We start from the raw sequence: 123,380 nt of genomic DNA on the forward strand, positions 1-123,380 counted from the left end.
GAGCTTTTTATAAGCATGAAAAATTTTCAATTTTTTTTTTTAGTTTTTTCTATTGATGTATATAAAAATATCCACTGTCAAAATTCTTGAAAATTGAATAAAAACCTCAGATAAGTTGTTCTGATATGTGTGTAAAAATATTAGAAATTCGATACACAATAATCTTATTTTATTTTAGTTATATATCATATGTGAGTCATATATAAAATTTACCAAGATTGAAAAAATTTCAAACTATTTTTTAATTACACATTCATAAAAAAATTTCTTTTTATATCTACATTATGAAAATTGAATAAGAGATTCTTAATAAGTAGTTAATGCTGGAACCAAAAAATTTAAAAAATACATAGGCATTTTAAGTTCAAATTTGGACGAAATTACGAATAATAATAATAATTAAGCAATTATGTTGTTATAATTTAAAACCTTTTTTCGTGGGAACTTAAAAATTTTACGTACATATATTATAGTGATTATACTATTAATTATTATAGATTTTACTATACACGATAACATTTTTGATTCATTTTAAAATAGGTATTATCTATGTATACTATTTTCGTATATTATGATATTTACAAAAATATGTTACTAAATTCTATGTTAATATGGTATTGACATACTATAAATACATAAGCTATAATATGTTCACATAAAATTTTTTCAACTACGGTACAGTAAATAATGAGGGCCCTCATTGTTGTATAATAGTATTATTTAATATAAACAATTATTTTTTTATTTTTACAAAAGATACCTAAAATATTGGTTACACAGCTTTTCTTGTTGTTCTACATCTCTATAAAATGCTAGATATTTTAGTTACCCTAAAATAAGTTTAAAACACATAATATGTACACTAATTTATTGCAGTTTAATTTAAAAATCAAAATCTCTTTAAATAGTTTAATAGTATTTAGGCACGATTATGAATAATGAAATATAATGGAAATTATTCATTTAAATCTTATGATATAAAAATAATGTAAACATAGATTGTTACAAAACATTATGTAAGTAAGAAATTAAATTAGTTATATATTAATAATGTGTAAAAATAATGTGATTGGTGACTATTGACTGGATTGGCACGACTCATTTTTTCCTAATTTAAATTAATAATATGAATATATTATGTTTTTTTTCCAAGGCCCCCAGAGAGCCCCTCCGAGAGCCCGGACCCGGAACCATGGTATTCACTGACCCCCTTTAAATACTAATAATGGAATATTTTCGTAAACTTACCATAATGGCAGTAATATTAAAAATAAAATATTTTAATAATTATTGCTATATCAAAAAGACATTATTACTTGGTGATAGATCATTTCCGTTTTCGTATACAATGATATTATATCATTGAATTAAAATTTAACTCGTCCATAACTGTGACCCGCTCGATACCTATAATGTAGAAATGTACAGTAACAGTGAACCGTGATACCTAATTACTTATTTTTTTATATAGTATTAAAGTTCTTTATATTTTTGCTAACTATCCCAACATTTTTGCCCCTAAACGTTGGTATTGAATATTGATACATAGTGAACCCGTGATCACGATTTCAGGATTGTTAAATTTAATTAATTACATAACACCTACTTAATATTTTAATAATAAAATGTATATGAAGTATATTTCTATACCTACATGAATGAATAATTTTACAAGCTATACAATTTATAATGCATTAATGCTTGGTTAAAGAATAATGATATTACATATGTTTTTTAAAGAGCGTAAAAATATAAATAATTCCTGTTTCCTAGTATATTATATTACAAGCGGTTTAAGTTACAAAATAGCAACTAATGCCACTGCAGCGTAATTCTTTTATTGCGTGATACTTTTTTTTGGATGTTTTTAGAAGTGGAGCTTCTCTTTGCTCCAGAGTCTAGATAATATATTTATTCTTAGTTCTTGTCATGGTTATAGATATTTTATTTAAATTCTATTATAAAGTATAATTATCGTATATATTGTATATAAATATAAAATACTTAAGTATCTAAAAAGTAGGTACTTGACACTTTCTCAGTGCCTATTTGGGAACTTAACCATCACCATTCACCACACTTTAGCTGTGAGACAATTTATTGTCTTGGAACAACCCTCTTGCAGTCTCGCGACGCCAATGCTGCAGCAAGCTAGTAACTACTCAGACTCAGGGTACCCTTTATTCACTATACGTACAATATAATAATGTAATTGTATTGTGTGAGCGGGCGCTGGTATGCCAGATGTGCGCAATAATAACCCATTCTTACCGTAAACCTTATTCCACTCGGATGGTGCATCCGGCAGCACTGCAACCATTTATCACTTCCATTGACCCGCAGCTGCTCGGTGTAGTGCGTGCGTGAGCGCCAGGCGGCTGTATTATAGTCGTCATAGTGAGTGCGTACGCATGCGCGATTCTCCCTTTTCTCAATCAGTAGTAGTTATTCTGAATGCTGATAATCTGATTCAGTGTCGGTCGAACGACTTGGCAAACGGTTGTTCGTCGTACTTGTGAGGTTGGTCCCGGGCAGCGCGCGTTCGAACACGGTTGTAAAAATAATATTGTCCCATTCTCTTGTGTTTTTGTATAATCGCACGTAGTTTTTTTTATTTTCGTCAACGTTGTTGTTATTATTATTATTGCCTTTTGTTTTACTGTCCGTCGATCCTTATCACACGCATAAGTGTTCCACTGCCGAAACAAAACAATAATTATTCTTCGATTATAAAATATATTAAAATAAATAATTTAAAACGTGTACGTTGGCGAGTGTACAATATATAATATTTTACGGGACATTACGTAGCTAATCGTGTCGGTAGATCCGCTGGTTTTCTGGTTGTCGTCGTCGATTATCTCACAACGTAAATGAGAACGAAACCCACCGTGCGCCGGAATTCGTGGACTAACCGTCACTGACGTACTGTTATGGCTGTGGTCGGCCCGAGTCGACACTCCAGGGTGTCAATGTCACTGATGCAGGGCTCGACGAACGGTCCAGTTGGCAACCACCAGCAGGCCAGCGCTTCGCAACAGTTTTTCCACGCTCAACAGCAGTCTCACCATGCCGCGCAATCGGCCACTGCACATCCGGTGGACTATAAGCCTGACAGACCGATTGGATATGGCGCCTTTGGAGTCGTCTGGTAAGTTTACCTTCAATTATGTCTTTTTTATGGAAGACAATGATATTGCTTCTACCTTGTGGCTTGTGCAATAAGTTTGCTCATCAACCACACTCAGCTTTTGACAAATGTTAAATGTATTTATCACACTCATTGAAACTATCTGCTAATAGATACCTACAAGTATACCCTTGCTTCAAAACGCTACCCACTTGTCAGACATAGTAGATTGTGTTGTACGGAATATCCCTTCATTTCCAAAATAAGTGACATAATTTGTGTTACTCAATCCCCCAATATATATTTAAGTTACTGTTATTACTTTACTATTGTTTCTTATGAACTATTCAAGATGAGACTTCATATAATTTAATAGATGTACCTACCTAATGTCTTATATTTTGATACCTAATTCACCATTATATTAAACCTAAAATACCAAGGCACAGTCTTTAAAATACTTATATTCATCTTCATAAATACATACACAATAAGTATAATCCTTATAGGTACTTCAAGTAAAACGTACTGATATTATCGTGTATGTACATGAGTTCTGTAGGCTTAACTATTATTTTAATAATAACTGATAAGTGATATCGTAATCACATTGTTACCATTATTAGTTCCATAATATGTTACCAATTAATTACTTTATGATATGTCATATACTCATATATTATTATAAAGTAGTATATAATTCAAAATGAGGATAAATTGAAATTAGAGTTCATATTTTAATAATTTAAGTTAACAAACAATATCTAATATAACCCATAGGTAGTGATATGTATTGACATAATTCTCGACCTTACATTAATACCTTTATAAATTATACCAATCAAAATTATTGTTTATATAATTACTTATTTTTATTATTATAGAAAAATAAACTCAAATAACTATACCTAAGATTTATTATTACTTTTTATTATTAAATATTTTATAACAAGTGAAAACTATAAAATACAATCTTGGGAAATAGATACCTAATTTGTATTCTATAACATTAGATACTTTAGGAATGCATTTTTTTTCTGAGAATTATCATAAATCCATATAAATATTCATAAATAAAGATGAACAAAATACATATTATGTACATACATATTATATTTATAAATAAACATAGAATTAAAATTAAAATGTGAATAGGTTGTATGCTATTATTTAGTTTTATTATTATATCACTGTGATTTTAGTTTTTCTATTCAATAATAAAGTAAAAACAATAATTTAATAAGTATATTAATACCTAGATATATTTATTTTGAAAATGTACTGTATGCAGGTAGTGGTAACCTACTAATATCATAATATTATGTTAATTTATTATTATTATTTAAACTTAATATTATCTTAAACTGTGTTTTATATATACCTCTTTTTAATTTATTTGTCTAAGAATTAATTTTGTAATACTTTTCTTTTTTTTTCTTTTATCAATTTAGAAAAACCCTTGGACAAACCTATTATAAAGCATTTTTACTGTAAAATATTTAAACACTGTTTATCATGTTGATATTGCATTAGGTTCGTTTTTCAAATACCTACAAATACTAGGTATATATTTGCTATTTATTATTCAATATTAATTGGTAAATTTATAGTTACATAAAAATCTTTCTCATAATTTCTAACTACCTTTTGTCAAAGTGCAAAGATAAAAATTACAAGGAAAACTCAGTTTTATGATTAATGTAATAAACTAATAACTTATTATGTATTACTCTGTACCCATTAAACATATTAATTTAAATGGAAGACTTTATTTACCATAACATTATGAATTTTGATTTGTTGATGGTCTCATCAATAAGAATTTGTTTGTTTGTTTATTTTAAATACAATATAGACACAAAATAGTATTGCATATATTTTTATGTATATAGTAAAGTATGCAGTGTATTTAGGATTATAAATTTAAAAAATACAATTAAATTTAAAGCAAGATACTACTTATCTTAAGGCTGTTGAGCATCCCATACTTTTTGTGGTTTTAGGCCAATAAATGAAAGATTACTTAATATATTTCCCGATGTCCAATTACTGTAATAAATATACATATGAATTTATTAGTCTATAACTTAGATTTTGTAAGAAAAGTATTTTCTGATTTTTAATTAAAAAGCCTTAAATTCAAAATTATTTTAAAACAATTTATTAAACAGACAAAAATACATTTTTTTCACTTATACATATTTATATCAAATTGGTTAAATGTATAGGGAAAATAGTTTTCCTATAATGAATTGTTTATATTTTTAATTTTGGACTCTAACTGTGTGTTAATTATGTACATTTTACATATTGTGGTAGATTAAAAGAATAAAAATAAATAATTTTGAAGTAATAGTAACTATGGTTAATATTTCTATGAAATTTTATGAGTGATTGCAACTTTAATATAGGTTTTATTTTTTCTATTTGATTACTAATTAATATTTTACATTATAAATCAATTTTTTTTTTATAATTTTTATGCTAAATAAAAATTGTTATTATATTATAAGTCTGATAAATAATCAGTATTTCTCCTGCAATTTAATGACTGTGTATTTAAATTGTGTATAATTTTGGCGCTGTTTTTAATGTAAAAGGCTTTGTAAAAATATTACTAATAAATTATACACAAACTCAAACATTTTGGAACAATACCCATATAACTAATTATAATTTATTGAACATTTAACTATAATTATTTTATTTTATTATATTATGATTACATATCTATTTTTAATAGATAATATATTATAATATGGATAATAAATATGTTATATAACATCAAAAGAATAATAAAATTGATTCAGGGAAAGTCTGTAATCGGGAGGCTCCTGTTTTATGCTCTTAAAATTAGGTCAATGGTGGGGAATGTTACAAGGGGCAAATAATCAACTATATTTTAGATTTTATTTGTATATACTTAAAAAAAATACATTCAAGAAAGAAATAATTAAAGCATTTTTAAATAGGTATGTTTAATTTAAATTACAATATTATTGTAATGACAAATTTGAGTTTAAAATAATTATTATATTATATATATTATAAGGTATACATAGAAAAGTAAAATTATAATATTGACACAAACTATTGATGTATTATTACAAGTATTTCATGTTTCTTATCTATACTATTAATAATGTAAAAGGGTCAAGAATTTTTGATAACATAATATAAATGTACCTAATATAATTTTAATAGTTTTTTGACCTAAAAATTAAAAATATGAACTACACTCTTTACTGTTAGTAATATTTAAAATATTTTTCTGCCTTTTCTTTTAGTTTGAGAACATTTTTATAAGAATATTATTTCCAAGTCACGTATGATTTATAAAATAACTGACCATGATATAGTTGAAGATTACATAATTGTAACACCATCGGATATTTTAAAAAATCAACCAAATAATTGATTTGTAAAACAATATGATCTTCAAAACTGTACACATTTTTCAGTAATGTATTCTAAGGAATTTAATTTTTTTTATCATTTATCATTGAAATTTCCTTTGAATTAATATTTAAAAAAATAAATACTCCCTTATCATTATTTATCGGCTGTTTAAAAATTGTAATTACTTAATCCATTTAAGATCCACATAAATCCTTAGTTTATACTCAACAATTAATTTTGCAATATGTTATTAGACTTGTTGTGATAGGTAGGCAATTAGATTATTTTATTGAAAACAAAACGTATTTAGTTATCTTTCAATATTTAATAATATTATTTACATTAATTCATTCTTATTTCATGATTATTATTATTAATATTGGTGTGTTTTCTGGTAAAAATACAAAAGTATTAATAAAGTATTATAAAGAACAAATAAAAATCTTTGTTGCTAGTGTCAGAATGTCCCGAAAAAGTTCAATCTTACAAACGCATTCGTAATAGTCTTATAAGAAATATTGATAATAAGTAGGTTTCCCATTATGTTGTTCTAATAGACCTATTAATTTAATTGTTAATATACAAAACAGTTTCTATGATCATGATAATATAGTATTCACAATAGAAAGTTTGGCTATTTTAGTATACGAGTAATATATTTCTTGTAATATTCTTTATTGTTACATTTCTCTACAATATATAGAACCAACCGGAAAAAATGTTGGTACGTTGTTTGAATTCGAGATGAAAATTGTAAAAATTCAAGGCGAACTGGGAAGCCAGATGTGGGCATATATTGTCTGTTTGAGGGATCAAACCTGTTTTTTTGTCATGGTGTTTAGTTGTTTGAAGACTGATTTGGAAGGACTATAAGGGCTGCCTGTTGTATGCTTGTGGAGTAGCAGGTGTCATAGCCTATAGCTATGCAACCTTAACATCTGTGCACGGTAGAAAAATACCAACCAGTTATTGGATACGTCTGGACCCTTTTCAGCAGGTAACCTACTCTCAGCTGCTTCGGGATAAAGTTCCCTGATAATACTGCTATTCTACCTATACATCATATTATGTGGCATCACCTAATGTGCACTGTGTACCTTCTTTGTTAACTGAAAATAAATAATGCGTTTATAAGCTAAGATGTTCAATAATCTTTCTTACGATTTACGTGTATCGTGTATGTATTATATTCTGTAAAATATATTATAATCATTGTCAAGTATTTTTAATTGGTTTTGTATGATAAAGCTATTTGTTTTTGTAGCTCTCCCAGTAGCTTATTTTTTTTGTATTTTATTAATTTATTATTATGTAATCTCTGTAATCACTTAACAATGTTTTTATAGTGGACTTCTAAAATGATACTTATTCTCCCTTTAAACGTTATTTGCTGTTGGTCCTATGTTCAATGGTTCTTTTGTTCTCACAAAAGTGAGGCACATAAGAAAGAGACTATTTATACGATATTGTTTTATTGTAATAATTATTACTAACAAGTGCCCTTATAGTTTATTATTGCATAATGGTTTGTATTGCTATATTTGCTTTTACATATAATATACACTTATATTTAATCTGTACATATTAGACTAAGTCACCTACCGGTGAGGCCTCTGTCGTAACTTTTAAGGTTGCCCTGGTTTTCGTATCGGTATAAACTATAAATGTATAATCAACGAACCAAAACCTATTCGGACTGGAGCCGCCCCATTTAGACGTTACGCTTCGAATGTATCTACCCACATTTAAATGTAAATGTTGTAATTCCTGTTATTCACATTTATTTAATACTTATTGAAAATATAATAAATTAATATTATTACAATAGTAGGAAAACTTTCTGTAATATTATATGTTATTTTACCTTAATATGTATTATTGACTGTCTGATAATATTCTTTATCTTATATTCTCGAATTGTATCATCTTTTAATACAGGTACATTTAAAGTTACATTTAATTTTATTAAAATAGTATATGATTCGTGATAAAACGTTGTAATATGATTACATTGATGTGGATTATTATAGTTTTGACACAATGCTTTGTTTTCGCATTTAGGTAAGTATAGATACTTTCTAAAAATGTATTAAATGCAAGTGATGAAACCTAATAAAAATCAACAAATAACACCGTGTTGTTCTAAAATCAATAAATAATAATTTTTTAATTAATTTAATGTTTTCAATTTTAGACTATTTATTATTATTGGTTGGCATATTATATAATACTCATTAAAGACAGAATAGTAGTTATAATTAAATATATTTCTCTTTCTCTCTCTTCTGATGTACGTTGATCAATGTAAAACAACTGATATAGTGATATACATTATAAATATTCAAAAATAATATGTTTGACTATAGTACAGTTATTATTTAGAACACATTAACAAATTTATACATAATTTAGTGCAAAAATCTTAACATCCAATAAACTTAAGTGTGATAAATGTTAATGCTGAATTTTGACTAACACTATCGTATCTCAGAATAGTTAGACGACTGAAAATATTGAAAATCCGAAATTTTTTGTAGATATATTTGCTTATTAAGCACAGGCCGCGTCTTGTAATATAACTTTATGCGGACCATAAAGTATATTATACGTATTTAAAAAAAAAAATTCGAATTTCGAACGAACTGTCCTTTGTGCATGAATACCTTTTATCATTTTATGGATTACACACAATAAAATATTGTCGTGGGTCAATGTTAATATTATCGTACCACTGCGTGTACACAAGGATATGCACAACGTGTGGTGAACATATACTATTTATATTTATATATTATACAACTGTGCTGTTAAGTTGATCAAACCATATTTAATTCGAGTAGCTTGTGTACTATATACGCATAATATAATATATAGTGGGGCGGACGACGGGTACAACAACTGAGTCAGTCGTCGCTGCTGCTACTTTAAATGAATCGATATTTACGCCGCTCGCATTCCATATAGGCCTCGGTGTGCTGCATGTACACCGTCGTTTAGAAGCCAACTGTACCAACGATGTTCTGTGTTAGAATTGCGTGCATATACTATATAATGTGCGTTTGTGTGTAGAAGGGTCATTGTTCACGGGGTATTTTTTTAATGATTATTACTATTATGTAAAAAATAATAATAATAATCTAACCGTATAATACGAGTATATAGTTATGTATGTGTATAATAAACAAAAAACTTGAGGAGAGAAAGACAACCCACTAGAGAATTTGACTGCGGTACTCTTCTGCAGTATATGCGCATGCGTATACCGTTATACACGGCACAACACTAATTTCCCACGAAGAAAACCGTCGTGTGACCAGACGCGCGTTTCAAATAAACAGTTTCGACCTCCTCCCTCTATACTCGTACTCTGAACGTCTTATACTCGTATCTTATGATATTATATATTAGGTACCTACAAGAATTTATTACTCGCTCTCGTTATACAAACTTGGGTTGAAAAACCTATTCAGTCAATAAAAGACGATTAATAATACGTGAATGAACTAGAACTCTTGTGACGCGCGACGACGCAGCACTTACAATTTTTTTATTATTAATAGTTATATTTTATTATATGTTCTTGTGATGCACATGTGTTATTTTTATTGTTTGATTTCGTGTGTACTACGGGGAAGCCGTGTATTATTGAGTATTCATTTATAAATATATATATATGTGTGTGTGTGCTTATTTGTGGTTGAGAATATCTAACCGATGCTGCTGGTGGTCGACTGCTGTATATAAGATTGCAAGCTGCTGTTGTGTGTCAGCCACCTGCTGGATCATAGCCGGCAGTAGTCAAACTTGGCACAGGTGTCGTTTATGCAAAAGTAGTATGTACCTAATCTTGCAGCGCGCTGCGGCTAAGTGTAAAAAGTATATAAAAACAAAAATACAAAAAATAATAACTATCGAAGTGTTTTTATATAAGAGTTTAATTCGGATATATCAGTACATAAATAATTAATAACAATTATGTATTGACTCGTATATACGGTTGCATATATGAAGAGTGAGACAATAGTGAAGGAACCGCGGCGAGAGAGAAGTAGGAGATACACATCTTTATCGGATCAAATAATATGTGCGGTCTGAAAACCGTGGTATGTGCCTGGTAGCACTCGTATAGAAGTTATTAAATTAATATGTCCTTGAAACTCACAGCATATAATACACGCTCATATACGGTGGTACTGACCAAAAAGAAATAAATAGAAAGAAAACCAAATGATATAAAATTATAAACGATAAGTATGACCGCGGCGGTGTAGATTATGTAATAATAGTTAATACGGAGTTCAAATAGCATATAATATTACCTATATAGATTGTAAGTACTTTAATAATTATTAGACTAGTGTACAAAAACATATATTTTAGGAACACGGTTCTATACAGTGTAAAATATAGGATAGGTCGACACGACGATTGCCAACGAACGGTATTCGGTCGGAAAACGCGTTGTCGTCTTCAATCGGGACGTAACGTGGTCTTTGTTCCACTTGGTGTTTTGATATGAAACGAAAGCATAACAATGAAACCTCTATACGGTCTCTACGCTTTCTTTTTCCCATCAACTGTGAACTGAAGCAGTAGCATTAACAGTCAAATATCTCTTGTATATATAATAATAATCAAATAACTGTGAAAATGTTATTAAAAAAGTTGTACCTACTGCGGTTAAAAAAATATATGCAGGTTCATAATGCTTTATACATAATAAGCATAAGTGGAAGGAAAAATATACTCGCAACACTATCATTTTTTTTTTGCATTCATTATTTTGCAATTTTCCGAATTCTTTAATGACTAATAGTGCCTTATTCTCTCTTCTATATATATTATAGTTTAGGCAGATAGCTTATAATATTATGTTATGTCGGTTTTTAGGCAATATTTTATAATCTTTCCGTATGGTGTGTTACTTCAAATTAATTACAAAAACGATGTAGGAACCAAATGTTTTTTTAAATCGGTCTCCAAAATCCAGGTGTATTTTATAGCATGTATTTACATGTAGATACTATGTACAATATATCATTGTATCTGTAAATTTGATCAATATTTGTGTTTAATAAGTTAAATTGGACTGTACAATATACATATTAGGTATTGGAAAATATAACTATTTTATATTATATGTTAAGTTGGTTATCATCATCATGTTGATAAACTTTATAGACGTCATATATCGGTGCAATATATGATCGAAAAGCGACCCTGACCTAAGGGGAAACCGATTCATATGCGCCAAAAGTTTTTTTTCTATACAGCTCTACGCTGTTTCCGTAGACTTTTGCGTCTTTGCCAAACATAATTTCTTATTCATTATCATATTGTAAGAATAGAATATTAGTCAACTTTTAACAAGGCCATATAGATTCAATGAACATTGTATTTAATCAGCATAATTATTGTTATCTGTATTATACTTATATAGCTATTCGAGTATGTATATGTAGGAACAGTGTTCTTTGCATTATTTAGGAAATTAAAATTTACCTTTACAAAAGTTTAATATTATAATAATAGCGTGTTTAAATTGTGTTTGCAGGGCTGTTACAGATCCACGAGACGGACGAAGAGTTGCGTTGAAGAAGCTTCCAAATGTTTTTCAATCTCTAGTCTCCTCGAAACGAGTGTTTAGAGAATTAAAAATGTTATGCAATTTTAAACACGAAAATGTAAGTTTCTTAAAAGCTATTATATTTATTCTTAATGCTAATAAATAGTATGAATTTGTTTTACACTTATATAGGTATTGTCCGCCCTTGACATTCTGCAACCGCCTCATTTGGATTTTTTTCAAGAAATGTATCCTTTTTATTTTGTTATAATCGACCACAGGTAGGCCACGCCATTTATAGGCAATCCGGAAAAATATAGTATATTTTCCGTAATAACTATCACAGTGTGTTTATGCCCGCGCGCGCGATGAAGTGATGGATAATTTGATGACATTAAATTGTAGAGTGGCATAGGACCGTGCATTCCTATCGAGCTAATATGCATTAGTCACCCGGTTTATAACAATGTTACCTACCTCGCCATTATAAACCAGTATTTCCTGTCTCTTCTTTGTTTCTCATAGGTCTTTAGTAATAGCGGGTTTATTCGCCCTATACTGGGCGGCTGTTTAACGCGGTTGTATATATTCATATTCACTATTTGGATAAAATTTATATTGTTTATAACTTGTAAAGAGTTATAAGAGTACCTAGAGAAAATTGTAGTAGGTGCACATAGGCGCACGCGCATGTGTGTAAAAATTTGTATAATGTACAATGTGAAGGTACATTGTATTTTTTTTTTATATTTTCAAAATACATAGGAATTTTGTTTTGTCTCTAGGTACTATTGTGCGTGCTTGTAACTGACATCACGTATACAGTGGTTATGGTTTCATTTGAGTGCATATACCTCTGAGATTAGTGTTGTGTGTACGATGATACTAAGAACGACAAATGATTATATAGGTCCTAGGTAATGAATAATGTATATGTATGATGGCACAATATTTTTAACATACAATTGATAACTCTGACGACTAATATGTTTATCTAAATAGTTAAACAATACATTTTTATATAAATTGCGATAACCATTTTCTATATCTGCTATTGTCGTAAGAGTTTTTAAATTTAAATAAAAAAAATTTGTATTTAAATCATACAACTATATAAATACAGTAGGTCTAAAGAGAATAAATAGTGTTGTATATTGATACTTGCATTAAATTTCCAAAACAATAAGTCGTTTATAAACTGTAGAATAATTCGTAAACGTTTACGTTAAGCTATACCCTTCTTGGCGTTTGATATATGAATTTGGGTATGATGTTTGAAAAAATCTCTGCGTTTACGTTACATCCTGCGAAAAAAGGCAACAATACTGATCAGTAGACCATTTGAAAATGTGAGGGTGAAGGTCGTTCAACTCTCCGTGTTTTCCCGTCGGTCGCCCTTCATGTAAGTTATACGTTATTCCCCTTTACAATTTTTTTTTTTTTGTTGTTAACGGTTACTTTTTTGAGTTAAAACCAGTTGAGCTGGCTGCGGGATATTACGCGTGTATAATATATAATATTCAGTACTATATATTGAATGCGGGCTTTATTTGAGTAATATAGTAACAGCCCTCGTTTGTGTGAACTCATTTTCCCGTAATCATCTGCTCCAATCAATAATATTAAAGTTGCATATAAAGAGAGAGGGGAGAATGGGGGAGATATTACAATATATTTTGCTCAGGTTTTAGTTATCTTGTTTAAACGTGTTATAGATACTTGGATCTTGTTTGATTGTTTTTTAAAAAGTTCACATTTTGTATGTAGGTATCTTTGTTACTGCTTTAAAAAAAATATTTCCTCGTCTTACTTGATTCATTCAAATAAAATGTAATGAGGAGAATTATTATGCATAAATATTTACTGTAATTCAATCTCAAAAAATCTATAATTGGAAACTCAATTATTATTTTGTTTTGTTAAATAAATACATTTAAGTATATTTACGTTTTGCTTTAAAAAAATCATTCAAAAATCTAAAATATCTGTAACAAATCAAATTTATTTTGGATATTATTTTATTTTCACTGTATTAGTGTTTATAATCTCTTTACCATGTTATTATTTCATTATATATACTATTTATATTATTATTATTTGTTTTAAATGAAATAAACCATAATTCACCAATAAAAACATGTTTAATACCTTTATTATTGTTGTTTTAAAATTCATTATGATGTTTTTAATTCTTTATAATTAATCTTTTCATTTTATATATAATAATATACCATATAATTTTTAGTATAGTACTAGCTGTTATTGCATTGCAATTTTTACTATCGTACTACTTGAACGGGATATAAACTGTTTTACCAAATTTTGATGTATCATAATTTTTTATATAAAAAAAAAGTTAGTAACGATATGTCGAGTTATTTGTTCTTTCTTCAGAGTATGGGTTTCCGTGTGTGCGAGAATTATTTAAATATAAATAAATAATAACATCGTAATATTGATTGGATGAACATTTAAGTCAATAAGCAAAACTTGACTGTATTATAAGTTGGTAATTGTTTTTGTGCTCGTTTCGTATTGACTATTGACTTAGACTTATATAATATATATATATATTTAGAATAATAAGTGATGTTTTTTACATATATAATTTTGATGTGTGGTAGTCGATACGGCGTATTAATACAAATCGATCGAAGAGAAGTCTGGCGGCGCTAACTGATTTTCCCGGAATTTTCTTACTACAGGGCTTTCCAACGATTCTAACTTTAATGATGATGATAACGACAACGACTGTAGTAATGGATAAAAAGAAGCCACCGCACTTTCTCTTCTTTCTATTCGTGAGTAGGAAACAGGAAAATTGCTTTTTCTATTGTATTTTTTTTTTATTGACTACTGTCTAATACTCCATTACGCGTTATTACTAAAATATAATATAAGGTATTATAGCTCTCTAGTATCTGTAGTCTACAGTATTCTACTTGATGTGTATAATATTCTTCCTTTGGTGTCTTGTGCAGCAGAAGGACACTTCTCACTGCTCAGTGTTGTATGCGGGTACCTGTACCTCTTTACATTTATCGTATCCATCTTTGTCTGGGGATACATTCCAAAAAATCAGTATAAAAAGGGTCTGTTGGTATATTATACTATTCTCCTTTGGGTTCGTGTGTGTATGTATGTTTAAGTGCATTTATTTCATGGTACTTATTTATCCGGGTATATTTGGTCACGCGTTGGTGTGTGCCTACCTGCTGAGCATATTATTATTATTGTACACACATGTACTCACTTGTACATGTGAGTGTGTATAGGAGGCGCTGACGCCGGAGTTCTATACAGGGGGAAAAACTGGTTCATCGTACAAAGACCCATAGACCCGGGCGAAGACGTTCCGCGCGCGCGTGTGTTCGCGCCGCCGCTACCCCGCACTGTGTCCTGTCCGTTCGGCCTAACGCCGCCGCGCGGTAATAACACAAAACCGACTGACGGCCGCGCGGTACGCGATCGCTGCTGTTGAGACGGCTATCACCCGTCGGTGACCGGCTTGGTCGGTGGTGCGGGGGAGGTGTCGAAATGTTGGTAACCTTGACGGGAAAATTGTTGTTGTATGCGTGTTGCATTGCCGACCGGGTGTAATTGACCTGTGCCGACTCAGTATAGAGTATAAAAAAAAAGTGTATTTATTATATTTTATAATAATAAAATATATTTTATATTTAATACAATATTTTATTGTAAATAACGTATGCGAATGTGTTCACTGTGCAGGTCCATCGCTCTTTTTGTCCAACGTTTTGTGATGTGTTATATTGTCGCGCGTACTACACTTCGTATTATTGGTTCACAAATTAATAACATACGTACTTGTTGACTTTTTACAGTAATTGCGCGCGTGCATGTGTACATATATTCCAAAGTGCAATTTGCAGCGTTATGTTTTTCGTCATTCACCCCTTCCCTCCTGGGTAATCGTCATCCTTTACTTAATATAACATGGTGCAGTTATGTTTTTACTGCGTATATTGAGGACGGATCGGCGATTGTTCCGTTTTCCCGAAACTGAAGTTTGACTTTTTTAATAGCATTTTGTCAAACTATAAAAGAAATAATAATATCGTGTTTTCTAATTTGGGTTACGAAACGAAACTAATTTTGTGAACGAACACGCATTCTGTATTCGCACGTTCAACACGTATACGCGCGAGCTCCGATGCGTAATGTGTATGATGAGCTTGTTGCAATTTTCTACATTCATCGTCTCGGAGAAATGCGTCGCTGACACCGAAAATGATATAAAGGATGTATCGGATTATTTGATTAATAGTAAAACATAGACTATATAATATGCTGTATACACACATATAACTATGGCCTGTTGGCCTGCGGAGAATTTAAACGGTATACCCGTACACATAAATTTTGCTTGTGCGTGGGTGTGCGTGTATACATAAGGTAATTATCTTCTGTTAAGAAAACCATCAGGAAGTGGAAGTAAAACTAAATTTGTGTTACAGTAATTGTATTTCTATTATATCATATTTTAAGGTTATAATCAAATGTTTATCATATCTTTCAGACCAACGTTAAAACGACCGATAATTAGAGCACCCTCATAATAAGCGAGATGTGTTTTTTTTTCTCGAAAGGAATCATTTCCACGCCAATAAACTCCATATTGTTTTTACGTCTTGTCCTAGTTGTCGGTTAAAATATTATAGTATATAATTTTTAATACCGTACGACAAAATTATGAAACGTTTTTCTTCCGGTCTCAGGTGGTGAGACGAGATACTTGAATCACTTGAGTAGTACTATACGTGACTACTATTTGTGTGTTTTTAGGATGTGTTATTTTTTTCCTCTTATTTGCATTCACAATATATTATAATTGATTCGGTTCAGTGACTCTCTTTGACTTCAAATCGAGAGAACCTTGAACATGGTGGCGGTGGTTTTTCTACAATATCGGTTTCGACCAGCACCTAACCGGACCGTTGTCGACGCATTCCCGGGAGTGCTCCGCTCCAAGGGCACCTACCGAGGCTTTTCCCTCTCTCAATCTCTGTCAACCGGTCGGTGGTGTTTTCGCTGTCCACAACCAACAAATCCCCCAAAAACCATTGCGTGTAGTGTATTATAAGGTACATTTAATATATATTTATATGCTCGCTTCCACAGCTGTTTCTCCCCTTTGTTAACCGTGTGTATTGATCATTCCCAGCCTCTGACGAATACGTATTATAGGTATATGTAATAATAACTGCAGCAGCATCAGCAGCAACTTATATAATATAATACGCGGGTGAAAAGCAGGAGAAAAAAATCGAATCCGTCAGCAGCGGAGCCCTTTTTGCTTTTCCCTAAAGTCCGCGTCCGGTGTTTGCTTGTGTGTGTGACACGTGCGATGACGCGGTATGGCCTTTGCTGCGTGGTTGCTGCTGCTGCAGAAAGGGTGGCAGTGGAAGTATATAGTAAGCCACGTATACCGCCTTTGCCGCCCTTGGTGGGCGCCACCCGCCCGGACCGAGGGGAAAGGACAGTAATTTAAAATCCCATGGTGGTGGTGGCGGGCCGCGGCGTAATGATACGGTCGCTATGGTTACGGCCGAGGCAGATGGCCCGGCGACTCGACCCGAGACCGTTGACGCCCCTGTTTCCTCTCGGTGGCTGTGTTGTGTCCCGCCCTTCCCGTTCTGCGATGCACCATTCCTCCGTGACGGGTCGTTTGTTGGCGGGGGCGATGGAGTGTGGACTGCCTGAAGGGGATTAATAATTTTGCGAGCCCGGGAGATCGTTAAAAACGCGAAACGGTGTAGCCGTGGTGCTCTTCGTATTTATATGATATATTGTGTATCTGTATATAAATTTGTGGCCAGGCACTAAAATATATATTTCGTATTTGTATACTAAAAAATATAAAAGTAAAAAATGTATTCCTCTATGTAGTATAGAGTGAGCAAAGATTATCGAAAACGGTCAAACATATTTTTACTTCCTGCTTCTTATATTACCGTTTCATTAAATAATCATACTTTTGAATTGTTCAGCAAACAGTTTAATAATATAATCCTTATCATTGGACTCGTGTAACTCGACAAACTTTTTACAAGCATTCTATAAATTACCTATCCGACCTACGAAGCCCATAATATGGCCAATAACTACCATACGGAAGTTGCGATGAATATGCCGTTGTGTATGCAGTAGTCCCGGAAATAATGATGATGACTGAGTCAGAGATGTGTCGCCGTCATCGCGCGTTATTAATTATAGCGATTACACATTCAATGTATACTCTTTGTAATTTCATTGTTAAGTTATCTCATTTTTATCCGGTTACTATACGAATTTATGAGTACCTTTATAATAATCGATTTCAAACAAAATCAGTTCAGGAGCTGTGCAATTAACGTGACTTTAACCATCAGAAGGTTATTGACTGTTGTTTATCGTGTTATACGTACCTCTACCTACGTAAAATGACGATATTTTTTATTTATCATGCCTTAATAGTACAATATTTATCATCGTATGTGTGCTATGTAGCACACAATATAATCGTCGCGTCCGCGTTAAAGTTTTATAATCATATATTTACATCACTGTGTACATAATATAGTCAACGTAATTAGTATGCTAAAGAAAAAAATTATTAACCTATATTTTTTTCTTAATTAAAGAGGTGTTTTAGATTAATTTTAACGTTTATATACTATATTATAATACAGTATGATGTTTTGACTGCATTCATGCGACCATGGTAGTGAATTTATTTAATAGTAATTTTATAATTTATTCTATATATATATATATGAATGCAAATTATTATTCAAATTAAAATGTTTATTGGTAAATATTTATTTAAAGTAATTTAACGACTGACTGCTCAATACGGTCTTGTTTCTAGTTATTTTTTCAACCGTTATTGTCATGAATTTTGTATAATTCACTAGATAACTAAACGGTCATTCTCAAAAGATGTACTTCGAGTTGCGTGTTAAATTAAAAATATTTAGTATATATATACTTAACGCCACAATTCAAGGAGAATTTTAAAATATTGTTGTCTGATCAGAGGGTTTTGAAAATTCAAAATAAAATAAAATACCATTATTGCATCTTAAGCTCTCATTTAAATGCATGGTGTATTTTAACAGTCCCAATGATACACATTTATAGAATGTAGATATTTTAACAAAACGAGGTCATCAATCTTGGCTTTGTAATTTTATCCGGTTATGTTCCACAAAAATTTAAATATTTGGTTTATTTTTTCATTTATGCATATGGCGCATTAATATTCGATATTTACAATCTGCAAGTTGATAACGGCCACATGCGCGCTTAAATGACGTCGCTGTCGCCTCCTCTTTCGTGCCCTCGCCTACCTCTCTGCACTCTGTCTACAAGTACTCTCTTTCTATCTCTCCCCCTTGTATAGTCATCATCGGTGAATCAACTCAAAAATTATTTGAGTGATTTACACAGGTCTTCTCTCTCCGTGTGTCGTTGAAACACAAATAGATTTGGGCAATTAAAATGTGTGTATGCGTCGTGTACTGCACACATACCACAGAGGCTTGTGTACAGAGAACTCTGGCGGAAATTGAATTATTATAACATATAGTATGTGCATCTGTGCATAATTTATATGTATATAATATATTATATACCTAAATATGTATAATATATATATATGTGTGTGTATTTGTATGTGTACGATACGAACTGCAACTCCTATTAAATCTGCGGATATATTATATATAAAATACTCGTCCCGCATACAGTCCCGGGTAAATCGGACGCGACACTTATAGTCAACGACTACCCTTTAAAAAATAATTCTCTGCTGCCGTCGATTATTATTTCATCCCCGCAGCGTCATGTGTACGCTACTCACAAGCGTTGCTTATGTCATCGTCGTATTATACCAATTTTGATCGGATCATTTCGGTATGCGTACATAAACGTGACTACGCGAAAACATTATAAGTACCTATGTGTTTTAATTTTTAATTGATCGATTTTTAATACATTTGGTCTACATTTAATATGAGTATTTGAAAAATGTGTGCTTGTAAAAATCTAAAGTACTTACAACTTTGAAGGTATACTCTTATTTATAGATTATGTTTATTTACGATCAGACGTCCTTCGATTTTTTTTTCAACAGACCCTCTCTTGTATATTGTGTTACTTATACAGTTATACATGCATTAAACAGAGAGGAGGGCGAACTGTAGCTGTAGCTCGTGCGCATTAGTAATCTCGCATTCTTACTCCTCTAAAGGGTGGAGACAGTCGTCATGTGGCGATAGTGTAGCATAGAATACTTGGGTTCTTTGGACTACGGACACCATCTTGTGAATCTCGTCGTATTTTTTCCTGCTTCGTGGCTACTAACATATCGTATTTTTTGCCACACTCATACAATTTAGATAAAATGTATAGCGACATATGCCATATATTATATGTATAAATATAAATTTATCTATTTTATTTGCGCGTAATCGATAACTGCTATTTTGAACGTTTAAGTACGTTTAAGTATTTTATTTGTACACATACATAATATAGTCTTGTCCATATATTGCGTCACTATAACTTTAAAATCGATTCAAATGATTGTTGTTTTAAACTAAACATTTAATGTTTATATATATATTTATATGCAATAATCGTTCATTGTTTTAAACCGTTCCATGGATTTTAACCCGCTCCCGTTCATTACACTGGATCACCGCCGTCGGCTGATGGCTTTCATATATATCTTTATCCCTCTCTCTTTTTGGTAAGTCGTTAGTATAATACCGTGCGTTCCCCTTGTATAAAATATTTTAACTCGTCTTGTCCTCCTTCCATTCAATATTACAATGTATTATGGCAACCAAATCTGCAACAAACTCTTCGCGCTGTAATTTATTTAATATAAGCTCTGGATGGGCCCTCTATACGGAAATGACCTTCGATAAAGTTTTCATTCGTTAAAACAACACTGTTGTAGCCTAAATGGTTGAATTCATAGAGTAGGAGGGTTAAAATGGCACGTGGGAGAAGTAAAATATAGACTATCATGGGTCTATATGCACGTTTTGTGGGAACTGGAATATTTAGGGAGAAAATACCAATGTAACGATGTTTATTCGAAGGAAACTGGTTCAGATAATTGTATTTATTCAATAAATTTATAGATTTAATGTTACAATAAAATAGCCAAAACGCATAACATTTCTTAAAGATTGATTTTTTTTTAATTAGTATAAGTGTACATATAAGCATTTTAAATTTTATCTTCTCATGCTTTACAAAAATATCCATCTGTTAGGATTAAGGTTTACTCCAACTACAGATTAATCTTTACTTAGGTACTAGGTATTTAGACATTATTTTTCTTACTATAAAATGTTATACACCCTTCATTAGATTTTTTTGTTTCTCTTGTGTTTTATTTAAAACAGACACTTGAAACTATTCCGATTTGTATTAATGGGCTTTGTGTTCTCGATTTTGGTATAATATATTGTTGCCTCTTAACCATCATGTTGACATCTATACATAATGTTATTGTACCCAACATTGTGTATACTCATGTAGTCTATTGTATAATATTATTATATATATTATATTTATCCATAACCTACACATAAATTAAGTCGCGCTCACATATTATTTACTGCACCGAGAAAGTATTCATTTTAAACTCTTTAAATTGTATAGTTACTGTAAGTATGAATTTAAAATTAACAAGCACACATTAACTAGTTTTTAAAGAATAAAATCACAATGTATTGCGCTACATTATATTACTATTGGTGCCGTACGATATTTTACGATCTATAGTATTATCTGCTTTTTTCTCGCGTTTTTCATTGTTATTATTATTTTTAACTCTTTTACTTTATCCTTGAATGTTATATATTTGGATGAAAATGATTATATATGTGCTTTGAGGATTTATATTGATTCTCATATTATAGTGTCGACATCATCAAAGTGCGCACTCAAAATAACATGATTATTTTAAATAAGAAAGTCTATATTTTATGGAAATATACGGGTTTCGTTGCGTGTTAATTGATTGATATTAAATTCTATTATCGTACTTATTGTTTAAAAGCATTAAGGAATTCTGTTGTTGTTATTTTTTAGTATTTTTTCCATCATGTTTTCCAATTATACATTGCCACGTGATCATAAGACTGCATAAATCGACTGTGTACATAGCGAGGTATATACAAGGTATAGACATATAGTATATACAAATAATTTATTACTGGCGAACGTTGACAATACTTATCCGTCGTCGTCAAGGATATATACACGTTGCACGCGCGGCAGTTTGTATTGTGTTGCCCCTAGTTCATCTAAATTTGAATTTTTAGCAGCTGCAACTCTGGGATTATTGCATTATATATTATAATATATATATATACCTTTAATATAAAATAATAATTTTGAACCCGATTTTTTTTCTTTTTTTACTTTCACCTCGCTTTTCAACTAACGATCATCATAAACTAAAGCTTGTACTCGGTGCACGATATATATTATAGAGTAATGTTTGTAATATGTATATCATATAAATTATTATAAATTTTAATTAATTTATAATCCGGTCATTAATTTTATTGCACTGCTTATATTAACGAATACTCGTACATGGATATTGCAAAATAATTATTATTGTTCGACTCTTATTAAATAAGTTTATAATAATATAGACTACTCGCGTTGTCGTTATAATATAATACTGTCCCTGGTCAATGTATGTCTGGTAATACGATCTTGATTAAATACCGACGTTACGTCGTAGACTTGACACAGCAATCGATTAACCAAATAGCTACGACGCGTTCAATTGTCGTGTTTACTTTAAGTCTTGATGAAAAATGGGGTCGTCTCTACGGTATAAAATGGGTATTACAGCTATATTCCGTTTAACATCACTGTACGTGTACCGTATATTATACTGCGATCGTCGTCCCCGAAATTGGATACCCACAGTTGAGTAATAACTAATATTGTCGTCGATATTCTTTTTCCCCTCTTTTTATTTTTAAAACGACAAAAAGATCCCTTAAAACACGTGGTGGTGGTGGCGTCGCTCTATAAAAATCTATCCATCATTCTAAAAATACAGTATGTTAAAGTCATCCTATACCCAGCCTTCGCGCTGTATGTAATTTGTTTACATTATAATAGTAAACTAGACGTGGATAACAAGAGTGTTGTCTCGTATGTTTATTATTTTTATAATTTGTAAAAGCATCTCGACACACGAGACGCACATCAATATTTCATTATATATATATGTCTATTATATTATCGTCATCTTCATTTCCTTGACTTGTAGCATAATCGTAGATACGTAATAACGGAACTAATGCAGAGTGACTTGCACAAAATTATAGTGTCGCCGCAGCAGCTGTCACCGGACCATATAAAAGTTTTCCTCTATCAAATCCTCAGGGGTCTCAAGTATCTGCATTCTGCACGAATATTGCACAGAGACATCAAACCAGGAAATCTTCTCGTCAACAGTAATTGTATTCTAAAGGTGCGTATTTATATAGTAATAGTTATACTACAAGTATTATATCGTATAATATATGTCTTTACTTTAATATAATATTATAATGATTCGTGATATAATAAAAGTATTTTTTTCATAATTAAAGTTTATATTTTGATCTACATTTAATAATAATAATAATAATAATAATAATATCAATGATTTACATTTCTATTCAGAATACGGTTTATTAATTTCACGCCCGAGTTCTACCGCCGCATGCATCACGCGAATCGATGGATGGTTCTTTTTTTTTAACTTAATTAAAAAATACATATATTAAAATACTGCATGTAATAATAATACAAAAAACTATTCAAAAATGCACTTTTAATAAAATCTCTTAATTTACTGAAAAAATTTAAATATTTTTTCACCATTAGATATAAAAATCAATTTTTATCACACTTATAATATTATATATAATGCTGTAACTACGTTATACAGTTTTAAGTTCCTCTTTCTGTCTCGTATTAATCGATTCAGATTTCTTTTCCTGTTTTGGAAACTATAGTTTAGTCGTGTACGCTTGTATTGTTTCTAGATATTATTATAATGGAGAAAATTTTAAAAGCATTTCGATGTACTCGTGATCATAAATCGTCAAAAGCGATCAAAATTCTCCGCAACAGCAACTACATTACAATATAATTATTTATCATCAAATTTGAGACCATCGAGAACGCTCCGTTGTTTTTGTTAAATTCACGATAAAATGCATACTTTTTACATCTTTTATTAATCTATCTATTTTGTAAATGATTTTTGTTTTCAACCGCTGCATCATCGTGTTTGTGCAAGAAATTTAAAAAGCCCATTTAAAGACTGTCATTTATATTTATTAATATAATATAAATACGCCATTACAACATATAATATTTTTTAAATTTCCTGTGTTTTAAGATATGTGACTTTGGTCTGGCCAGAGTAGAAGAACCAGACGAGACGAAACACATGACTCAAGAAGTGGTGACACAATATTATAGGGCACCGGAAATATTGATGGGAGCCAAACATTACACATCAGCCATAGACGTGTGGAGCGTCGGTTGTATATTTGCCGAACTCGTCACCCGGCGGATACTGTTCCAAGGCCAAGATACAGTTCAACAAGTAAGCCACTTTAATACTCCTAGTTAAGTGCACGTGGATATAGGAAATATGATAACCATTTTGCTGATTTAGTGTACCTATTATTTATAGAATATAATCGTAAAATGTGTGCGCATATCCCGTCACCCGATGTCGTGTGAATGATTATAATATTAAATGTATGCGTACCTATTCTAACTTATATATACGCTTATCATTTTACAGTTGGAGTTGATAACGGACTTGCTCGGTACGCCGACCATGGAAGACATGGCCCACGCGTGTCCGGCCGCCCGTTCCCACATGCTCATACGACGCATGAAGAAACCGTCCATGTCGCTATTGTATTCACTGTCTTCGTTGATGACGCACGAGGCGGTTCACTTGATTTCCCAAATGCTAGTTTTCAATCCGGTAAGTGTTTACATACAGATTGAGTTAAGTCTTTGTATAGCCTCTTTGCCGTGTGCTGCTATATATTTTAGTTTTTTCTTCATTAATAATTTTGTTTTAACATAACATATAGGATAAACGGATGTCTGTTATGGACGCGCTGGTCCATCCTTACATAGACGAGGGTCGTCTTAGGTATCACAGCTGTATGTGTAAATGCTGTTTCACGGTACCGTTGACGGGTCTGCGGCATTTCTGTATGGACTACGAACCGGTTGCGCCACAGACGTTCGACGACAAATGGGAGAAGAAAATGTCGAACGTACAACAAGTCAAAGGTACGCATGTATATAGTGTAACTTTGTTTATGTAGTTTTCGTCAAGGAAATATCACGGTGACGGTATCTATAATCGCGTTTTACTAAATCTTTATGTTTTACAGAGGAACTTCACAAGTTTATTGGCGACCAATTGAGCAGTCATCGCGTACCATTGTGTATAAATCCCCAGTCAGCAGCATTTAAAAGTTTCTCTAGGTAAGGCTGTGAGAAACATCCAACTCTTCTGAATCACCAAATAAACTACACCTCGACTAACCGGTACCTATATATATATATTGTATACACAATGCATATATACATACATTTTAATAATATCTCGGATTAGCACGTATAATTAACTAATTATCTTACAAAATATATACATTTATGTATGCATGTATAGGTATATCGCCATTTCAACATGAAACGTATCCAAATGTACATTTATGTTATTTCTATTTTTATTTAATATTTTTGACAGTTTTTATTTTTTAATCGGTTTGTGAATGTGCACAAACGTGACTGCCGTTTCAATTTTGAATAATGTAGTTGGATATAGGTCCTACTTTATTGGTATATATGAGAAAATACATTTCATTGTTATTAATTTACGGTTAGATACTTGATAATATTGTACCGTTGCGCAGTAATAGTAACTTCGGCGTTAGCATTTATAATTGTTTGAAAAAAAAAATGCTATTTTTAAACATGACGAATTTTACATTGTACATTGTTTTAAAAGCGTTTCAATGTATGTTGAATTAAACCAAAAATTTGAACAAATTGCAGGTTTTTATACATCAAATAAATATTATTTGTAGTGTTAATTCCGATGAAATACCTTTTCGTAGATGTCAATTTATCGATCTCATTGCTTTTTTAATAATATCTTAATATAGTAAAGAAAATAATTTTGGAATATTTGGATGTACTTGTAAAGCACAAAAAAAAATGTTTTATATATCAATTTAATTGGTATGGTTTTAAAGAATTGACCTATTATCTATTTAATATTTGCTTTGTTTTCTTTTATTAGCAACTTCATACACATAATACTTAAATAAAACGTCTATAGATACTTTTTCTATTTAAAAAAAATTACAAAAGAATTTCCATAGAAAATTCGTATAACCAAAATAAAAAATAGATATTATATACAATTTTCCAGCGTATAATTATAATATTAATAGTGATGAAAAATGTTATTTTTTGACTAAATGCTTAACTAATAATGTTTCAACAACGAAAAATTTGACATATGTAATTTTAACTCTCATAATGAAATTGAATACTTAAAATTGTCAACAATATCAATGTAGTTCATAACACGATTTTTTCGCTATTTCCGTTTACATATTATGTTGATAGTGAAATATATTTCCATGTAATTTTAGGTGATAAATAATAATTATATAAATGTGTGTGTGTATATATGTATATTGTACATGTATTTTGTGATGACATCTGCAGTTCAATATTGTGCTGTTAGACCAAATACGTCGTTATAGTGCGGTATCGATTTGTTTAATTTATTATCCCCGCCCTCAGAGTTTTTTTTAAATAATAACGTCCCCCCCCCGTTACACTATTTGTATGGTTTCCGGACGATATACTGGTGATAGCGTCAATGTCTTTTGAAAGATAATATAATATTATGTTGTATGACAATATTGTGGTCTACAGTAAAATCTAAAATCTAAAATATATAATGTTATAGCTCTAAAAGAATCCTGCAACCGATATGGGGTTTTCAATTTTAACGATATGCGTTTAATGTATAAAAATTATGTCCCTCAATCATGTTATTAATTAACATACCGCAATAATGCAATAATATATTGTAATAATTGATTTTTTTCGTGTTTCAGTGATGTTTGATCGGAGCAGACTGCCTCAATTCCTTATATTTATATGTATTTACATTGTGTATATATATATATTATATTAACGTGATAACCGGATCTCAAATTGGGCCCCCCGAGACCGAGACTGAATGAATGTAACACAAATAAAATCGAGACAAGAAGATTAAACATAAAAAAAAAATTGTACATAGTTCTGAATTTTTATTTCTTTCTTTTTATTATATGTGTGAGCAAAATGCTTGATTTTTACTGATTTAGACGATTGAAAGCTCAGTGTCCCAACTTTTATTTATATTTTTTTTTTTAGTACGCTTATTTTCTTATAATAATTATTATTTTTTAATTCTTTTTTTTTTTTACCAACGATAAATTTTTTCGATTTTCTCCGATTTTTAATGTTTACCAATATTATATAATAACGCATCTTATTTATAAATATGAAAAAATAAATAATACTTGATTTTTAAACTTTATTCATCCGGTAATGATATTAAAAACATACGCACACGATGAACGCTATAGGTTTAAAGACATAACATCAGCTTTAAACGGTCATAAAAAGTAATGTATCGGAAAGACGTGTATTTTATATTTTTAATTGTGTATAATATATTAACGCGGTAAAAGACGAATACGAGAACGCGGTAGTTTGCGTGGAAAATACTTTTTGTAAATAACGTACCTAAGTGATTTTTTTTTCGTAATGTAAATAATTATTTGTACATTTTAAATGTGTATTATAATAATATGTGAATCGCACTTAATTGTCATGTACTTTTTTCGCAAACCCGAAAAACGACCACGCTGTATAGTAATATTGTCACTAAATTGTTCTCCTCCATCCATCTCTGTATTGTTCAATCGACGTAATAAATATTATTTTGTATTCAAAATACGCCTAATAACACACAATGCATACATTTGGAGTGTTAGTTTTATAAGTAATCATCTATACGGATCGAACTATAATATAATATATTTTAACAACATATATATTTTATTATAAAATTTCACAGATTTTTGAAACATGATATTTGTAATAGCTGTGTGAATTATTATTATTATTATATATTTTTTTTTTGTTAACAAATAGAGCGGGTGATTTATTAAATTTTAATAATATATTTCTGTTTTTGTTTCTTCAACGATATTAGTTGAGTGTATCCTTGTAAATTTGTTTGAAAAAACCATAATATCGTCAAGTCTATTATTTATTATATGTACAGTAAAACAACGACCATATTATTACGACGACACAGTTGAATTACCTATAAAATAAAAAATATCATTTTTAGTCATACTTTTGTAATAAGTGCCGACTACTTCAGTAGAATTCTGCTGTGGTCGTCGTAACAGATTTATATTATACATACACATTATAATATATTTTATATATTTTCCCAACGATCAGACATCTTGTTTAGTGGTTGTTTTATATGTAACTATTTTTTGTGTATAATTTCATGAAAGCACATCGTTTATCGAGCGCAACTTGCCCACTTGTATACAAAATTAAGTTGTGTTCTATAAGAGATCAACACTGCACGAGATAATTTGACTGTTTTCTTCTCTGATCACATTTCGGTCTTAAGCGTTGCATTCTCGTTTAACACAACCAATTCAGCGATTTCATGGTGTGTTATTCTTGATCTTTCGACTCGATATATAGAAACAGGCTGTTGCTGATTGCTAATGAATATTAAGTCATTTGATTCTATGTATTAATATACTTATATGACAAGGCGATATGAAATTGAAATATTATTCTTCATGTAAAATTCAAAATATCAGTGATTATTGAGCGTATTTTTCAAAACTAAAGTAGTTCGAAATAATGTATGTCGGTGTTATACAACAGTGCCTACATATATTATTATATTTATGTATTTGAAAAGTACATTTATGATTGTTATAAATTATAACTTATAATATATACGTAGTATAACATGTTGCTTTTTTTATATTTTACCTATATCATAGGTTTTAAGTAGTGGTGGTACCCTCGTCGGGATAACGAGTACCTACGTGTAAATGTATAATTGTTGAATAGATGGCATAATTCTCAAATCAGCACACTTTCACTTAATTCTTAGGTTTGAACAATTCATATTCAGCATGGTAAACAATCGAAAGGTCAAATTTGGCTCGCTCGAAATACGTGATATTGTAACTACCCTGCTGAAAATCCGAAACGAATCGCTTTAATGCAGTAACATCCGTGCTCGGTCGTATATAAATAGATCTATTTGTACGCACTATAAAGTATATGCTTTGGTGATTTATACAGATTACAGGGGGATTGTTTTGACAGTGGACATTCACTTTTTCGAAAAAGATGCTACGTTTACTTTTGAAGAATAGATACTTATAAATGTTTAGTTGTTACATTTTTCAAAAACTCGTGTCAATCATGTACCAGCAAAGAATTTATTAATTATTATGGTGACTTAAATTTAAAATCAATTTAGTGTTAAGCTGGTAAAGAATGAAAATTTTAAGAAAAAAAACGCAAAAATAATTTTTAGCTTATATTGAATCACGCATTGATCCAAACATTCCAAACATATATGTAGGCTTTCACCTCTCACGAAGGGCGCGGCTTCAGGTCGTCTCCGTGCTAAATACTCCATAATATATTCTCCGCTTTACTAAACTTTTCGAACACGCGTTAGCCCTGCAGTATATCCGCATCTATATAAATTATATATATATATTATTATATTACTTAAATAGTAATATTGCCAATATTTACCGAAATCCAGTTATATTTATACCTCATGCTTATATACCTACATATGTATAATATATACTAATATATGTATATACTATATAGTCATAACAGGCAACAGTCGCCGCTATTACGTAAATTTTCCATATTGTATAATTATTATTCGGTCGATCGTCCGTGCCCCGTCGCCAATTCGATGGCCGGACGCGTTATCTCCGGATCTATATTAATATAAGTATACGTTATAATATGCGTATCACAATACAACATATATTGTATAATCTATTATAGTATTATGCGATAGTGATGAAATAATTAATATCTCTGACGGTAGTATGGTAGTAACGTTTGTAGGTATGTACGCGAAACCCTTTTTACGCCGTTTAGTGTGAAATACCGTTCTGGAGGGTGGAGTAGAAATAGCAATAGATAGTAAACCTTAACGCATAAATAAAACACATTATATCTGATCTACGCAAACGGGGGTAATACGTGTTGCATTGTACTTGCGATAAGTCGAAATATTATATTAAATTGTATTTTACAACTTATTTCTATGGTATTATCATTTTGATTTATGTACATCATTGTATGCACGATTATTATTTTATTCTTGGATTTGATGTTATGGTTTCGTCAAACCGCGATCACTCCCGTTTCCCCCAGTAAATTGTTTAACACGTACCTACATCTCTTATATCTATGTCATATATTGTATAATATACAACAATACAACGAATTACGAACATGTGTATAACAATAATTATTTATTTTCTATTTAATATTCATTCATCGATACACGCTGCTCGTATTTACTATTAATTGAATCAGAATGATCAGCTATATTTGTGCGCATACTATAATCGACGTAAGAACAGACAATCGTTATTATTCACTGTAGGTATATCAAATTACATGAATTACACAAGGTATTAAAAATAAACTATAATCACATTTATCAAATTTATAATAATATTTTCGTTAAAATGTATATTACGATATCACGCGGCGTCGAAGATAGGCTGCCGAAAGTACAGCACAATTGCTGGTCCGTTTATCCGAGAATCTGTAATTATTATTTCAGTATATTTTTTTATTGATACATTTCAATCGTAAAATTGATTTCGTGGCACTGTAGATAAAAATTAAAAACTCCTATGCTAGCTGCTATTAGTTTAAAACGAAAAAGTTGTAAGAAAACAACTACATTTTTGTTAGCGAGAAGTTATACGCTCGCGGTTATTAATAGGCACTTTATAGGTATATATATAAAAAGAAAACGAGACTGGCTGATCTATATCTATCAATGCACAGTTCAAATCACTGAATGGATCGATTTGAAATTTGGCATACATATAGCTATTATGACGTAGGTATCCGCTAAGAAAGAATTTCCGAAAATTCAATTCCTAGATGGGTAAATAATAGTTTGAAATTTGTGAGAAACTTGATTGTATGGAAAAAAATTAAATTTTATCCAGAAAATGCTGGGAAATATAACTAGTAATTTATAAAACTATGTATAGTGACATTTTTCTTAAAAGACGCCTCCCAACGGAGAATGTTTTTTGGGAACTAGGACATTTTCAATAATTTTCAATGGAGAGTTTTTGAGTAGCGGAAATCTTTATAAATATTAATTTAAAAATAATGATAAAACGCCAGAATGGTGATAGTAATAGCTAAGCACGGTAATTATAGTCAGATATATTTAGAAATTAGGAAATTGTAAAAAAGATTGGAAGCTTAAAAAATGTATTTATTTAAATGTCTTTTTAATTGATTTAAAAGTCGTATCCTGCACATCAATTGTCTATTATATAATAATGATGACAATCTGGTCGTGCTATAAACTATAATTTATAATGGATACGAACCGAAATACTGAATATTTCGAGTTCAGTCGTGTGATTGGAGTTGATCACAAGTCTCGAGGTGCACCTATGTACTACATGTAGGATAATATAGTATGCGATTAGTTGAGAAACGTATGTATATTTTGTAGCAGGTGATGGATGGGCGGGCAGGTGTGGATAAGAGGCGAACACCACGGACATTCTGTATAGTGTATGTAATAGTATGTGATAGGTACGTGCGAGGAAAAGTATGCGATTTTATTTATACCTACCAACAGGTGGACCAACGCCTGTGCCAGCCAATAATAAATTCAGCGATTTAAAACAGCTAAACTACACGTCACCATAATTTCCACTAAATGTTTATACTCAAATCTTATAATATTATGTATAAAAATTGTATAATAATCATCGATGGCCGACGGAACATTATACAATCATATATCTATTATCTAAGCATTCTAAGCCGTATTAATTGTATAAATATGATAATACGAACGGCAGCGGAGACCGAATTGCAACAGCGGCAGTGTGTGCAATGTAAATATACAGTATGTTAATTAGTTGGAAAGTCAGTAACCATATAGTTCACGGTATAGTGCGAGTATTTAAATGCAATATAACACTAATAATGTGTATCATTAATTGCCTCGATCAATTTACCATGATTTACTACAATGACATCAAAATTGTTTAAACTGTGTAATTACGAATATAGTTACTGATTTTACAATTAATTAACACACAGTATATGTTCGGTATTTGACTAGAAATTTGAAGAAAAGTAAAATGTTATTAGCGAATTGAAATCATAGAACAATAATTAATTATTAATATTAAATAATAATGTATAAGTATTACCCACACCTTAAGTAGCACTAAAGTATTCACGTGACAGTGATGATAATCCATTTAAAATTACATTCGGGTTTATTACTGCTGTAGATACTGAATGGCGTACTGACGAGGTGCGTAATGCAGCAGCAGTGTATCTATTTGATGTAAAGGGATAATTTTTCTATAAATATTAAATCATCATTATTTCAGTGTATTTTATACTGTCATTGTAAGAATTAAGTGTAGTAAAAAATATTCAATCAATTGTATTATGATTTGAAGATTTAGTTAGATACCTAATAAATACATTTACCAAAAAAAAAAAAAACTATTAAATCATCCACTGGCCACTGGTTATATACATATATCATATATATATTCGCATATTACATATTACAATAATGTGAATATTAATTTTAAAATAAATATTTTTTTGTAGGTATCTAATATGTTATATCAATCATGAAATCAAATTATGTAATAATATTATCTTAACCTGCAGCCGTTGCGGTGTAATATCGCCTGTTTCAACAGGCTTGTAGCCTTTGTTTCTTTCAATTGCTAGTTATTTGAAAAATGATTAGTCGATTTATAGAACAAAAAACTGATTCGATGCTCTTGCCGTGGTCCTAGGTAACAGCAACAGGTTGTGCGCAGTACGTCCATCAAACGAAACATATTTTGTCATTTGCACAATATCGCGATGATGGGTGTATAATGAATAATCATTAGTTTATATATATATCATTAGTATAATCATTGTTATCATATATAACGTGTACGACTGCGGTTGAACACGTATAGAAGAGCTATAAGTACGTAGTATATTTATCATTAATTTATCACGTTTGGTTTTTTTTTTCTTAAAAACATAACTATTGTACAGCGGCAACAAAGACGGGTTTGTAGTATTTATATACTGTACTCATAGTGTTCTAAAATACAGTATTACGTGGTGATATAATAACAATTACAATTATATATTTTATAAGCGACTGCGGTGTTATAGACCGCAGAGCTTTGCAGTTGCTCTAATGTTGTGCAACATTGAATCCGACGTGTCGGCACGCTATGTAACGATATAACATAATAAAATAGCCCATAAGGTATCCCATATAGCCGTATATTATATTATACACCTATACTACTCATGTACCTACGTTGGCATCGCGTTGCGTACAATACGTCTTCTAGCTATATAACGGTACATCTAACATAATATATTGTATTTCCTATATAACATATACACACGAGCGTGTGTCGTTAATTTTTAATTATATATACATATATATATATATATTATAATGTATTACTTCCGAGGTCCCTACGCGGTGTATCTATATATTATATATATATACCCATAACTACCTACACGAGTATAGTTTAAAGGTTATTGATTGTTCGTGAGCGATATAATATAGTAATACACTATTATGTATTTTGAGTCTCGACAATATTATAATATACAAACGCGCCGTACCATATGCCTGTAGTAAATATTATAATATGTGTCTATACGCCTATTTACACCGGCTATATAATATTATTGTAATACGTGTACGGAAAATCGTAAAAGTAACTTTTCGACGCTTTGGCTGCTGTTGATTGTTCCCGACACGAGTCGCTGCTCGGTGGTTCGGTCTGGGTTTGTGATTTGTATAGACGCATATAATATACGAATACACAGCTAAGACGATAACGAAAAAAAACTGTTGAGTTAACAGGTACACAGAATAAACCGATGGGAAACGGTAGTATTTATTTTAGTATATAAAATATTAATAATACCCGTCATCGACGATTCAGTATACAGGTTACATGTAATATGGATGTGTTAAATTTAAATTAAATGATAAAATAACAAAAATTGAATTATGTAAAGTAAATAATATTTTACGTAGCCTACTGCGGCAGCGAGTTCCAACGAATAATATTTTTGGAATTATTTACAAAATAACTAAAATTACTATTTTTAATTTAAATGTCCAATTTCATCAACTTGTATTTGAAATACACATAAAAAAATTTGTAATGTTGAGATTTCTTAGGTTTCTGTAACAACAACTAATGAGAAACCTTTTATTAAATTTTACCTATGTATAAAAATATATTTTAACTAATGGCCTTTGTTGTCGATGTTTTAAGATCAATAAAAAAATATATATATATTTTAATCCAAATTTTTGACGCGATTTTTAAATGAATAAAAACCGTACTTTACTTTTAAAAATATTTATTTATTAATTTATAACATAGTTTATATATATATATATATATAGTATTTATTGCACTAATTGTAATATTTAGTAATATATATTACATGATAAATTAAAAACCAATTTTTATGTAAATTTCATAACATAATTATTTCTGGAAATTTTAAGAAATTTAAATAAAAGATATGTAACTTTTAAAACTTGTTTATAAAAGGCTTGCGATTTTAAAAAAAGTGTGAATAAGTTAATTTTAAAAGTTATATGATGTATGAGTCTTAGGTTCTGTAAATTCACGATCCTTATATTATAATTACTAAACTATATCATTGAAATGCTTTGAATATTATTGCTATATGAATCATATTGCGGGTATGGGTGTTATTTTTACAAGTCCTTAGAAGTCGCCGGGAAATAGTAACGTAAACACTGTCTGGTACAGGTACGTTTCACGTGACTCTTCCAAATTATCTAAAATATACAATAAAAAATATGATAATTAATTAATTATTACAATGCTATATTACACAATATTACGACTTAACACATCACGTTTAGAAAGATAATTGTTTATTTTCTTCATTGGTTGAAAAGCATATTTAAGGGTGAAATTCAAGGGGTTAGGTTAGAACATTTATTTAGGATTAATATTATTCATAAAATTATTATTTTAAACGTTATATAATGCTTATCATATCATTATTATACTTAATAAGAATATACAAAACACACTACATACCAGGCATGTATACAAAAAAAAATTTCGGGGGCTTACAAAATTTAGTAATACAAATTGTACCGCAACATAATATACGTATAATATATATATTTTTCCTTGTTACTCAAAAATATTTGAAGGGGAGGGGTCTGAACCCCCCCCCTGTATAGTGCTACACACTATGCTAATATATATTATCATTATTGTTGTTACTCTAAAGTCTAAATACATGTTTGAATATGATAAAATTATGCCGTCTGTTGTCTGATAACGTATACTTTTATGCATTGGTTAAAGGTTTTGGTCTTCCTGCAGCGTTTAAAATGTTTAAACGCTACTTTTTATTAATGCCTAAGCGTTGAGGGCGGTCGAATTGTTTCACTGTCCAGTGCGTCTAGACGCTAAAAGGAAATCATACTAGTATAATTTATAAACTTAAACAAATATCATTAGTTTATAAACGATTTAAATGGTATGGAATATAATAAAAATTTCGAAAAATAAGTAGAGATTATAAATAACAAAATAAATGTACTTTATTTCAATTAATCCCCTCCCTTCTAAAAATGAGGTAAATAGGCCCCTGACGCGTCATGACGTAGCATACAAATTACAGTATACTCCCCAAACATCTCACATTAAAATCGTCAGCTTATGAACCAGCTCCTTCTCCTTATACCCACGTAAATACGATCCACGAAACTTGTAAGAACGATCAAATCGCGTCCGTAGCGAGAGAATGGTTAAAAACAATATAGGAGATGCGGCAGACAGAGAAATGACGAAAACAATATCGGGGCGATGGTATCGCGAAACGTTGTAGTAATATAAACATTCCTTTGATGTTTGTAAACCGGCGGAAATAACGTGACTTACAGCGGCAAAAAGTTATATGTAAATTACATAATCGATAAAACTGTAAATAGTATATTATATACAGTCATCTAGCTGAATATACGAGCAAATGTATTTGACATGTATTATTTATTATCATTATCTTACACCATTTATCCGTTATTAATGTTATTATAATACTATAATAGTGCGTGCGAAGAAATAAACCACTAATGATAGAAACACGTCAGTGGTCAGTAGCATCATGGACTAAAATGTTATAGCAGGTGATATAATAATATATATGATTTCACAACACTTATAAAATTAATTTTTAATGTGTTCACACGTTGTAACGCTGCGTGTGAAGCTAAATTATCTCTAGAAAAACACCTTGTTTAGAGCTAATAAAATAAGAAAATAAATTGCCAAAAAATATTAAAGTTTAAAATAGCTATTCACTATATTATTTAATGTTATGAGGTTATTTATTTATACGTTCTAATTTTGATTTCAGCACATTATGAATAAGCAACCTTTTATACTCAAAATGGCTTTGTTTGTTCAAAAACAATATTTATACGATTCGACACATGCCTATACTCGTAACGAGTTTTTTGCATTAATTATTATATGTTAAATGGTGGTGCAGCATGCGCAATGATGGAAATATTTATTTATGTACGTTTAATACATAAACTACAATACTCACGGTTAAGAAAATGCTTTGTGAACAACAGTTTTTCGTCTTTGGGGTCAGTCTTTTGCTGCGTTGCTAAGTCGGATGACGGTTTTTCGACAAGACTTTTCGCGGAAACGTCTGACACTGCTACGGAAAGCCTCCTGGAATTTAGATCTCGTAGTCGCCGTGAAGTTTTTACCGCTCGGAAATACTTGTCTAGAGTTGTTTTACCGCCAAAACAATTACTGTGTCTGGGTGTCAAGGCCGTCGGTGCCGCGGAAACTTCAAATTCTGGTCTATTTTGCTGCATGCTACCACGATCGACCGGTACAAAGGTGTTTGCTAAGTATTCCCTGCGATGAATTTCAGTTACTTCAGGCAAATTTTCGGTGTCCTGATTAATTAAAAAATCGGACGGGGCCTTCAAGTTGTTTTCTATTAGACGGGACAATCGACCCACGGCCGCATTCGGAATTACATGTTCGTTATTTATTGTAGAGAAGTTCTGTTCGAATTTCTGTTCAAATACAACATCTGTCTGACTCATGTTCGTCGTCGATGTCCTAAAACGAACATAAATTGTTTTCAAATTATGGAAATTGAAAATTTAATATTTTAAACACACAGCTTTTATGAAGAATAAAAGTTCAGATTAAGAGCATAATAAGTGGAAACAAAATGTAAAATAATTTCACTGATTTTTATACATATAGTATCTATTATATCTAATTATTACATAATTTAGAAATTTAGAATATTTTAATTTTCCAACATAAATAATCTCTGGTACCATCGTTCTTAATCCTTTTAATATAATCTATACATACATTAATTAGGGACTTTTGAGCGCTTTAACATTCATACTAAATTCAAAGTAACTCACTCCCTAATTCATGTATTGAATTTAAACACCACTATTTTATTATACATATATATATTGGAGTAACTCTATCGTTAAGAAATATTTTACCTTGAAGAGAGCATGTAACGATTTTTATTTGTACTTTTTAAGTCCGAAAAATGTCTCTGTTTCACATCAAATCCAATGGACATAATTTCGTGTTTACTTTCGGAGTGATATTTTTGTATAACATCGAATGGAAGGCGTTTTTTTGTACTGCTGAGCAATAATTAAATAAATATTTTAATGTAAACAAAAATCATATTTATTTATTATTTTATGAGTTCAAAATTAATAATAATGTTCTTATTACTTCAATTTATAAGGATTGAAGTTTTCTTTGTTTGCCAATAATTGATCTGGTAAAAAATAATAACCTAATTAATTTATAGAACTTTACTTTTAAGTCTAAGAAACTGAAAAGCAACAGCATTAATAGGTGTTCATTATAACGATATCCACAAGCATTTGAAACTTTGAAAGTGTTTTTTAATCTCATATTTAGAGAAGAACTTTGTAATTACCTTTCTTGTATCGATTTATATTCTTACAAGTGATTTGATTAAATTCTGGAAGATGAACATCCACCACCACTTTACCGTCGCCCGATTTTTCTTCCATTATCAATTTATTATATTCTAATTTCTCATTTAAACAACTGTCTTTTCTGGAACATCTCGATTGCATGCTGAAAAATAAAATTGCTTAAAGTATATGTATAGCAGAGTTAGGCAAAATGTTATCTAGATAATTATTTGAATGATTTTTTTTTACAATTATTCGAATAAAAACATAATTGAATAATTTTCAAACATAATGCTAATTCTAAATACAAATACCATTTATTCGAATTCTCTACTTTCTAGTTAAAATTACTGAAAATTATCCGAATTATATACAGTGCTTCATAATATATTAAAATAAACTTTTTATGAATATTGTATAAACGTTAAATTCCATAATATTATAAAGCGACACAACTTCGTAAAATAACATAATTTGAGTATCAATAACGATGTTTAAAAATGATGTACCAAAGATTAAACTGTTATTGTTACATAATTAATTCAGAAACCTATTATATATATACAATATACATGTACCAGGTACCTATTATACCTATAGTATAATATTATGTATCATTGTTTCGTAATCAAACAAATTAATTGTGATAATATTTTGTTCTATGTTACTAGAACAGTGTTCGAAATTATTATAATTATAATCACCATAGTACTATACACTATATTACTATAATAAGTATAATATAGGTTTATAATAACAATACATTGATTTGATTTTATACAAACTATAAACAAAACATATATTAATATATTATACACTAGATAATATAGGTGTAAATAAATTTATCGAATATTCTCTATAGTAGTAGAGTAGTAGTTAATACCAAAATTTGATAAAAGATTTATAATAACAAAAAAAATAATAATACATACGGTTCAATAACTTCATTCAGAATTTGATTTTTTAAAGAATTAGTTTGAATTACTCCTAAACATAGGAATATTGTATGACGTATTTAAATTTATACACAATTTTTAGTAAATAGTTTCAACAATTAAACATCATCAATTAAAAACAACTCACTTTCTCTAAAACAACACTTCTCTATTGCCGAATCAAATGCCTTAGAGATGACATGATTATTATCTTCGGGTACGAATAAATCACCGAATACGTCGTCATTTATTAACCTTTGATACAATAATACGTTTTATGCAACAGTATTTAATTATAAAATTGTAGGTATATAACTCAATATTTGAATACGTAAAACTTACTCATCATAACAGAAATAGTTATTTAAATCGTCTTTGTTGAATTTAAAATATTCATTTGACTGTCCTATTGAAATCAAAATAATGTAGAGAAACATTCTTATTATTGAATTTAAAGATTTTAAAATGACGTTAACTGGTAATAATTTAAACGTCCTACCAGGGTTTTGGAAATTAGTTTGTGTTTTGAACATTTCGCCTGCAATTCTACGTGTTGCAACACTACTTTCATTAGCACAACGTTTTACATCAGTATTTGTATCCTCTTCCACGCACAGTTTATTCATGACTTTAGGGTCTTGATCTTTCGAAGTAATGTTATGTAAATATTTTTTAATATTTAACTGTGTTTTGTCTTTATTACCTTGTTTCACTTCTCTGAAATTTCGCTTCTACGAATTTATAATAATTATTCGATAAATTAAAAAAAATAATAACGATATGATACTTAATTGCACAAAAAATATATTATTGAATTAGTACAATACTTTTTTTGGTGGCGGAGAGTGGAAATTTTTCAACGGTGATTCAGGTGATTCATCGTCATAATTTTCTTCACTCATTGATTCTTTGGCATGTTCTTCGTGATTACCTGGTTTGAACTTAATCTCAATATCAATTCCGACTACAAAAATAAATAGGAATTCTTATAAATAATATAATACGATAAAAATATAGAACTATTAAATATGTTAAATATGTATATTTAATGTTTTTAAACTTACCCCAATAGTCACTTATTAGACAAATAATAATTTCATAGTTAGGCATATCCAAAAAAAAATTATTTTGTAATGGTGTAGTCATTTGTATGACTCCTCCTTGTTCCAAAAATTTTTCGTTACTAGAAAAAATAATAATTCACGATAATTACGTACAATTATGACATTGTAGTACCACTAGTGCTTATTTACTATTTTATTAATAATATTATACTACCGTATTTGTTGAGCTTTTAGCAGACGATTTTCAGAATCACCCACTAAAACTGATATGGTTTGAAATAGTACATTTGACGAAATATTATCGTGGTCAATTAAAATGAGTGTTACGATAACTAGTTCTGAAAATTTATCAAAACTTGTACGCACTTTATACTTTGGAATTTGACTAATAAACTTGTGTATATGGTTTCCAAATGGTGGCTGTCGGTTAAGGAACTGGAAAAATAATATAATTTAATTGTTACTCATTATAAAAATGTCAAATACTTATGTAATGTATATTGTTTTTTTGGAGGTACATAGTATTTTAACTAAAAATGATTTACATAAATTCGGTTGGAAAAATCATTAGTTTTTTATGCATTTCATTGTATAATTACAATGTCATCTAAATAAAAAATTTAGTTGGTTATAAACGAACTTTAAAGGTACGATTATAAAGTACAAATACTTTTTATTCGGTTTGTCGTTTGTGAGAATTATTTTTTATTTTTTTTATTATATTGATTTATCTTTTAAATGTATACATATTAATTTTTCCTCTACTATCATGTTAGTATGTTACACTTAAGTAGTTTTTATTCTTAAAATTACTATAGAAAGTATTGACTATATTTCGGTTTATAGGTATTGATTAGTGTTATGATGAAAATGAATACAAACCGTATAATAATAATTAACTGATTATTGTTTATCACACTTTTAAGTTTTTAAATTAATTTTGTCATTTTTCATTAACCTATACTATGCAAGTGGGTTGACTCTTAGGTCAAGGATAATAAAATAAAAAAGAAGCGTCCTATATATGCGGTGTCATCACCACAACTTCTATGCCCATTTATGGGTCTATACAATTACGGAAAAGTTACTATACGTTATAAGTACCTATAGTGTAAACATCGTATTCATTATTAAACTAGTCGAAAGATATAAATAAATAGTTTAAAAATACATGATTACTCATATTTTTTGATATATTACTTATATACACAAAAATTCATGATGAAAGCTAAAAAATAATTACAACAAAATATTAATGATATTAATTTAATCAAAAATGTATTTATTTTAAATTAGAAAATGTAATTTTACCCGTTCTAAATCTCTAGGATCAGTATCCCTAATTGATTTCAATGTAGTTTTTCCATTTAAAACAAAATCTCGTGATAACACTTGTCCTACTCTTGGGATGAGTTTTGAAACAAACTTTGATTGCTCCCATAATTTCGTCGTCACACATTTTGCCAAAATGCACGCGACTCGAGCAATTTCGAATTTTGTACCTTTGAACATGATTTCTCTTAAAGCTAAAACATATAAATATCTTAGTCACGTAGTATAATATAGAGACCACATATAGTAGCCTATACCTTTAGTCAATCGCGTAGAAATTATAATTATTTTATTCGCGTCTTGTGCTAGGGAGCTGTCCGTAATTTTTAACGTTCCTAAGATCGCTTGTAAAAGACTATAAAGAACATATCCGTTTGAACTCATATTATAAAAAATAATTTAATAAATATAAAACAAACTATTTTAGATAAAAATAAAAATTACCAAGTTATTTTAGTTTCTCGAGTATTTATTCCTTCTTCGATAGGAAATCGTAAAACATCTACTCCCGGTAATTTATTTTTATTCAAAATATTTAAAGCTGCTTTTTCGGTTCTTCTCAGCTTGATGTATTCGAATTCTTTAGAGTGAGACAATAAATTTATCATATCACTTAAGTTTTCAGTTCCTTTTAACTAAATAAATGTCAACAATATCAGTTATACATATTTTAACAAGAACAATATTAGAAATTAAAATTATTCTTATTTTCGGTCCTCATATACATTGACGTCTTATTTTATTTTTATTAACTCGAAATCTAGAATAATTAATTTTATAAAATTTGTAACGAATATATTTTATACGTGTTAACATGTGTACATAGGTATTTATCAATCGGACTAAGCAATGCGAAAACAGTTCGGCCCTCCGTGTAGTGATTTACGAAGAAAAAAAAACGTATTTATCAATTTAAGTGTTGGCATAAGTTGTATCATTAAGCATATATTTTAATACTATAAGTACACGAATAAATGAATAAGTCATTTACAAGCATAGTTATAGGACATTAAATAATTTTGAAAGATTCTCAATTTTATTTCATAAACTATATTAAGGGATATTTTCTATGCAGACAATAATCAATATTTTAATATCATTTGCGACGATTAATATTCAATAATCAATATATTATATATTTAAGATTGGGAACATATTCAACTTACTTGCATATATTTTTTCATTGTTGCATAGCTTATTGAATACTTAGCCATTATTTCGCATTCTGGTTTTGAAATTATATCATTATTTCCATCAAGAAAGTTAATTAACCCCGTACATGCTAATGCTTTGATCTCCGTTAAACACAAATCTAAAATATTCAATAAAGTATCAGATTATTAACTATATACCTAATTAGTCTTTAATACAATATTACCAATAATATACAAATAAAATAAATAAAGATGTTTAAATTAGGTTTAGATAAAAATTAATCATTAATGCAGATTTTGATGAGAAATTCATAGTAATCATAAACTATGCTCCATAACATATTAGGTATGTTAAAAATTTAAACTTTAAATGCTAATACAAATAAATTGTGCCTATATACTCGTATTTGAATCATTCTTATATAAGTTACCTGTCTCTATAAAAAAAACTAATGTGAAATCTTATATTAATTTGAAAATGAATATAAATAACTCAAAAAGAATTAAAATATTTTGAAAATTTTATCACAAGTATTTAGTAAAATTTCAAGTATCTACAGACTACAGTAATTTTTTTTTAATAATAACAAATTATCAAAATTTAATAAGAGAAATAGTTATTTTATGGGTGAATAATATTAAATGACATAAATATATAAACTTCAAATAGTCATAAAAAATTAATGTGACTCCTCACTCCTATAATCATTTTATTTTGCTTAGGTAGAAAAACTGTTTAATAATCTTGTATTAAAATTTAAAATCTAAGATAGAAAAAATCTTATGAGTTTGAAGTTTCTAATTACAAACTAATACATACCATTTTGAGATTTTACGAATTTCGTCAAACTTTTAAATATAGTGCTATAAGTGTGTGGTGAAAAATAAAAAAAAAATTAGAAAAAATGTCCAATTGTCTATAAATAATTCAAAATAAATCACATAAACATTTGATGAAAATGTTAAGTATTTACGCGCGATTTTTCATTTTCAAATTATACCACAAAAACAAAATAAGTATATTTTGTTAAACATTGGATTCACGTAAAAATTCCCATTTTTTTCTTAATTTTTTGTTTGTATTATGATTTTATGAAGTTATTTTGAAAAATACTGGACAATTTTAATTTTAACTTCTTTTGTAAAATCTAGATCCAGTTTTCTATTTTAAACCATCTTAATACGATAATCGAAGCATTTTTTCATTTTCTTATATCGTGTATCCACACACAAAAATAAACACATCATAGTAAAATTAATATAATACATTCATTAGCTCATTACTCAGCTTAGAATTTAAAATATTTAAAATTAACTTAATATAGCACTGAAATTACACAAACGTCTGCAATGTCTGCATAGTGACAAATATAAAAATCAAATATGTGATACACTAACTTTGTAGTTTATTTTCTACTTCTTGGACATTAAAGGTCTTGATCATTCCGTAATTTTGAGGAGATTTGCACGCCCGGACATATAAAAATGTTGATCTTATCCAATCCATTACAACCTTAACATTGTATATCGTACCCAAAAAAATCTCTGCATTCATGTGTTCAGTCAAGTATTTATGAAGATGACTCTCTATAAATTGGTTCCCCATCAACATTTTTTCGTACCGGCTCTATATAATAAGTAAATATAATTGCACAAATGATAATATTATACGTCTATACAGTATACTTATAACTTCCAAGTTATATCTATATTGTATATAATTATGTGACCTAATCAAACAAACATCATCCATACGATTTATGTTTTTGGGTTTATCTATCTAAGTATAATCCCTTAAGTTCCCTGGTCCGTAACTAATAAATTACTTAACAACGACTTGCAATTTAAAACAATTAGAGAAACTATTAACCAATTCTATTACACAACATTTCTCGATTAACTACATAATTATACAAGCGCAGTATCAAACAAGTGATCTCCTCACCTCGAAACTCATGTTTAATGAATCACTTCCAGACATTTAACAAGGTAGCTTGACTAAACCTATTGACTATCTTCTTAGTGTGCGTAAGATTTAAATCAAATGAAAATCGAATAATTTGTTAGCAGTTTTGTAGTGGCTCAAAATGTTTTATTTTAAATCTTAATCCTACAGCTACAAAATTTAAATTTTTAAATTTACCTTTTGCGCTTTTTTTATAGATTGTATATATTATAAGATTAACTTTTTTTAAAAAAAAAATTATCAATATAGATTACTTACATAAATTAACTAATATTTTCTATCTATCTCGTATAAAAACTCATATTTTATGTATAAAAAATACCGTATATTAACAGTAATAATTACCTAATTTATTTTACCATAAAATTATACATAAATACCTATACAGAAAACAATATTTTATCTATGATAATAAAATGATTGATACATGTAATATTACAGAATACACAGATAGTAAAACATAAAATATGTTATATGTTGTTATTCTTGTACTAAGACATTATATTGGCACGTTTTATTTGTATTGCGTTTATGATCCCTGATCCGTTTCGAAATAATTTACCATAATGCCAATTGATTAATCATTTTTGACTTCTAACAGTTTTAATTCAAAACGTACTTAACGTTCAATAAAATAAATTATTATTAATTTATTATTTAATGTTAATCAAGTAATAATATATTCCTATGTATTAGTATTATTACGGCTGGTGATCTAATGTTTTTACAATGATTAAGTAGGTAATTTAATTATTATTAGTAATTAATAATATAATATTAAATATTTCGATTTCTGGGTCCATCGAAATTTACATAATAATTCAATCTTTAACTCATGTAATAACTAACGGTAAATACTTATCATGAAACTTTTCCATTAAACTTTTATTACTCAATCATATCAATAGTACACTATTGGAATTTTTCCATATTAATTTTTTTATTTTTTCATTTATTTTTGTAAGGTCATGTGTGTCTATTTGAATAAATAAATACATTTGTACAATAATTATGTAATATAATCTTAGATGAAGGAGACATGATTTTTATGTATTTATGTTTTCTTATTCCTTTAATTTACGCAACTATTTTGAGTAATAGTTACCTACTACTTTTTCTTATTTTTAACGACCAAATCTTAATAAATATAGACGTCCTCTATCTATAGATTTCATTATATTAATATTTTACATTTTAAATAAAAGTATTTAACTATTTAAGTAAATCTTTTATTTTAAATAATATTCACGTGTGTTAATCGTTTTTTTATTATATATTTAATATTATAAATTTATTCAATTGCCTATAAACTAATATAATATATTATATGAATTACAAACATATATATTTTTAACATCAAAATATTATTGGTAAATAAATTATACATGCATAAATAAAAATTCGTTAAATTTCTAGAACGATGTGGCACAGAGTATACAGACGTTCTATAAAACGCTTAAATATCACATTTTGAATTTAATTTTTTTTTTCAAAAATGATTATTATGTTTATCATACCAACACTCGCGTATGTTCAAAACGTATAATGCGTATAATAAGACTACAGTACTACACTCTAGGAAATTTTACAATAAGACAATCATAATACTCGCTTACATGACATAAGTATGGATTATAGACGGGTTTTTATTTTTGTATTATTATTATTTTTATAAAGCGCATTGTTGACAGAAAGGTGTGTATGATCAATCTACTTTCACACTAATTCCAAGAAAGGTTTTGCCATTCACAAAGGTCACAAAATAACCTCTGTGGAATATTATAAACATATACCTATTTGGAATACCTTGTTCTAACTGGCATAATGAATACTATGTCTATGAGGTAAACACATTTTAAATGTTACATTTTTATAAAATACCTATGGAAAAAAATAAAATTACAAATCAAGTTTGCTTTGCTTTGATAAAAAAATGTATCTTAAGTTCATTATACCTATACTACTATATTTGTACTGAAAACTTTATGCTATTGATCTATGCTTAAACCGGGTTCAAAGCTACGTGTATATTATGTCGTATGCTTCTTATTCTAATTGAGCCGCTGATATCGTGGTCATTCAATAACCATGATCCATTGAAAATTGGGTTCAGCTAACATTTTAGACATGACACAACAAGTGACGTATCTAGCTGTGAACTCGACTTTATTCGTAGAATTTTTGTATGAATAATAGCGAATTACATAATATACCATGTTAAAAAATTACAACTTTGTCTTTTTCTATGTAAGTATACCTATAAAACATTAAAACAAACCGAGTAGATTAACCAGACAAATCAACAGTCTCGTAACTAGAAAAGAGCGCGTTGTTTTGCTCTATTGTCATTCTATAACTGTCTATTATATAAACCAAGATCGTGTTTGGATTTAATTGAAACCTTTAAAATGAATATCTTACTAGAAAACAATGGTGATCCAGCTTTATATAATTGCCTTCTTATAATCATAAAATAATTCATATATCTCGAGTATATTGAGTATAACCGATTTATGGTTATTTTTATTTTATCATTCGACTTTAACGCAATACCAATGGCTGAGTCCAAACTTATTTTCTTCGACCATTTCCTAATGCGGCGGAATCTATACAACATAATACGAGACCAATATCTTACAAACGTAATATGTAATATTATAGCCCATGATTACATATTGTTTGCACAGTATATTATAGAGTAGACAATGGAACGTTTTTCGTCCTTTTTATCCTATTACTAGTTACAAGTTAGTAGTTACCGATCACAAAAGAGTAGAAAATAATGAATGAATCAGCAAACGTTCTATGTAGGTATGTTTAAATTGTTGAATGTACGTGATCCTGTCTCTTATTGCATGTATAAATTGCTACAATATTTACACAATAAAATGTAATTTAAAATAATTACATACATCTATGAATACGTGTAATGTATTTAAATACATTAAATATTAATATACAACAATGTTTTGTCATTAAAAAAAATATTGTGAACTATATAATATGTTAAGAATTATAATAGTTATTGTGGTTAATACCATTACCTATAAGTCTATAATGGTACTGTTGAGAACTTTCCAATAATATAACAAGGATAAAATAGTAAATACCAGCAATTTATATTAAATATAAAATAAATTGAATTTGTATGAATTTGGTATAATACTATAATACGTATTACTACACGAAGTATTTCAAATATAATATAAAATAAAATTGGTGGGAATTATATAAGAACTTTACACGTAATCCTCCTCCATTTTTGTCACACTACATTTAAAAGACCTTACGGTATAGTATAGAATCTATATTCTACATACAATGAAGCAGATTATACACAAGGTGATTCATATATCTATAGGTAAATAGGTTTTACATAGATAAAAGATAAATATCAAATATTCTATAGAATATTATATTATTTCGTACTATAAGTCTATAACTATACAATATAATATGCATATATATTATAATATTATATATACTACATTATACTTAAAGTTTAATTTTTCCATATATTGCCATACTCGCTATTTTTATTATTATTATTATTATTTTTACTTCTTTTACTGTTATAATTAATAAAAATACTTTAATTGTAAAATCTACGTTTATTCGAAATGATGTAATTTAATTAATTTCTATAATTTGAAACTGTTAACTATCTATAGGTACTTTTACCCTCTGAAGTATTAATAATAAATTAATCTTTCAAAGAAACTTGAAGCTATTCAATTACACCATTTATTATGCAATTTTTAGTTTAGCGTAAAAACGTATATATAATAAAAGATTGATTGGTCTGTATATAAACGCTATAATCTTAAGCATAAGCTCTATAAGGGATACACTCCATAAACTGAATGTTCGCAGTTTGATATAATTATAATTTATTACAATATTCTATCACTTCAAATGCATCGAGTTAGTGTCATGACGTATACTATTTAAGAGAGTGTTACGTGTTTGTGAACGAGTGTATATTATTTGTTATTTTACTATGAGTTATGACTTATGGCATATTTTAAAGATCAGAGTATCAGACAAGGAATAATAAAGTTGAACTTTAATTTTATAATGCATGATAATTAAAAATGATAGCTCTAGGATATGTTATGTTATTTTTATTATATATATATAAGTCAACCTAACCTTATTGACAAAATATTATAATTTTAAAAATTAATGTAAGTTATTGTAAATTTAATGTATAAAACACTAAAAATCCGTTATTATAACTATAGTCCATAGTTGATTTATATTAAATTTAAATATATTTTTTATTTAGTATTATAAACCCATTTTTATTAAGGAATCTATTACGTAATATTTTATAAATTTACATATGTATATTGTATACTAAATATCATATATTTTATGAAAGTAAGGTATTCACAATACGCCAAAACATATCTAGAACTTAAAATATTATCGTATTCAATTGTATAAATATTAAATATATAATATTTATAAATTATGAATTATATCGATGTATTAATAAATTATTCAATTACTAATATTAGAACTTAATAGGTAGGTAATTAAAAATTAATTCTTACTTATATTTTTAATCTTACATACAGTATAATAATTGATAATAATTTTCATACATCGTACAGAAAAACTTTTAACTATTTTTGGTATAAATATAGATGTACTTTAGTTTATTTTATACTTACTCCATAAATCGATTCAAGCTTATAAGTGTGAATTATAAATTTTACATTTTCGTTAGTTTTTACTATTATTAGTAGTAACTAATTAAATTACTATGAATTACTTACAATTATCTTTGATTGCAACTATCTATAGGTTTATACCAAATGTCCAAATGTCATGAATATTTACAATACTATTGATTTGATTTTTGTAAAAAAAACACCAATAACAAGTTAAATATTATTTCCATTTAAATAAAATCCTATTTGTTTATTTATTAAAATATAATATTTAATTATTAAATACGTATAACTTCAGAGTAATAAATTTCGGTTAGAAAATATTGACTTAAGATATTCGGAATTATAAGATTGTGGTGGAATTTAAAAAAAAATTGTACTTAAATATACTGGACAGCCTATGTTTTGTCAAGAAAGCTATCTATTATGTTAGTATATTTAAAGAATGGTGAGCCTATGTAATTATTGCTGAGGAGCTTGTTTGCAATGTCGGTTGCGCGTTGAGTTCAAAGGTTAACATTGCGTGTGGATTCGACAATGCGAAGAAAACATAACGTAATATCTAACTCTCAGGAGCAATCATTCATTTATTCTTAACGTATGAACATAGATAATGGATTAACGTTAATTGCACATTAAATAAGATTCGGAGTGAATAAAGTAAATAGTACATACAAACTACAATAATAAATTTGACCCTTATCATTAAGCTTTTACCAATACACATTTATCAAAGAAATGAGTCCATATAAATAATATGAAATATTACCTAATAAATAATAAGTAATTTTAATTTTAGAATAAAAATAATTTTCAGAAATAAGATAACAAAAAAGTTAAAAATTTGATCAAAAGTATCTAAGCGTTTAAAAATAAATTCATATATACAACAATAAATAAAAAAATAATTAAATATTTAAATACAATACTTGAAAATAGCTTGATTATTAAATGGCATAAAGCGTATGACAATATTAATTACATAGAAAGGATTAATCGAGACACAAACAAGGTATCGATTAATGTCAATAACTTTAATATGGTATTAAATTAAAATAAACCCTAGCTTATATTAAATATTGACATTTGACATATTGTAATTATTTCATAAATATTTAAGAAATTTATAAAATTACAATAAAAATTAACTCTACTTTATTAGCTGGTAAATCTTGATTTGCAAAATAATTTTAAGCGTGGTTAAAATGTACTGACTTACATTATCTAAAATATGTTCTTGACTATAAAATGTTTGTTTTTACGTGGGTCAAAAATATAATGAGAAAATAGAAAATTTACTGATTTATACATAAATTGAATATGATATATTATGATATATAGTTTTTATCAATCTAAAATTATGTTACGTGAAACTTTTAGTTTTTTCTGTGTCCTAAAAATCTTAATTACAAACTTGAAACTTAAAAAATCAGAATCATTGCGTCAATTTTTTTTACTAACTACTTATTTTCTTTCGATATTCGTTAACAGTTGATACAAAAACAATCTTTTTATAAGATAGGTTAAAATGTACCACCGTTTAAACATAATATTTCATTCCCAACTATATATAAAAGTATTTCTGCTAGAGTGTTTTAACATTTTTTTATTTATAACTCGTACTTTCCTTTCAAGGCGGAGCAATATTTTACTATAAACACTACGGGGGGATAAAAAGGGAGAGGTTTATATTTAAAGGAGACCCAAGTCGAAATGAAATCAATTACAAAGATTTGATTTCGCTGTAAACATATAAGGTGCTATATAAGTTAAATTGTTATTATAGTGTATTAAGAATTTAATACGTTTTTCTTTTTAAAGATTCAAAAGTGTTGTATAATTTTTAAAGAAAATATATCACTATGATGTTTGTAAAAGAAGGGTTATTCTGTGTCATTCTATTCACATGGATATTCCAAATCCAAGGTCGCCCGCAAGGGGACTCCGCGATTAAAGCCTCAGAAAAACCAGAACCAGTAAGTACCAAGTCGATTAGTTTTTAAATTTTAATTCAACCATTCAATATTTCATATTAAAAATAGTACTGATAAAGTAAACAAAAATAATTTAATAATAAATATGAAATATTTCAAAATAATATTATTCTTATTTAATTTTTAGTCATTAAAATATTTATAGAAATTAGAGAAATATTAAATAATATAATATCTTGTTTTTGATTTCAACATCGCGTTTAATAGTTGTAATACTTATTATGGAACTGTATGATTTTTAACAAAAATATAAATATAAATATTATGATTTACAATATTAGCGAACCACTGTAGAAGGTTGTTTAATTTCAAAAGCAATAATAACTCCTTGAATTTAAAAAAAAATTTCAAATTGAATTTAGGATTAACCACTAAAATAAATAGGTAAATATCTTTTTTGGATGACTGATTATATGTATTTCTCGTCGCATTAATTTAATTTCTAAAATGACCAGTCAATCTTTCCATCAAAGAAACTAAAAACAACTTAAGTACTGTTTAAAATGTTTAAATTACTCTAATACACCAATAAACGCGTTAAAAATCTAACATTATTTGTTTTATTTATTTTATTAATTGTTTTGTCTAAATTCTCGGGAGCTTAAATATATTTACTCAATAGTATTTTTTTTTTTTACAAATACATTTTTATGATTAATTTATTATATTTCACTTAACTATGTATACATTAAAACAAACAATATTATAGTATAATAATTGATGATAATATTTTTTTTATTTCTCAACAATAGACTTATATTTTGTTTTAAACATAAATTACATTACAAATAAATTATAGATAGTATTATTTTATTAATAATATTTATACATATATAATATAATATATATTATGCATAAAAGGCAAAATTGTAACCTCTAATTAATATACATATGGATCTATAAATAAAATAGTATAAATTAATTTATTAATAAAAGTTTAAGAATATTTTAATAAGTAGGTAAATTAAAATGACCCAAAATATATTATTTGGATAAGATTATTAATATTTTAATAAAGAGTTAAGACTTCTGAATATAAAATCCCATTTTTACACACACAATACACATATACTTACTTTACTGCATAAAAAAAGAAAAATATGCATATTTAAATTTTATTATTTTTAACTACTTTGATGTATTTAAACTTTAAAGTGAATATATAGATACCTACACTTAATACACTTATAAAGTCATAACACGTTAATACTAGGAATCCTAGTTAGGTTAGTTAGTTATATATATATATATCTAAGTGCTCTTTTCTGTTCCATCATAAATTAAGTATTCTATTTAGTATACAATAGAAATTACATATTAAATGTATTTAGCTACTATATAAAATATCTAACTTTACTTTTAATATACTATTGGATTTATAAATACAACTTTAAATTTACCTAACACGGAAATCCGTGGATATTACAATTTGTCATTGTATGATAAATAAAATAGGCTACATGGTGTACTTTTTGGGGGGGGATGTTTACGCTCACCCATTCTATCATGCTAGCAATCGAGTTAGCGGCACACTTATAAAGATAAAATAGTAAAAAGGCTAATTTAATTTTTTATAAAAATATTGGAATCACAAAAACGTGTTTTAATTTGATGAATAAAATATAGAATAAAAGTTTACAATAATAACATTTTATAGCGACCTAATATTTTAATGTCCTACAATTTTTTCTTATATATTTACAAATATTTAATTGAATTAATTATTTCAAGTACGAATACCAATACAAAGTGGAAGATAAACCAAGTGGAAATTACTATGGACAAAACGAAGTTGGAAAAGAGACAGGTCGCATAGAAGGATCGTACTTTGTATATCTTCCGGATGGTAGACTCATGACGGTCACGTACTACGTTGATGGAGAAAGTGGTTTTGTACCAAAAATTACCTTCCAAGATAATGCTAGTCCATTTGGAAATAGTGAATCAAATTCTATTCAGAGAAGATAAAACAATTTAATAAGTAATTTGTATTTTTAAATTTAAATATTTTCTATAATAAACAAATTTAAAAAAAGTCATATAAAATATATGAATAGATATAAACGACAAAACTATATATTATCTATTATACATAAATATTTATAACGTTCTATTAAAAATATTTATAATGTTGTTATTTTTTTTTTATTTAATAAACTACACAATTTATCTTAAAATTATCGACACCTTATTATTGTACACGATAGAAAATGAATCCATCACAATATTATATACACATTTTACTTGTACCTATAATAATATGCTGTTGTGTTACGTACCTATAATAAACATTTATATAAGCAGATATCGTATGCATTTTTGAATATTTTTTAATTAATATAAAAGTAGATATTATACTATATGCTATTTAAATTTGATAATTTTTATTTTTATTATTAATTGTAAAGCGTATCATTTTGTTAAACTGTATAAAATTAATAAATGCTTATAATAACTATAATGTGTATTATTATTATGTTTGGTCATGAGATACTGTATGCATAGGTACAACGAATAGCTGATGAATTCTAGCGTTGTAGAAAGGAATATAATAGAAGATCAAGGAAAGGGGATTGGGTGCATCTATGGAACCATTAAGAAGAGAAGAAAATTAGTTGGACATTGGGAATTGGTATCGAGGCGCCGGTAAAAATTTTAAAGACGTTACGGGAATAATCTCGAGGAGTATATTCTATCTTAAGAATGAAGTAAGCATAGGACAACCAAACTTTGTCTTGGACACGCTCTAATCTTACCTACCTATGTCTCAAATAAAAGTCCTATATCATCTTAAAATATATCTCTGTTAATGTAGGTATCTGTTAGACAGAGACGCATCAATAAATTTAAATGTTAGTTTTTTGAAAATGATCTACAAGGCGTATATTTTTATGAAATAAAAAAGTAAAAATGTGTAAATATTTATGTTATAATTTTTACCAAATTGTATATTAAAAAATATAAATTATTTGAAAAAAAATGTTGTAATTTATATTAATATTTTTATTTATCTTTATTATTGTCTTCTTTAAAATAATTGGAAACAACGTTCATTTTGAATTTTTAAATTTAAAGTATGAAAGTTAGGTCTCAAAATATTTGTGGCAATTGAAGAAGTAATAAACGTCGCCCGAGAATAATGGATCATTTTTCATTTATGATAATATAATATTATCAAATAGTGTAAATTCAATATCCATTGATGCATTTTCATTTTTATTCAGAAAAATATCTATTATAGTTTTTATGTTTTGTAAATCAAAATTGTTAGCTATTATGCAATTTAATTTATTTTTTATTATTTTTTCGAATTCTCCTTGAACATTATCTAATTTGTTTGCTACGTTTTCCACTACCGAAATAATTTAACGTAACTATTGTTAGACTTTTTTATAATTTAAACCAAAAAACAAATATTTCCTTAAATATATACTAAATGATTTTTCAGTCCATTATTTTGCTTAATATCAGTAGTTTTTATAATATAAATTGCAGTATCTTAATATTCTAAATCAAGATTTAAAATAACATCATAAATTTTTCAAAAATGTTAGAATAGAATCTGCTAACCAATGATTAATCCGAGTAATGATTGATTTATGCGGAAGACAAATTTAAACATAACTTCTTTAATTGTTGTACTTTATTTGGAGCTTTTAAGAGTACCTACTTTCAATTATATGACGAAATCCGTGTACTATACATGTTAAATGTTATAATATTAATGAAAGTAGTAAGTACAAAATATTTATGAATTATGCACTTATTGGTAAAATATTTTAAAATGTATATTTATATCAAAATGTGAAAAAATATGTGAAATAAAAAGTTTTATTTTATTCAGAGTATTATAAAACGTGCTTATTTTTAATCAGTATTAAGAAATCTGCATTCAATAAAATTATTTATTTTCATAAAAATCCGTATTTGTATATATATATTGATTGGCCATGTAAATAATTAGGACTATACATTGGAAAATTTTTGGGTGATGTTGATTTCATATAAATTATAATATTTATATGCATATAAATACTATTCATAGTTTAAAGCAAATTATTTTTACAAAGCAATGATTTATCATTAAATTCAAATTACAAAGTACCTATATTAAAACATACTATACACTTTCTTTGGTTTTTATACTTAAATGATGCGCTTTTAAATTTGCATTCATCAATATTAAATTAAAATTTGTAAGGTACCTACATATCTAAATTTAATGTTAAATATTTTTAATAATAACAATCTAAAAAGTACCTACAACAATATTTAAAAATTGATAACTTGTAAATAAATTATTGTATCATACCTTCAGTGATATTTTCGTCATGATAATAGCAGTAGCAGATCTATCAAATTGCGGTCTTCCAGCTCTCCCGACCATTTGTAATATTTGACATTCGTTGTATTCTTTATATTCATTAAACGAATAATATTCAGTAGACTTTATTATAACTAAATGTGCTGATAAATTAATGTCCATTGCTAAGGTAAAAAAAATACATTTAATATGAATTTATAATTTTTTTAGTATTATCTTTTAGTAAGCTTATATGAGTATCAATACCTAAAGTACTAGTAGCGATAAGTATGTTTAAGCATCCAATACGAAACAATTTTTCTGTAACACTTCTTTCTCGAATAGACATACCAGCATGATGACAGCCAATGCCAAATTTAAACATTTCTATAAAATATGTACAATCAAGCTAAACAATAATACTTTGTATAGTGTGTCTCAAAAAGAACGCCGAATTTAAAATTGTTATAGTCTATAACTTATAGATCAAATTAATTTATGTAACAATAACAAAAAGACATATCATTCTCTTCAGAAGAAGTTGAGTTATAAACATGAAAAATAATATCAGGCAAATCGCAACCTAACCTCCACTACTAAGTACTAGCCCTATGAGCGATCACTAGGTCCATGAAATTCTTCATCGCCCGATCACATATTGCCCCATCAAGTTCGTAGAGAACACGTCCAAACACCAAACCTACCCCCTCGATCTTCCTATTTGACACGTGTGATTTTTCCTATGGGGATTCACTAAGTCACAAGTTTACCAGAACAAACCACGCAATTTGTTGAATCTTAATGATATGAAATTTCATTATGTGATCGGATGATGTAATGATCAAGAATTTCATTGACTGAGTGATTGTGTGTAGGACTATAGTATAGGGAAGTTATATTATGTCCGATATTATTTTTTCTATAGTATTTTTAAATCCGGAATTATTTTTAACACTTTATACTTTTTAATGCTCATTATTATTTAATGTTATACACAGTTTTACTAAAACTGTTTTGATTTATTCCAAGGGTTAAAATTATAATAAACCTTCTAAAAAGGATGTTTAAGAAATACTGCAAATGCCTAATTTATAAAGTGTATTTTTATTACCTTTAATTTTGTTGTTATTAATTTCCTTTGAAAATTTGTTGATACAACTTTGTTTTTCGATAGATAACGAAACTGTAATGTCTTTCACTAAAATACTACAAGTAAATTCTACGCTTTTCCTTGTAGAACAAAATATCTATAATTTGTTTTTAAAGTTATTATTGTAGATTTGTACATTAAAAATCAATTTTTTTGTTAAATTTATATAATATTTCCTTACTAAGGTTGGTCGCCCATTTGAATACTGTCTTATTAAAGGTTTAAGTTTATAAGTAAGGTCAAAGTCAAATTTGAAGCTATTTGCCTTAAAGTTATAACCTAACACAATTTTTTGTAATTTCACTGGTCTTTCGTCTTCAGCACTCCTATGAAATATTGTATATTCAATACTTATTAAGTCATTAATAAAATAATATTAAAAAATATACAATATTATAATAAATTTAATAAATATCAAAAATTGTATTAAAATAATTCGCATTTAAAATCATTTTTATAAAATGCAATTGTATCATAAAAAGTATATACTTCAAGTAATGGGCAGGATAATTTTGATCATTAGTTAACCATTTTGCAATATCTTCAATATTTGTTATTGTAGCAGATACAGCAACAAAACGCAATGTGAAATCATTCACTTTTGACTATTAAAAACAATATAAAAAAAATACAATATTTTTTAACTTTTATACATATATCTATATAACATAATATAATATATATTGTATAAAAATTTACAATTTTTGGAATAATTTTCATGCGACTAACAATAGCTTCTAATGTAGCACCACGAATCCCATCGTTTATTAAATGGACCTTTAAAATACATGAATTTTAATTAAGAATTTAATATAATGTGTTTCAATAATGAAGTACACCCACGTCATCGATCAAAAAAAGTTTGACCATGTTAATTTGATACTTAAATTCTTTAAATTTTTTTGTCATTGAATCCCATTTTTCCGGAGTAGTTATTATCAACTGATAACTAGAAATTAATGATACACAATCGGTAACTTCATTATCACCAGTAATTTCAATACATTTAAGTCCATGGACTATAAATTTATTTTTCCAATCTTCATGGCGTTCGGAACCCAATGCTTTTATTGGAGCCACTATCAAAATATAAACAACTCATTTACAGATATTTTACATTTAAATTTTAAATACCTAGTTATATTTTAACCACATAACCACATATATAATATAATATATAAAACATGTTTAATACGTTGACTTTAAATATATATTATACGTATATACACTAATTTTATACAAAATGAAAAACATAATAGATAAATTTACCGTAAATTATTTTAAATTTTTGTAAATTATTGGAAAACTTCCCAATTGTTTCTAAAAAATGTATTATAGCTAATTCAAAAATAACTGTTTTTCCGGATCCAATAGGCGAGGACACAACGACTGATTTATCTTAAATATAAACACAATTCAAATTTATATTAATTATTATTCATATTATGTATCATATTTAATTATGTCAATAATTATTGGGCATTATTATATAAGGAACAATTGCTTTTTTGGTTTATACTTTAAATGGATATACACACATCACATATGGTAAATATTAAAAATACAACAAAATATATTAAAATATATTACTATTTAATTTATTGCAGTAAAAAAATTGTATAGGGTATAAAAATATATATTTTGAATATTGGATATGTGAAATATTTACAAATAATCATTTTAAAAATGTATGAAAATAGTATACCTAGTAAAAAGTAAACATTTCGAAGGTAAAATCTTATATTGCGTTAAATCTAACCTTATCTTAAATAAGCATTAAATTATTTTTTCGTTAACTAAAAATGCTCAGTTCAAATTTTCATAAAGATTCATAAAAAATTAAGAAAATATCATAATATTCAACAGTGGCGAGCCTGTGATGGCGAATGCCCGAATGCGTATAATATAATACGTGCATTATAGTATAAACATGCATTATACTATATTTAAATAAATAAAAATTTCTTATTTTATTTTATATATTACAAATTTACAATGTTGTATTTTACAAATATAATCAGCCCGATTCAGAGGTGTATCCAGGATTTTTCTATGAGGGGGGCTAACTACTTTTATCTTAAGTTATTGAAAATCAAAAACAACATAACAAAAATACTGATTACATATTAACGTTTATTTACTGTTAACGTATTTACTATTTTAAATAACTAAAATTTGTAAGACAATTTCCATATTTAAATTTAGGCTATAGCCCCTCCTCCCCCTTGGCTACGCCACTGGCCCAATTCTTATATTTATTAATAAAATTATTGTAGCGATGACGTTACTTTTTTAAGTAATTTTCTATTTCAAGAGTGGATGAAAATATATTTACGCCCTCCCCCGTAAGAAAGGCCAAGGTACATCACTGTAATTGAATGTATTAGTGTAATAATGATCAATTTTTTAAATCCTATTTTACACTATACAGAGTGATTCTTTTATTATGAACCACTCATTATTTCAAAAAGTATTCATGTTTTTGAAAACATTTTTTTACATAGTTTCAAGTTGTTAAAAAAAATAACGCTTTTATTAAAAAGTTATATTTTGAAATATTTTTTATCCTTATTTTTTTTTTAAGTTGTTTACTTTTTTGGATGACAACATAGTTTTAATTTCATATTCCAAAGCAGAAAATTTTTCCGAGTATTTTGATACATAAAAATCGAATTTAAGACGAGTAGTTTATAAGTTATAAGTATTTAAAGTTTAGATTCGCGGAGTGGAGTGATACGGAGTATCGTGGGTAACCCCACAAATTGTTTTTCCAATACTCCACTTATCTTAACTTTAAATACTTATAACTCATAAACTGCTCCTCTTAAATTCGATTTTTATGTATCAAAATACTCGGAAAAATTTTCTGCTTTGGAATATGAAATTAAAACTATGTTGTAATTCAAAAAAGTAAAAAACATAAAAAAAATAAGGATAAAAATATTTAAAAATATAATTTTTTGATAAAAACGTTGTTTTTTTAACGACTTGAAACTATGTAAAAAAATGTTTTTAAAACATGAATACTTTTTGAAATAATGAGTGGTTTATGATAAAAGATTCACCCTGTATAATATCATAGTTATACATTTAAACAATAGTAGTAATAGACAATAGTACTAGTGTATATATGTACTTACCAGTATTGAAAATAGTGTCGATTGCTTTTGTTTGTATTTTATTGAAGTACGTATAATTCGAAAATATATGTCTATATTTTTCTGCTAAAATATAAATAAAAAATAATAGTTTATAATTGTATTTAATACAATTTAATTGATTATTAAATTTACATTATTAAATTCTACATTAATATACATCATAAAAAAAAAGTTTCCTCATACTATTAAGTAACTATTACAAATATTTATGTCAAAATCAACTTAATACCAGAATATCATTTGTTGAACTATAAATTATAGTTTAAACTAAGTATACATTTCTAAATTAAAATTGTTGCCAACTCACGCAATTTATTTACTGGATATAATTGGTTACAATTATAAGAAGTTGATGAATTCGTATCTTCGTTTACATTACCTTTAATAATTAAACGTCACATTTATTAATTTGATATTAAATTATTATAATAATATAGGTACATATACAACTTAGAAATATACAATACAAATATGCGATCCCTATACATTAAGTATCCAATATTTAAGTATATCCAATAGGCATAATTTTGTGTTGTACTGTGTACCTATTGAATTAAATATTTTGAAATAAGTATCTTAACAAGTTATAACTGACAGTTACACCCTAATATTTGTAAAATAAGAAAATAACATTTAATACTAGTTAAAAACAATTTGTCAACTCTGACAGCCAAAACTTACGTCACATAGTACCTACTACATACACGAATACACGATATGATCGTATGTTCGTATATAATATAAGGTATAGTGTGTTTAACAATAAAGATAACACGAAATATTTCAAACGCATGACTTTGTGTTTCAGTAATTTTTTTTTTACTGCTTAATGTGATTTGATTAATACAATTATTTCCAAAATCATATATTTTATTGTTATTTTAAACTTAAAACACGATTTTTAGAAAAATTGAACATTTTGAATTTTTGAGTTTAACATAAAATGTATAAGTACGTTAGTTAAATTCCGATTTCACCAAAATGTTAAGCACGAAAATACTAACAGTTAAAAAAAAATTCCAAAAATATAAATTGTCGGTATTTTAATCTAAAAAATACGATTATTTTAAAAATCGAGAATTTTGAAGTTTTTTGACTATTACTTTCATTACTTTCAATGTAAGTTTGAGCGATTTATTTTTAAAATACCATCAAAATTGAGCATCAAAAAACACACATTTTGAAAAAAAAATTGAAAAAATTGCTTGGGAGCAAACTACATATGTTCGCGGAAATCATCTACATATAATTATTATTATTATTATTTGAATGCAAATTGTATTATTTTATTTTTTTTTTTATCGAAGTAGGGTTAAAGTAGAAATTAAATTAAATTATGAAGGTAATGTAGGTGGTAGGCCTACTAACTTGTAGCAACGGCCAGCGGGCTATGTCATAAATATTTTATTAAGGTAATATTATTAACTATTTTTAATTAACAACTAACAATATAAGTAACAAAATGATGAGCTAATAATTTATTAACGTAGGTTATATAATCTGTGTTACTACTTTTGCGTTATAAAAATTACTTAAACACAAAAAGATTTTAAAATTTGTTTTATATGTTTGTTGTTTACCATAAAATGTCGAATGATATGCACTTGTATCAAATGTTGAAAAATTAATTCCATCGTTGTTAATATTATTAGAGTTCATGTTTGAACAAAGTTATACAAAATTTATTTAACGTAATAAATAGTTTTTTAATTTTTAAGTGATAAAGGGAAAAATAGTATTTAATAAGCATAACATAATAATTTATAGAACAATATATTAGGATTTCAGAACAGATGAAATGCAAAAACTCATAAATATATTAGCGAACTTGATCTTTTGGCGGTAAATATAAAAGTGAGGTTAATTTTATAGTATTATGTATCAAAACAAAATAAGCATTAGAAAAATTAAATATAATTTAGACCCAAATTATAATATTTTTATATTTATACTATACAATAATACAAATAATTTAATTAACTACACACAATAGATTATTATTTCATTACAATTAATTTAATTGTTGGTTATGTTTTAAAAACTTTTTTAGTTTGCCGCCAATTTGATTTTATCAATTTATTGACCGTTGTTATTTTATCTACAGTTCTCAAATAACTAACAGACTAATGTATACATTCATAAGACATAAGCAATAAACAATTAGGATATTGGACTAAGTAGGTAACAATTATTTTGCTTTAGTGTTTAGGTATTAAATTTCAAGCCTTTCTTTAACTGAGACAATAAGACTCAAAGCTATGTCGGACACTAAAGAGTTGGATTTTCCACGATATGCCCATGTAGAAGGACACACTGATGTATGTTACTCAGAAGATGGAAAGTAAGATTCACACATTTAGTAAATTAATGGTTTTATATTATCATATATTTCAATTTTAATACAGTACTTAATTAAATAAATGTATAGGAATCTAAATGAGTATATGATTCAATGCATAATAAGGTTATTAGTTATAACTAAACTGCTCAAATTAGTCCAGCATAACTTATTAGCTATTATAAAATTTACTTAAGTTTTAACAATATTGAATAAACTCTACGTAGCAAATAAATTATTAAGGAAACAATTAGTAACTAAGGTATTAAGTATAACTTTTATTATAATTAGTGTTTGATAGATAAAGAGAACAAATACAATGATATTTTAAACGTTAATAAAACAATAAGGTATATTTACATCTTTGACTTAATATATAAATAATTTAATAGGGTTTGAAAATGTATGCCTTTTTTTATTGATATCTTAGACACAATTCTTCTTAGCTAAAATTTAGTTTACAATTTATAAATCTAAATAACTAATTTTTTTTTTTTAAATTCACTACATTTTAAATAATTTTATATAATTTTTAATCAGTTTCCACTAATTTCAAAAAATTCACTACATTTTTTATTTATGATTAATGAGAATTAATGTCTTGAATAAGCTCATATGCCTGTTTTTTTTTATATTTTTTTTTTTTTTATAAAACATTTTGGCTTATACTAAATAGGTATAGTAATGAGCACGTTGTTGAATTCTTCAATAAAATATCAAAAAAAAAACTGATTTATGTCGAGTATCATAATTTAAATAATTTCAAAATAAAATAAATTGGTACTTGTTTGTTATTTCTCCACCACTAAGCCAAATAAAATTTATAAGCCCGATGGTGGGTCTATAGTCAAAAGCAGTCTAATTTAAAATATAAATATTTTACATATAGATTAGTCTAGTATGTGGTCTATTTATGAAAAAATGGTAAATACTTCTTACAATAATATTTGAAATTTTATTTTATAATAATCAAGTTAGTATGTAGGCTTATTGCTATATTATAGATAAATGTAATTGTAAGTACAACCTATCTTATGTATAATGTTTTGAAATTTAATAATATACATATGCATCCTTATAACAAATATTTAATTCTTAAAAATTGTGTGTAAATTTCATATATTAAAAAAAAATAAATAAATAAATAATTATCAACTTAACCAGTTTTACTATCATAAAAACTAATTTGCATATGCAATTTATATTACTTAAATAGATATTTGATAACCTGTGGCCAAGATGGAGATATAAGAATATGGGATGGTTTTGATGATGGTGATCCAACTGAAAAATGTGTTGGTAGTGAAGCATTTGCCGTACACCAATCAGTAATATTAATTACTATAATAATTTTAATTTAACTAAAAACATAATATTTAAAATTTTCTCATTATTTTCACATTCCATTTTTTATATAATATTAAATTAAAATTATTTTTAGGGAGATTTGTTATATGTTGGTGATGATCACCATACACTTCAAGTATACACATTTCCAAAAGCAGAACTAATAGATACATTAACTCGATTTACTGCTTCAGTCTGTTGTTTAGATTCATCTAAGGATGGCAAACTAATTGCTGCTGGCGCATGGTAATATATTATATAAATAAAAAAATAAATAATATTTGTATAACCATATTTTATTTTATTTTAGTGATTCATCTATTCAAGTTGTAAATAAAGATACTAAAAGTGTATTGAATTTTGATGGTCATAAAAGTCCGATTTTATCTATTAAATTTGATCCATTATCAGAGTTTTTGGTAAAAAGAATAATTCTCAAGTTATTTATACTTAAATTAATATTTCAAAAATAATAACTTAAACATGTTAACACTGTATAGGTATCATCAAGTTGTGATGGAACTGTAAAAATATGGAGTATAGAAAAAAAATCTGTTGTAAAAGAATGGACTAATGTGATTCCAGTTAGCAATGCATTTCAGCATTCTAAAATTAAATGTACACCTGCCTGGGATCCTATAGATGGAAATTTATTAGCTATACCTTTTGGTAAAGAAATAAAATTTTTCCAAAGAGGTTTGTGGAGAGAACTTTACACAGTACATGACTATCGATTATCTGAACAAGTAATGGCATTCAAATAATTTTTATTGTGTCTTTGAACAAACTTTGATAAAAATTTAACTACTTTAGCCTGACAATTATTTGCTATAATATAATGTTATTCTAGGATATCACTGTTATGAGTTGGTCAAAATGTGGTAGATACATAGCTGCTGGGACAAACATAGGTTTTATTTTGGTATGGAACGTTTCATCTCAAGTAATTGTATTACATGCAAAATGTAAGGAACGATATTCTATAAGAAGTTTAGTCTGGTGCCCTAAAAATGGTGAACACATATTAGCTTATTGTGATGATCATGGTCAATTAGGTTTGGTTGAAAATGCTAATTCAGACGATTTTAATATAGATTCAGTAAGTTTTTGCAATTATTAATCTAATTTACTTGCAAGATAATAATTTTATTTAATTGCTATTAATATTTAATGATATGAATATAATTGATCAATAGCGTATTTTCATTTTATGATTCAAATAAATATTAGTACATACACTTATTATAAATAAGTGTGTTATTATGTTATAATATAGTGAGTGGTAAACCCCATTTAATTATTATTTATGACCTTACTTTTCCTTTAGACTAATGATGAACAAAACATATTAATGACAGATGAAGAGTCTGGTGATAATGTTATATCATTAGAGCAAATCAAACTTGAAGCTGAAGCTGAACTTTCTAAGCAAAGAGGAGGTTTATCTTTAAATAATGTTGATGGTTTAGAAATTGATGACGACAACAGCAATTTGTCTTCTAAATGTATTCCTCCTACTGTTAGTTTTAGTGTAGATCTACAAAGTCCATTTCAACCTTGTTCAACACCTGTTCATCTACAAAGGCGCTTCATGGTAATCATTAATAATATCTAACTTATTAATAAAGTTATTAGTTAATTTTATTTTTTTACTCATTAATAACTTATACATTTTTAAGGTTTTTAATGATGTTGGATATGCACGACAAACTAACACTGTTGATGAAAACGTAATTGATGTAGATTTTCATGATAACACTATCCATCATGCTTTTCGTATCAAAAATGTTTTAGGGCATACTGTCGCTGCTCTATGTCAAGAAGCATTAGTTTTAGGTTGTGACTCTCAAGATACAACACCTAGGTATTTAAAAAATGTATATATTAACTTTTATAAATATTAAATTTATTAATAATAATCCAAATAGCAAATTAGTTTGTGTATTACTGAATTCGTGGGATGGTAAACGTGAATGGACTGTTGATTTACCTGATGAAGATGATATATGTGGTTTAGCAGTTACTGCTGATTGGATTGCAGTAGCTTCAGTATCACGTCTATTAAGATTATTCACTCTTGGTGGTGGTCAAAGAGAGATAATATCTATTCCTGGACCTATAGTAGCTATAAATGGATCCAGAGACCGTTTAGTTGTTGTGCATCATTGTGGTGCCCGTATGTATTAACTTTTTTTTAGTACAGTAAAATATATAGTATAAAATTGTTTTTTAAATTTTTGTATAGCTATACCTGGTGAACAAAATTTAAGATATTGTGTGTACAAAATTGATAGTCGCGTTGAAGCCATTTGTTCTGGATTTGTTCCATTGCTTCCAAAATCAACTCTTAGATGGGTTGGTTTTTCTGATTATGGATCTTTGTGTATTCTAGATTCTGCCGGAACCTTACAAATGTTAATTAAATCATATTGGAGTCCTTTATGTTGTGTAGATAATACGGTAATATTTAATTAACTAATAATTATGATATTTTGTATTAATAAAAAAAAACCTCTTAGTGGAATGACACAACAAATCATTATTTTGTTATTGGAGTCAATGAAGCACGTCAAGATATACGATGTATTCTTTGTAAAGGTTCTTATTATCCTTCAACAACACCTCATCCTTTTTTGAACGAAATACCATGGCAGGTTATTATTTTCATTATTTGAATATTTAATTCAAATATTAAATATTTTATTATCGTTTTAGATTCCATTATGTGATCTTAATCAAGAAAAAGGTGAATTAGAAGAAAAATTTTGGAGATCCAATATAGCTTTATCAATTTTACCCGAAGAAGATGGACTACAGTATGATAAAGAATTAAAAACAACATTTTTAAAATTGTTTGCTGTATGTATTAAATTAACTTAGTAATTTACTCTTTATTGAATCATTTATATTAATACAATTAATAAATTCAACTCTTATCAATTTATTTAGATGGCGTGTAAGAGTGGTCATGACATGAGAGCATTAGAGCTTTGTAAACTTATAAGATCTGAGCAATATTTAAATTTAGCCCTGAAGTATGCTATGCGAGTTGGAAACAGTAGTTTAGCAACAAAAATTACAACAATCATAGAAAATGAAACAAATGTAGATGATGAACCAAAACCAGTAACATATTCAGAATTATTTGATAGTCCATCAACTTCATATAAGTAAGTTGTACAATTTTATCATTATTTTATTTAAAATATTAATTAAAATAATTTTATTAATATTTTATAATAATTATGACTAATTTAAGTGTTAAATATAAAAAACAAATAAATTCAATTATTTAAATTTATGCATAATTTCATCGATTTAGTTATATAATTAAGATTTTACACAAAATTATAAATTAATTAATTACCATTATTTATCAGTAAAAATGATTTTTTTATTTTTATAATTTCATGTATAACATTTAATTAAGAGGACACTATACCCGCATGCGTACCTCCGTCTTACAAGTTTGTAACATAGCCAATTTGCGCTCAGCAGATTACGTTTATCTCCTTTAGTTTATTTAAGAATGGATTGTTTTTTAGTGAGTTATGAGTATTTTTAATGTACGCATAACATGTTAAAAATTTAAACAATTGTAAAAAACAAACATACAAACACAGATAATGTTCTTACCATCAAGTTTAATAATAGGTCGATTCACTCTAATTTTTAAACTAAGGGAGCCAAACCTGATCTGCTGAGTTTAAATTTGCTATGTTACATACTTGTAAGACTGAGACAACAGATGTGGATTTAGCATCCTCATAATATGTTGATTTTTATAAAAATTTAAATTTAAAAAAAAAATGTCCTTGATAAAAAATCTTTCAAATTTATATGTACACATAACTTATTAATTATAATTGTATTACCTTTTTATCATAAGTATTATTACAAAGTAATTTTTTTAAATTTTATAGCAAGAATACAAATTGTATTTCACAACAATCGCAAGATTTATTTTCTGAAAAATATACTTCAAATGATAGTGAAGACAATAATAAAGGTAAGATTTAAATTTTATTATTTATTACTAGGGATCGGATTTATATGTATTTATGAAACCAAAATATGTATTTTACTAATATGATTTATTTAATAATATTGAATTATATAATATATACACATGAGTTTCTAATGGAACAAATTATATTTTAAATAGTAAAATTATTTTTTAAAAAAGGTGATACAAATTATAAAATATAAATAAATAAACTAAAAATATTTTAATTATCTTGATTACAATTTATGATAACAGCCATTTTGAAATTTTGAAATTCAAAAGATCTTCAATTTGGTCGTAAAATTTCCTTATACTGACTAAATGATCTTTAGCTTCTACTGATGTTATTGGATAGTAATGCATTTTGACTATATCTGAAGGAGTAAGTTATATCTACCGTAGATTAAGTTCAATAATTGGTATTATTTTGTTACTATTTTGTACTTTTGGAAATATTGGAAATTATCTGTATTGAAAAATACAATTGTATATAATTAATAATTATTAAAAAATCTTAAATGAACAAATTGTCAAAATATGTAGGAAAAAATGGAATTATTGAGAATGTAAAAACATGTACTTATGGCAAAATATGTAAAATAAAATATAGTTAATTTCATTGGAAATCCCTTAAAACGAATTTATCACTCACCTAAATTAATCTATCAAGTCACAGTAAAAATATGTATTTACATATAAATCCGAGCCCTAGTTATTACTCATGAGTTACAATTAATTGTATACGCTTATTTTTAAATTATGATTCAATAATCAGATAATATAAATAATATTGGTCTCACTTCACTTACTTTTGTTCAGGTTATTGTAATATTCAAATATCAATTTTGAAAACCGTGATAAATTGTTTTATTCTTAAAATAGTAATATCAATTCTAAATAAAACTTTGAAAAATATTTTACAAGTTTTTATTTCCTCAATTATATAAATAAATAACAATATAATAATGTAACACAATTATAATTTAAAAATTTTTGGTTCTTGAAATTTTTAGAATCATCAAGTATTTTGTCAGTTTTAAAAAAGAAACAAGAATCTGAACTGATGAATGAATCCAATGATATTGATCGAGCTTTTAATCCGTTTAAAAAAAAAACTGGTGGACAAGCTAATATTTCATTTGGTACTCTTTCACCATTAGATCAAGTAAATTACTTTTTATTATGTAAAATATATTTTAACATAGAGTTTAAACATATTTTGTATTAATTTAATTTTAAATGGTTTTAGACAATTGAGCCTTCAAGTGACAATAAAAGAAAATCTGATTTAAGTGACAGTTATGAAGGTATAGAGTCAACAAACAAATCAAAAAAACCCAAAGGAGTTTCAAAGTTATCATCTTTTATTTTTAAAAAATAATTTATACAACACTTAATAATTTTTTTTTTTCTAAATATGTGATTTTTGTTTATATTATATCCTTAATAAATTTAAGTTAAATTGTATTTTATTAATTTTTTTTGTTTACTTGTATAAAAAATAGAAATGTATGTAAATAATGAATCCTTCAGCCACTATTTTATGGTACCTTGACCCCTTGCACATGTTATTTTGTTACCTTAGGAATAAACTTTAGTGGTGGTAGAAAATAATCAATAACTCATATCAACCCTTCTTTAGTTTTTAAATGTACTATAAATTATATCTATTACACTCTAAACTAGTAAACTTGATAATGTGTAGAACTATTAAAACAGTATGGAATTTAAAATAACTAAATGCTTATCAAGATTTAAAGATGAATTACCACCGATCAATAGGCCAACTCGTTCAACTAGTTCTAAAGTAATTAAGGTAAACATATTGATAAATATATTTTGTATAAAAAAAAAAAAATCATTTCTAATAGTATTTATATATATACTGTATATAAATTTTTTTAGAACCTTCCAACTTCAATTGAACAAACTGAACTATTTAATAAAATTGATCCATTAATATTGGTTGCTCAATACGAAAGAGATATCAAACGAATAAAAATTAATCACAACCAAATGTTAGAAGAACTTTATAAAGAATTAGAAATATTAAGATCCAAGAATCGAGGTACTCTGAGAATTATTCACAGTAAATAGTTTTGATTAAGTTAATTTTAAATTTATTATTATTTAGACCTTTTAGATGAACTAATTATAATGAATGGTGGGAACTATTGTTGCAAGCATTTAGAAAATTTGAGTCTAGAAATTTTAAAGTCTAATACTAATGATAATCAAAAACAACTGAGTGATATACTAAACAGTGCTAAAATTCATCAGATATCTATTGAAGACAGAAAAAATGATAATAATTACAAGTAAAAGATCATTTTTTATTTTGTTTGCACCCTGTGTTATATATTTATTTTTATCAGTAATGCTGAGCTTATTTAAAAATTTTAAGTACAGAATAATATTTTCTTGTATTTTGTGGTTTAAGAATTTTAATGAGAATAAAAATCTAAAATTATTATTTTAATTTTTATGTAGTAAATAAAGCAACTACCCGATATTTATTTATTGATCCAACTGTCACTTGCCAATACCTACAATATTATATTATATTATATTATATTATATTGGTTTTTATCAATTTAGACTTAGTCAAAATAAAAAAAAAATTTAAGATACTCTCATACTTTCTAATATATGCATAAATATTATTAGTTTACTATTTCAAAATTAAAATGTATGTTAATATTTAGAATATAAAATTATGTTATAAATTAATTAATTGCATTTATGATTTCTATTTTTTAGTGTAAATTTAATGACTTAGAAGTATTTTAAATTAATGATAACAAACTTTTTGTAGCTATAAAAAAGAACTGCCTGAATTAATAGCTGTAGGAAATAAGTTCATAAGTAAAGACATTGAGAATAAATCAAATTTACTTTTGCAAGATCAATTAAATAAAAGCAATAAACTGATTGATGTACTTCGGCAAGAAAATATTCAACAAAAGGCAGAGGTAAATTTAATGAATATAAAATTTATTTATTCTGTAATAATATGTAATTGGCTAAATATTATATCAACTGAAATACTGAATTAAAAATAATTCTATCTATAATAGGTACTTTTAAATATACCTACTTTTTAACGTGTATCATATATTGACTTAAATGTTATATTTTGTTTTATTTATGTTAAAGTTAACATAAATATAATATGTTGAATGACAAATTAATTTATTTTATTCTTTTAACAGCTAAATTCATTAAATTTGTTATTGAATAAAAGATTGAATATTTCTGGTATTGGATTGGATAATAGCTTAATCAGAACAAACTTGAATTCTAACAAAAGATTTCTATCTACATTGTCTCATCCTGCTATTTCTTACATGGATATTATAAGTTCAGAGTAAATATAAGTTCAATAATAATATATTTTATAATATGATTTTAAAGTTTGATGAAAGGTAGTACTAGCATTAATTGAGAGTTAATTATTAATTATTATATAATATGCACTTTCTAAATGTTACTTGTTTATTTTGACTCAAAATAGTAAATTTAACTATGAATTATAATGATTTTGTTTTGTTAATTTTTAGGAAAAATTTACAATCAATGTCTAGAAATGAATAATTTGCATAAAAATAAAACATTGTATTTACTCACATACTTGTAATATGTACCATATACAAGTTATCTATTTAATATTTATATATTTAAACACGGTTTTGGGAAATCATTTTTATTAGATGATAGAACATATTTGTTAATATTATACTTTTAGAATAATATTAAATCATAACTATATAAGTTCATATATAATATGTTACCTTACCAAATATTTTTTTAACTATTAATTATACTAAATGTCTATCTATAAAATATATTATCACAAAATAATGAGCTATAGTAGTGAATTATAGTTATAAATATTGTTTGTATCAATTATTATTTTTATTTAGTTATATCTTGTGCCTATTAGCATTACTAAAATTTGTTTCTAATGGAACATGAATAAATTTAATAATTTATGTATTTTTTTATGTTTAATTATGTGGAATATTAGTATGGGCATAGATTAAATATACTACAGATAAAGTAAACAGTCAAAAAATAAAACTTATATTTTATTAGTTATAATATATAAGATTTATTAGATAAAATATTTTGTTATAAATCACAGACATTTAACATTTTAATAAATATATTATAAAATTATTGCTATAATAGGTAATATCATATAAATATAAATAATTTAAGAAATTTATGTCATAAGCCAGTATACTGATGATGAGAACTAGAACTATTTAAATCAACTACAGAATTTTGGGCCATCAGACAACTTAAATTTAACCATGATAGTTTTCCGCTATAACTTTGGTTATATTGTTCGCTAAAAAAAAGGTATTTATATTAATAAGTGTTAATTATATAAGTAGAACTAGTAGAAGTAAGATGAAAATACCTGAAAAATGGTACAAGATTAACCAAATTATACTTGTTAGGAGAATTGGCCAATATTCGGTTTATTGTAATCAAAAAATTCATTATCTGTCTTAGATAAACTTGTAACTTTTTTCGTCGCTCTTCAACAAAGTTGGCACCCTTCAAAATATAAAATGTATTACTTGAGTATTTAGGTTTAATTAAATGTTTTAAATCTTTAATATAAATAAAAAAATTTACAATATTATTAAAATGTCAAATAATAAATATAATATTTACGTCTCTAAGATAATCATTATCCAGGCACACATAGAGAAAAAATTATAATGCAAGGAGAGGTCGTAAAAAAAAATATTAATTAATCTTACATGGTAATGTTAAAAAAAATAATTTAAAAACATTTTAAGTTGAAGGGTTGAATACCAAAACTTGGGAGGGGCATATACATGCCAATTGTTATAAAATGTTATGTATACTAGAGTTACAATTATTATTTGATATATTTCATTATATTTTTTTGTAAAAATAACTTTACTTTGTCTTATAAATTATTATACCTTATTTCCAATAGTTTTTTTAGGTGGCAATGAAATTGTGGACACTACATTATATTGTTTTTTTAATTGTTTGTGAAATTCTGTAAACTGTGAATATCTCCGGTAAACATTCCATTCTTCATTAAGAATGCGTACATGGATCTATTAAAATAAACTAATTAGTACTAACATTTTAAACAATTTTCAATACATTAAAACTCATTATATGCATTCACACACCTGGTATACATGATGTGGGTCATTAATTCGTCCAACTAAAAATGCAGATGGAACCCATAAGTGTATATTTGTGTGTGGTATTTCGTCTGAAGGCAATGGTCCTCTCAATGATACCAATTCTGTTCTTAGTTTAGTAATACACTGATCTTTTGCTATAATTTGGTTGTTTAAACGGCCATTTAATTCAATCAGTTCACTGTGCATTTCGGCAACCTAATTATTTAATAATTTCAAGCTTATATAGTAACTATTTAATTGATGTAGGTAATAAAAATAATTACAAACTTGAATTAATTTTTGTTGATATAATTTAGCTTCCTCGGTTTCATTTTCATCTTGTTTCATTAACTGTACAGCACTAACATATTTCCTTAATTGGTGTTTTAATAAGTCATTTTCACTGTGAAAAAAAAATTAAGTCAATATATTGATTAAAAAATTATATTATATCGAAAGATTGCATAAATTTATATTTTCTACTTACCGAGTTAAATCAGTGATTTTAGTTGTAAGTCCATTTATGTTTCCTTGATATTGTTTTTCCAAAATTAACAATTGATCTCTTGATTCGTCATATCTATGTAAACTATTACTATCTTCATTGGAACCCATAGATTTACTTTCATCATCTTAAAAAAATATATATTATTTTATAGTATTTTTAAGTATTGCATGTTGGAAAATAGTCAACCATAATAGTACAATACAAACAGATTAAAACATTTATTATTAGTTTGTACTCATTAGTAGATAAATATTAAAAATGTAATTAATCAAGTACCTGTGTCACAAGGAGGACTTAATGAAGATACTGGCACAAAAACTTCATAAGAGTCAGAATTTTCATTGATAGTACTTAATTTTTTCAACCTTCAAAATGATAAACATTACAGACTATTACATTATAATTAACATACAAAATAACAAAATTTATTCAACACACATCTTATAACAGTAAAAAGTATATAGCTATATTGTCTGTCTTGACATGCTAAAAAATTGAGCTTGGCCTAATTTTGGAAATTTCAGGGTAGACTGCGGTTAGTGAATACCATAATTAGATCGGCCAACCCAAATAAGTCAAAAGGCACATAAAAATACAAAATGATAGATGTCATAACACTCATAAGTGTGAATCTGGCTTAATAATAAATATTATTATAAATTAATTATTCTCACTACAATATTACCTATTTTCCAACTCTTTTTCAGTTGATGGCAAATCTTCAAACTCTCCAATAAAATAACCAGTCTAAAATTTAAGCCACAAAATGCATCAACACAGTTTAATTTAAGTAATATAAATCTTACAATATTATCATATGAAGTTATTGATATAGCTGCAGCTTCATCACCAACAGCTAATAAAACATCATTGTCCGATTTTACTTCTTCAGCTGTTTGGATATCATCTTCACTTTGATCAAAATTTATTACATTTGCTTTGATTTTTTTGATTTTTCCACTGTTTTCTTTTTTTAATATTAAATTGGTATCTATAATATAAAATGTAATAAATAAAACAAAACTCATCAATTAAATATAATTTTTAACTTTAGCTGTTGACTGTGATAGATCACATTTTGTGTTCAAACCATAAATAATATACTGTTTCTAAGGGAAAGGAAAACAAAAATGTTTTCAACATTAATCTATTCAAGATTTTCAAAGAAGAAATTGGAGTATATCGATACATATCAGTTCAAAATCAAGTATTCAAGAAGTTACATGTGTAATGTACCAACAAAATATACCTGTATGTATTGAACTCAGACCTTGATATGGTAGGTAACCTCTACATATCAAATTTTTCTCCTAGAATATCTTGATTGTCTATGATTAAATTATCAGAATAGAAGAAAAAATAATATTTGTAGAAATGAAATGGATAATGAGTTAAAGTTAAAAATAAAAACATTACCTCCATAAATTATTGGTTCATTGAATGTGAAATCTAAGACATCTTTATTGAATTCGAGCTTATCTATTGTCAAAGCAAATACTATTGATGATAAACCTAAAAAAAAAAAAAAAACAATGTTTTAAACTGTAATGCATTACAATATAATTTTATATAAAATGTATATGGCATGATATTAACCAGCAGCAGTGATGGGCAATATTGAATTTTTTTCTGTGTTACTCATAAAAGCCCATTTTTCATAAAATCGATTGATTAGATTTTCATTGTTAATACACAAATGCATGTACTTTTCCAAGCACCGTTCATTAATGGATGCTCTTAACCAAGCTTTACCTCGACCATAATCAGTTTTTGATGTTTGATAGCAATTCAAATCGTTGTATTTCTGGTTCGTTTAATATTTCTTTAACAAAACACCAAAATGGAATAAGGCGATTTTGACTTTTGTCTCCATCTGAAAGACCAGTAACGATTTTTGTCACTCGTCGTTTCAACAATGAACTTCTAGAAACCATGATACAATAAAGGTGTATACAACCTTAGTGAAAGCAACATTTTCATAGTTCTTACTTGTCCTCTGTATTAATTGATTTCAACCCATGACTCAATATGGCTTCAATGCATTGACACAAATTGGAGACTTCCTGATCAGATTCAGTTGCTATTTCAGAAGAACTACCAAATCGTTTTTGACACTGTTTCACAGAGTTGAGAAGATTTTTTTGTAATCTTTCACACTTGCCAGCCTCACTTGTATTCACATGAGCCATTAAGACACTGCAATCAAATTAATAGCTAAAAATACCATTTAGTACTCCCTAATTATATTAAATTAGTTGAAAAGCACAAATACCTAGTGGCGACTAACAGAAAAAATGGGATTGTAAAGGTCTTACAAAATATAACAAATTGTAGTTGATCATTCAAAAACCGATTTCTTGATGAATATATCTGGTGTTAAGTTACCTGCTCATTAAGATATTTTCACCGACATGCAAACTGAACCAAATACTATCATACAATACAATTTAAAATACAAAAATGTATAATATCTAGTTTTATTATTTATTTAATATTAATTACGTTATTTTTCTGAAGATAGTTCAATAATTACTAACTAGTAACTACACTATCTATATTTACAACTGATAAAAAATTGAAATGTAATTAGGTGTAATATTATGTTTTTTATGTCAACGGACCTACCAACTAATATGATTATCCAAAGAACAGTTGTGTATTTGAATTTGATACTTGATATATTGTAATTATATCACAAAAAAATTCTAGTACTAGTGTGTACTACTTGTATATTGTAGTTCCGGTCGTCGTCTACTGTTTTGAAGTCAAGGTTTGACCATTGAATAATATTATTCTGTGGTTTGACGTTTGTAGATAAAAGTAATACAGGTTGTCTCGATAAGCTATCACATTACGAGCTACAATAACCACGATTATAAAGAATATATTATAATGTGTTATAACATTATATCATAATAATAGTGACAATGGGTAACACAGTATTTCAGTAATATTAAAAAAATAACATGCCACATGGCTTCGGATTGACCACACTATATGTATTGATATCAATACACCTTGCTTGAGAATTTAATATTTTTATAATCATGCATCAATTATTACTCAATTATATAATAAAATTATTGATAACACAATGTATTTACTATTTTACCATATTGGAATGAGAAAAGTATTTAATAGTTTAATGTTTAATGATTAGGTATATCAATAATATTCTGTTTTTTTTAAAATGTTTTTAAAACCCTTTTGATAATAGATGTGTTGTAATAGTTCGTTAGTTCGTTATACTCTCAGAACAGAACATGACGGATGTGGATTCTTTTTGCGTTTGCATCCGCATTAGCGAAACAGCGACAACATCGGCGGTTAGCTTACACAAAAAGTGGATTATGAATGCGTTTTATTTACATTTTAAAAATTATTAGTTTTCGGGTTAATACCACTTACCACCTAAACATTAAACAGTGTAAATAGGTTCATAGTATAAACTATAAATAGATAATATATTTAAATTAATCTACATATTATATTGGAAATGCCATTACGTATAGAAATATTTATAAAATACGTGAGAGTTTTTAGTCCTCACGATTGTTTTTAAATTATAACAAAGTAATTAACATCCTTATTCATAATTATTCATTAAAATATGTAATTTCTTCCAAATCTTACCTTCAAATATTTAAAAAAAATATTGTGAATTATATTTTTTGGTTTTTTTTTTTTTTTAATTTACTTTAAACTATATATTGTATTATATATTTATAAATTATATTCAATTTCAAACTTAAGCTATAACAACCATCTATAGATTTTATAAATGTATACTACAAAATTGAAAATACGTTCATAAGTAGTTGATACATTTTTGCGATTTTGACGAATTTTGTTAAAAATTCAAATTAAATTTTAAAAACATTGTACATATGTATTCTTATACAGATATAAAACAACTTATGTAGGATCTTGTATTAAATTTTCAAAAACTTTGACCTAACAAAAAATTTTTTATCGTAATTTGTTGTTTATAATAGCTTAAAAGAGTCAAAATATTAGAAAATTATATTAAACTAATGATAAATGAAATCTAAACATAATCTAAAAAACAAAATCAAATTTGTAAAAAAAACTGGTTTTGTCATAGATCTTATATACTTAGTATAAGGTCTATGGGGTTTTGTATAAAAAATGCCCTTTTTTTTTAAATTTTTGTTTGTTTTTTTAAATTTTTTTCGATTACTTTTCAAAGTTGTGGAAATTCTGGCCTCTCTACTGTCTAGTACTAACTAGACCCAATTAACTATCAAACACCATCTTCAACATTAACTTAAACATTTTTCTATTATAAAAATTGTCTTTAGACACAAAAATAAATAAATATCCTTGTAAATGCAATACATTTATCACTCCACAGTCCGCTTAATTATTATAAGCGATATTTCGCATCACAATTTCAATCTTAACAACACTCATGATTAAATTCAAACATATTTACATATTGTATATTGTTTACTGTATAGATGTAAAAATTTAATTTAATTTTAATAAAGGCATATACTTATCTATTAAAATTTACAATTCTAGTTGTTTAATTTAATATGCTATTGATATTGGTAAATATTTTTATTTTATATTTCTGCAAAATAAATAAAACCATTGTCTTAGTTTACGGATTTGCTTTGCCACGCAGGTACTTAAACATCATAAACGTTTTCGTTCATCAACTGAAATATACTTTCAATCGAACACGCATGATTAAAAAATAATTGAATAGTAAATAAACTAAATGTTAATTTATCATTACGACGGTCAGTAGTCAAAAAAGTTTTCGATATCGATCTTTTAAAAAATATTTAACGTCTATCAATGGATAATTTCCATACAGAATAAAATTATTATATTAATTTGTTAATAAAATCGGTGGCGTATTTACAACTCATTTTTTAGAGGGAGGGAAAAATTTATTACATATATATATTTATTATTTATTATTTTAATTATATATTTATATGTATAAATATAAACAATATAGTAGAATTTTAAAGTTAAAGTTAAATCAAGCTTTTTGTTCTTATTTGTTAAATTATAAATCCAGGGAGGTGGACCACCCCCCCTCCCATAAATACGCCACTGAATAAAATAATAATGCAACATAATCATGTCCAATTTTTTATAGTAATGGCATTGACTTTAAATATTCTTTATTTCTTTATAATCTATATTTATAATCAATGGTAATAGGTACGCGTGCCATACTCGATGAATACGAATTCCAATATAATTGCATTAAAACCGCGGTGATTAAATACGTATTGCGCGCCAGGAAATCGCCCGTCTATCTCCGTATACACAACCACGTCCGTGAAGAACATTGATCTACAAAAATAAAAAAGTTATAGTAATGTTGTATAATGTTCATAAATCTTCACAACGCACAGGCACACAGCGAAAACGTCGACAACAGTTGGCAGTTGCCATTAGTGAATAAACACGTACACACCACGACATAACAATCCTATATTAAAGTATGGGACGTTTGTGATTAACCAACCATTTTTGTTATCTTAATAATATTGTCGTGCGTATACTGTGTGCTAAAATAAAAAAACACCGTTATTGTATAATATTGTGTATCGGCGTACTGCGGATAGGTATCGCACGTGTACAAAGGTGCGAGGCAAAAACGTCTCGTTTTTTCTCTCGTTAAATCTATGAATTTTCGGACATTTCAAACTTATTTTCCGACTATATCACCGCAACTGTAACTGCATTATGTCATGTTATTATTATACTATCGTCATAAATAAGTAATTTGTGTTATTCTGTTGTATAATAATACTATAATATACTATCATATTGTCTGTCGACAGTCACGCCGGCATGCGAGTATGTGACTATTGAGCAGAAAACGGAAAATCGCAAATATTTGTCGCGGACCACAACACACGAACACGCGTATTCGATGGTAATTATTAATAAATGTCTACATATTTTCTTCTGTACGTTTTCGCACGCGTCTCGTCGATATTATAGGTCCGTTTCGCGTGGCCGAGGTCGAATAAAACCAATCGACATAACACATAAATATATAATAAATAATAATAATATATTATAATATATTATTATCAAGATCGCTGGTAACCCGTACCGTGTGGCGATAGACGATATAGCGTTACGGAGGCTATTGCAGCATATGTCGGCACAGCGCGGATAATTAAGCTATGCGGTAGTGCTGACTGAGATAGCGTCATAGCGATCAAAAACGTTAGTAGTTACACAGAATATTAGCCGATCCAAGGTGGTTTACAGACAATATTATCCATAAACATCGGACCTCGTTGCCGAACCAGCGGTTTCCGGGTGCCGTGCGGGTGCACGACGTCGGTGGTGACGGTGATCGGTATAACAGAAGCGGATGACGGGGTGATAAATATAGGATGTCAGTATCCGTTTGGCGATCGGCTAATCACCGCCTCTCGTAATGGCGACGGTGGTCGGTGAACATCGATTTGTAGCAATTTACTCGCGCATCGTCACCAGCTTCAAGCTTGTAGTGTTTTCCACTAAAATAAATATCGAGATGACCTTGATTTGCCATATACCTTGACCCTCTGGAAATCTGTGCACCACAGTACTACATTAATTGTCTTTTTTTCATTTATGATAAATTTTCTTTATTCGTTATTGTTTTAATTTAAATGTACACAATGATTATATTCGACAATAACGTTTTTGTTTTTTTTATGGTGGAAATAAAAAACCTAACGCTCTTCAAACATTTTTCAATTCATTAGAACATTCACTAAACAAATAAATACTTTGTGCATAATTAACGGTCAAATGTAAACAATATTCAACAAAATCGATTTTATTTTTTATAATTTAACTCAAAAACGACTTACCCTAGATACTAAAAATGTTCACCAAATGTTTAATCATTTAATGATTTTGATGTTTACGAACATATTTTTAAAATTATTTGGCTCATTTTGAGTTATTCATAGGCATGAGAAAATTTCAATTTTTTCTATAAATGCGTCGAATTATCTTTATTTGTCGGGTAGAAATACTTGAGAATTTACTACAAATAGCTTTTTATAAGCTCTTAAATACCCAATTAAAAAAAAATCATAATAACGCGTATTATATAAACAAATGGAATACGAATAAACGATTGCATTAATATTTTAACTATTTTTTAGAATAAATAAAAAACTATGAAAATGCTACAAGTCCCGAACCTTGCTCATGATATGTAATTTTTAGTGATATAGGCTGACTTTCTCTGCTCAAAATTGTTTTTCGTATATAATGTGATTCATCCTTGGATTCAAATTAACATACCCGTAAAAATGGCCACTAGTCACCAAATGTGTATCAGAGGACATTTCGAAACTTTATATTCATGACAAGGTGTGTTAGCAAAACCACATAAAAGCATATAAAAGTCACTTTTCTTTTCTTTATTAGGCCTATGGGCCACGGCCAACTGTTGACGATTTAAATAATAACCAATTTTACGTATTTTTAAGAGTGAAGGATATTCGCGAGGCAGTAATAATAAGCTAAAACGTTGAACGGTACGTTGCCCGTTGCCCAATACCTTTTAAAACAATTATAATGGCGTTTACCTAAAAATCAACTGCAGTTAAAGGTCACGAAAAACTATATTTCATGACTAAATTGTTTTTGATTTGCAACTGAAAGTTCAAACGTCTAACACTACAACTACTACAAGAGCAAAAACGATGGTAGTCAACGAATCTGTGAACATCGATACGTAATCATCGATAGCGAACTACAAAAACACATTGCACCGATTATTGTATGGACGGGCCCGACGTCAATGTCGTGCGGGTATACAGAAAAACAGGCGGTTCTCTAGCCTAATAAGTCATATCTATTATAGGCACAGTTTTGGATATCTGGAATCCGGAGCAACTTTCAGACCACGTGCCCCGTAGAACGGATCACATTTTTGCGCCGAGCGAAGTAGCCTCAAACGTTTGGTCCGCAGCACTAGGTTTGCGATAAAAATAACCTTTGCCGTTATCTGAAGTCGTCGGACAGGACGACTACGACACATGGAGAAAACGCTGCAATACGTAAACAACTTATGTCGATATAAGTCAGCTGCGCACGTTATTCGGCCACCCTAAGACTTTGGTGGCTTGGTAAAAGCTGTAAAATCGCGATTAACGACACCGCTCCGACTACAGTTCTATATATTATGGCGACTGTACGTTACGACGGCGGCGGATATTTATCACAGGACTCTGCGTTGCGGCGGTCAGCGGCAATCGCAATCAAATTACCGTCCGGTGACGGCGGTGAGGCGAGCACCTGATTGATTTGTATATACAGTATAGTAGTATTCCGAGCGCACGATTCCGACGCTAATAAATTGATGTGCTCGGTTTAGACCGTTACACGCGCGATGTCAGTAATGTCACCACAGTATTTCGATATATGTATATCGTCACCACAGTCACACTATGAGTACATATAAATCTTACGTATAAACCTTGTCCAGTACTGTCGTGCCACCGCAACTATATAGACGGCGTCGTCACTGCAGGACTGCCCAGGACTCAAGGACACGAGACCATTGATCGCGTGTTCCCGTAAATCGTAATCCCGCATATCATACAATATTTGTTTTTATTTTGTTCTTATTTATATGTTATTGAGATGTCTCCGACAAGTCCGTCACCGACATTGTATTTTTGTACGACCGTAAAATACCATTTGCCATTTGGATCGTCTGCTTTTTGGGTCACCGTATAATTTTTATGCGTCCCCGATTACCGGTCGTCTACAGCCTCCGACGCGTAAATGTCGTCTTATTTTGACTCGACCGCTTCGTTGGCAATAACCTACTCCACGTTAAACACTTAAGTACGTTCTTAATATTTTCATCGCCGCCGGCCAACTTTTCTACCGTCTGTCGTTACCTTTGTACGTACGATACAGTACAATCTCGCTGTAACTATATACAGTTATCTGTATAACGTTTCTTGTCCACGAAGCAGTCAGTCGCGTTGTTACATAACGATTAATTGTCGAGCTCTAATGAATTAGTAACGATTGCTACATGTGTTATTAGTGCCGTTAACGCGGCGTATCGTTGTCCACTTCAGTACCGTTTTAGCCACCGTGTTGCAATCGCCGTTGCCGGGCTGTGGGATCGTAAAGAACGGGTTTAACGCGTAACCGAACGTGCGAGTTTGCGACAACCGCGAACTCGTCACACCGTGGGATGCCTGAAAACGTGTGCATTGTTGACTTATCGCCAGACACACCGAGCCTCCTCTTTCTCGTACCCCCCCCCACCCTGCATCTCTGTCGTCCTATCCGACGGCTTCAGCTGTAAGAATCACAACTTTACGTTCGTCGTCGATTCGTCGACTACCGTATGATGTATCTTAAACCCACTAAATAATCGAACTTATTAAAAATACTTACCACTAGGTACAGGCCTCGATAAACCGTGTTTTTGAAAAACCCCTGTATATATACGTTTTTGCGGTGAATGAGTTGTATTTTAATGTCAAAACTTCACTTGTTTTGTCGCTTGTCAGGTATGTTGACGAGATAATATACGCGAAATATTCTTTTTTTATATGGCCCACGTGGCCACGTTAATTTTAGATGATGTTTCCGTAAAAACTAATGTGCAAAGCCCAGAAGCCCTGCTATAAATTCAAAAACCGTATAAATTCTTGGTCGCGAGTAGACCATAAAATATAGATCACCGCCAAAAATGACCGATATTCAATGGCTATAGTAAGAAATTTTATTGACAGCCTTACGCGAAGTCGGTAGTCGATTACAGTATAAAAATAGACTTTGTTCTCCCTATCCTAAATAATACTTAAAATTAATAGTAGTTAGTATCATAAAATATAAAATTAATTTATTAAAAATGATAAAATATTTAATCTTATGTAACTGATGTTGATTTAAAAATAGAAACTGGTCTTAAATACTAGTAAGTTCACTTTAAAGCATAATAATCCATAAAAGTGATAAATGTTTTTATATTTATTAATTTATCAGATAAACGATATAGCATTACACATTTACACATACTACATACGCACGGTAATAGGTATCAAAAAATATAAAATATATGATTAAACGTGGAATTGCAGCGATGTAGACGAACGTTGCTGCTGATGAGAAGACAGAAGAATGCAAAAAATAATAATGTCGGGATACAGAGAGACGTAAAACATGTTTGGATGCAGAGATCCATATACCTAACTGCCGAGAAAAACCAATTAATATAAAAGTAATATATTAAGGCCACGGGCCACGGCTAAGCGGTACCGCGGTATGAAAGCTATTGCATATCGGTATAGCAGCCCAGTAGGGCTGTAGTGCTGACTGTTATAGACTGCAGATAGCGACTGAAAATGTCAGTATAGTGTCGATTCAGCAGTTTCCGAGTACCGCGGCCGTTCCAAGGTTTATATAGTCATATAGATAATGGGTATCATCTATAAATCTTGGTACCGATCCAGCAGTATCCTGGTATCTTGCAGGTCTACGACATCAGTGGTGACCGGATACAGAAGCGGGTGATGGGTGATAAATATTGGGTATCAGTATCTGGTGATCTGCTCTTTTACGTCTTGCAATCCCAGCGGATGAGTAATGGTGATCATCGATTTGTAGCAATTTACTCGTGCATCATCACCAGTACAGGCAGTACAATATCGCTAATATTTCCGCTCACATCACATACAATTTATAAGCGTAGCTTATTGTATCATTTTTTCGTTCCGTACTATCCACTAAAATAAATATCGATATGACCTTGAATTGTCGTATACTTTGAAAATGCTCTCATCTATGTACACAGTAATACATTGATTTTCTTTATTCATTATTTTTTAATTAATTTACGAGGAACTACTCACTTAATATTATACATTTTATAGACTTATAGTTTATACCTAATATACGTTAGGTAACCTAAGTAACCTAACTTAAGTTGCTATGGAAAGTTGTCGATAAAACAATGATAAAGTTAATAAAAACGATAATTTTTGGTTTTCAGTTTTTACTTACGAGATCAGCAGTAGAAAATAAAAAAAGTATAAGTAAATATGTGTATAATCATACACATATTTTAATATTTACATATATAAATTATAGTCGGTTAGAGCGTAATATAATAAAGTAAAATACGGTGATCTATTGTATAGTACAATATTAATACAGTATAGTGCAGTAGGTCACTTGAAGAATTTTTAAAAGCTTTAGTTCAAAATATTAATTTAAAGGCTTAAAGCTTATAGTTTTAAGTTTTATTTAAAATATTTCAATTTGTACTTTTTTCTCCCTAAGACATTTTTTCTGTTCCCCATAATATATATATATCGTATTTCTTAATCCTTTTAAATTTTACAAAAGAACACTATGGACAAATTTTTAGGTGCTACCTATGGTTAATTTTCTTAATAAATTAAAACGTGTACTGTGTACCATAATCTATATTTAATCATAATTCATTATCATGTTTTTCCACTGTAGAGGTTAGTAATAAATTATCACCTTAGTTAGGTATAAAAAGTTGGTTGTAACACTCGTACCTATCATTTTTGTTCGCGTGATATTTTATTGAGATTCTCAATTCTTAATAGTGATTTAAATAAATATTTTTATTTAAAAAAAAAATAATAAAATTGAATCTTACTTGTTTCCCTACTTTTCCCACTCATTGAAATAAAAACCGAAATATCTAAAAATATAACACTATCGTAAATCAACTGTCGTCAAATAAAAAATATAGTAATAACGGTAATAATAAGGCGCCACTTTAGTTCTGCAATTTGCAATGTGAATTACGATCATACGACAGATTATATAATTTTATCTGTTATCATACTGTACCGTCTGTCATACACTCACACTGTCGTATTAAGTTATTTACCTGCAGCCTGGAGAATTATGTCGAATTGTCGAGCGTCTGATGCTACTTGTACAGGTAACAAAAATCAAAAGAAAATATAGTAATATAGAAAAAACATAATTTGTTTGTCTCAAATTATGTGTGGATACTTAATCATTAGAAATTCTACAAAGCTGTTCTAAGCTCACGACTGATACAATAATATATACTTTATTATGGGTTAATAATTGTAACAAAAATTTCAAAAAAAATAAGCACATTACAGGATTCAAATAAAGAAGAAATATTAAGTGCATATTCAATAGCAAATTTAAAAATATGTATCAATAAATAATAAAGTATAATTGAAGCAATTCAAAGGTCCCAAAGGCTAAAATTTTTGTTTTTATTTTAATTCATGAATAATATACCTAATAAAGTTTTAGTCTATAAGACCAAAAATGTCATGTTATAAACAATCTTTTCATAAATATTAAAGCTTAATTTTTGAATTTAAATTCAATAAATAACCTGTCCAATAATCAGTGACTATTAGGTCAGTATAAACTAGACAATAATTTTGTTTTAAATTTATTAAAATAAAACTATAAATCAAAAATGTCTATTATATTAATTATAATATATAATTATACTAAAATAATAATAATAAATACATAAATTACATTGGCATGTTAATGTCCTAAAAAAAAATATAATAATAATAAAAATAATAATAAAAATAATAATACAGAAGAAAAATACCAAAAAAAAAAAGGTAAGTTTTATTAAAGATATTATCTGAAAATAAAATAATTATTCTTGCAAATGATTCATTCAAATATTTCAAATATATTTCAAAGTTACCAATTCACGGAAAATATATGTAACAAAAATAAGACTTAAGGAGATTGTGAAATTTAGATTAAAGCAATTGAAGATTAATTAGCTAAAAGTGCATGATAAAATGCAGTTGGACAAATACTTGATTAATACAGAAATCAAGACCAATTTTATTGGTTGTAGAATACAATTATAATAAAACTATTAAAAAGTAAACTAAAAACTATGTTGTATACGAGTGATTCTCAACTTAGGAAGGGAAGACAATCCCTTTGGTGAACGCTAGTAGTTGATTATTTAGGGTTGCCAACACAGAGGTGTTTCAAAAAATAGAATTTATATTTTATAATTTAGTCATAACTTAGAAGTGTTGAATTACTGATATTTACAGTATTTTATAATATTTATTCATTCAAAACAACTTATATGTAAGATATAAAATTGGTTGATCTTGAGTAACTAAATTTCACAACTATGTAAGAACATTATCGCGATATTGGTTTTGTTACACACTACACATTTTTATACGATGAAAAACTAACTTGTTGTGTTAAAGTAAATTTTAATCCAAAATGGATATCAGGTATAACATAGTGAATTATTTGATTGAGATCGCCGGATTGGGTATAGATCATGAAGAGGAAAAAAATACATTGTCTCAATATAAGAGTATAAAAAAAAAAAAAATTGAGTACTTACATAAAGGTAAATTTACATAATTATTAATTTGGAATAATAATTCTAATTTTTCCTTAATCACTATAGGTAGATTCTAAATCTAAAAGTAATAAAATATACAATTTATATTTTAGACATTTTAATATACAGAAATTGATGATTTTATAATACACGGTGTGTTTCAGTTCTGGATGTCGAGCATACCCATTCCTTGTACAACAGTTTTGTTTTAAGGGAAAGCTCAAAATTTATTTTTAACAAATTAAAGGCACTAAATAGCATAAAATATACTTTTCTCTTTTAAAAATAGCGTAAATTTAGCAGTTTCAATAACTAGTAAATAAACAACCAAAAATTGCACATTAACAAAAAGAATATAAAACAGAAATAAAATTGGTTAAACAAAATAAATAATAATTTGAACACATTTTCATAACCATATTTTTAATTTCTAATAAATGGTATTTGAAAATACTTTTTTTTGTACCTTGATATCAAATAATTATGTCCAAAAAATAAAAATAGAATGGAAACTAAAATAAAAACATAATACGTAATAAAATTAATGGTTTTTAAATAATAGTTATACTAGGAAATTTAATTTGGGATAAACTAAAATTGAGTTTTTAAAAAATATGAAATAAAAAATTATTTTAATTAAATAGACATACCAAATGGTAAGTAAATAAAAGAATTGTTATACAAGGGAGGAAAAATGAAGGCTTACAATTTGGAAAAAATACACACATTTTATATATATACTAAGTATTAGCCTATTTATAACCTGAAGCCAAACAAGTCACCAAGACCCTCGTCAGAATCCAGACAGTAGTTGTAGTCATCTTCATTTGGAGGTTCAAGCATCAAGAAAGGTTCGCAAGATATCTCAAATGTATCTTTGGCTAAAAAATATAACAATAAGTGACTACAAATTATGAAAAAAATTATTCAATAAAAGCAACTAACTTCATGCAATTATGAAAGAAGAAAAAGCTTAAACATTTTAGGAACAATACTAAGCTAACAAGAAACACTTTTTCATTGTAAATCCAAATATAAATACATTATTACAATTTTACTTCTGTAATTTTAACAAATATCAAGATGAAATATTGGTTGATAAAAAAAAAGCATTACATATTTATGAGTACATACTACTTATAATTTATGAAACATGTATTTATATAAATAGTAAATATCCTCATGAACATAATATTAATATGTTAATGTTTAACATTTTAATATAAAGCTAATATTAACATACATAATTATTAACATTTTCATTAGCTGCTTCACTGGACCATAATTTGAATTAAGTAGATGCACATCCATCATTAATTTTAGTTAAGTACAATATTTCACGTTACACACAACATAATGTGTTTATGTGGTGTATGAAGAAGCGCCGATTGTACATAAGGCAAAAGCAGATAACACACCAGGCGACAGCTGAATTCCATGGTGCTACAAGACATACATTACATGCGGCACTCGTAAAATTCAGCTGACGACTGGCATGACTGTTTTTTCCCTACAGCAGTTTACCCGAAGCAATGGCGATTTTTTATTATTTTTCGGATAATGTGGATGAGCAAAAATATAACTACACAGTACACGGTATAATTTTGAATCCCGAAAAGTTATAACAGGGTTATAGTATTATTATAAGATTAAAAAAGCAAAAAGTATATAATACAAGACAAGGTTAGGTAAAATAACAAAAAAGCAAAAAAAAATAAAATAATTTTTTTAGTATTATTAATAATAAAATAAAAACTTTGTACAACAAAATTATATTTTATTACTTTTTAAGTATCATTGAGATTCTTTTAATTTGTTTGATATATATGAACATTATTATCAAGTCTAGATACATTCAAATAAACAAAATTTTTATTTTGTTAAAATTGAAATCTGAAATTAACCCACAAGTCATATACAAAAAAAAAAATAAACATTAACTACGAAAAAAAAAAAAAATAATAATAATAATAATAATAGTATATTATATATTATATTATGTATTATAAATAATATGATTTATCTTGCAATATTAGTTAAGTGGTAAAAAGTAATGAAAACATTTTTGAAAGTGGCAATATATTATAATGTATTTTTTAAGTAAAAATTATGCTTTATTTTGTACAAATTCCAAACATGATGTAACATATGCTTAGAATATACTGATGAACTAAATATAAAATAGTATAATAACGTACATATATATTATTTAACTAAAACATATTACCAATATTGCCACTTTTCATTTTCTAAAATATTAGCAATCAATCGTTCAAAATTAAATGCTACTAACCAATGAGAATATACAACAAATTTTATGATAAGTTCTATTTAGTAATATTTTACATAAAAAAGGTATAGGTAGATATTACATGTTTTCAATAAATATTACAAATGATGAAATAAAGTATTATATATATAATATTATTGTAAATTAAGTTGTAAATGAATATTAATAAAAAAACAAAAACAAAACAAAATTAACTACTGGTAAATCAATAAACATGATCAACAATTAAGCATTTAAAATAACATTCCATCGTGCATCATACTGTTAATCATTTAAATAGTTAAGAAGAAAATGGAAACCAAATATAAAAGCTAGTATATAGTATTAAGAAGATTAAATAAATATTAGTTTGAACTGAATAAAAAAGTAGAAGAAATTATAAGCGAGAAACAGTAACAATTTGGAACTTCATGGCCATATCATGCATAAACCAGGATGTGCGTGTAAAACGTAACGTGGTATATGTGTAATAATTTGCATACCGGAACCACTTGTACTGGGTATATACTGCTGATCATCCAACGGCTCTTCCTTGAATTTTCTTATTGTTGTATTCTCTACATTCTCTACAGTGTCTGATTTAATGATTTCCATTTTGTATTTATGTGACAAGTAAGTTGGTGACTGTTGAATAACTGATAATTTTTGAGGCGACTTTATAACCGTATTGCCAGTTGATGAATTTTTGGCACTCTATAGAAAAATTTAAAATTAATTCCTATGCACGTTGAAACATTAATAACACTAACCTGAGATGTATACGGCCTTAACTGACTTTGTGGTTGGTGTGAAGTTGTATTGGTATTATACTCAGGACATAAGAACACCTCTATTTCTCCAGTGTTACTTTTCATATACATCTTTTGCTATGAAAAAAAATTAATATTTTAATATAAATTATATAATTACAAAAGAGTATTGGAGAGTAAAAAGTAAATGGTAGAGAAGTACATTATTTTATTGATTGTTTTCTTTTAAATTCTATAGTAACACCACCACCACCAAAACAGAGCCATCAAATTTAATCATAAATATTATTGATATGTTAATAGATTCCCTGCTGAAAATATTTACAGAAGATAAAAATATATTTTAATTATTTTTTTTTTTAAAAGACATTTAAGAATTAAGGAGGCAGCAACAAGTTCGTTTTTGACTGATTTACTAGCACAAAGAAAACAATTTTTTCAAAAATATGGAATATACTCAAAACATCCCCGTGTATTCAATGTTTTTATACTTACATCTCCATCAATGTGATCTTGAGGTACTTGTAATTCAGTTTCTGGAGGTGCTTTAACAACCAAAACAGTCTTTTGTCTGAATGATTCAATAGACCTAATATCTTGATAAGTTACATATCCAAATCTCTTATCTTCTGTCAATTGTTTTATATCTCGTTCTATAAAAAAAATTGTTATTTTAATAACAATTAAAATAAAATTTTTTATCATAGATATATACAGTAATGAAAGTATAACATTATACTAATTAAAATCTAAAATACTTTATTATTAAGACATTTATAAAATAATTTAATTATAAATAAATAGATAAAAATCTACAGTATTTCATATAGATGCATCATAAAATGATACAATACATGATTACCCAATAGGTAATAATTAATAATGATTATAAGAATTTAAATACTGTTTTAATTACATAAATCATACCAGTATTTAAAATCAAATTATCTAATTCCTCTTCTTTGGCTTTCATTTTTTCTAAGTCTTGTTGAACATTATTCTTGTCTGACCCATATGCATTTCCACCTCTGAAAAAAGTTGTTTAGCTCATAAATAAACACTACTTTAAAGTCTAAAAGCATATATTTATTAATATATATTTTTTTGTCTAACTTACTTCCACTGAATATTGTTTTTGGATTTTTTTTCCAAAATTCCAATACCTTCTAAAACATTGGTTATATCATAAATTCTTCGTTTTTGTACATCTAACTTTTCTGATGCTATATTTAAATCAACAACACCATCTGTAGAATTTTCAAGCAGACCAATAAATTTTTTAGTCAACAAGCCTAAAGAGGTATCATAACGTGTTGGACGTTCAGAACACTTCTTTCCTGCTACTAAAATAATAAACATTGTACAATAATTATTACTTATATTTATTAAAATTACATTTGAACAAATTAAAATCTACATATTATTCTTCTAACCATTTTGAGCAGGACTAGGTTCACTACCAGCACTTGAACTAGACCATTTTCTCATTCGCTTAGCTGTCAAAGGTGTTACATCATCATATCCAAAATTGTGTGACTCTAAATTTAATCTTCGTTTTACACCCTTAAACAAAAAAAACTTCAATAAATAATAATTATCATACAAGTTTGAATTTTGAAATATACAGGGAAATGTGTAAAATAAAATATATACAGGACCAATGATTTACTTTCTTAAATATTTTTATCACTCGTATATTTTACTTATTAAGTATGAGATATCTGAAGTAAAAATAAACCTTATTTCTGTATAAACCTGTTAATAAAATATTAGCCATTTCTTAGTTAAATACTTTAAAAATTTTTTTAGTAAAAATATAAGTTTACATTTATAAACATGAAGTATTTTTTTTTTTACATAAGACTTACAATAGATATTATAATATGGTTGTTTAATGTAAAGATAATAATAAAATGTATTATAAGCTTTTTGAAAAATTGTTGAGGTTTAAATTTTTAATTTATTAATACAACTTTTTTGAATAAATATTGTAGATATTGAAAAAAATATTTCCATATAATAAAAGTTGGTTAAACTAACAAATTTATTAATAATAAATGTTGCATAAATAAATAGATACATAGAAAAATATATTAAAATTAAAAATAAATGGTAGTTTATGATCTTTGCATAAGTTATAAATCCAATTTGACTTTAGTATAGATATTTTAAACTACCTTCTTGGGATAAATTACTATTAACTAACTACATGTTTATAATTATTAAAGGGCATGAACATTTTTTTGCCATAATGTTCTATTACACATATTTGATATTTTAAATACTTAATCAAATTTCTTAAAAATAAAAACAAATTATAAATTTTAAATTTCAAAATAAATGTACAATAATATTATAAAAATAAATAATTATGAGCAAATTTTAAATATATAATAGCTTTGTACTTATTGGATATGCATAAATGCGTTATGCGAAATTTTAAAGTTAAAATTATTTAGGTATAGGTAATTATCATTAATGTTATTCTGATTTAATTTTGTTGTATTTATTAAATAAAGTATCATTCAATATAAAAATTAAAAAGTTCCACGATCTTCATGTTCAAAATCTATAATGCTTACTTGTGATTTTGTTAATGGTGATGTAAGAGGATTTGGAATGATTTGATTTTGTGGTGTCATACCATATTCATGATCAAGCAAATGATATGGTGATGGTGTTAAAAAAGTTGTCATATTTGGATCTGTAAAAAAAATATATTATTTGTATTTAAATGATATTATAAAAAAGAATTATTGACAATCAATAAAACTAAAATTAAATTAAGACATGAAAATAATATTAATATTAACATTATTAAGTCCAACAATTTTAAGAATCTATTTAAAATCATTAGGTAATATAAATATTAACTGATTATTTATAAACATATAAAATACATAAATTATATAAGTAAAATATAATATATAATATTGATAAAAAGTACCTATTTAACTAATAATAATTACATTATCATAATAATTTTGAACAGAACGCTTTTAGTCCCATTTTTAATATATAATCAGGGTCTGCCTGGGTACCTGAAGGCCCAGGCAGGAATTATTTTCTGGGGTCCAATTATTTTATACTATATTTTGGGGTTACACAGTACAAGGACCCAGGAACTATAATACGACAAGGGCCCAGGCAGGAATCCTAGCCCTCGGGTCGACCCTGTATATAGTCCCATTTTAAACCTGTTACCTCCATATTATTATAAAACCCCACAAAATCTAGTATTATAACTGAGTTGTTATTACATAGATGAATAATTGTTCATTAACTTGAATATATGATCATCATTAATCACCAAAAATTTTTTTTTTTTATTTTAAAAAATAATTAATAGACAATGAATTAGTGCTTGTCTAAATGTTCATAAGTTAAAGTAATGTTTGAGAATCTTTTTTATTGTGGCTACATAACTAAGATAGTATTAATTATTGATCAATTGTATATATTAAATACAGAGAAGTAGTACTTGGTAACAACGGAAACTAAACATTTAAAATTAAAAAAAAATCAGAAATATTGATAGGTAACCTAAATTAATTGGTATCTAAATAATTATGTTAAAAATATATAGTTTTTGTATTACATAGAACATAATTCCCAATACATAAAATATTAAAATAAGGTCTACCAAAAATGATCAGATAAACTTAGTACCAACATATGATTTAAAACTATAAGCAGATATTGATTTTATACAGTGACTAAGTTAATATTAGTACTTACTAAGTGAAATATAAGTAATTAAAAATAATGTTAAGAATATGAGCTTAAAAATCACGCACCTAATTTTATTATTGCTGTATTTGGAGTAGAAGATCCATCCTCATCCAGATTCAACATCCTGCATGCTTTTGACATTTTGGTACAATAAACTGATTTCAAAAACTGTTAAACCTAAAAATAAATATGAAATGTTGTATAAAAATACAAATTAATTTTTTTAGTTTTTACAATATAATATAGGTACTAAACATAAAATCTTATGTCATAACTTGATAAGTCCTTAGATATGCAAGGTATACTAGGAGAGAAGCTTTAAAGTATTAACTTTACAAACTTTAACAGGGTAAAAATAAAATGTATTCTTATATACTATGGATCTTTAATCTTTAAGCAACACCTTCAGTAGACTAGTTTCATTTAGTACCTAAATATATTTAGGGGAAGTAATGCTAAAATAGTCCCCTCACGACTAACGAGGGGGGTTAATAAAAAAAAAAAGAAAAAAATACTAAGAACATTTATCAAAGTATTGGTATCTACCTACATAATTTTTAATAAATTAATTTGTTTTATAAAATATAAATAGGTACCTAATTAAAAAAAATAAATAAAATAACACTACCTACCTATTAAGATATTACAAAAAGAAAATGGAATGATCAAACAAAATTAAGTATTAAAAATGTGTTTAGCCAAAGTCATAATCCTGAATGTGATTCAAACAAAATAATATTTATATGTAAAAAAAATAAATAATTTTTCGATAGTCTTTAAATTAAATTTTCATACAATTTCCATTCCATTATAATAAAAATATAATTACATAATATAAATTATTATAATAGACATTATTGAAACAACATTAATACTGAAATTTAATATAATATATTCTTCCCAAAAATAACTTAATAAAAAATAAAGCTAATATATTATATTATAATTTAATTAAAAATACAGAATGAACCTTAAAACCTCCAAATGTTCAATTAAAAACCCCAATAAATTCAAAATAAAATTTACTACACATGGAAGGAATCAAAATAGTTGAAAATTTTGTAAATATATATTATTCAAGAGCTTAAAGAATAGATCTATTAAATCTATTTCAAGGTAAATATCCTATATACATTCAGCTAGGTGCCTACAGTAACTATTTACCTTGTTCATTAAAATTTAATTAATATAATTAATTTAGGTATTTAAAGAAATATCAAGAATTTAAAATAATTTTAATACTAGGGAGTAGTATAGTGTATATACAGTCATAAATTGTAGGCATTTATCAATAACAATAACAATTAATTTAATTTATAATTTAAAGATTATACAAACACCTATTTGGTAACCTTTTTTTACTATGCATAATGAAGTTTATAAGATAAGTATACCTATCTAGTTAATCATTTTACATGGTACAGAAACATATTTAATGTTTAAGAAGTTTTTAATCAATAGGTGATTGTACCTCATTGACAATTTTTGGAGCTCAAACTTTGATTTTAAAGTTTAAATCCTATTAAATTCAAAAATACAATGAATAAGTACTATTACTTTTGAATGAACATTTTTGATAAATACCTATGTCTAACTTTTTTATGAAGTTAAATACAGTAGTCTAATAGTCTCAGCAATCTGATATAAACCAAACCAAAGTATAGTAAAAATATTGAATTTAAAAAACTACCTGGGTATTAAAATAGTTAAAAAACTACTGAGCTGTCATTTTTTTTTTTTTGTAATTATTTAAAAATATAAAAGGTGAACGAATAACTTGAAATGTCTGAATTATCTGGGAATTATTATTTGAGCAGATTTCGAGAAAGCTCTATTATCGAAGTTCAAAAAAAATTATTTAAATATTTAAACAACTATAAAAGATAAAATTTGATAATAGAATAATAAATTGTGTTTGTAAAGTGTCAGTTAAATTACCTGAATTGTGTCTACCTTTAGTTCAACACAGCGGCTACAAAAAAATAAAATATGAAATTTTAACATACCATACACCAAACAGTAATTCAAAATACATCATGCAAGATTTGTCGACAAAATCAAATAATAGTGTATTGGAGTGGAAGACAACTAACACACTCGTCAACAATCCAGTTGGTGTGTTGTAAATGAAAAGATTGTACACAAGTCTGATATAAGGAGATCAACAAGCTATCTCCAGGCAAAAAAAAATTTTGGCATTGTTGAATTATCGATGTGGACATTAGTGCTCGGATAATAACGAAAACATTACCGACTCGACGGATGGGGTGTCCGGTCTTGAGTGGACCCAAACACTATCGCTGATCTTAGGGGTGCTCTGTAGAGTGACGGGCTATAGTCGGCTCGCGTGGCGACGGTGACTGGCGTCCGCCGAGTACATTTTATTTGACGAACAGAGTGTGGCACACGATAACAAGGTGGTGCGAATTCAAAAGTCCCGGAAACAAAGGGGATGAAGAGCCAGAGACGCTGTAACAGCGGCGCGGAGATACGCGGATATAGAGGTTATGTTTTGGCTGGCGCGCGCGCGACCGTACCAACGCACGAAACGCCGCGAACCGCCTGGCGCGCGGGACGAGCCGATGGGTAGGCGGGCGGTCAGACGGACGGGAGGGGCGGTGGAACTTTGGTCGGAAAACAAAAAAACCGACAATGGGACGCTGCCGAGTACGCGGTACACGCGAGACTTTTCGAAACGGCGGTACGACGTCCGGTGAGCAACGGGAGGGGTGAGGCGACGAACGCGGTCCAGATGCCTGAGGCGCGGTGTCCGTTGCGCGGGAGTCTGTGGTACACTGCTAAGCAGTCACGTTACACTTACCCCGGGAAATCGGCGACGACAAAACGCCGGTCAATGGTCAGCAGCGGTGGCGTTGACGGTGGAGCAGCGATCGCGTCCCATGTCATCGGCGCCTGAGGAATTGGCTCGGCGGGCACACGGCTTACGAGTTACGGCCGAAACGCGAATGTCCAGTCGGCAATAAACAAGAAACAACACTGAACACAGCGAACAACCGAATTGCCGAACACACGCACACGTACGCGGCACACACTCACACACATGCACACACGCGCGCGCGATGATTATGTGGCGGCTACGGCGGCGGCGGCTACGACGACGTACGCGAATAATACGTTACACTGCGGCATTGGAAAAGTCGTAACTGCTCCGGTCCCGTGAACGCACCGGGGCGACGACGGTTGTAAAGTTATTTTGTTCCCTCGGGATTTTCTGGTGGACACGGTTTTTTCGTAACGCCGCGGTGGAGCCTTTGTTTACGCGGTCCGACTGCGGTGGGGAGGGTGTCGCGCGGCGGGGTGTCGAAGCGGCCCGTGTGCGTGTGCCGGCGGTGGCGGGGTGCGGCCAATCGGCTGGCTGCTGCCGTGTGCCGTTGCCGTTGCCCGGCCAATGGCGGGCAGGCCGCGCGGCGGCAATCAACGTTCAAACCGTTTCCCGCTCATCGAGAACAGCTGTTGGGCCCGACCCCGGAACTCCGCCACGCCAACCGGCTTTCCCCACCAACGGGACAGTGACCGCCGCCGCAGCGGGAAGCGCGCCAAAAATCGGATTCCTCCGCGTGCTGTAACACAACACACCGACGCGCGCGCGCATGCGCTATACACTATATACATATTATTATTATTATTATTATTATTGTGATATTATAAACCCAATAAGTACCTACTTCGAAATATACGTGTTGTGTCGCGTGTGCCATGTAATGTACTAATGCACACTATTTGTACTGTTCACTGTTGTGTGTTTATGTAAGTCGTAGATAGTTGTTTAGTGACTTATCGTGTACAGTACATAGTACTTCACTACTTCTGTACCCGACGCATGCTGAACTGTGCGGGATGAAGGTGCGCTGTGCACGTCGACACCGACGCTACGCCGCCGTCCGTCTGTTACTTTTCTAAGTTCATATTGTTTAAAAACATTACATGAATCCGTTTTTTTATTTTTGAGCGTGTCGTTTGAACTCATCATTGTACTCATTTACCTCGCACACGCAGCTCGATCGATGTTGATAGTAATAAACTAATAAATAATAATGTAATATTTTACATTGCAATTTCATGTGTGTGAGTCGACATTGTCGACCGGTTCAAAAAAGTAGTATGACGAAAAAAAAATATCGCATGGTTTGACAGACGCACCCACACCACATTTTTACTTAAGAAATTAAATAGGGTAAATTATGTTGTCATACGATTTATGACAATATACCCTCTAAACAGTAAAAGGGATGAAAGGATTACACTATATACAGAATAGGGTTACTGAACATTTTTACCTATAATTATTACTCATTAGGAAGTCGAAATTGAAATAAAGCTCGATATAAAGTTTTAAACTCTGCGCTACAATTTACCACCACCGCTGCAGTATATGCGACCTTAATTATTATTATACTTCATTATCAATTCCTGTTCTATCCTTTATATTATACGATATATTATTAAGTCAGTTTCAATCTATCACATCAGCCATCTGAAAAGTCGAAAAGTCAAATTCATATAAATTTTATAAAAACTAGATGGTAGCTATCTAAACTATTTATTACCAACTCATAAGTATATATTTATTATCTTAATCTCTTTATAACTTAGAAACCTAATGCTTAGACTCTTTGATACTTATTTTTAATACGACTTATATTGCCATAATTTTTTTAAACGTAAGCGAAAATATTCTTATAAATTTGGAGAGGCTTGAATTTAGTGTTATACTGTTATAATCTCACAGTACTTAGAAACAGAGATTTATTAAAATGTATTCGCTACGGTTGAAATAAATTTAATGCATAACAAACTGTCTTGATAAAATATACCCATAACTATATACAACAAACATAAACACTTACAGTTCAATAGTTATAGCTTGTTCTTTACATTTTTTTTTTATTTTAAATAGCATTTAAAAAAGCTTTTTAACATTTTGGGACGCTCAAGTTCTCCCTCTTTTATAGGCACCTATATTTATAATCATAAGTCATATATGATATACGAAACTTTAATATAACCGTGATATAACAACACTACAAGAGACAATAAATTATAATTTATATTCAATAATCATGTATTTCAGTGAAAAGTATTTTAAATGTTGGACGATAATATGTCGTCATGATGCGCGGGAAACCTAGCAGGGTATCCACCACTAGCAATTCAACATTTCTTAATATGTAATTTTTACTACCTATTTCAATATAATATGTTCCATGAACTATGAAGATTGCAGAATATTTTAATGAATTGATCTATTAAACTTACATCGATTAAACGCAGGCCTTAGACTTTATTTAAATATATGTAAAATAATAAAATGTAATTGATTTGATATTTTGATCCGATAATTAAATACTTGTACCTATAGTGCCTTAGTTTATTATAATTTAAAAAAAATTTAAATTATAATATAGTTTAAAAAAAACGTTCGTTTTTAAAAGAAATGATAACAATGTTATAAAAAGTGGTTACTAGTTATAATTTATATAGGTAGTAGGTACTAATAAAAGTGAACTTGATTTTTTTCTATGTTATTGTCGAGTTCAAGACCTAGTTGTAGGCTGTAATGACTAGCTAGTAGTCATTACAAATTTCAAAATGTACTACGTGTAGCCATGTAGGTATAATTAGTATTGATTATAAATAGAACTCATAATTTATTATAATTAATGTCAATAGTATTATAAAAGTCATAATTGTTAAGTTACTATCATATTATATTACTTAATTTGTTTTTTGTATATATTACTGTGTTTCCATGTCTCTAGAAGTTTAGAATGGTACCTATATATATATATATTATTGTAGGTGATTTTGGTGCATTTTATAAACTTCAAATGCTTATAACAAAAAATTGTTCGTATAAATCTTAAAACCTAAAATTAAAATTTATAAGGAACCTTGTATTAAATTTTTAAGCTTTTTGACCAAGCGAAAAAAAATTGTATCCACAATAGTAGAAAAAAAATTTCTTATAACACTTATAAATATCTCAAAAACAGGTTTTTTTTTATTAACAATCTATATATATAACAAAAATACTATAAGTAATACATATAATAAATTTACACGAGATTCGACGGCTTGAATGAAGGGGGCGTCCAGTGACGCTATACTTCAGCTTGAATGAGTTTTTTTTTAGATTTTAATTTAAATTATTAGATTTTTTTTTTTTTAGTTCTTTACACCGACAACTATGCGTTTAGGAGATCGCGTGGCCAATTACGCTGTAAGCATCGGGGAGCATTATCGGGTATAGTGAGAGAGGATAGATTTGATATTAGAGGATTTGAGTAAGCCAACGTGTTGGAGTGGAATTTTATATAGTGAGTGGAAGCAAGTTCAGAGAGAGTAAGAATTTTAAGATCATTATGAAGAGTTTGATTGCTAATAACGTACCAAGGAGCTTTGGTTAATAAACTTAAGTTTATAAACCGAAAAGATTGGAACAATTTTAGATTTGAGACTGGTCAATCCCCAGATTTGGATACCATAAGTCATTACAGGTCGAATCGCTGTTTGTAGAGAAGAATCTTACTGCTGAGTGAGATGTTGGAGCGAAGAAGATGTCATAAACTATGTAGTTTTAATTTTAAGGATCTTTTCTTGGTTTTGATGGGGGTAGGCTATAGGTTAGATGTCGAGATGAATGCTTAAGTATTTGACTGAGCTGGCCATGGGGATTATTATATTGTTCAATGATAGGGGAAGACTGACTTTAGGGCGCAAGGTGAAGCCAATGAAGGTATGTGTAATCATTTATTTTTATTCTTCATAGGTCGAACCAGATTTGTAGTTCATTTAAGTGGCTTTGAAGGTTGTTGATGGCAATATCAATATCCGGGTTGGAGGAACTATGATGCATTGTATCGTCAGCGAAGGTGGGTGAAGTTAGAATGTGGGATGTCAGTGGTATAAAAGTTGTACATTGTGAGGGCAAGAAACAGTTAGACAATAAGAAATATCGAAAATTTTATCAAACAGGGTTTGCGTAAAAATCCTCACTTTCCTGTTTTGTCCGTTTTTCTTAAAAATGCTGAACATTTTTACTTTTGACAAACTCACCCTCACCACAAAAAAGTACCACATTCAGATCGAATTTTCTCTCAAAAACGTACTAGTTTTCAATAAAATTAATTTTGTTTTTTGATCCAACTCAAAAACAGATTGATTCTTAAATTTTTCACCAATTATTTAAATTGTATTTTCTATACGCGCGCGATATTTTAAAAATAGTTTGACTCTTTCTAAGTTATATAAACAAAGAACTTTTTTGATTTCCTTTTTTTCAAATATGTTAACAAACTTATTTATAATTTATAAGCATTTGAAGATCAATTTTAAAAAAAAATCGTCAAAATCATAATAATTATCTGCACATTACTTTATAATAAACTTTTTTTATAGTTTAGTAATAAAGCTTAAAAATGTACAATGAAGTTCCTCATAAGTAGTTCATACTTGAATTAAAAAATCTAATATATATTACATAATAGTTTTTCTAGACATTCTTACATTTTTTTTTTTTTATAAAAATTAGATATTTAAACAAAGAATAACCATTTTAATTATTTTGCTTAAGCCCTGAATACTAAATATCTTGGTCTAACCTCTCAATAGCAGGCTGACTTTGGCCCAGCATATCAAAGCCTAGGGTAAACTTAAATCTACGATTACGTATTTACGTCTATTCAAAAACTTCATTTATAATAACAAATATACACACACTAATACACTACTAAACTCTTTATCTATAAATCCTTACTTAAACATATTTAGAAATATGATCTGAAACTATGGGGAAACGCTAAAAAGTCTAATTTAAACAAAATCCAAACTTTTTAAAATATTAAAGCACTACGTAAACTATTAAATGCTCCATCCATACGTATCTAACCATACTATCCATTCAGATCTAAATTGCCACTAGTGTATGATGAAGCCAATGCTAAAATATATTACAAACGTTTCCACCATGGCTTACTATCTCATCCAAATCCGCTTACTAGAAATCTCACTACTCCAACAATTCCTGGTAACACTCCAAGAAGGTTAAAACGTAAATGGTTTCGTAATCTGCATGATCGCTAAAAAAACAATGTTACAAATAACACACACATAATATATCTATATTTATACTATCAAACAAAAGTGTCACTAATGGGTGGCTTCTTTCCTCAAACGTAATATACTAATATGTATGTATTATACATAATTTATTGTGAATTGTCTTTATTAATATTTAATATGATTTCAGTTTTGGTACCTTATTTATATTTTTATATGTATCACATTTTCTTATTATGCCATCAAGTACAGATTGTTAATTTCAAATAAAACATAAAAAATAAATATATTTTATATACACAATACACATTAAATATATTATAAAAATATTATATAATGCTATAACCTGTTTACTTATATGTCTACGTGGCTATAGTATAAAGCGCCAAAGTTACTTTGCAATACCACGAACTTATATATTCACGCTATGTCAACATTAAGTTTAGTTTAGTATTTAGACGTAAATGGTAACAATAATATATAAATTATAAATATATATTATAATAATTGTATTAATTCATTTTATTAAATATTAAATAACAAATCATATAACAAATGGAATGTTTTTGTCAAAAATTAATTCAAATTACCTACCATTTACTAGTAGTAAAATAAATTAATATAAGTATAAATGTAAAATAATAACAGTAACTATACAATATAATATAATATCACTAAATATGTGTAGATACTTAGTTTTATAGACTGACAGACTATATTCGCCCAGAGTCGTTTTTCGCATGCAATGATTTATCATTCAATTCAAATTAAAACACATATTACACGTACAATATCTATTATATATAGGTATTACAGTCTACAAACTACACTAACTTCTTAATGACGATGAGATACTTACACTCGGCATCTACTGTACAACAGTGTAATTATCTACTTTCTATACTTATTTAATATTTTATAGTAAGTATATTAATATATTAAGTGGGTATCTGGATTTTTTTCCAGATCGTATTTCAATTTTGAGCAATTGTAAACTCTCCCAGGTCTATACTCTTGTAGTATATACCCGACAGAAACATCTCCCGGATCTACTTCAGTACTACTAATTTAATTTTAAAACTGTCATCGTAGTCTATAATTATAGTCAAAATACAAATAAAATAAAATAAATCGAATATACATTTAAATTTTATTTAAAAGAAGTCAATCATATAATAATATAAACCAATGCCTTTAACTGCTAATTACTATGAGCTACAAAATTATTTTCAAAATAACAACAAATACAAGATATAGGAGTATAATAAAATAAAAACATTTAAATTTAATTTTTATGATAATATGAACATACAGATAGTCTATTATTTTTTGTGATATGGTTAGGTTAGGTTAGAGGGAAAGTATAGGTAATCACTATATGGTATAGTAGTCAGTATATATTGAATTTACCTCATCATTGAACAAATCACTGTAATATATATATTAAATTTAAATTCAATTATAAATTAGTGCAAACAAAAAATTATTTTGAGCTCAACCTATAATATTACCAATTACCTATAACCTATATATATATATATACTTTATGATAAATTATTTGATATTGTTATGTTCCTATTATACAACTATGAATATACAATTTAAATTAACAATATTATATTTTAAATATAATTATAGCTTAGTTTTGACGCCTCAGTAATATTTGATAAAACTAATAGAAAAATTATTAAATATACTAAAAATGGTATTGTTATTACTTATTACTATGGCCAGTATTTAATTTTAGATTCTGAGCCGGAGCAATTTATATATTGAGTTTTTCAATTACAATACATATATAGTTCAATCTCGATGATCAGTCTTCATATGACTTAATTTTTTTCTAGCAATTTTTACTTCAGAAGTTAGAAAGTGTTTTTATTATTTGACTAAATTCAATGTAGCAAATAAAAATATATAAGACTGCTTTCAATATTTTGTCTATTTATTATGAACGATTATAAATGTATAAGTATTTTATCACGATATGAAACAAAATCTTGTAAATATATCAATGAATTCCAAATTAATTATTTTCTTTTCATAATTTTAAAACGTTTTTCTAAAACGTTATATATTTAGATATAAAAAAAGCGGCAGACCGATCTGGAGTAACATCAATGGAAAACGCCGACTTAATAACAAATAGGCAATATAATAGACTTTATAATACAATAAATTCTAATAGCAATAAAGCTATAGATATTATAGCATATAGTGTCTTTAAACAACAATACACTGTATTGATAATAATTATATCTTATATTTATATAGTATAATATTATATCCATTATCATTTATCAGGGTGATATGGTCACATATATTTCTGAGTAAGTGTTCGCATGGCCGCATGGGTATCTATCAGAAAAGCTGAACAATTCAATAATTTATTTAAATTAATTGAAGTTATTTCCAAACATAAATTAATTTCAGCAGTTATAAGTTAAGTTAAAGAATTTTTATAGAAGTATTAATTATGTTATAAATTAAAATACACTAAGTTCCGTTTAATGTGATCACTGGTTTATAGAATCAACCGTTTATTTGAATCAAAATTGAAAATCCCAAACCAGATCTTATGTTACTAATGTTAAATTAACCTTTTATTAGAATCACCCAGTACCATAGGCGTGCACACGGGGTATTCCGCGTGTGCCTGGGCACCCCCTGACATATAATTGGGACCCTAAAATTTAAGTCCTATAGTATTTGTATGGGTCAGTATTTTAACTAATGTTACTAGAATAAAAATGATAATTTTTCTGAAATATGTTGTAGAAAATTATGTTTTGGGATAAAAATAATAATACAACTTAAAATATTTTAAATTTGCGTGGTAAAACTTATTATGATTATAACAGCTAGATGTTATTGACTACAAAAGTAAAAATAATAAATAAAATATATTGCAATTACCTTGAAAATAGATTTTAGATCCAACTATCTAATGAAATATAATATAACTTGGTACTAGTAATACTACTGATTAATATGTGATATAATTAAAAATGAAAATATGTACATGTCTTGTTAAGAGAGGGCCTGAAAAAGTTGTAGGCACCCCCCCGAAATTCAGGTCTGCACACGCCTAAGCCAAGTACTCGATAATTGAATCATTTCTAAGAACATTCTTATATTTTATCGTTTTAATGGTATTTCAAACTTACACCAAAAAGAAACAAGAATCGTTTTGAAAAAGTTAAAAGGAATTATTCGAAAATATTATGATAATGATTATTTTCAGTTGTTCCAAGTTCCAAAAGTTATAGGTACAATGTACATACTTTATTATTTATTTAATTTTAAATAATTAACATCATATATATATATATATATATATATATATATATATATATTATATTAATTAAATATGGATTTTAATTTCAGGCTAATATGAAAATGAAATTATTAGATTCTCAAGTGCAATCATAAATATATAGTTTTTTAATTTCTTTACTTTATTTTAAATATATTTTATTTTAATTCAATTTTAAACTTATATATAAATTTAAACGCATCAATGAATAAAATGTTCTATGTAATCAACCGGTTAATACTTTAATAGAATCAATATAATCTGAATCAACGTGATCACATTAAACGGAACTCACTGTAGTTCAAAATTAAGTTACTTTTAGATTCTGAGTTGTTAAATATTTACAATAATGTTTGCTTTGTGCATGTTTAATGCTATTTTTATAAACAGTACAAATACTACAATCTTCAATTTTGAAAATGGTTTCTAGTAGCATTTAAAATATTTTAATCGTAACAAATAACAAGTGCTTTGTACAATAATCTGGAGTAAAAATATGGAATACCGCAAATATTCAAACAAAACGAGTGTCTATTTGAAAAAATTGATTTTATTTTTTGATTGTAATTTAACCAAAACGTAATGCAAGATTATTTATAAGTTTTTATCAATGAAGTAATGTAGTAAATAAAAAAAGTTCAACTCAATCCTAAAAATATCTTTTTTTGAGCGTTTGAAGTATAAAAATTAACGAAATTGAATATTCACAAATATTCACGCATAAAATATAAATATATAATAATTTAAAAATTATTTTTTTGTAACAATTAAAGAATCATAGATATTCATATTAATAATAATAAACTATTTTTATTAATTTGTTATGACTAATAATTCAACAAATTGTAACTGTATGTAGAAACTTGAAATATTCCATTATTATATCTACTTAAGTTATAATTTTCTATATGTAATATAGTAATGACATTTTCAATATATTAAAACTGAATTTAATCAAAACACAATTTTTTAGCTTAACCCCCCCTCCACCGAAATTAATTACCAGTTACGGCCTTGCAAGCTTGTAAGATTAATGGATAACTCAGATAAGTGTAATTGTATGAATACTATAAACCACGTTTGACTGTATTATATTGTACAAGTTTTTTCAGCTTTTTTACAGTGATGGAGATTAACATCGTTTTTTAAACTTTTAATCATGATTCCCTTTTCTGTATTTATTTATTCTCTCGATGGTATTACTTTTAGTTTTAAGAAAGCTCTGTTTTCCTAAAATAAATGAAATAAGTTACATATGTATTTAAATTTTGTATATTAAAATAATTACCATTGTTAAATAATCTATTTATGTAATAATGAATTTAGTTTAGTTAGGTATTTTGTTCATTAAAACACTGCATCAAGTATTCAACAAAAATGAATCACATTACGAAAATTAATGATTAACAAAGTAATGTTATTTTATATTATGTACCTACCTAAACTGGCTAAACTAACCTTTTTTTTCAAATTATCAATATACGCAAGATATCTTATTATAAATTTTATAATTGTACCGTAGTAATACCTAGAATAGTATAATTACTATTTATAATCTATCTATCGCAGACCGTGGCATGCGATATAGGTGAAGGAGCGGTAGTGCGGAGGAACTCTTCCACGCGCGTCACGCGCAAGTACAAATCACTGCCACACTATCGTGTGCATAAACGATCCAGAACGTGTGTTTTTTTTTACTAAAACTATGTATTTTTGGTCCATCCTACCGATCGATTCAATAATGCGATAGCATTTTTGAAAACTAATCTGAATTCGTTATAATGTCTACTTGAGATCGGTCAGTTCATATTTTAAGATTTCTGATTTATATTCCGAATACTCAACGTTTGAAAATGCCGAAATTTCAAAATATTCAAATTAAATTTTTAGTTATTAGGGGGGTGAAATTAGGGAAAATAGACTGACCAATCTCAAGTAGACATAATAAATTGATAACAAATTCAAACCAGTTTTAAAAAGTATTATCGCATTACTACATCAATCAGTATGATGGAATAAAAATTGGATGTTTTGGCTAAAATAACTGTCCGCCACCGATCCCCTTAATATATTTAATTATACAATAATATTACGAGACTTTTTTTCTTATAATATTGATAATATTTTTCATGGCACGCTCGAAAAAAAAAGATAATTCCCATATAATCTGCATTGATATAAGGTTCCTTGTAAATTGTTATTAATATGGAAATTTAAAAAATAGTTGAACCTAAACTGAGATGAAATTAAAATTCAAACCTAACCGTCAATGCCAGGTCAAACAGCAATGCATCGTCGTGACATCATTGCACGCATTTTCAAACAGTTTAAACAAAAATTAAAATTGATGAAAAACTTGGTTACATTGGCTGTATTCTGATAAATGGCAAAACCGAGGTTTTTGGCAAGCTCTACTCAGCTCACCTAAACTTTAAATAAATACATCGTAACCATTCAGTGTCACAAGTTGGAAAAATGTTTAGCGACTAGGGAGGCTCCAATCTTATTAAGAACTAATTAATAAACATATATTATATAACTATTTACTTTAACAGGCTTTTAGTGATATTTTTTGGGGAGAGGGGAGGGGGTTCTAAGCCCCCTATTAGCCATTACTGCAGCTATTCCATATTATTATATGTATGTAAAATTTAAATTTGTTCCTATAATAATTCTATATAATATACTATTTCTCTTCATTTTATATTAATAGTTGATAGTTAATACCTATTCCTATTTTAGTACCTATTATGAATCCCGAAATAAAAATTCCCGGAAGAAAGCCTCTGACGAAGAACTCTGGATAATCCCGAGACTTTAATATTACTCATAATCCCATGAAAATAATTATTGAACAAATATTATTTAAACACTAATTATAAAATTATTTATAATTACTTAAAAAAATACAGGTTTTAATAAAATTAATTTAACATTTATAAATACTATACACATCAATAGGTAACATTTGAAGTTTTTATATCTTATACACTATCGTTAACATATTAAAAATCGTAATATTTTATTTCCGAGATTTTTTTTTCCGTGGTTCTTCGTTGGGTTGTTTTTTTTGGAGGAGTTTTTTCTCGTGGATTTTTATTCTGATTACCTCTATAAAATAGTATTACATAATTTCCCTACTATCAATATACAATTATATTATGATTTATGAAACTAGCGCATTCTACAGACCAAGCGGCAAGCGTCTACTATTTATATGTCTATACGTCTACTACCTATTTGTTTTTTTCTTCGATTAGTTAGTACTGTTTACTTTTAGTGCAGCTACAGTCCTATATAGCTATACTTACATTTATAAGTTGCAGTTATTACTTATTAAAAAAAAAATTAATTATTATCTTTATGATCTGTGATCCTTTGTGTATCTAACGTCTCCTTAAATCGTGATACTCACGTCTTACTGTACACTGAGTACTGACTAAAGAAAAGGTACTTTTAAGTTTTTCTATTCTATTACCATTTTGCTATTACTGACTACCATGGCATAAATATTTAAGCCATTCTGACTATTTCTTATCAGTTATCAGTAGTCATCTCTGAGGTTCATGCATTTTTTGACTAATAAAAATGATAAGCTCTATAACATGATTAATGATTATAATATTTATATATATTTAAACTACTAAATATTCTATACTATGTTCATATTTTATATTTTGTGATTTTTTGGACTTTGGAATATTTAATTACTATTATTATTCAATATTCACCGTAAAAAAAAAAAAATACGTTATTAGATGGTAGGTATTATAATTGTGTAGTGTGTAAATGGTTGATGTCGATACTTATTTGCATATTATTTACATGATATTAATACATTGATTCTTATTTTTTCTTGACTGTCAGATCATTAATCTTGGTTATTTAATTTTTAAATTTAAATTTATTAATATTTTGTGTTCTACCTAAGAAGTTGTTAATTATCTGCTGTGCTTACTACTTAGTGGCTGTATACAGTGAATCTACTTTTGATATTCTTGATAATATTGTTCAACATTAGCTAATTAATAAATACCTACCTACCCAAAAGTAAGTTTTTATTTATTATAAATGATACTTTTTGGTTATCACCCAGCCATATAGTCCAATAGTTATATTAATGTGCCAATATTCTTCCTACAATTATCATGTTAAGTTCGTGATAGATGATCAATTTTAGAAAATGAGAAAACTTCATTTTATATTATAATATAGTAGTACGTTGTTGGCTTTTGTTATTTTATTACCTACTTATACCAATACGAAAAAATAATATAATAAAATTAATTTTAATGATAGTATATAGGTACTAAAGGTACTTTATGTGTATACCTACCTATACTGTATGCATTTTTATATATATTTTAAATTTATAATTTTAATATATTTTCTTATTAATAATATGTAATTTGTGTATTTATTATATAGTTTATTTTATTTATGAGCGAGAGGGGGGGGGAGATGAGATAATTTTATACAGTAGCAAGGAAATAACAAACAAGTTCCTTAAACATATTATATACCTATTATATGTGTGTAATGACTACAACGTTATATTATTATGATAATTTATTAGTAATAACCTTCACAATCAAATAGCTTGATGAAAAATTATTTGTAAAATAGAAGAAAGTAAATAGGTATACAAGGTATTTATCTTGTAAAATATTGATTTTTTGACTAGCATTAAATTGAGACTAACACATTTATTAGGTATGACAAATAGAACTGTAGTGAGATCCATCAATGATCATGGCTATTTAACATATTTCCATTTTTGTAAATTTTTATCTAATAAATCACTTTTATTTTTAACGATGTCATTAATGTCTTTATTATATCTTTTTCATCAATATTATTTATTATATTTTTTTCTATGGCTAAAAAACAAAAAAATAATAAATAAATAAATACCTCTAATTATTAATTATAATTAATAACCTTTTTTTCGAAACTTGCCAAACATTGGGAATTGTTCCGAAATCTCCCTGGCATAGTCCACCGTTTCTTACAGTAGTCAGAAAAAAAGCCACGGGAAAAATAAGCTACTGAAAAATCCAATTTATTTATTAAAAATAGTTGTATTATGTGTAGTAAATTATATTATTAAATATTTATTCTATAGTAATAAATATATTTTAGATTCTAAACAAAGCAATGAATGTATTGATTTTACTTATTTTACTATCATTAATTTTTTTTTTTTTTTGTGTTTGACATCTCTTTTAGGAAAATTATTAGGATTTCCTTAGTTACATATATTAAGGAAATTATTAAGTTCATACTGCAATCTACATTTAAAAAAGAATCAAAATAAATATACAACATTTTTGTATTATACTTATACATATCTAGGTGTAAGACATAAATCAATTAATTTCAAGATAATATCCACAAAATACTATGTTATTTTTCTTCAATTTATGGCATTTTCTGTTATTTTATTCTGAAAGAAATCACACATTTATATTCTCAGTTTGACACATATATCTCATCTATCTAATACTGTACTAACTTAATATTATTTTAATTTGACTTTTTTCTGTGGCTTTTTTTTTATCATGGATTATTGTTCCCATGGCTTTTTTTTCCTACATTCGTTTCTTACATACACTATATTAGTGGCATGACAATACTTCTCTGAGGCAATCATCACTGCCGAATTGGAATTGATAGGTTATTGAAAGATTATAGGTACCTAATTGACTAAATATTATTTTCACAAAAAAGTTCTTTGTCATAAAATTGTGCTTGTGATCCTTTTAAGTAGGTACTACATTAAACCTGCTTTGGAAAAGTTTCAAGTTGACCACTCCACTGCATCATAATATCAATAGTAGTTGAATATTTAGTTGGTAGTTTATTACAATAATTTACAAGTTGTTTTATAGCACTAGAAATGTTACATAACATAAAATATTAATAAACTCCAAAGTTCTAATAAACTATTTTGTGACATTAAACAATACAGAAATTGGTGAGGCACAATATTGTTGTTACCACACAGAGCTAATTTTATACCTTTAATAAAAAAAAAAACAATCTTAAAAATGTAGTTTTATATTCTTTATACACATTATATAACTTAAGAACTGTAAAATATCTAATATATTTTTTTTAAATATTGGTTTGATCAATCAAATTGTCTTGAAATTATTTCCCTTAAAACATTTATTTTAAATTGAATCATGTATACATAGTGAATATTGTTGAACATTTATTATTTTAAAATCCATTAACATTTTTAAAAATATAATATATATTTTTCATAATATCCAGTCAAAATAAAACATTTTTTTTTTCTTCAAAAAATATATTTTTATCATTATAATTTTTAAATTGTTATTGTTTTGAATGACAACTTAAATTTCTAATGTCATATTCTGTAACAAAATATATTTTGTAGTATTTTGATACATACATAAGCGAAGCTAGAAGATGGTTTTTGGGGGTTAAGCCTCACTAAGTTTTTGATTAGCTCCCCCCCCCAAATGTATTCCATAGTATTGTACCTACAATTTTGTATCATTATTCACAAATATACTACTTACAGGGCATGATAACCGTATATATTTTTTTTTATCTATAATTTAAAATACTTAATAAAACAGTTTAAGTGATTTCTTTTACATTAGTTTTTTTTTATTTTACAGTTTATTTTTGTATTTGTACTAATATTGCTAATACTATGCAATACATTATTAAATTTTAGTTTATTTGTTCATATTTGTATTAAAATTTAATTAGCTGTCACACGCTGAACAAATGTTTACATATTTAATAATAATGATTGTTGTTGACTCTTTCGATAAAAGAATCACCCTCTATAATTAATCAACTATATTTTAGAATATTTTTTGATTATACATTTTTATTATAGGTAATTAAAATGGATCTCAAGTTAATTTCCAGTAATAAAAGTTTTGGTGGTTACCAGAAAGTTTTTGAACATTTTAGGTAAATTATTTTTACACAATTAAATATTGTGAAATTTATTGTTAATTTTATTTTTATATTTTTCAGTCCTACATTGCAATGTAACATGAAGTTTGGCATTTACTTACCACCTGGAGAGAATGAAAATGAAAAATTTCCAGTGCTATTTTACTTATCGGGTCTTACATGTACTGAACAAAATGTTATCACTAAATCAGGATTTCAAAGGTTTGCTGCTCAATACAAAATAATTGTTGTTGCTCCTGATACTAGTCCAAGTAAGTTTATTTATTATAATATGTATAGTTGATAAAATTAATAAATTTGAATACAATACTTTATTTATTTTTTATGGGAAATAAAAAAGTTATAAAATTAGAATTCATAAAACTCTAGTATTAATACATTTTATGAATTTTATATTGTATCTTACTATTTTAAATAGTGACAAATATTAACATTGCTAAGTATGGAGATATATAATTATTAGTGGTTATAAATGTTATAATATAGTTAGTGAAATTAAAAGAACAATATATTTTATAAATATTAAGGTTCTATTATAAATATATCAGATATTAAATATACTTTGTTATATAAATTTTATAATAGTACGGTTTATGATATAATATCACAGTTGAATTATAATTTAATGTAATTATATAATGATATTATTTATTTTTAGGAAACTGTAACATTCCTAATGAAGATGAAAAATGGAATGTTGGTTCTGGTGCTTCTATGTATGTTAATGCTAAACAGGAACCGTGGAATAAACATTATCAGATGTTTACCTATATAACTGATGAACTTTATCAACTTGTCCAAAACACTTTCCCAGTTATACAAGATAAAATATCTATTTCTGGACATAGGTATATATAATATATATAAGTAATTAAAATAGTATACCATGTGTGTCCGCGGAAACAGAGTATACTTTATCACTCAGTTATCTGCTCATAATTTTCAATTGTGTTAATAGGATATTAAACTAGATTATTAGATCATAAATTCCATTAACTTTATCATTTTGATCTATCAACTTGTATTCCAAACCCAAAATTGGATATATGAGACTTTATAGATCAAAGTTACTTAAAGAAAAATCAATCAATCCAACAATTATATTCTAAATAGGAGTTGCCATTAAAAAAAAAAAAAAAAAAATAGTCCTGTTGCACAAAACACATATACAAAATATATTTGTTAAAAAAATTGTAAGTTAATGAAGTTTATTATCCAATAATCTAGTTGTATGTCCACTAAATAGAATTAAAAAATACATACAGGGTATTGAGTGATAAATTATACCCTGCTTTTGTGAACACAAACACTAAATAAAGATATTTTATATCTTATGATAGCTCATTTATTTATAATTTCAACAAACAATGTCCAATTTACAATATACAGTGGATTTCGCCTAATGTGGGCACCGGTTAAAATGAGCAAAATGGTCTGGTCTCAATAAAAATAATTAATACAACTAATTTTAGTTTTTATGGGCAACTGCTAATGTGGACAAACAGGGCTGATCCCGGCGTGCCCACACTAAGCAGAATTTGGTGTAATTATAATGATAACAATAATAATAAAATAATGTAGCAACTGCTAAATTTTTAAATAATTATGAAAATTGTAGTACAAATTATTAATTATTTATATTACATATAAATGTAATAAAGTACAAATACTGGAGAAGTATAGGATATACAAAATACTTTGATCAAACTCCGTATAAATTTAGTAGTTTGAGCTTTAACAAACAAAATTTGATGAATCTTGAGAGAATGTTCAAAAACTTTTACTAATTGTGTAATATTTTTTCTTTTACTAATTCATATACCATATATATAACACAATTTACTCATATATTAGTTACAATATTATATGTAACTAAAAAATGATGATTATTATTATTTAATTATATCAGGTAATAGCTACTACTATTCTCCGTTCTAAAAAAGATTACACCAGGAGGTAACCGGTTTCTATCTGGCGATGCGTTTCTCACATAACAGCATAAGTAATAACCAGTGGAAGAGGAAAAAAGTGTGCAGAATTGATGTATTCTTTTTTGGAACGGAGTATAGTATAATATTAAGTAAACATGTTTACATATCTATTATCTATATTATTATTTTATATACTGCAAACATTGAAATTATTATTAAATGATTTTTTTTTAAATTTAAGTAGCTTTTAAATAGTTTAATAAGTCTTGATTGCTTCTAGCAAGTATCAAAATATTATGTCCATTCAATTTATTATTATTCTTTTAATTTGTTTTTATATGTAAACATTAAACAGTATGGGTGGACATGGGGCATTGTTATGTGCTTTACTTTGCCCAGGAAAGTATAAATCAGTGTCATTATTTGCACCTGTTTGTAATATTACTAATTCACCTACATTAATTGATGGATTAACAACATTAATTGGAGAAGAAAAAGACATTTTGCAAAAATGGGATACAACTTTTTTAGTAAAAGAATATAATGGTCCTGAAATGGAAATTTTAATACATGTGGTTAGTATTTATATAAATAATAAAATAAGAAATAACAATTATAGTTTTTAATCATATTGTTTAAATGAATTGAATTTAATGTCCACAGGGTAGTGATGATGAATTTTTAACAAAGGATTTACTAATTGATAATTTTGTGGAAGCAGCAAAAGAGTGTAAAGATAACAAAATCAAGACCAAACTATTTCTTGAAGAGGGCTATGATCATGGATATTATTTTATATCAACATTTATTGGAGAACATTTTAAATTTCATTCATCTAAATTGTCCTTGTAAAATAATTTTACATTGATGTTTATTTTTAAATAAAAGAATAGCAATGAATATTATTAAACTGTTCTATTAAATTTTAACATTATAATATTATTTGTATTGATCATTTATAAATTATTTAATTAAATGTTAATTTTACCGCTTGGTTAAAATATTTAATAGGAAAATATTAAAGCTCCCTAAGTAACTTTTTTTTATTATAAGAAAACCTACAACCTGTATTTACATAACACAATAAGTAAATATAAAGACATATATGCATATATATAGGGACGTATTTAGGGGAGGCGAGGGGGTACCATCGCCTCAGGTGACAAATTTTTTTAGAATTTATGGGCGGCAGCGCCAGCACCCAGCAGCATTTTTTGAACCATAATCCATTATCCATTTTCATTCGTCAATCAAAAAATTAAAATATTTTTAGTCTTTGAATAATAGCTGCACTGCGTTTTTTACTCAGTTGTAGAATTATACTATAATATTTATAAACATTTATGGTTTTTAATTTTTATTTTACATACATGTTAATATTATCAAAAGTTGACCACATAAAATCCCCGTGTTTCAGCGGTAAGCAGGTAATAGTTTACGTCATTGTTGCGTCTTGTTATTGCTTCGGCACATCGGCGCCGATTTTATTATTTTAATTTAAAATCGCTAAGTATTTTTCATATGAATTAAAATTGATTTTATAGTGCTTATACGTTTATAAACTGTTTGTTGTGTTTATTATTTTGTAGTTCGACATTTGGTTAAATTAGTAGTTTTAATTTAATAATTTGTTGACGCAATTAATACGATTCTGTATAAATATGGCATTTTTTCAGCTTCAAAAGTTAAATATAACTGAAGTACGAAAACAAGCAGATTATTTTAGGAAATGTTATCCTAATGATTTACCATTAACATTTGCAAATAAGTTTGTTCATTTTAGAAGCTATTTGCTTACAAATTCAAATAAAGAAAATATACCAAAAACTGCTTTAGAAATGTGTAAAATGATACATGATGATGACATTCAAAATATATACCCTTACGTCAACATAGCACTCAGAATTTTCCTATGTTGTCCAGCTTCTAATTGTTCATCAGAAAGCTCTTTTAGTGCTCTAAAGAAAGTTAAAACATATCTAAGATCTAGGATGACAGATGATCGCTTAAATAACTTGTCGATACTTCATATAGAGTCAAATATAACTACTTAAATACAGTATGATGAAATTATACAAGATTTCAGTGAGAAGAAATCTAGACGTAAATTAATAATGTTATGTTGAGTGTATAAAATGTATGGTTAAATTAGTTTTTAAATTAGTATTCACATTTTTTGGGGGGGGGGGGTGGTATTTAGCCATATAAAGGCGGAAATACAACTTTACCTGAGGCGTCAAAACTCTAAATACGTCTCTGATATAATATATAGCTAGATTAATTTTATGAGGGAGGCTACCTATTAATAAAACCCTTCAGAATTTAATTTAAATTTAGTGATCACAATATTAGCTTCTTTTGAGATGACAAAGGGAATTATTCGGTGCTAAACAATTAAATATTAAAATTATAAAGACCTATCTACTTTTGTTTTTATATTACGTATACATGGAAATTAAGAATCTTTAATCAATGCAAGACTATGTAACTAAACTGGTATAAGTTTTAACTTTATGTTAAAATTATATGTTCCCTATAAAAATAATAATACCTAATAATAATAATATAACAATGTTCGATGCGATTATAATATTATCAGTTTATATTACCTATTGTCTAGTTTAATTTTTTCTCTATAGCCTGAAAAGTCTAAAGTAGCTCTATACAATCTAGAGCAGGGGTCAGCAACTGGCGGACCGCGGAAGGCAAAACTGAACCCTGTCAACACATTGTACTTATTTCATTATGTATAAAGATTTGAAAAAGATTTTTTCACTGGACCTCATTGATTTATTATTTTAATCTTTAGGACTCCAATAGAAATTACTTGCCGACACCTAATCTAGAGCTTCACTTGTTAGTCTAAAAAAATCATTCACCATGATTCATGAATAATGTTTTTGAATAATACCTAACACATTAGTTGACATATTTTAGGTATATTCATAAGTAGTAGAGTAGTTCATACTGGAACCAAATAAATTTGAAAAACAAAAAGAGTATAAAAAATCTATTAATCTAAATGCAAATGCACATCCTTTCATTCTGCGAATGATGCCTAAAATCAGCCCCTCAGCCCCTGTGATATAAGCCATAGACTAAAATACCTACATTTATGTGAGTTAACTTAGTATCTCAGTTCATAATATAAGGCTAACTATATAAACTTAAACTATAGAAATTACTTATGTTACTAACAGAATATATAATATTATGTAGGTACAGTGTACTTATATAGATAAGTATTATAGTCGCTATAATTTATACCTACCAACCTGTACACATAATTTAATATTTAAGTAACTACAACTATACAAGTATATTTTAGTCATACTCGTACATTTAGAGTTTTAAATATTAAAACAATTCTACATAATATTATATAATGACACGTTTATGACATGATAAATCATACCTAATAACATATGTAAAATGGTAATTCAGAATTAGTACCTTCAGAAATATGCAAACTAACATCAACTAGGAATAGTTTTTAAAAATAGAATCATGTACCTATAGGTATTAGGTATTTTAACTTGCAAGACCAAGATAAATTCTTAGCCATAGCAATAACACGAGTAATGTGTAGATATAGCTTAAATCTAAAAAAAATTGTGAATTTTTAGTTTTCGCAAAAATAGCTGCATTCTTTTAGATTTTTATTTTAAAATTGTCCTGTAAGCACTATTATTAGTGGTAGATTCAGCGCGGTCATTATTATTTTTTATTTTTTGGCTAGGGAGAATGTTAAAGTGCAAGATAGTTTGTAGATAGTATACAATAAATACAACAATAGATAGTATACAATTATTATACTACAATACTACAATTACTATATAGCCATTAGCCATATAGGAATGCAGATATAATAGTAATAGTGATAGGTAAAAATAGGTACTAAAAATGACAAAATATTAAAAACTTCACTAACTTAATAATTAATGGTACCTATATTCAGTATTAACTATTACAATTCATCGTATATATATGGAAAATTAAAAGATCTAATATATAAAACCTGACACCTGTATATATTTTAAAATAAACATAATTTAGCATAAATCAATATTTAAGTCTTATGCAATAAATTCCAATCGACATTATGCTAATGTAAAAAGCAATTTAACTGATTTAACATTAACTGTATTAAATTATCTTAAAACTTAATTCTGAAAATTGTTATTTTTCAATGTTAACGATAAACATTCGTGTACCTATAAACATTTACGCTAAATTCCGAAACAATGAAAATAATATCTCAAATATCTGTGACACCTGTTTTCATCGTCCATTATACTATTATATAGCACTACAGGGAGAAACAGGAATTTAAGTTATATTAGTCGCTAATAACCATATGATGCAACTATATGGTATTTAGGGGAAAGGAAAATTTCCCTCCTACCTCCCCCTGATGGATCCACTACTGATTCTCACAGCTTTTTACGATGCATTTATTGATTTATTTTGTTAGTAATGTCAAACGTTTAACAAAAATAAAACAAAAACAACTACTATACGTTTCGAATTTACGCGGTCGCGTCGAACTATATAGAATTCTATATATTCTATAAGCCACTAAGCCAATACGAATTACATACATATAAATATTGATTATAGAATAGACTTTTCTATAATCAATGACATAATATATTATAAATGGCTTTAAAAAATGTATTCCGCGATTCATGATACAATGGTTCCCAACCTCTTCTATGAAATTTATAAATCTGGACCGTATAAACCCGGACTGTAGGTACATATCTGGACCATATAAATCTGTACTATCTCTTCTATTTTACGCCTCCTTTGAAGATTTTTAAGTCTTCCGCCCTCTCTTATAAATTGAAAAAATTGATCACCTTTTTTGTATACTTGGACGTATTAAACTAAAAAATATTCGGAATGAGGATTTTTTTTTTTTTATAATAACTATAAATAATATAATTGAATAATCTTAGTTATAAATTAGAACTTAGAACCTATACAATTACAATATAAATAGTAGAATATATTTATTATTTAATGAAATTATAGCAATTAATGTAAAGTCTGACAACAGTTTACTTTGGACAATTTTTTTTACAATCATGTATACCTAAAGGCTAAAGATTAACTTATTAACTTATGAGTGTTTAGCTGCTAAACCACTCATAATCTTCATCGATACCCAATAACCGGTCGTTATTAATTTTTCATTTTTTCTTTGCATTGTACATCTTTTGACATCTATATTTACAGTGACCAGTGACCACGTAAATACTCATCACGTAAACTGATGTACAAGTACAACAGACTGATACCCGCTTGACTACTTTTTTTTTAAAAATGTATTTTAAAATAATTTAACTGGTGTTAAAATATTAATTAACGCTATATGTAAAATTGTTGAATATATACTTGTAATTTTTTTATGGATTAAAAGAGTATTTATTTTAAGAAATGTATTGCTTTTTCAATTTTAGCATTAGCTAATGTAGTAATTATTTTTATTCTATTTTAAGGTGTTCAATTATATAAACATAAACCTTCGCTTAAAATGATGATATATGACTGTTTTAAATACATAACATTATACTATTAGCTTTATAGGTAAAATTGTAAAAAAATAATAATAATAATTTACATTTTATATTATAAATTATAATAAATATTAAACTAAAAGTACCTAGCTATTTATTATATATTTATATTATAATATTTATAGTAGTCTGTTAAAAATTGCATAGTAAGTTTTTTTATCTATTCAAATAAATAACAATAACGTCAATAACCATACAATTTTCATCGTAAATTTATTAAATTATGATATTATATACTATTATAATGACGTATAATAGTTAAATAAATGAGTAGGAAATTTACTGTATCACTATCTAAAACTAGAATAATTTGCCATCACAAGTTAAGTATACTAATATAATGTTGTGCTAATTGCAGACTATAGTGTTTTACAACATAAAGAACATCTATTGAATAAATATAAATATAAAAACATAGCTAATAAGTAATCATCTCTTTTCACTATTCAGTATTCACTAATAAAATTATTGATAATAAATAATTGTTAATATGAGTAATCAATCGACATTTATGCTCGTAGAATAATAATATATAAACTATTACCATTGATTATAAACTGAAAACAAATTTCCGGGGGGGGGGGGTTATATTTATTTAAATATAAACGTTGAAAATGTATAGTCAATAAACTATATTCACCACTAAAATATTTCTACTTTTAAAAATTTCGGGGGGGAGGGTCCGGACCTCTGGATCCTCCAGTTACGGGCTTGATAATAATCATTAAATACTATATTTATAATCAATGCTATTACCTATGTTCTTATACTATGATTTATACATTAAAAACTGTTTTTAAAAATGTCTTAATTTTCTGAGATATTGTCTATAGTTTAGGTACTACAACAGAATAACTATGTGTATATTTGTATATAATTATTAATAATAATTAATGACTATACATCTAGGTACTTACTTTGAATAACGCCATTATATCTATTGTGCGCCGTCCTGCTCCTGCTTTTAATATCGCGGTTAGCGGCAACGACTCGCGTAATGCTATGGACGAGAGGAGGGTCACCTACGGTATAAAATCTTAAGAGGACGCTATACGCGCATGTGTTGTCTCTGTCTTATACACGCGTAACATAGTTAAAAACTGTTTTGCGCGGGACAACTTTACTCCCTCGATATTTATATAAAAATTACCAAAATTATAAATCCCATTGGGAAGAAGTTTACCTGTGACGAAGCGTTTTAATTTTTTTGATTTAATTACATTCATGTTATTAAAAAAAATAAGACGCTACGTCACAAGTAAAGTTCTTCCAAATGGGATTTAGAATTTTGGTTGTTTTGATTAAAATATCGAGGGAGTAAAGTTGTCCCGCGCAAAACAGTTTTTAGCTATGTTACGCGTGTATAAGACAGAGACAACACATACGGGTATAGCGTCCTCTTAATATACAATATAATTATAATAGGATAAAGGGACGCCGTGCGCCAAACATATCATATTAACCAAAAAAACAGCGTCTATAAAATAATAATAATATTAAATATGCGGGCCCGTATTATTCGTAACAATACTAATAATTAATAATAAATAAAAACCATATTTTTTTACATACAATATAAATAATAACAACAATAATAAAAGAAAAGAAAGGATAACCTGTTCTGCTACTCGGCTCGACCGCGTTGGAATCCGGGCTGGTAAGGCGACAGCCTTTTGACGTATGGCACGTATATGTATAATTATAATGTCGCAAGTACTTATATATTAAGCGACGGAGTGTGACGCACACGTCAGGCCTCGACTGTCTCGGAGCTTACGACAATTATCGTGCACACCAAGGTAAAAAGTAAAGAAAATTTAAGGGACCCAAAATCAGGTCAGTTGACCACGTGGTCAACGAACAAAAAACACGGGACGAACGGGCGAGCAATTGGACACGCCAAATTCGGCCGTTGACAAAAGACAGTCCGGCGATGATCGGGCGAAAGTTGCAGTGGACATCGGTCGGCTGCAAATACGTAGAGGGGGGATGACTTGTCGCGGACATTCCACACCGATCGCGTGAAACTTGTAAAGCCTTTGGCGATGACGCAATGTAGACAATTCGGCGGGAAGTCAGCCGCGTTCGAACACCTATACTTCAAAAACTGTATCATTTCTAATTTAGTACCTATATGGTTATATACGAAGTGACTTATAAATTATTGCGTGCCAAATTTTAGTAGACAGCTTATGAATTAGAAGAGTTTAAGTAGATCTGTAGAAATAGTAGTAAATATAAAAATGTTGAAAGAATTTAGAACGATTAAGGTGGTTCTAGTCGGTTAAAAATAAAATCGTTTTTAGACTCTTAGACTCTCAGCAGTGACAAGATTGTGAGACTTTGGATTGTTCGATTTTAAATGCTATAAAAATAAAAACATTCCTCAACATCACTTCTAAAGTACTGTCAGAGTACTTTTTTAAAGTTAAAACTTTTGAAAATGTTATAATATTATGCAAAATTCAATTTTTATAAAAGGTTTGTTTAATCATAATATACCTATACTAAAGAAGTATGTAATATGTATTTCCTTGGTCGCTGGCCGCTCTCTTGAGAAGGTGTAAATAAATGTTAGAACTTTTAAAAAACTAAAATCGTACCAGCCGAAGTATCAAAATGTTGTCACAGCCGAGGTATGTTTCTACTCGAAAAGTAACAGAATATTTTTTTTCTATTTAATATGCTGACATTTATGATTGACGAGTACGAGAACGCGATTATGCAACGACTGTTCGTATTATTTACCGCATACACACTATAACATCCATTGACATGACTAGGATGTTTTAGGTCACTTTGTACGGTTGAGCATTAAAATCGCGAAACGCGGACACTTTGTACGATCGGGTAAAATAGTACATTGCAGAACGCGGACACTTTGTTCTATTAAACATACAAAAAGTATATACATATGTATATATTATATATAATTTTATTAAAATTGTTATTAAGTTTAAATATTATTTGGTAAATCTAAGTATCTTATACATTCCCTGAGTTTTTGGACAATTTTGCGGGCATTACAATTGGACGAATGTGTCAATAAGCTACATAAGAAGTAAAAATCTAATTCTGGTGAAAATAATAAGCTATTAACTTAATGTAACCAGCACCAAAACAAAGAAATAATTTTGAATTTTTAAATTCCATATATTATTGTATATGTTGGTTCTAACATTATTTTTCTTTTTTGACATATGTTTATATTGTACACGTTTTTAAATTGATTTAAACTGATTATTTTGACTAATAGTATAATATACTATATTTTATAACGTTTTTAATAAATTTACTTTTTTATATTTAATTTTACATTTTAATAAATTTACTTTTTTATTTTTAATTTTTACATTTTAATAATTTATATTATATACACATAATACTTAGGTATATTACTATGTACAAATATACATTAATATGTATTTTATATATATATAATAGTACAAAGTGTCCGCGTTATGAAATTTAAACAATGGATCGTATAAAGTGACCGCTTACCGTACTTGTCACAATAACTAGCCTAATTCCTATTTCCTAGAAAAAACGAGCGATTGGAACTGCCTTAAATTCTAAAATAGATTATTATTAACTATATTATATAAGTATTTACTATCAGGAAGACTT

General features: G+C 27.6%; 8 protein-coding genes across 13 annotated transcripts; 5 read left to right on the forward strand and 3 right to left on the reverse strand.

Moving 5' to 3' along the window:
- Positions 1–2,464: 2,464 nt before the first annotated feature.
- On the forward strand, positions 2,465–28,065 carry LOC113554977 (serine/threonine-protein kinase NLK). Of its 2 annotated transcripts, none has more exons than XM_026959213.1 (9): positions 2,465–3,151; positions 12,084–12,213; positions 12,288–12,343; positions 23,424–23,616; positions 24,535–24,744; positions 24,949–25,137; positions 25,250–25,454; positions 25,559–25,652; positions 27,305–28,065. In XM_026959213.1, the coding sequence occupies exons 1-9, from the start codon at positions 2,934–2,936 to the stop codon at positions 27,312–27,314; spliced, it is 1,305 nt and encodes a 434-aa protein (XP_026815014.1). In that variant the 5' UTR covers positions 2,465–2,933; the 3' UTR covers positions 27,315–28,065. The 2 variants fall into 2 exon arrangements, 1 of the variants encoding a protein (XP_026815014.1); XR_003405320.1 differs by having other exon boundaries at positions 2,934–3,151; positions 25,559–25,715.
- A 7,213-nt stretch (positions 28,066–35,278) lies between these two features.
- LOC113553777 (probable ATP-dependent DNA helicase HFM1) lies at positions 35,279–61,992 on the reverse strand. Its single transcript, XM_026957296.1, has 28 exons — positions 61,914–61,992; positions 60,641–60,712; positions 60,313–60,396; positions 58,442–58,570; positions 58,016–58,251; positions 57,872–57,949; positions 57,662–57,777; positions 57,354–57,498; positions 57,134–57,269; positions 56,290–56,409; positions 56,032–56,207; positions 44,479–44,707; positions 43,093–43,238; positions 42,371–42,561; positions 42,184–42,281; positions 41,906–42,120; positions 40,809–41,029; positions 40,595–40,713; positions 40,358–40,494; positions 40,030–40,261; positions 39,873–39,936; positions 39,679–39,785; positions 39,528–39,582; positions 38,595–38,758; positions 38,384–38,429; positions 38,140–38,289; positions 37,200–37,732; positions 35,279–35,406 (listed from the first exon to the last, which is right to left on the reverse strand). Exons 1-28 carry the CDS (start codon positions 61,990–61,992, stop codon positions 35,333–35,335), a joined length of 4,152 nt encoding a protein of 1,383 aa, XP_026813097.1. The 3' UTR covers positions 35,279–35,332.
- On the forward strand, positions 51,441–53,801 carry LOC113553778 (pro-resilin-like). Its single transcript, XM_026957297.1, has 2 exons — positions 51,441–51,701; positions 53,451–53,801. Exons 1-2 carry the CDS (start codon positions 51,588–51,590, stop codon positions 53,685–53,687), a joined length of 351 nt encoding a protein of 116 aa, XP_026813098.1. The 5' UTR covers positions 51,441–51,587; the 3' UTR covers positions 53,688–53,801.
- A 455-nt stretch (positions 61,993–62,447) lies between the features above and the next one.
- On the forward strand, positions 62,448–69,505 carry LOC113551865 (WD repeat and HMG-box DNA-binding protein 1). Its single transcript, XM_026954413.1, has 16 exons — positions 62,448–62,674; positions 63,888–63,999; positions 64,113–64,264; positions 64,329–64,437; positions 64,519–64,764; positions 64,869–65,117; positions 65,346–65,612; positions 65,698–65,882; positions 65,947–66,194; positions 66,264–66,478; positions 66,538–66,672; positions 66,734–66,877; positions 66,968–67,188; positions 67,942–68,027; positions 69,038–69,189; positions 69,274–69,505. Exons 1-16 carry the CDS (start codon positions 62,592–62,594, stop codon positions 69,403–69,405), a joined length of 2,736 nt encoding a protein of 911 aa, XP_026810214.1. The 5' UTR covers positions 62,448–62,591; the 3' UTR covers positions 69,406–69,505.
- A 192-nt stretch (positions 69,506–69,697) lies between these two features.
- Positions 69,698–71,717, forward strand: LOC113551867 (E3 ubiquitin-protein ligase BRE1-like). Its single transcript, XM_026954414.1, has 6 exons — positions 69,698–69,840; positions 69,930–70,092; positions 70,159–70,342; positions 70,840–70,996; positions 71,237–71,391; positions 71,585–71,717. Exons 1-6 carry the CDS (start codon positions 69,745–69,747, stop codon positions 71,616–71,618), a joined length of 789 nt encoding a protein of 262 aa, XP_026810215.1. The 5' UTR covers positions 69,698–69,744; the 3' UTR covers positions 71,619–71,717.
- Positions 71,718–72,192: 475 nt separating this feature from the next.
- On the reverse strand, positions 72,193–76,272 carry LOC113552384 (sorting nexin-29). The gene is given in 14 exon segments (XM_026955260.1): positions 72,193–72,378; positions 72,451–72,590; positions 72,989–73,129; positions 73,208–73,420; positions 73,493–73,607; positions 73,692–73,836; positions 73,989–74,077; positions 74,398–74,459; positions 74,519–74,703; positions 75,129–75,224; positions 75,309–75,483; positions 75,485–75,635; positions 75,702–75,908; positions 76,098–76,272. Coding segments are annotated over 14 exon segments (1,851 nt in total). The 5' UTR covers positions 76,106–76,272; the 3' UTR covers positions 72,193–72,254.
- Positions 76,273–87,657: 11,385 nt separating this feature from the next.
- Positions 87,658–97,172, reverse strand: LOC113552257 (transcription factor E2F6-like). Of its 4 annotated transcripts, none has more exons than XM_026955043.1 (10): positions 96,704–97,172; positions 93,948–94,059; positions 92,733–92,854; positions 91,584–91,713; positions 91,268–91,490; positions 91,078–91,178; positions 90,646–90,803; positions 90,151–90,267; positions 89,884–90,094; positions 87,658–87,992 (listed from the first exon to the last, which is right to left on the reverse strand). In XM_026955043.1, exons 2-10 carry the CDS (start codon positions 94,021–94,023, stop codon positions 87,868–87,870), a joined length of 1,263 nt encoding a protein of 420 aa, XP_026810844.1. In that variant the 5' UTR covers positions 94,024–94,059; positions 96,704–97,172; the 3' UTR covers positions 87,658–87,867. The 4 variants fall into 4 exon arrangements, with proteins under 4 accessions (XP_026810844.1, XP_026810841.1, XP_026810842.1 ...); XM_026955040.1 differs by having other exon boundaries at positions 87,659–87,992; positions 91,268–91,493; positions 96,704–97,170; XM_026955041.1 differs by lacking the exon at positions 96,704–97,172 and adding an exon at positions 96,134–96,441 and having other exon boundaries at positions 87,659–87,992; positions 91,268–91,493.
- Positions 97,173–108,532: 11,360 nt separating this feature from the next.
- LOC113551250 (S-formylglutathione hydrolase-like) lies at positions 108,533–115,076 on the forward strand. Of its 2 annotated transcripts, none has more exons than XM_026953380.1 (6): positions 108,533–108,727; positions 112,158–112,234; positions 112,301–112,491; positions 112,899–113,088; positions 114,527–114,746; positions 114,835–115,076. In XM_026953380.1, the coding sequence occupies exons 2-6, from the start codon at positions 112,167–112,169 to the stop codon at positions 115,021–115,023; spliced, it is 858 nt and encodes a 285-aa protein (XP_026809181.1). In that variant the 5' UTR covers positions 108,533–108,727; positions 112,158–112,166; the 3' UTR covers positions 115,024–115,076. The 2 variants fall into 2 exon arrangements, with proteins under 2 accessions (XP_026809181.1, XP_026809180.1); XM_026953379.1 differs by lacking the exon at positions 108,533–108,727 and adding an exon at positions 109,038–109,327.
- The last annotated feature ends 8,304 nt before the right edge of the window (positions 115,077–123,380 follow it).

Source organism: Rhopalosiphum maidis, chromosome 2 (assembly GCF_003676215.2).
Source record: "Rhopalosiphum maidis isolate BTI-1 chromosome 2, ASM367621v3, whole genome shotgun sequence".
NCBI classification, from domain to species: Eukaryota; Metazoa; Arthropoda; class Insecta; order Hemiptera; family Aphididae; genus Rhopalosiphum; species Rhopalosiphum maidis.

What these genes read in the sequence shown, in the direction of transcription:
- LOC113553777 (XM_026957296.1), bottom strand. Translation starts at nt 61,992, where the DNA reads ATGAACTCTAATAATATTAACAACGATGGAATTAATTTTTCAACATTT. An exon ending in AAAATTTAAAATAATTTACG is followed by an intron (nt 58,252 to 58,441) that starts GTAAATTTATCT and finishes ATATTTTGATAG; the next exon opens with TGGCTCCAATAAAAGCATTG. An exon ending in CGAGAAACTAAAATAACTTG is followed by an intron (nt 42,282 to 42,370) that starts GTAATTTTTATT and finishes TGTTCTTTATAG; the next exon opens with TCTTTTACAAGCGATCTTAG.
- LOC113551865 (XM_026954413.1), top strand. Translation starts at nt 62,592, where the DNA reads ATGTCGGACACTAAAGAGTTGGATTTTCCACGATATGCCCATGTAGAA. An exon ending in CATTTGCCGTACACCAATCA is followed by an intron (nt 64,000 to 64,112) that starts GTAATATTAATT and finishes AATTATTTTTAG; the next exon opens with GGAGATTTGTTATATGTTGG. An exon ending in ATCCATTATCAGAGTTTTTG is followed by an intron (nt 64,438 to 64,518) that starts GTAAAAAGAATA and finishes AACACTGTATAG; the next exon opens with GTATCATCAAGTTGTGATGG.
- LOC113551250 (XM_026953380.1), top strand. Translation starts at nt 112,167, where the DNA reads ATGGATCTCAAGTTAATTTCCAGTAATAAAAGTTTTGGTGGTTACCAG. An exon ending in AAAGTTTTTGAACATTTTAG is followed by an intron (nt 112,235 to 112,300) that starts GTAAATTATTTT and finishes TATATTTTTCAG; the next exon opens with TCCTACATTGCAATGTAACA. An exon ending in ATATCTATTTCTGGACATAG is followed by an intron (nt 113,089 to 114,526) that starts GTATATATAATA and finishes AACATTAAACAG; the next exon opens with TATGGGTGGACATGGGGCAT.
- LOC113553778 (XM_026957297.1), top strand. Translation starts at nt 51,588, where the DNA reads ATGATGTTTGTAAAAGAAGGGTTATTCTGTGTCATTCTATTCACATGG. An exon ending in CCTCAGAAAAACCAGAACCA is followed by an intron (nt 51,702 to 53,450) that starts GTAAGTACCAAG and finishes AATTATTTCAAG; the next exon opens with TACGAATACCAATACAAAGT.
- LOC113552257 (XM_026955040.1), bottom strand. Translation starts at nt 94,023, where the DNA reads ATGTCAAAAGCATGCAGGATGTTGAATCTGGATGAGGATGGATCTTCT. An exon ending in TACAGCAATAATAAAATTAG is followed by an intron (nt 92,855 to 93,947) that starts GTGCGTGATTTT and finishes TTTTTTTTACAG; the next exon opens with ATCCAAATATGACAACTTTT. An exon ending in TAAGGCCGTATACATCTCAG is followed by an intron (nt 90,095 to 90,150) that starts GTTAGTGTTATT and finishes ATTTTTCTATAG; the next exon opens with AGTGCCAAAAATTCATCAAC.
- LOC113554977 (XM_026959213.1), top strand. Translation starts at nt 2,934, where the DNA reads ATGGCTGTGGTCGGCCCGAGTCGACACTCCAGGGTGTCAATGTCACTG. An exon ending in GCAATTTTAAACACGAAAAT is followed by an intron (nt 12,214 to 12,287) that starts GTAAGTTTCTTA and finishes ACACTTATATAG; the next exon opens with GTATTGTCCGCCCTTGACAT. An exon ending in GCCAAGATACAGTTCAACAA is followed by an intron (nt 24,745 to 24,948) that starts GTAAGCCACTTT and finishes ATCATTTTACAG; the next exon opens with TTGGAGTTGATAACGGACTT.
- LOC113551867 (XM_026954414.1), top strand. Translation starts at nt 69,745, where the DNA reads ATGGAATTTAAAATAACTAAATGCTTATCAAGATTTAAAGATGAATTA. An exon ending in CTAGTTCTAAAGTAATTAAG is followed by an intron (nt 69,841 to 69,929) that starts GTAAACATATTG and finishes AAATTTTTTTAG; the next exon opens with AACCTTCCAACTTCAATTGA. An exon ending in ATTAAGATCCAAGAATCGAG is followed by an intron (nt 70,093 to 70,158) that starts GTACTCTGAGAA and finishes ATTATTATTTAG; the next exon opens with ACCTTTTAGATGAACTAATT.